This window comes from Mytilus californianus, unplaced genomic scaffold (genome assembly GCF_021869535.1).
Source record: "Mytilus californianus isolate M0D057914Y unplaced genomic scaffold, xbMytCali1.0.p SCAF_6, whole genome shotgun sequence".
NCBI lineage: Eukaryota > Metazoa > Mollusca > Bivalvia > Mytilida > Mytilidae > Mytilus > Mytilus californianus.
Genome location: NW_026262712.1, coordinates 61,019,973 through 61,164,151, shown reverse-complemented (window position 1 = coordinate 61,164,151; position 144,179 = coordinate 61,019,973). Strand labels below are relative to the sequence as shown.

The 144,179-nt window shown below is 33.3% G+C and overlaps 1 protein-coding gene and 2 long non-coding RNA genes across 4 annotated transcripts; 1 reads left to right on the top strand and 2 right to left on the bottom strand.

Moving 5' to 3' along the window:
- Window positions 1–51,257: 51,257 nt before the first annotated feature.
- Window positions 51,258–123,045, bottom strand: LOC127704157 (uncharacterized). Its single transcript, XM_052208056.1, has 9 exons — window positions 122,856–123,045; window positions 108,059–108,220; window positions 84,061–84,222; window positions 60,421–60,510; window positions 58,471–58,638; window positions 57,329–57,453; window positions 55,300–55,465; window positions 54,075–54,305; window positions 51,258–53,263 (listed from the first exon to the last, which is right to left on the bottom strand). The coding sequence occupies exons 1-9, from the start codon at window positions 122,905–122,907 to the stop codon at window positions 52,932–52,934; spliced, it is 1,488 nt and encodes a 495-aa protein (XP_052064016.1). The 5' UTR covers window positions 122,908–123,045; the 3' UTR covers window positions 51,258–52,931.
- LOC127704167 (uncharacterized) lies at window positions 63,127–69,870 on the bottom strand. The gene is made up of 3 exons (XR_007983168.1): window positions 69,537–69,870; window positions 64,972–65,058; window positions 63,127–63,852 (listed from the first exon to the last, which is right to left on the bottom strand). It is a non-coding gene; the product is annotated as an uncharacterized LOC127704167 (long non-coding RNA).
- LOC127704166 (uncharacterized) lies at window positions 118,686–121,375 on the top strand. Of its 2 annotated transcripts, XR_007983167.1 has the most exons (3): window positions 118,686–119,575; window positions 120,384–120,557; window positions 120,998–121,375. It is a non-coding gene; the product is annotated as an uncharacterized LOC127704166 (long non-coding RNA). The 2 variants fall into 2 exon arrangements; XR_007983166.1 differs by lacking the exon at window positions 118,686–119,575 and having other exon boundaries at window positions 119,582–120,557.
- Window positions 123,046–144,179: the final 21,134 nt, after the last annotated feature.

Genomic DNA, 144,179 nt, shown 5'->3' with positions numbered 1-144,179 from the left:
ACTAAAATTCAGCTTTCGGTGGCCTAGTGTTACCTTTCCTCGTCAGTAGAATCTAGAGTTGTAACACAGTACATGATTATTTCTGTGACTGCATCTTACGATCCTTTACGACAGATAATTTAGCTAATCTGCAATCAATTCCATCTTCATGCCTAATATATCATGTACTGTGTTACAACTCTAGATTCTACTAACGAGGAAAGGTAACACTAGGCCACCGAAAGCTGAATTTTTAGTTCAGTCTAGGTGGCCGAGTGGTCTAGAGCGCTGGACACAGTGAAAGCGGCGTTGTCTCGATATCTCAATAGCATGAGTTCGAATCCCGGCAAGGGAAGAACAAAAATGTGCTTCCGCAAATTTGCAGATTTAACATTGTTGTGTTGATATTTAGAGTAATTATTTATATATATAGAACCCCTGTACCAAGAATATTTAGACCCCTCTACCAAGAAATTTGTTTTGCATGCACACATATAAAAATCGCGGTTTTTATCCAACGCAATCATAGGTTTGAACGTTGTTTTCAATTTAGACTTGTTTATATTTTTTCATTTAGGCTTGTATTATATTTGCCTTCGGGTTTATATATTCCTATTTCGACTCTTCAAAATTCAAGAGTCTATCCTAAATTGAGGTAAATTATATGGCCTTCCAAATACCGTTTCGATTCCTAACATCACTGAAGAGACATTAATTGTCGAAATCCGGATATGGTGTACAAATTTTTGCACCTTTTGTTTGCGGTATACCATCTTTTCCGCAAGTTTATTGTTTTCTGTTTGGTATTAAATTTATAAACAAGATCCATTTTGTTACATCTAGTGATCCGTTTATTTGGCAATCGCCAATGGCAGTCAGCAGGGTTTAAGAACATCCGTTGTTCGACCTGCTAGTCGAATGCGTTTTGTTTAAATATACTTTTTCACTTTTTTGGTCTTTTGGAAAATGTTGTTTGTGATGTATTTAGACCCCTCTACCAAGAAATTTGTTTTGCATGCACACGTATAAAAATTGCGGTTTTTATCCAACGCAATCATAGGTTTGAACGTTATTTTCAATTTAGACTTGTTTATATTTTTTCGTTTGGGCTTGTATTATATTTGCCTTCGGGTTTATATGATCCGTTCATCCTATTTCGACTCTTCAAACCTCAAGAGTCTATCCTAATCTGAGGTAAATTATATGGCCTTCCAAACACCGTTTCGATTCCTAACATTACTGAAAAGACATTAATTGTCGAAATCCGGATATCGTGTACTAATTTTTGCATCTTTTGTTTGCGGTATACCATCTTTTCCGCAAGTTTATTGTTTTCTGTTTAATATTTAATTAATAAATAAGATCCATTTTGTTACATCTGGTGATCCGTTTTTTTGACAATCGCCAATGGCAGTCAGCAGGGTTTAAGAACATCCGTTGTTCGACCTGCTAGTCAAATGCGTTTTGTTAAAATATACTTTTTCACTTTTTTGGTCTTTTGGAAAATGTTGTTTGTGATGTATTTAGACCCCTCTACCACGAAATTTGTTTTGCATGCACACGTATAAAAATTGCGGTTTTTATCCAACGCAATCATAGGTTTGAACGTTATTTTCAATTTAGACTTGTTTATATTTTTTCGTTTGGGCTTGTATTATATTTGCCTTCGGGTTTATATGATCCGTTCATCCTATTTCGACTCTTCAAACCTCAAGAGTCTATCCTAATCTGAGGTAAATTATATGGCCTTCCAAATACCGTTTTGATTCCTAACATCACTGAAGAGACATTAATTGTCAAAATCCGGATATGATGTACAAATTTTTGCACCTCATGTTTGCGGTATACCATCTTTTCCGCAGGTTTATTGTATTATGTTTGGTAATAATTTAATAATAAGATCTGTTTTGTTACATCTTGTGATCCGTTTATTTGGCTATCGCCAATGGCAGTCAGCAGGGTTTAAGAACATCTGTTGTTCGACCTGCTAGTCAATGCGTTTTGTTTAAATATTCTTTTTCACTCATTTGGTCTTTTGGAAAATGTTGTTTGTGCTGTATCTAGACCCCTCTACCAAGAAATTTGTTTTGAATGCACACGTATAAAAATTGCGGTTTTTATCCAACGCAATCATAGGATTGAACGTTGTTTTAAATTTAGACTTGTTTATATTTTTTCGTTTGGGCTTGTATTATATTTGCCTTCGGGTTTATATGATCCGTTCATCCTATTTTGACTCTTTCAAAATTCAAGAGTCTATCCTAAATTGAGGTAAATTATATGGCCTTCCAAATACCGTTTCGAATTCTAACATCATTGAAGAGACATTAATTGTCGAAATCTGGATATGGTGTACAAATTTTTGCACCTCATGTTTGCGGTATACCATCTTTTCCGCAAGTTTATTGTTTTCTGTTTGGTAATAATTTAATAATAAGATCTGTTTTGTTACATCTTCTGATCCGTTTATTTGGCAATCGCCAATGGCAGTCAGCAGGGTTTAAGAACATCAGTTGTTCGACCTGCTAGTCAAATGCGTTTTGTTTAAATATACCTTTTCACTCATTTGGTCTTTTGGAAAATGTTGTTTGTGCTGTATTTAGACCCCTCTACCAAGAAATTTGTTTTGCATGCACACGTATAAAAATTGCGTTTTTTATCCAACGCAATCATAAGATTGAACGTTGTTTTCAATTTAGACTTGTTTATATTTTTTCGTTTGGGCTTGTATTATATTTGCCTTCGGGTTTACATGATCCGTTCATCCTATTTTGACTCTTTCAAAATTCAAGAGTCTATCCTAAATTGAGGTAAATTATATGGCCTTCCAAATACCGTTTCGATTCCTAACATCACTGAAGAGACATTAATTGTCGAAATCCGGATATGGTGTACAAATTTTTGCACCTCATGTTTGCGGTATACCATTTTTTTCGCAAGTTTATTGTTTTCTGTTTGGTATTAAATTAATATAATTAAGATCCATTGTGTTACATCTATGATCCGTTTATTTGGCAATCGCCATGGCAGTCAGCAGGGTTTAAGAACATCCGTTGTTCAACCTGCTAGTCAAATGCGTTTTGTTAAAATATACTTTTTCACTTTTTTGCTCTTTTGGAAAATGTTGTTTGTGCTGCATTTAGACCCCTCTACCAAGAAATTTGTTTTGCATGCACAAGTATACATATTGCAGTTTTTATCCAACGCAATCATAGGATTGAACGTTGTTTTCAATTTAGACTTGTTTATATATATATATATAAATATCGGCGAGGGAAGAACAAAAATTTGCTTCCGCAAATTTGCAGAATTTAACATCGTTGTCCTGATATTTAGAGTAATTATATACATATATAGTGTGACTTCTGTAGAAATCCAGACGTATTAAAGAATCAAAGAAGAAAATACAGGCTTCTAAAACTGCCATTCAGGACCCACACAATTAAAAAATAAAAATAAAATGAAAATGTTAGAGTTATACAGTCGTCTATTTCTATATATCTTGATACGAACTGAAACCCCTATAACCTAACAACCCAAAGACGACTGAATTGCCTAAATTGTATGCAGAATGATTTGGTCAGAAATAAAAATATAACAATATGAATCATGACACGGGTTCCAGCCTTTCCGTAAAAATTGAAATAGATGAAAAAGAGTCATTGTCAGATGCTTCATATTTTAGGGATAAAACCATTTCTGCCTGAGACTATTATAACCTAGTGGTCTAGAGTTTTGCATAAAAACATTAAAAAAAACACATTTTTTAACCCTAGCAGTCCTCATATATCGTGAACTACAGAAAATTTAATACTATTTTAATTGTTCTATAGTAATATCAAAAATAAGATAAAATAATCGAACGTAACCAAAAACGAAGTGCTAGATTAAACAAATATATCTGACGCATTCAGATATAAGCATAGAGGTTTTAACAAACCATGAATCTTTATCATTTTTTTGTTTTATCAAAACTTAAATAATGCACACATTTTGATAGCTAAAGTCTGACGATTATGAAAGTTGACTGAGTATATTTACTTTTCTCTAAAGAATTAAATTACTTACTGGTATTTAATAACTATATGTACATATAGGTATTATTTCAGAGATACAGAAGTACCTAGCGGTGAAATAGACATAAACATAAGATATTATAAGATTACAATCTGTAATGAATAACAAACTTGAAACAGTTTAGAACCATGAATAAATGTCAATTATAACTATATGCCAAGCACAACTTTAACAATCAGATATACAACCTATTTTGTTGTGTATATCAGGGACGGACGGACCCCAAAGGGAGATGATCTATATAATACAGATTTTAACAAGTAATTAAATATGCGATATGTGAATTTTGACATTATTTATTTCAAGTATAATATTTTGTACTCTTCGAGATTATTATTACGCCTTGGCAGTTCTAGACGGCAGTTACAAGTGCACAAAGTCGGGAAGATATATTTATAGCACTGAAGTTATTGATAGCCTAATTGACCATTGTATATTCAATGAATCTGTCAGTGATATTTACCGGCTCGTATATTCACGGCTGAGCCTACAAAATAGGCAATTTGACAGTGGTGATTACATGGATAATGACATCTTCTTTATATGAATTTATTTTGTTTATCTGGATAATTTCATTTTTAAGTTTGATTTTATGACTGTAAGGTTTTCCTTTTATTTTGGCATATATGTTTTTTGTGGGTTTTTGTTCAATTCCGTAATTTCGTCTTATCAGAGTCAAGATTGGTGACATCACTGCCTTGCCAGCTGTTACTACCACCGTCGTTACGTCACAAAGAAATAATTACTTACTGCGTCATTTAAAGGCTTGCTGCTTCCCCCATTTCACCATATTAAGAGGGTGTAGTGTAAACGTATATTTGCATCTGTTGCTATGAAAAAAATCGAACTAATTTGTATATCAACAGTACGACATTTAACAACCATGTACATCAATATTAAAGGACCGATATCAATTTATGTCATAAAAGTTCGTCAAATAATGACAATAGATGAATATCAAAGCATATTTCTTTAACGATAGGAGCCCATGTCAATTCAACCGTGAATGGTTATTAATTAGTGTTGTCAAATTGAACGTGTATACCTAACCGGTTACTCGGATAATCTTTCGATCGATTAACCAGTTAACCTTATGAAAGTTGCCAAATTGAGGGTCATTTTTAATTTGGTGGGATATCACAGCCAAGTCTGGTTAGAATAGAAACATTAAATCTATAGCCTCGTGTAGAGAAAGTGTTGCGCTCTTTGCAAGTTAATACGCCATGTAGCAACTCTTCGAGGGGTCTGCAGGTCGCCTGATGCAAGGATTACTGTTTGCCCCTATATTCATGTATCCTTCTTTCCAGTAGCATTCCAAATGTACGATCCTCCATGCTGTCGGCCCTTATTGAAGAACATGCCTATTGAATCAATGCTTTATATAATATCTAGTATTAAAGTTTATCTTTACATCTTTTCTTAAAACATTCTGTCTAGTTCATATCTGTAACGTACTAGAACGACCAGTATATACATGACATAGTTTACCTTTCACAATTGTTGAATCCACTTTTCGTTTGAAATATGATCAAGTGTTGGATGTGGATGATTGCATTTTTACATTTACGTTCACTCAATATTCAGTTAAAATGAAATGAACAACTCAATAGTAAAATTTGATCAGCTTACAATTGTTCAAAGTATGTCTTTTACACACCTATACAAATTGAAATTATGTTTACTTGAGATTTTGTCCCAAGTTTCTCCGTTCTAATTAATTTCGTTAAAATTAGAATGTTTTCATTGTTAAGAGCCAGTCTACCAGAAAACTATGCAATAGGCTCCAAATGCAATGTTATATTGACCTGAAATTTGGCATACATGATGCCTTCATGGCAACTTCTGTCTATGCAAAATATTTAAAAAAAAATATTCAATGTTAGTCTCTTTATGGAGCGCCATCTATTTAGACATTTATGGTGAAAATAAGCTGAAAATTAGCCAATTTCAGCAGTTTTAAGCTGACAATACCAAAGTTTTTCAACATGTTACTGTTTTATTGGTAAGAATATGTTGTAATACTGCATTTTAACTGTCAAAATATGATAGTACCTAAGGTTAAATATTTTTCCTATATTTGCTCATTCTGGTCTTAATATCATAAGTTTTACGAAACTGCTTAAACGTTGAAATTTGTTAATTTTTAAAAGTCTATATTTTCTAAAGTTGTGAAAATATGTGAATGCCATTTTTTTTTTTTTTTTCTTAAACCCTAATCATATATCTACAAAATATAAAAATCCAATTTCGGCAAATGATCATAGTACTCAATGTAAAATATTAGTTTGGAAGGAATTGCGGTTTAACAAGTGTTATCATATATGAATGATATTTCTCTTATTTGGACCCGTCAATAGTCTCCCTCTGGGGACCCAACTTGTAGAAAAAAATATATGATGCACAACTAAAATATTTAATTAGTATCTCATACAACTTTCACATTAAACCATCTATTGGTTGCAGAGGAGTTTCGGACCGCAAGTATTTACACTGCACAACTACTGATTTTCTCTTTTTTGGTCCAAAGTTTCACCAATGAACCCTCAATAGATATAACAAACATATGGTGCGCAATTTCACAACCCTCACAAGACATATCATTAGTTTGGTTTAAATCCATTCTGTACTTTGAGAGGATTTAAGGGTTGTAGATATATTACAAACAAACAGACGGATAGACAGACAGACAGACAGACAGACATCATATATCCCCAGTTATCACCAGCATCGGTATTATAAGTCTCTTTACAAAAGGATAAAATGGATTCAGGACAGCCAATAATTACAGGTCAAGCTATCCCTTGTGGCCTGTTCAATAATTTGTTGAAAAAAGAACGCTGAGGGGATATGGTTCGTTAACTATTGTAGATACTCCTATTGATCTTTCCAATGGAATAAGACATGTGGAGAAAATTTATTAAACCACCAATTACTATATTACTAAAAGGAGGGATATTTTGTATAGATTCATGACACAAAAGCTTTATATGAAATTGATCAAATCCCTGCAAATTAAGCTTTTGTTGCTGTTCTTCATCTAAAAGTCACAGTGATGTTTTCAACATGTACTAAAAGCTCACACCTCACTGCAAGTTCAAAATGACCCCTCAGCACTGTTTACCTTTATTTAGACTTTATCTGTAGGATTTTTATGTACATAAAATAACATGTCATAACCATTTTCATTTTTATATTATTTCAAAATACATGTATCAATGCAATTAATATTGGAAAGTAAAACACTAATACAATGACGGCGGCATTTGCTTTTAGTTACACTGTACTGTTTCTGCAACAAGAATGAATTTAAAGTTGAAAATGTGTATGCTATCTGTATAATAATATATCGTTGCCAAGTCTGCAGAAACAGCATGTTCCGGCATGTCATCATTTCATCTTCATCATCAACTACATTCAAATTTTCAATTTTAACTAAGACGTCTTTGCTGGATCTTTAGATCCCAGTTTGACAAATTTGGCAAATACACTCCAAACTTGAGATGTGGTAACCACTCATCAGAGTTAAATTTCGTTGTTCCATCATCGTTTCTGAATAGTTTCATATTATCAAAGGTTTGAAACAAAATGGTCTTTTTTCTGTAGCACTGCATTCTAAGTATATCATATATATATATATATATCATGTAAAAAATTCCTTAACCCTATTACATAAACGTTTCAATGGCTAATAGAAACCGTAAAAGACCATCCTTCTGCAATATCTAAATTAGTTGTCAAAACTAATTGTAGCAAAACATTTGTGCTCATGAAAGTTAGCTACACGTGACTCAGTCCAGAGAAGTTTCACTTTGTAATAAATATTTTCTTTGTTGGCATATACATGCTTGTCTATGCATATATGATATTCTAAGAAGTGAGGTTTTGTTTAAACCTTTATGCAATTTCGCTCAGGACAATCAAATAATGGTTCATCTGAATTATCATCAGTGTCGGCTACTACATTTGATCTTGGAAAATATTCAGTTTCTGCTGTTTCATCATATCTTCCATCTAATTTGCTGATAAGAGTAAACAACAGAAACTGGTACGAAAGATTTCTTCCTGATAAATGGTATTTGTCCCTACAAAAAAAAACAAATGAACAATGTTATCATAATACAGGGAATTTATTAAGCATAACGTAGGCAAATATTGACAAAATGCTATAAGAATAGTGTTCTAGCTCAATACAAAGTTGTTTTTTCTCAAACATGACCGGAGACATATTGTCGGCTCAAACAGACTAAAATTTTACTGACACTGCTTTTCTTTAGAACAATACAAGTGTTACTACTAGTGGAGCAAAACAAGCTTACCCTTCCTAAGTACAATGTTCCTGAGTACATTCTCTCATTTTAGTACTTGTTTTTTTTTGGTATGTCATTTCTTCTGAAAAGTTGTCAAAATTAATTGGCATTTGTTTACCTGCCACTGTCACACAACGGTAACTCTTAGGAAATATGAGTTAATGCACTGTGCATGTTTTTAATTTGCCTACAAAGTACTGTTGACTTGTTACTGCTTTCGAGAAGATCTCCATGCTTCCATTGGAAATTTGTCACAATTTTATGTGATCATTCATAAAAATATACAGATATTGATAACCCATATCAAAATCATGAACATGTGCTAGTAAATTTTATCTAGCCAATTTCAGACTACTGACCTGGACCTGAAAATAACCAAAGACAAAAATCATCAAGAATTTTGGTCCACCAAAGCAATGTATACTTTCATTGATAGGTATGCCATCCTACTCGGGCAAATTGAGTTTTCTCCCTTTATCAGTTGATGTTTCTACAAATTGGCGCAAAGTGAGAGAAACAGGGGAAACAAATCTTAGTCACATTGGTGGGTTTGGATGGGGGTCCTTCATTTGTGTATTCTTCAATTTTTTAGGCCATTTTTCTCGATTCTTTATAATTTTTGACCATTATTCTCTATTTTTTATATTTTAGCACATCATTGTTCTCTATTCTTTTTTTTGTGGCAATTTTTCTCAATTTTTTATATCTTTTGCCCAATATTCTCTATTCTGTAAACCCCTTTCCACAACCTCATATTGTGTTGAAAATGAAATCAAGATCATAGAACTCATGATATAAGCAGATTTTTACAAATCATTGTGATGCGAGAATGGTCCTCATTCTTCGTACACATGATATATATGTAGTATAAAACTTGCACAGAGAAACAATGAGAAGACAAATTAAAACCTATAACTTAAAAATTGAAAAAAAAAAGAAAATGTAAAATACAAATATATCTTTATATGGATTATATAAGTACTAATATGAACAATGCAATTTGCCCCCATTAAAATTATAAAAATGTATTTAAAGAGAATATATTGACTCAAAGGAGAAAAATGAATATAAGTCAATGGTGAATTGTGGTCTGAGGGGGCTACACAGCTTCTTTGTCTCTAAGTACAGATTTACTTTACACAGTTTTTAACTTGCGAATTCAACGTTGTATCATTCACCTCATTGCTTTTACCCATTCTGATAGAGTGTCTAGGTTATTTTTTTCCCGTTTTTCCCATGATCTGGAATCCATTATTATTGTAAAGTTATGTTTCCAGTTGATGTGTAGTGGTTCTCCAAATTTAGGAAAATTGATATATGAACTTCCGGAATTGATCATGTTGAAATATGTTTAGACAATCAGTAAACACGTGACCAGAGGTGTCGTAATTATATGGAGAGTGCGAACAGTCACATGCAAGAGGGGTTTCAAAGTATTCTTCTAAACGAAAGTCTTATAATGTTCGTTTTATAGATAATATTTTAGCTGTAATAGTTTTGGTGTAACTGTAACTGCAAGAGTAATAAATAGAAAGTATATCTAAGTATAAACGTTCATATTATCGACTTTCAATATAACTTCAATCAAACTTAAAACAGGTAACACATTTCAGCATGTGTACTCTTGTCTATTTTATATAATTAAAAAGTCATGTTGATAATTCACAAGTTTTTTCTGCTAAAACTGGTATTTGTTGCCAAAAATATATAATTTCTATACAGCAAAAAAAAGCATACAGATTATCACAGAGCATAATGGTTGAACCAATGATATATCATTTGGTTTCCCACACGTTTTGTCGTGTTTATTTCCGATACTTTTGTGTATACTGTAATACATGTAGTATCTTTTATACATATTGATACATATATAAGCTCAACTGTTGCGTCTTTTCAAACCGTACTGATATATATGAAATAAGTGTTTTGAAACTGGCAATACAAGAATTACATCCTGATGCAAAATGTAATTTGATGCTTTTGTTACATTTTCAGGCATACCTGCACCAAATGGAACTGCAATGGATTGTGAGAAAGAATTAACTTCGGTGTCACTCAGTTTTGCTCTTTTAAAATGTATGTATTTTACAAAGATGAAAAAAAGTATACATTATGGAGTTTATGTAAGCTACATAATAATGTCACTTATTCTTAAAAACTTGGTATGACAGACGTGCGCCTTGTCTACATAAGTCAAAAGGGTAGGAGGACCAATTAAAAGACAAAATAAAATGGCATTGAATATGTTCAAATATTAAACAGTTGTGCGCAAAATATAGCTGAGGCAATCTATGGAGTACAATAATCTTAGTGTTTTGATATTTCAACATTTTATATACAATAAATGAACATTTCAATAATAGTGACAGTGTTCAAGCGAGTTACAAATTTAACCCATTTATATAGTTTAATGCACCTTTTTTTCTTACAAATCGAAACCTTTTTAAAAATTTTGAAAAAAAGTCACATCAATTTTATATGATGAAACAGTTGTTTACTTTTATTTATGTATGGATATCAAAATATCATGCAATCGTGTGTTATACCAACTATTTTTAAAATTGACTTGTGGAAAAGAATGATTCACATGAAAATAAGATAATCTATATCAAAAGGAAAAAAACTACGAAGTGGATTTACTATTATGTCGGGAGACATAGCATAGACTAGTGGAAAACATGTACATTAATCATAAATAAAAAGGAGTCATACAATATTTAAAGAAACGATACGATTAAGTATTCAATAAATCTTCGACAAGCATGTGACTAACCGCCAAATTTCCAGTCTTATGGGGTATCAAGTCTACAATAGGCTTTTTTCGCCGATTTTTCGAATTACAGAAAACAGCCTGTGAAGCTTTGTAACAGAAATATTGGTCTTTTAGTGTATTGCAAAACCGAGCATTTAATAACATTTTGATTAACGAACACAAGGTTTATAAATTACTAACGAATATCACTGGTAATGAGTAACCTCCAGCAGCCTATTTGAACTGGAATTTAAATGTACTTATTTTATGACATGCAAAATGTTTTTTTTTTTAAATGTATTTTATACGGTGTAGTTATATCAATAATACCATTTGAATGGTTCTAACTATGAGAACTCTTTAAAGTTTTACTTAGATTCATGGTGAATGTCTCTTCCACATATAGTTTCCGAAGCGTAATGTTCAATTTAGTAGTATTCAAATTTAGAAGTATTTTAATTGATTTATGACTATTGATCAGCGGTATACTACTGTTGCCTTTATTTACAACATTACATATAATATATGTATTTGATACGGTGCAGTTATTTTAATGATGTCATTTAATAGTTTTTTTTTAATTACTTCTCTTCTATATATTTGATACGGTGTAGTTATTTTATCAATACCTTTAAAATGGTTCTAACTACATGAACTATGAGAACTCTTTTAAGTTTTACTTAGATTCATGATAAATTTCTCTTCCAGAGATATCTTGCGAAGCGTAATATTTAATTTAGAAGTAAGTTACACTACATATCATATCATATATGTATTTGATACGGTACACTTATTTTAATAATGTCATTAAATAGTTCCTACTATGTAAACTATGTAGAGCAGAGAATTAAAGGTGTTCTTTACGTTGAAAATTTGATTATTAATCTATGCAGGTACACATAATTTACATATCAATCAAAACCATAAAATGTCTTCAGTATGTATGTACTTTCCAAAGTAAAGTGTAATACTGTCTTCATATATACTTCGAACGACATTTAAACGGTTTGCAATGCAATTGATAGAAGAGTGTGTTGGGCTGTTTACTTCCAACGTTACTAGTTTAGTTCTTACAAAATATATGTATTTTATGAAATTGACAGAAGATACAAGTTGAGCTGATGTAAGGTATAAAAAAAATCCATATAGTAATTCTAAACACCATTCAGATTCATTTTTAAAAGATTTTATTCTTCTTGTCAGTTCATGGATGGTTTTCAACAATGAATTAGAGAACTCACCTCTTATGGACGACTAAGAAAGTGAAAAAAAATTATTGTTTTAAGGTGAATCGACTCATGACATATCTAATAGACAGACACCAGCAGGTGTAGATTGTATATTGTCGTCCAGATTTCTTTTGACGATTCTTGTCGTCGGACTGATGTCTCATTGTCGTATAATCAACATTTCTTTCCACTAGTAAATGAATATAAGTCTGAAACGGTAATTTTTATCTTAACATCATCTGAAAATTAAAGTCAGTACTGTTCACACATTTCGCTAGCAGTCAATTCAGTACTGGTCAGTAGCTTTTCTGACAATTCAGTTCAAAATTAATGTGTTTAGGTTAATAACGAATAGATAATACTGAACAGTCTATGCATATCGTTTTTAATTGCGAGCGAATTGTCTGAACTGTAATGAATTTACCGTAGTGCAAAAGTCGGAAAATTGAATAAAAGACTGAAAAATGACTAGCTAATTTATTGTTCAGTCATTTGAATGGCTGTTCATATCAAAATAACCGTTTCAAATAAAAAAAACAAAGTTTGCTAGTGTTTTGTTCAGACGCATATATGAAATACGGATTGTATGATTAGTAAATTCTTAAAAGCTCGTAAAATATACCAAGCTTATAATTTGGTGGTCAGACGAGAGTTTCGTCTACATAAAACTCACCAGTGTCGTTCAAATCAAAACAGTGAAGGCAAAATTAGGTAGAAAGTTAATTCGCTGCTTGACATGGTATCGTCAGTTTCTTTTCGACCTATGAGTTTAAATATCCCTTTGGTATCTTTCGTGTCTCTTCTTGGAGAGCATTAACCAAGAAAATTTCCAAAATATTAGTCATGTACGGCTAAAGCAATTTTGTGCATAGGGTATAAAAACCTTAGGGTTTCGAATATTCAATATTTCATAAACAGTTAATCAACAGACTATGAACATAGCAATGATAACTATTTAATGTCAACACAAAAAAGCTAACTACTGGGGTGTTGATACACAAGGGGACAGTGTTGAACCAAGTTCCAAATTTTAATCACTTAATATAGTTGATTTACCTTTTTGTATAAATCAAAACTGCATACAAATATTTAGAAAGCCTCATCAATTTCTAATAATTGAAAACTTAGGCACATTTATATGTATTACTTGTACTAACGTTTGATAATAAAATATTATGATGAGGTTCGTTTGATAGATACAATCGTATTTAAAGTAATTCTAATTTAGACTAAGTCTTGTGAAAAAAAAGGTCCACATGAAAATGAACGAAAAGATTTTGAAACAAACAATCTAGCTCTGATACATTGCGAATTTATTATTACGTAGGGGGTCACAACGTATTGACTTAAGGATGTTCGCTCCTTTTGTTTTTTGAATTTTTGCCAGATTTTTGGAATCCTCTGGTTTTATCCATGTGTTGCCATTAAAAAATTTTGTCCACTAACCCCTACTTTTCTTTTCATAATTTTATTACATATTATTTTAAAAGCCATATTACAAAATCTTATAAAATCCTTGTTATTTTTTCAGTTTTTTTAAAAGAGAAAAGCTGAAAATGTTAAAAGTATGAAAAATCTAGAGAGAATCAGTTCCCGCTAAATATTCAATGGCTTATATCTCGAAAACAAGCACACGAACCCTTTATTTTTTTCTGCTTTGCAGTTTCTTTATTTATATACTATCAATTTATAACAGTCCTTTAAAAAGTTTGTGTTAATAAAAATGAGTAACGAACATCCTTTACATGTACATTAATGATAACTAAAAACAAATTGGATTTTTACTGATATATATAATATTATATATTATGGAAAGTTTACCTGTAATAAAGTATTCAATGAATCGCCTAAAATAAAAATGCACAATGAGAAACATATATGTGACAATCACGAGATTTTAGGCTTATGGGGTATCTAGTCTGAAATGGAGATTTTTTCAGTCCATTTTAAAATTGTAAAGAAACCACTGTATGAGGTTTAATGACTGATTTGTTGGAATGACTCTGTAATGGGTCTTTTTATGTATTGGAATAAGAAACATTCGATAGCAACATTTTGATAAACAAACACATCAGTTTATAAAATACAAACGAATTTCTCCGACGCTGAGTAATCTGCAACCTCCTGTTTTAACTCGAATTTTTTAATGTACTTATTTCATTATAATCTTTTTTTCTTAAAAAACTCTATTATATGTATTTGATAAGGTGAAGTTATTTCAATGATAAATTTTAAATGGTTCTAACGATTCGAACTCTTAAGCTTTGATTAGATTCACGATGGCTGTCTCTTCCCCGCATATCAGGCAAAAAGTAATTTCCAGTTACTGTAAATTCAGAAATTACTGCGAGGTTTTTATTATTGCGATTAATGCGACTATGTTATAATCGCAATAATAAGAACTAACTTTTTGATATCTGATTCATATACTCACATGCTGATTTTTATGAAATCGCTATACTACATCTCGACCATTTGTCCTTTCTTCAAAAATCGCAATAATAAATGCACGCAATAATTTCTTAACTTAGAGTAAGAAGTAATTAACAAGATAGTATGTTATATAGTATTGTAGATAAGTCTTATACGTTATAGTTTTATATGCCAATTTTTGATTAAAATGGAAAAAGCTATATATTTGCTTTCCATGTGCAATGGTTCTTTCTCCACACTTCCAATGAATTTAAATAGCTTACTCATATAGTTGGACACCGGAAGTTCAGAGAAAAATATTTTTATAGTGTTGCATCTCAACTTTTTCAAGTATTTTTACTATAAAATATTTGTTATTAAAATGATCTTAGTAGTAATATGCTACAATTGTTTGCATGGTTTAAACACAATCTATGAGCAATGCATAGCAACATATGCATTCATGAATTAGGTTAAAAATACGATTGAAAAATTCATGATCAATCTCCAATAGAAAAATAGGGATTAATATCTAAGACAACTTTGTTTGTCGTGAAGTGTTCTATCTCCAGAAAAGGAGGTGCTTTATTCATTTAAGGTGTTTGTCTATTCAAAAGACTATTGAAAAAGCATTATTTTTTATGTCCGTAAAAAAAAATCAATTCCTACATCACATTTTATATCTCTGTCAAATATTTATGTTATCGTGTTTTTAAACTTCATGCTCAATTTCCCAACACTTAAAAAAAAGGACTTACACCATTATAACACTCACACGACGACAATAAAAATCAACGCAGGAAAATTACTCTGCACTATAAAACCGTTACCAATGTATACGCAGTAACACAAATTCACGTGCATTAATCCTGTAAAAAATTTTCAAAAGAAAAAAGAAATGTTGCACATAATTCGAGAGTAGACTGAGAGAGGTGACAGATACCAAAAGGACATTCAAACTCGTAAGTCGAAAAAAAAACTGACAACGGCATGGATAAAAAAGAAAAAAAAAATCAACAGACAACCAACAGTACACTAAACATGATAAACACAACTGAGCAACACGAACCCCACCAAAAAACATTGTTTAGGGGTCCGTCTTAAACTTGCGGTGTGGTCAGAGCTTTTGCTCCGTGTTGAAGAACTCCCTGTGGTTTTTAGCTTTTAGATAAAAAACAGCAAAATAAGTACTGTTCCTTTGCTTTTTGTGTGTTTCAATGTGCATGTACTAATTGTGTGTCATGGATGGATACTCCATATTCATTTTTTATATACCAAATAAATACTTCTTATTTTTCTTTTTTTATTTGAATGAAAGTTTTTAATTCTAAGTACTGAACTAAACAAATTCTATCTTAATTGGGATATTTTTAATTTTTTTGCAGACAACTCTCAGTATACTGACTGCCCGTTTGAATTGACAACATATAACTTTACCTTTAGTGATAGTGGTAATCCTGACTACTGTGCTGGCCAAACATCAGAAGCAAATATTATGAATGAAGCCATAACTTTGAAAAGTTGCTATAATCCATCAAATGTTACTTCGGGTAAATATTGTATTAGAAAATGTTCAATACAATTCTATTTATTTATTTGAAAAAAAGAGATGTGGTATAACTGCCAATGAGACAACTTTTTGACAGAGTTCAAAAGAAGTGAATATAAGACATTATAGGTCACAGTTAGGCCTTCAAAAATTATCAAAATCCACACCGTATAGTATAACAGATTCTCTTATAGTTGTGGCCTGTTATCTTTATTTTGCATGGAGAGATATTTCTCGTACCACATTGTGCGGCGGTTGACACGAAAAAGTGTTATGAAAACTGCTTTTATTCAATTGGTTTATCCAGCATCATAGGCGTTATAAGGACATTCCCATTGGTATTTGTAAGGTCATTAATGATTAAAATATTTTCAGTTTTGTCAAATTTTAATACATTCTGAAGCGTACAAAACGTTTTAAAGCTAGATGCCGAAACAGGGCATATGACGTCATACTGATATCTGCAAAAGACTAGATCAACGATTCGCAGGTTTTTTGATATAATACAATGAGAGTGTTCACCGTAAGAGAAATAGGTTAACCAACTCGTGAGAATTTGATATCGCTAGATATCAACTCTCGATATTTAATCTAAATAGTAATAACATGAATAATTAACTCACGAAGGCTTGTTTATTATTATATAGAAATTTAATAACGCGAGTTGATATCAAGCGATACCCAATTCACTCGTTATGAAACCTATGCTAATTATCATAATTCCTCCTACTTCAAGCTATTTCACATAACATCATTAATGTTTCATTTGGTTTTATCATAAGCTTCAATTAATAAACATCTATTGTGCAATATTATTTTGATGATGCTAAGCTATGTGCTTATAGATCTTAGTGGATAGTTGTCTAATTTGCAACCATACCATGTCTCTTTATTTTCATACTATAGAATATATCATATTGAATAAGAGAAACCATATAAACAATGATTTCCCAGTAGGTAGCTAATTCTTTTAACATTATTACTACTTTTAAATTTTATACTGCTTATGTGTTCCAGCTTCTCCTTTTTACGGGACATTTTCATGCCGAGGCAGCTGGCAAGCCGAAGAAAAGGACAATACTACAAATGGGGATTTTATAGTTATTGAAATGTATGATGATGAACAGTGGCCATATTGTGGGGTACGCATATATTCTTTACTCATTGAATATTAAGATGAAATATGCTTGCATTGTCATAAAATAATGAAATAATCTTGACGACATCAAGAAACGAGAAGATTTGCTCGTTTTTGTAAATATTTTGAATGTTCACCTTTGCAACATATACAGGCGTTGTCTTTATATTTGATCAATTGTTTATGATGTAAAGTTGACCGGAATAACGCTATAATAGATTTTAACGTAAACAATAAATTGATTTATCATCGTTCGGTAATGTCATGAGCAGGATACACGGAGCCAGTATTTGTAAAATATACGAATGTCTCATTTATTTATTCGTATTTATTGATTTTTATAGTAAACAGGTCGATGGAAGAAAAAATCGAAAAAAAATTGATTAACTATTTTTCCATACATGCCTGTGTTTGCATGTAATCGATTGGCTCAAAAAAATGTATCAAATTTCTATAACTATTATCTATCATAGGATAATAACTGATTGTTTAATATTTCTATTAATTAATTATTCATATATTCAATATACAATGTCAACTACTTTATCAAATTAATAAAACTATTTTTCAAACAAATTACGTTTGCTGAAAGCACACGTACAAGAACAATATCACAAGTAAATAAATTGTAGTCCTAACGGGTCATTCTGAACAACATCTGAAAAGTCTGAATCTAAATATGCTTAGTGTTGTTAAAAGTTAAATCATATTCAAGTTATCTTCTTGTTTTAAATTTAGTACCGTTCTGACAGTTCGCATTTCTAGACTACTCAGTTTTTTGTTGTTTTGTAAAAGTAAATAATTAATCGAACATAGACTGATCACATCTTAATTACTTGCGAACATGACCTGATGATTCATTGTTCGTTTTGTTTAAAGAGCTGTTAAGATCAAAATGTTAGTTTCAGTTCAAATTTGGCTTACAAGTGTTTATCAGAATAGTTTTGACTAAGAAGGTGGGCGGAGCAAATAATTCAATTCAATGGATGCCTTTATATTTCACGATACGAGTACATGCATCCCTTCTTTGTAACATGAAACTTTAGCAATGCCGTATCTAAATGCTAATATAGAGCAATAAAACAGCACTAAATATATTTCATTCATCTGAAGCACTGTTATTGATGTTCCTTCAACATGAACGCTCAAAGCCGAAAATTTGAAAGTCAAGGACGTATAAGCACCGAAACGGTTGAAATATATAACTAGATATGAGCCAACACCTATAAAGTAACTAATATGCAGAGGACTGCAGGATTGGCAACTGGTCAACAGAAAGCAACCACCGTACTGATGAAAAGATGAACGAAAATTTCAAACAGTAGATATGTAATTCATTTATAAGGTGTTTCATTTTCAAAGGATGGGTTGTGCTGGTAAAGTGTGAATATTCGGAGTGATATCAATTGTTTCTATTTTTAATACCGTAAAAGAGCTTTGTTCTTTTTTGTGCTATTGTTTGTGCTAAAATTGCATTTATTTATTTTTCTGTTTTTGATTTGTTTTGTATGATGGAGAATTTCTAAGTTATTCAATGTCGTTTTAGTTTAGCTGTGTATTTTTTTTATGAAATATTTTTCATTTGGAATGCTGTTGAAATATTTAATGTTACGAATATAATTTCGGGGAAAATAAAGTGTCAGTTGTAAATGTTAATGACGATATCAAAATATTGCAGCTTCAACACTGAAAAGAAAACAAACCAACGGCAGGTAAAAACGTCAGGAGCGATATCAATTTGGTCGACAGGGTAACCGGATCCTGCTATGAATGCATCATCCGCTTTGCGAATTGTCCGGCAATTTCCTTTAATTTTTGAAAAAAATTATAAGCACAAATCTATATCATTGTGGTTCAATAATACAAAGGTTAATAAAATAAAACATATACAGTGACATATTGCCTAACAACGTATTTATAAAAGAAAAGAAGTGTCTATCAATATATTACAAATTTATAATGTAATGACTAATTAATACGCAACATTTCGTAAAAGAATGTGCAGTCATGCAGTTTATAATGTAGCTCATGTCGTAAATGTAGACAGCCAAAATACCATTGTGATAGTTCTCAAAAATAATTTGAATGATAATTGAAAGCAGTAGAGCTTATACATGATCTGGCACATTATTAACTGAAAAATTTCTAAGAAGTTTGCTCATTTTAAATCACCATGATTTTATGCGTTATCTTTATGAAATATTTACAATTACAATGTTCTGAGTAAAACGAACTATTTGTTATTTTAGAGAGTTGGTACCTTTTTTTCTATGTGAAGTGTGCTGTTTAATGACCAGTTTTCTGTTTGATTTTTATACGTTTGATTTTTTTTACTTTGAATATGTAGTCAGTTGGTCCATATTTTTTGTACTTGTTTTTTATCTGACTGTTTCGTCGTATTTATTTGTTGATTTTGAGATCTGCATTACTTACATTTTCCTTCTTTTTTGTAGACACAATACCACTGAAATCATCCAGATTTCCGTATTGGTGGATCATTGTTGGAGTTTCAATTCCGCTGCTAGCATTGTTAACTGGCAGTTTAATTTATGCCGCGAAGAAAGGAAAAGGTAAAGTGGATGACCATAACCAGGACGACTGAACATCAGTTAGATAAAGAGTTATAAAGACTAGAAATATCCAACAAAAATATCCCATAGAAATACCAACAAACCAACGTGACGTGCACAGACCATTACAGTCAAAACGTTTGTTCTATCCAAAAATTGTAATTATCAGGAAATATAATCTTTGAAAATGTGATTTTGAATAATTGTAAAAATACATTTAGGATTTGTATAAAAAAGTTTTTTTTATAATTTTGTATTATTTCATATGCTGAGGAAATTTGTTTCTGTAAGTCTTTTTTGTGGTGTCTTTTTTGTTACTTTTGGAACTACAAGACTATTCCGTCCTACCGTTTCCCTTGACGTATTATCCTGGTTCAGATTTCTCAGAACAGACATGTTGTTATTCTAAAATCATTATTTGCAACAAGACAAAATAATCAATATACCTTAGCATGTAAGAACATTCCAAGCCTATCCCTTCGATAAGTACCACCATTCTGATTTATTATCTTTTTGTTTTAGATATGTTTCGATTTAATAGATAAATGAAATTACTTTCAACATTTTGTTCATCGTCTAAAGTTCGAGTTTCACTTCAAGATTTCAGTTTTAATTTTAAAAGTAAGATAGATTTCTTGTTCAGTCGTTGCAGTACAGTAATACATAAATCAAAGTTAAAACAAGTCTTTGATATGAATTTTAAAGTTTATCCTTTGGATTTTGTATTAAAAATTAATTTGCAGGTTTGGAACGTTGATTACGTATTGTAACCTCTTACATAGTATAAGGACAAACCATTTTTCAGCATAACTAAATGACAACTTTTTTTATACGTGTTTTTCTTCTTTTTCTATTTATTGTAATCTTATATTTTTTTCGTCAACGACTGTTTGCAAAATATTCAACTACTCCAATATAGAACATAATAAGTAGAAAAAAAAAGAAAAACACGTATAAAAAAGAGTTGTCATTTAGCCATGCTGAAAAATGGTGTTTCCTTATACTACGTAAGAGGTTACAATACGTAATCAACGTTCCAAACCTTCAAATTCATTTTGAATACAAAAACCAAAAGATAAAAACTGACTGAGTGTCTCCTTTTGTAAATTCTACACCCGCCACGCGAATCAAAGCTTTAGTGAAAACAAATGATAAAATAGAACATGTAGAAGGTAGGACAAAATCGGAGAATCGGTAAGTTTACAGAAAATAATGTTCGGATATCTTAAGTTCCAACATCTCATTCTCCTATTCTTCTCATAATCTTTCTTGTAGAGTTTGTGGCGCTAATATCCAACTATCCTTAGTAATAAAGTCAGCAAAAATGCCAATATCAACGCGCTTAAGTATGATTTAAGATATTTTAATTTTATACAGTGTGATGAGGTATGTTGTATTTAATAAATATTATGATGGCAATGGGGAAAAGGAAATTCGAAAAAAAAAAATAGCTATGATTGTATCCTCCTACCTTCGGATCATGGTTATATCACCAACGCCAGGTATTTTGACTCAATCAAAGTTATTAGACGAATAACATTTATTTAGACTTTGTTAAACTGATATTGTTGCTTGTTATTGGAAACCTTAAATTTATTGCATTCCCACCCGTATGTTATGTTCTGTGTATTTGGCTATCAATATGTTGGCCAAGTTTTGTGGAAAAAAACAACATATAAAATGTTACCAATTTAACACTGTTATATCTTTGAATTTCGTTTCTTTTTAGTAAAAATATTGATTTTGTTATCAGTAAATTAACTAAATATTACTGCTATACGCATATGAACATTCATGATCCTATCTGTTGATACCTTAATTTTAGCTTAGCACAAGGTCAAGTTTTTCGCTGACGTCTTTACACTAATTCCATTCGAAGTTGAATGTGTACTGATTGATATTATGTTTTAGATACAAGATATTTTGTTAGTTTTTATCGGGTTTGAAATTGCTTTCAGTAACTGAGAGTTCTCCCAGATCTTTACTTTGAGTCTTTTGAATTTTTGTTAGTTGTTTCAGTTCTTTGTATCGATTGATGAGTGAAACCCTTTGGATTGAAGACAATAGTTTTTAGTTTTTATTAGTATGATTGTTTTTTTAGTTATGATTTTTAATAGAGTAGAAATTGGTTTTTATTAATTGCACTTATATTTTTGCAAGTTTTTTTTTATCGTTAATTTTCAATATAATTATGTTGAAATAAAGTTACATTTTCGTCTGCATATATTTGTTAAAGATAACGATATTTTCCAATGAATTTATTACAGTGTAGAAAAGTTAATTGTTAATCTTAACGGGATTCCTAAATTTTATGACACCTTCAGTAGGTCAGTCTGGTCATTTAGAGTTCAAATAATAGTCGTCTGCAAATGCAGCTGTGGCGATTTAATTACTTTGTTTTGATCATCTTTGGGAATCAGGTTAAATTAGTGTGAAATTTTATGTCTAATGTTCAGACGTAAACAGTTCGTCTTTATCATGCGATAAGTTAACAACGAAAACAATGTTGTGAAATTGTAATACGCAATGATTTGTAAATATTGTAAATATTGGATTAAAACGTAGTTATTAGCAAACATTCGAGTTAGTTATATGTTATAGATATAATAATGCTATTGGTATAACATTATCGTCGAACTCCCAAATCCCAAATCGCCGCACTTTATATGAACAATTTATTCCACTGCACAATTCAAATCGTCTCCGCAACATTTTGGTAGCAGAGCGTGGTTCAATGAACTGTAATCGTAATCGTATTGTGAGAAAATTAGTAATTGGGATTTGGAAATAGAAGCAGAAGCAAGCGAGGGAGACAAAATGGACGAAACCGTTATTGCTAAACCGGACGAAAGTGTACAATAAGAAGATCTAAAGAAGGACAAAGCGAAAGCGAAATCGATATTCACAAAAACTAGACATTCATTACTGCAAATTCTTGAAGAGGATTTTCCGGATCGTAAATAAATAAAAGTATTTCAAGAGAAACTGATAAATGCGGAAGAAAAAGCGATGGATATTATGGGAAATATTTGTGATGAATATAAGCACAGGAATGATATACTAAATATGAAGAATACAACAAAAGAGATGGAAAAAATGGAAGAGGAATTTACGGACGCAGAAAAGGAGTGTCGTGATTATTTGATCGAGAGTAAGGTTGGGTCAAGCGTTGGTTCTAGTGTATCGAGAATGTCGAAACGAGCTAATGTGAATTCCGGAAATAAAGTGGAAAGTAAACATATAAATGAAGAAGGGGAAGTTAAACCAGAATTTGAACAAACTACGAAAGAAGAAAATAACGACAAGCAATTATATGAAACGAAATTTAGTTCAGAATTAGGACAGGATATGTGGAAACAGTTGAAAAGAGTTTCAATACCGGTTTTCACAGGAAATAAAAGGAATTATCAGAGCTGGAAAGCTGCATTCTTAGCATGTATTGACCAAGTACCGGCAACAAAGGAATATAAATTATTACAATTGAGACAATATGTGGAAGGTGAAGCTTTGCAAGTTATAGAAAATTTAGGACATTCAGCAGTTGCTTACGATGCCGCAAAGGAGCGTTTAGAAAGAAAGTATGGAGGACAAAGAAGACAAATAACATTGTATATCGAAGAACTTGAAAACTTTAAACCTATGAGAGAAGGATTCGCTAAAGACATAGAAAACTTTGCAGATTTACTGGATATAGCACTTGAAAGAAGCAGGTCGTTTTGAGGGGTTAAAGAATGGTTCTTTGTACAACAAATTGCAGCGAAAGATGACAGAATCGATGTTGTCGAGGAACCATCGTTGGATATTTGAAAGCGGAAAAATAGAATCAGTTGAATGTCTACGGGAGTGGATTTTACAAGAGTCAGAGTTTCAAACTATAGCATCAGAAACAATACATGGATTAAGTGCGAACACTAGAAGCAATTCACACGAAATTATAAGGGAAATCGTAGGGGTGGATTTAGAACATTTTTTGGAGAATCGCAAAATGAGGACCACATTGGAAAAAGGGAATCAATAAAACATTTGTGCAAGTGTTGTAACGGTCATCATGGAGTCTGGAGGTGCGATGAATTTCGGAAATTAACCGTTCACAAGAGATGGGATACCGCAAAACGACTTCAGTTGTGTTATCGTTGCTTAGGACATGATCACGTTGGCAGACAGTGTCCGCGAAGTAGAGCGTGTAACTTAGGTGGATGCAAAGATTTGCATAACAGACTTTTACATAGGGATAAATAATCGTTCAGTGAGTCAAAAGTTCCAGTGAGAACCGAATCGAAAACAAAACAGAACTATGCTACTGAAAAGAAGGAAGATACAGCCGCCGCCACTGAGGGGGAGAGTCAGGATCGCACAATGATCGGCCGTGAGAGAAAATCAAACTTCGTTACGCTTAGAACAGTGCCCGTTATATTGAAAAATGGAAATCGAACCGTGAGCGTAAATGCATTACTGGATGACGCAAGTACGAAAACATATATCAACGCTGATGTTGCCGCTGAATTGGGACTTCAAGAACAAGTTCAGAAAGTGACAGTTAATGTGTTAAATGACAATGTCGAAACATTCGAAACTATGCCAGTCGAGGTTAGACTTCAAAGTCATAATGGTCAGACAGACGCCAATATAGTCGCATTCACTACTAACCGTGTAACCGGAAGTTTGCAACCAGTTGATTGGAAACAGCACGCTCGGAAATGGGAGCATCTTGAAATGATTTAGATAACATTGTAAGGAGGTTTTGTGAAATCGAAAATGTCAAAACACCAAGCGATAACGTATTTCTAAATAGTGATGAGCAAAAGGCATTGTCTATTGTAGAGCAATCTTTGGAATTTAAGGACGGACACTACGAAGTATCGTGGAAAGACGATACACTTTCGTTACCGAACAATTACAACATGGCTTTGCATAGATTAGAAAACACTGAAAAAAGATTAAAGAAAGACCCGAGTATTGCAAAAGATTACACACAAACCATAGAGAAATACATTGAAAAAGGATATGTTCGAAAAGTTTCGGCAAAGGAGGAGACCGTAGCAGAAAAATGGTATTTGCCGCATTTTCCGGTGATTAGACCGGACAAGGAAACTACTAAAACGAGGATTGTATTTGATTCGTCTGCAAAGTTTAAGGGCATTTCGCTAAATGACACTATTCATCAAGGACCAAAGTTACAACAGGATTTATTTGATGTACTGTTACGCTTCAGAAAGAATCCAGTTGCACTTGTTTGTGACATAGCCGAAATGTATTTGAGAATTAAAATTGCACCAGACGACAGACCGTTTCACAGATTTTTATGGCGCGCAATGAAAACTGAACATGTACCAGAGGAATATGAATTCAATAGTGCTGTTTTTGGAGTAAATTCGTCTCCATTTCAAGCTCAGTTTGTTTCTAGAAAACATGCCGAAATGACGAAAGATTCATATCCGCGAGCCGCCGAAACAGTTCTAAAATCTACATACATGGACGACAGTATGGACTCTGTAATCAACGACGAACAAGGCATCGAACTTTATAATCAGCTATCACAGTTATGGGAAAAAGCAGGAATGTATGCACGGAAATGGCTTTCGAATTCAAAGGCAGTTTTGCAATGTATTCCAGAAGAAGATCGTGCGTCACAGGTCGATCTCGATGAGGGATATTTACCGTCCGTGAAAACTCTAGGAGTTATATGGCAGGCAGACAATGACATATTCACGTTTAAAGCTAACCCACCGGCAGATGATTTCAAATTTACTAAACGAAACATTCTAAGCAAAGTTGCTACGTTATTCGATCCGTTGGGATTTATTTCGCCATACACAATGAGAGGAAAACTACTCCTACAAGAGATGTGGACAGCAGGACTTGACTGGGACGACCAGTTAGACGAAATACTTGTTGACAAATCAAGAGAGTGGTTCCGTGAACTTGATGAACTATGTTGTATTAAAATACCGAGATGTTTGCAGTTAGACGATGACATTGTTTCAACGAGTCTTCACACATTCAGCGACGCTTCTAATGAGGCTTATGGTTCAGTGATATATGCTAGACACGAGTATAAGAGTGGCACGATATCTACGAGATTAATAGCAGCGAAATAGAGAGTTGCTCTGTTAACTTCAGTCAGCATTCCACGACTTGAGTTGATGGCCGTAGTTTTGGAATTAAGATTGGCACTTTCAGTTAAACACGCATTAGAAGTGCCTGATGATACCATGACATTCTGGTCAGACAGTATGAACGTTTTGTATTGGATAAGAGGTAGGAGTAGAGAGGCCAAGCCATTTGTAGCGAATCGAATTGGAGAAATTCACACTTCATCGCATCCTAAACAATGGCGATATGCGCCAACAAAATTTAACCCAGCAGATTTAGTATCTAGAGGTAGGAAAATTGAACAATTACAGTCGGACGTAATTTGGTGGAATGGACCGGACTTTCTTCAAGAAAAGGAACCGCAATGGCCGGAAACTAACATTCACATTGAAAACGTACGTGATACCGAACTTAAGTGTCATGAGAAAACAAGCGAAAACTTGACTAACTGTACAACACTGAAAAGTATTCATCTTAGTGATTCAGATTGGCGTTTAGATTCCGTACGTTATTCAAGTTTTGTAAGACTAGTTCGTGTACATGCGTATGAGTACAGATTTATTGACAATTGCAGACTAAAGCAAGAATATCTGTATAGGAAGTATATCTACCGTCGAATATGCAGATACCGAACTGGAAATAATTAAAAATGCACAAAGGGAGGCATTTTCAGACGAATATAACGCTCTAATAAAAAGTAAAGATTTACCGAAAACTAACAAATTGTTAGGATTACAACCGCGAATAGATGAAAATGGATTAATCAGATGTGATGGACGTTTAGAGTACGCCGATTTTCTATCATTCGATGCTCGATATCCGATTATATTACCACGAAAACATTGGGTCACGAAGCTTATTGTGAAACGCTATCATGAACTTGGAAAACATGTTAGTGGGACAAATTAAATATTTTCAGCATTATCGTCACGCTTTTGGATTATTTCAGGGAGAGAAGAAATAAGAAAATATGAACATGAGTGTTATACGTGTCGTAAGAGGAAAGCTAAAGTTGCCGAGCAAGTTATGGCTCCGTTACCGGAAATTCGTTTCAAAACACCGTTACATGCTTTCGCTCGTACAGCAGTTGATTTTGGTGGACCGTTCATAACAGTTCAGGGCAGATGAAAACGACGTCAGAAAAGATACTTATGTCTATTTACATGTTTAGCGTCACGCGCAGTGCACTTGGAAGTAGCATTTGGATTAGATACGGACTCATTTTTATCGGATGGTGAACAGGCGAGGTCTTCCTAAAGAAATTATTTCAGACAATGGAACTAATTTTGTTGGAGCAAATAGAGAACTGAAAGAACTAGTTGCGCTTTTAGACAATGATAAAATACAGAATTCAATAAGTAACCAAGGGATTAAGTGGCATTTTAATCCACCGCTAGACCCGCATTTTGGTGGTATTCACGAAACAATGATAAAATCCGCAAAAAGGGCTATTTATGCAATATTAGGAAATGCAGACATTAGTGACGAAGAACTTTTAACAGCATTTACCGGAGCTGAAGCGCTGATCAATTCGACACCGCTAACGTACCAGTCAGCCGACCCAAAAGATGATACACCTTTAACACCAAATCACTTCTTACACGGACAATTAGGTGGTCATTTCGCTCCAGAATCAGTTGATAATACTGATTTTAACCCGAGAAAACGCTGGAGAAGAATACAGGAATTAATTAGACATTTTTGGAAACGTTGGATTAGAGAATGGTTGCCGGGACTAAACAAACGTGACAAGTGGACTAAAACGAAAAGGGACATGAAAACCGATGATATTGTGCTTGTCATGAATCCGAACGTTCCGAGAGGACATTGGCCGCTTGGTAGAATAATCCCGGAAAAGATGGACATGTTCGAGTTGCAAAAGTTTCACTTGGACAAACTGTATTAATAAGACCAATAACAAAACTGTGTCCGTTGGACATCGAAACCTCCGAAAATGACAGTGATAAATAATTGAAGTTATGTGGACATATAGTTTCATTTTAATCTAGTCAGTTAAATATCTTGAAATAATAATTTGATAATTTGAACTTAGATCAGAGTCAGTTTTATATCGTTTAATTATTGTTTTGTTTGATTGGCTAAGAGCAATCAAGAGGGGGAGAATGGATTGAAGACAATAGTTTTTAGTTTTTATTAGTATGATTGTTTTTTAGTTATGATTTTTAATAGAGTAGAAATTGGTTTTTATTAATTGCACTTATATTTTTGCAAGTTTTTTTATCGTTAATTTTCAATATAATTATGTTGAAATTAAGTTACATTTTCGTCTGCATATATTTGTTAAAGATAATGATATTTTCCAAGGAGTTTATTACAGTGTAGAAAGTTAATTGTTAATCTTAACGGGATTCCTAAATTTTACGACACCTTCAGTATGTCAGTCTAGTCATTTAGAGTTCAAATAATAGTCGTCTGCAAATGCAGCTGTGGCGATTTAATTACTTTTTTTTGATCATCTTTGGGAATCATGTTAAATAAGTGTGAAATTTTATGTCTAATGTTCAGACGTAAATAGTTCGTCTTTATCATGCGATAAGTTACAGCAGATTCCATTGAGTGTGTAGCCAAAGGTAATATCTTTGGCTAACTTGCTTGTTAGCTGAACCGTGAAGTCATTGTTAGGTTAGGTAAACTACCCTACTTTAAGAATAGACTTGTCCGACAGAAAACCAATCGATCTGTCTGTTGGACTATGCTACTTCGAAAGGAGGGTAGTATACCTGACCTAATAATGACTTCACGGTTCAGCTAACAAGCAAGCTAACCAAAGATATTACCTTTGGCTACACACTCACTGGAATCTGCTGTAACATCGAAAACAATGTTGTGAAATTGTAATACGCAATGATTTGTAAATATTGTAAATATTGGATTAAAACGTAGTTATTAGCAAACATTCGAGTTAGTTATATGTTATTGATATAATAATGCTATTGGTATAACATTATCGTCGAACTCCCAAATCCCAAATTGTCGCACTTTATATGAACAATTTATTCCACTGCAGAATTCAAATCGTCTCCGCAACACCCTTTCCAAATGATTTTTATAGTTTAAAACGTAGTTATTAGCAAACATTCAAGTTAGTTATATGTTATTGATATAATAATGCTATAGGTATAACATTATCGTCGAACTCCCAAATCCCAAATTGTCGCACTTTATATGAACAATTTATTCCACTGCACAATTCAAATTGTCTCCGCAACACCCTTTCCAAATGATTTTTATAGTTTGGTCATATGTTGTGCTGAAAACTGTACCAGGTTAGGGAGATGATTGTCGCGCTCTCAAACATGTTTAGCTTTGCGACATTCTGTATGTGCCTGTCCCACGTCAGGAGCCTGCAATTAAGATTGATTTCAATCGTTCTTCCTCATTTCTCTGTTTGAGCAGGCTTTAATGAGAACATCTCTGTAAATGAAGTCTGAATTGTTTAAATTTGCATGAGCGTAACGCATTAACTCAGATATACAACAAACCATCCGATTCAGCAAAGGGTATGCTATTGCTAAGAACACGAAGAAATGGGAAGTTGACATTTGGAATTTTGAATTCATCACATTTGTAATATTTTCTAACTTGAAGTCGTCCATCTGTATCAATATCACGGAATCAAGATAGGGAGCACTCTTAATGTAGTTTCCTTAATCTCAAGTTCACTGAGATAAATGCATGTAAGCACTTATTGAAATGTTGGTTATTGAGTGGCATGACATCATCAATATATCTGTAAGTGAAATACAAGAACTTTGCAAGATGTTTTTTCTTTTTGTCTTTTAGATACAATGATATCAAATGTCTGTATGAAATCTGATTCATATAATACAAAATCAAGTGGTGCACAATAAATATCCATTGGAATACCGAATGTCTGCTGATTAATCAATCCATCAAATTCAACAGATATGTTATCGAACAAAAAGTCAATCATAGTGTATTTGTTGTGGGAATCAGTGTGATTCTTCATAAAGTAAGATTTTCTATGACCTAAAACAACAAACGTGTATCTACAGTTGATGTTATTGCAATATTATAAAGATTAAGATTGGAGTTTTTGAGGTAGATCTTTAGAATTTACAAGAATCAACATCTGATTGACACCGCTGGTTGAATATACCTCATCAAAATTAATCTGAAGGTCATCTTTTACTATAGAATAAACGGCGGTACGAAATTTAAAAATGTGTGCAGTCAAACACCTAGACGACACCGCTATCTATTGTTCTTTATAAGGACTTAAGTGAAGTTAAGGTACCAAGTGTAACGATGGGATATTTTCATTATCCTTTTTTAATTTACTCACAAAGAAGAGAAGGACGAATTTATTTATGGTTTTCTAAAAATCCTCTTTCGGCAATAATGTAGGGGTATTTGTGGGATTCCCAGTTTTTCCTTTGAATTCCAAGTTCTTTAGGGCTTCTTCAAAGGGACAGAAATCCGTGATTGTACATCGAAGATCATGAATGCGCATCTGAATGCATAACCGAACAGCTATGATCCACCCAAATAAAGTGTCCAGTTTTGGTTTATCTGGCTTACGCTTTACTTATTTTCTGGCATACTCTTCAATAGCATTCATCTATTTCCTGGAGTTCTTCTTTCATTTACCTGGCTGGGGATTTAGACATATTTAGGTCTTAGGCTAACAACCCCTAATCATTGTTTACGGTGTCAATGTCTCATGTCGTAACATGACCAGAGGGACTATATTTTTATGGGGACGATGCACAAGAGAAATCGATGAGGGCAACGGTCTCAAATACACTCTTGTGGTGAAAATCTCAGACGCAATCGGTTTGGTGTACGTTTATGAAAGGACAGTTGTCTTATGTTATATAAACGGTTATTTGTTTTGCATAACTTCATTTGTCATGATGTGCTCATGTCAGATATTCAGGACTATGTCATAATCAGTAATTGATGTAGTAAGCAAAATGCTCCAACCGTAATAAAGTAGTAAGAGATTCCACAAATATTTAAACAGTGTTTGTTAAGATAATATAACAAATAAAATCTGTTAATACACATTCTATATTTTTAAGTTGTAATTTTCCGGGTAAAAAATCCACATGTCATCACTTCAAAAGTTTTGTTGACCGATGTTACCGATGTTACAAATTTCTGTCACAAAAGACACGGATATGTTACAATAGTCAGGGCAAAAGGAGTACAAAACAAAAATTAAACCTACCATAAAACTTTTAAAAAAAAGTTGATATATCATATTTGTTATAGATGGCGGGAACGATGGAAAGTGACAAATAGCAAGAAAGACTTTGTCAACGGTATAATAATTTCTTTATTACAGATTTCGAAAGTATATCAGTAATCTTTGAAACAGACAATAAAAAAGTCATTGTATTTATCGATTTCAGAATTACATTTATGAAAATCTAGACCAAACCGTCAAGAACATCGGAATAGCTGAAACAAAGAGAATTGAATATTTTATAAACAGTAAAAAATCATTTGCATAATGCCAGTTATTATGTAGTACAGCATTAAACAATGATTGTTGTCAGTAGTTATCACTGTGTATTATCGCCACCGGAAATTGGGTACAAACGAATTGGAAAAAAAGGAATAAATAACTATACAAGGTAAGAATTCCATTAATGTAAACCATTTCTGCCGTTTTGATGAGGTTACCGCTTACCAGACCCTTTTCTGATATATAGTGCTTTAATTTTATTATGCAAATAAGTAGCAAACAGGATTTTGCATTTTACTCTCCGCTTCGATGGTATCTTATTCCCGATGGCAATGATACACAGTGGTTATTGTACAGTACTACCTGTGACATTATCTTATTAATGGTGGCCATAACAAATATGGTCACCATGATGGCCCTAAATGTCCATCATTATAGCCCCTGCTGCTTAATTAATACACAAGGTATTAATCAAAAACTAGTCAAGGATAAAGAGAAATCATGACTGCATTGGAGTGTTCAAATTACATAACTTCATGACCTTACAGGTAAAGTGTCTCAGGAAAAATATATGACTTTTTGTATTTGTCAAATTTAATAACTGTAATTATGACAAGAAAATTCTAAAATAAAATGAAATAATAAAACTAGTTGAACATATAGCTTCTTAACTTTTTTTTGTAAAAACTTTCTCATGACTGTTTGCAAATGTTTGTTTTGATGTTATAACTTTTAAATAATTTTATCAATTTAAATTAATTTTTACATGTATTTTTTGGCAAGTGAATAATAAATGAACATCATCTTCTAATATAGTGCAAACTTTCACAACGCCTGCCTTTTTCCATTGAAAAGGTGTTTCTCAAATTAATTTTCTAAAATCAAAATTGTTTATACTTACTGCATTTAACATTGTTTAACAAATGTTTAAGATTATCTTTAGGACTTATTCTAAATAAAATTTAGGCAATTCATTATTACTCTATTGAATAAATACATGTATATTCAAAATATTCATTACAGAAAAATTTGATAATTTTTTTATTGTCATATAACATATTACAATTTAATCAAGTTTCTGACAAAAATAACCCAAAAACAAACATTATAATGCAAAGAAATAACAATTCTATAAGAAATCAAAACACATGGAAACAAAGTTATTAGGTTTCTGCCCTCAGTTCTAATGACTTTCTTTTATAAAGGAGCCAATATTTTAAACATGTTCCATGTTATAGAGGTTTAGCATTTCTTTTACTTTTTGTTCTTGGTTAAGATTTAATTCATAAGATTCAAGATTTTATTCATAAACTGGTCAGAGACATAATTATGAGAAGGTAAACAATTTTCAAATTGATTATCTCTAAGTTGTTATGTTAATTTTACAAACAATTCTATCCTTTATCATGTTTATAGGAATTTTTATTCACCATTTTCTATTTCTAAATTATGACCACTAATTCTTTACTTAGTGAAGCATTTGAGTTTACTGTTTTCATCATAAGTTTTTATTTTATTTTCAAAAATATTGTTATTTTTTTTCTTAAAATTCATTTTTAATCAAGGGCTTTAAAGAATCTAATTCATTCAAGTCCCTGTAACTATTAACTTTATCTAAAAGGCCTGAGTTGAGTGAAATATTCTTTGCAAATGTATACCTAGATAATATAATACACAGAACAAAAAGTGATCTAATTAATAGACCATGAAAATGTCACAATCTATATAGAAGTGTACTTTATTTTCTCTGGAGACAAATTTTGCCTGTTAACTGACAAAATTAGCCAAACTGAGGATAACATATTTGATAAGTTTACAATTGTTTCAAAAAGCAAGACAATTTTTTCTTCAAATAATTTCTTTGTAAGTCTCGTTAGTGATTCTTCATGCAAAACTCCTTTTAAGATTTGAAAAATATCAAAGATAAACAAAAATAGTTTATTCCTATACCATATAATGATATTTGTAGTTTTCCGGAATAATAATCATGATAATAGATTGTACAACTTTGTTAACAAAAATTTATTGTAAAAGGATTGATATTCATGATATTGATAATTTAAATTTGTGAATAAACTGGCTTGTTAAATTATTTGCTTCATGGTTCCATTGAACATATCATTTGCATGATTATAAATTGTAATTAATAATAATTCATTTAATAATGCAAACGAACAATAGAATACCATGTACATCATGTACAATAACTTTTTTTTTACTGAAAGAATAATTATTTAAAGGATTCTCACTTTTGTTTTCAAATGCTAGTCAATAACTTATCTTTGAATTTTTGTCATTTCTACTCAAGATTCCTTCCAAGAAGAAATTAAAAGAATAAGAAGCAAAAAAACAAATAAAAAATAATAATTATAAATCAAAAAAATAAAAACATCAGAAAAAAAAAGGAAAATATGTAAATTTAAAGACAGAAAAATCAACAAATGATATGAATTAACAAAGACTAAAACAAACATTCAATTCTACATTTTCAAGAAAAGGTGAAATGTCAATTTGAGAAGAAACCTGAGTTACCTGTACAGGTAAATTTTAATGAAACATACAAGCTGAAAACTTCAACCCTGATTGATTTCAACAGGTAACATAATTAGATAAAACATTAATCTATGTTTTATGACCCCAATAAATGGCCAACATCTCAAGATTGAATACCCCAATAAATGGCCACCATTCGATTTTAAACGGGAAATATTTATACGAATAAACCTATTTCAAACAAATTCACAATGAATATGAAATACGAATTTAAATCATTATCATATAGTAGGAAGTATTTTATCATCTGCAGTAGCCATATTATTGTCTTGATGAACTACTCCCATAACATTAAAATAGTGTGATCGTGTGTGCCATATGGTTAAAGAAGAACGATTAATATAAACTGACAGGTAAATGTATTTACTTGGCATTAATATTTGAAATAAACCTAAATAAACATGTGCACCCATATCATTTGAACTCTGGTGGAAGGTTGTGTCAATCATAACAAAGCTCTATATTTTCATATGTATAAGACATTGCAATTTTTTCAACTTTTGGTAATGATAATATATTAACTTAATATGAAAAAAATTTGGTTTGGTTGAAAATGCGGAAGCTATCTAACAAAGACCAAGGGGTTACGATGTTACGATACAGTATGAATAAAAAACATACCGAACTCCGAGTAAAATTCAATACGGAAAGTCCCTAATTAAATGGCAAAATCAAAAGCTCAAACAGATCAAACGAATGGATAACAACTGTCATATTCCTGACTTGGTACAGGCATTTTCTGATGTAGAAAATGGTGGATTGAACCTGAGGTTATAGCTACGCACTATAGAACACCGTACGGCAGTCAACAATGAGCAAAACCAACACCGTACATAACGTATGAAATCTCCTTGCGTGACAAAATGGAAACTTTCAAGCAAGAAACCTGACGGCCCGATTTACGCTTCCAATGTTCAAATAAACGTTAAAACAAATATGCTAGACAGCAACCAGCGACTACCGCTGAATTACAGATTCCTGACTTGAGACAGACACATTCATAATGTGACGATATAAATGAGGATTGTGAGCGTTAAACGTTTTCGTTACCTGTATCAGTTGCGAAACAGCACACCTTAAAAACAAACTGGTAAAATAATTTAAAAGCATTTAATGTTTAAGCCCTTCATTTAGATAAATTGTCAAAAAAAGAATAATAATCATCATGTTATTAATTATATTTAAAAATATTTTGTTATTATCATTTCATTTTTTAATAAAGTAAATTAAACATTAGAAATACACCACCAGTAGAATGGAATCCAACGTGAGACTGCCTTAAACTTCAAAACTCCCCATATCATGTTAATTAACCCATTTCTCTGACGTCGGTCTATTGTTCTTACTGTAGATTATTTTTTAAGAAACCACTGACCACTGTGTTAACTTCAGATAACTTATATTATATCTTTAAACTTTTAACTTACGATCCTTTATCCTCTCAAAAACGAGTTGCATATGAAGGGTTCGAACTCGCGCGTATTGTCATCGTAAATCAGTAGAGTCTTCAGTCTATGCAAGATACCACTATACCACGAGTGCTGACATAAATCAATATTTAAATTATTCTCTTAAAGCGCTTAATTGCCAATACATGTCAATAAACAGGACTTCTGTTTCATTGATAATTCGCTTTTGTAATCTATGAAATATGTATATTATGTCTTGGTTTGTTCGTATTTTTTTCACATTTATTTGATTTGTTTTATTTTGAGTGTTAATTTTATAAGGAAGATTATGTTCTACATGTTCTATATTTGAACGTTCTTGAGTATAGTTATAAAGCAGTATGAAAATATAAAATGACAAGAGAAAAAATAAATAAAACATTTTCTTTAAAATCATAAAACAGAGTTTATTCCGGATGTCAGGTTTGAACATTGGTCGATTTTTAACATCGTTATAATATATTAATAAACTGATGAACCTTTATACGATTGTGGCTATTACACAATAGTTGTTACCACTATATAATCAAGGAATTGTATTTATTAGTACAATTTCTTGATAAATAAACATTCATATGCCCATTACACTAGTCACTTTTAACTTACAAGGACTTTCAAATTTCCTCTTCATCAAGGCAAATGCTTACTAATGGTTTTAGTCTTCTAATATTATCAAACTATTAATCAATTTTTCTTTGTTTGATGATAAATGGTCAAAATAAACATCACATCAACATTGAACGGGCTCTAATTTGAATAAACTGTGATATATAAGCCACGACAGTAAAACTACTTCTTTGACAGTAAAAACAGAAACAAAATTATCGCCATTATATGAAAATGATCATTTCAAGCTATTATAGAATAAAAAAGAAAAAATACAAAATTATCTTTATGAAATTCCGTTGATTTATTGTCAAAACGTAAAATAGACAGTCGATTTACTAGAAATGGGTTAAGCTAGAGAAATGATAAGAAGTAGTGGATTCGGAAACGAGAATCAACTTGCGACTAAAGTCGCTTGTTGATTATCGTTTACGAATCCACTACTTCTTATCAATTCTCTAATACGTAATAACGAAACAACAAGGCAAAAATAACTTACAAAATGATCCCAAGTTTCCCCTATAACATTTTATAATGGAGTGGTTCTCATCAAAGCTGTCTATACTAAAATTACGACAATTGAAATGATTTATATATTCAATTCGGCTTTTTTCGAAAACTGTGACGGGATATGGTTCCCAAAAAAAAACCTTGCGTAGCAATCGACATTATAAATGCACACAATAATTTCTGAATTTACAGCATTCAAATTCTTTCAAAAATATATTCAGGATATAATGAACTATAGTGTAGCACTAATTTGTTTATTATGTTGCCGTAATGAATCTACCGTGATGTACAGGGATTAACGATGAGAGCGTGGGCCGGTAGGAGTTTTTCCCTTTTTTGTTTTGGTACTAGAATAGGAAAATGTGGTATGATATCTTAAGACAGAATAATGGGGAATGTTAAATTATAAATGTTTGATGGTCATTCTGATTTCGGTATCTGTATATGTCAACATTATAAACTTAAGGGAGGAGATATAGTTTCAAGGAAGTTAACTCTTTGGTGCCATATCTTGATCTTGTTCTTGATATTGACACTTCTAGACAATGTTATACAATGCAAGGACATACGACAAACGTGACGATGTCAGGTTTTCACGTCAACTTTCCATTTCTCAACAGTAACATACCCTTAATGCTATCCATATCTAAAATGATACGGTATGCCAGTGTATAGATATAAGAAGATGTGGTATGAGTGCCAATGAGACAACTCTCCATCCAAGTAACAATTAGTAAAAAGTAAACCATTATAGGTCAAAGTACGGCCTTCAACACAGAGCCGTGGCTCCCACCGAACAGCAATCCATAAAGGGCCCCAAAAATGAATAGTGGAAAACCAACGGTCTAATCTATATTAAAAACGAGAAACGAGAAACACTTATGAATCACATCAACAAACGATAACTACTGAACAACAGGTTCCTGACAGTTGCAAACAAATGCAGCGGGTTTAAACGTTTTAACAGGCTCCAATGTATGTTCACATTATACTGATTACATTAACAAAGTCGTGCTTCTGAAACGAAACCTGTTCAAGCAGGGTTCTGCGGGAGAACATCTGGAAGCAACACGACCTTAGATATACGGTGAACTTTAATTTCATGTCGGGACATTTAATAGCCGACTATACGGTATGGGTTTTCCTCATTGTTGAAGGCCATTTAGTTGCCTATAATTGATAACAACCACTTCATTTGAACTTTGATGGACAGTTGCTTCATAGGCAATCATACCACATCCCCTTATCTTTATATTTACGAATTGGTTGACCAATATGAGGTAAATGTGTCTCAACTCCCCGGCAACATGCTTCGTGGTCTCAAATCTTTCGATACCAGCATAGTCACTTGGTCTGTAAATTACCCGATTGTCTCCTATTATTTAGAGGTCTATACAGAACCTGATTATCTTGGAGATTAAACTACACCTATTATTTTCTATACCTACACAAAATCTGTTGTATCCAAGGTTTTTCAACCACAAGTAGTTATAAAAGAACTTTAGCCTCAAGAATGTAGAAACAAACCTCCTGATAGCTCCTGGCAGTGTTCCCCGTACAAATATAGTCCGTATGGTCATGTTATTATCGGGAAATTGACATCGTAAACAATGAGCAACTTGGATTAAATGTGATCCAGATAAACAAAACTGGACCCATTACATGAATGAACAAAGGCTGTGTGGTCATGCAATCAGAAGTGCATTCAAAAACTACGTTGTTATATCAGCGCACGGGTTTCCAACTCGTTTAAAAGCCTGAGGATTTTTTTATCTTCTCTCACTACGAATATGTTATCAATCAAGTTAACAAAGCCTTAACTATTGCAGTTGTATGCAAAAATGATTATTTGGAATGCATACCTAAACACTTGGAACCTGGGAATCCTACTTATACCACCTCCGTCATTCAACAAATGACTAAATTTCAGAAAATCTTTAGTACTTCCATTTCTTTTTGTGTATTTACACAAACAATAACGATGATTATCTCCACTTTTTATACTGGATACCTACACTTCAAAAATACTTAAACAGCCGATCTATACATGCCATAGTCGAGTCTGCCAGATGTTCAACTTAACACTTTCTACAATTCTTACTACCATTATATCATTAAAAATATGGCCTTAAAGATATTGTGATAAAATTTATTCTGAAGATCTGCTCCATAATTTTTAGTCAAAACAATTGCAGTTTTATCAAAACTTGTAATTTTTCTTCATCATGTCCACTTTATACAACTATTTCTTGTGCACAATTGGAGGATCGACTACATGTTCTCATTAAATAGTGATTTGTCTACAAAAATGAAAGTAGTAGTTACAAATTCTACATTTTAGGTCATTAAGATATTCTTGCCTAGTTCGTTAATTTCACTTTCACATATATTGATGTTGTCCTGTCACTCAGTATCCCTCATTTCAGTCTGTCCTTGAACTTTATATCATGTATATATCTTGAAATCAAATTTAGTATGCTAGTGATAATAGAAAGTCTTCTTCATATCTGGACAATTTGAAACTAAAATCTTTGACAACCGTGATGATTTCAGTTTTTCAATTGTCAACTTCCTATTTCCAATTAAAAACATACTGTTCGTCCAATCGAACAGCATTTTACATGTCCGTATGTATATCTGTGCATGTTCACATTATACGTACTTCATAAGCGGGTGTCATCATGGCACAAAACTGCTATAAAAGCCTATGAGGAATATATACCAGAATAGTCGTCTTGTCTGTTAATTAACCATGATATTTCTGTCTTAATCCTTTATGTGGTACGATTGACTAAGTTTTGATTTGCATGGCGAGTAAGCATGCATAGCAATAGACGCATACCCAGATGAAGCTCCTGTCTCATTCCTTTTAAAGTTCACACGATTCCCCCAGTTATTGTTCTGTACCTTTATTTGTATGTTCTGAATTGATCGGTGAAATTTAAATAACGGAAAGATACTGTTGTCTTTTGATTAACTGGGTATGGACAAGCATGGTGGGTGATACCATTACCATGTCGATGCATCTGGTCTCGCTCCGTTTTGAGTTTCCTAAGGTATTCTTTATATCTTAATTTATGTATTCAAAATGAATTTACGAGATTTGAATATCGTTAATCTGCTGTTGTTTCTTAATGTTATGAATAAGATAATATTTGGAAAGAATTCATTTCTTTTTGTACAAATCAGTTATTATTATGTTCAAACATTGTATCAAATAATAACATTACATTATTATGTTCATGTCAAATAATAACATTACATTATTATGTTCATGTCAAATAATAACATTACATTATTATGTTCATGTCCAATAATAACATTACATTATTATGATCATGTCAAATAATAACATTACATTATTATGTTCATGTCAAATAATAACATTACATTAGTATGTTCATGTCAAATAATAACATTACATTATTATGTTCATGTCAAATAATAACATTACATTATTATGTTCATGTCAAATAATAAGATTACTTTACCGAGAATAACCTTTTTAAAAAAACTGGGTATTTGTAGCACTATCAGTCAAAGCAATTTATAAAATCAAAACTCCCTCCAAAAAAATAAAAATGAAAATAAAGATAACAGTAACCGTTTCATTGATTGATTTAAATATACCATAAGCATTTATTAACTGTACATGACATTGACCCATTATCTATACAAGTGTACTAATTCATTTATTCGGTAGACTGAAGGTCTTTTTTCAAAACTTCATTTTCCAAAATCAATATTTGACTATTCAATTTAAAATTAACTCAAATGAACTTCTATCAAATTGAACATGTTATTCTCTTAACAGGTAGAAAACATTATATTTGCAATGCTTCCAGTTCTCATCATGACGATAGTCATAACAGTATATGGGAACACTTCTCGAAGAACAGAATTCCAATGCAGTTATTGGGAAGACAGACTTTTTAATCTACATGCAAATTGTTCTAAAAGAAAATTTACGTCAATTTCAGTTGAATTATCGGGCATAGTTTCACTTGACTTAAGCGGTAATCGGATTAAAGTTGTACACAATAAGACATTCCTGAAATTGAGTCATCTTTGGGAGCTGGACTTGTCTTTTAATAGAATAGAATGGTTAGAAATTGGGGCATTTTTGGGGCTCGAAAGTTTACAGGTATTAATTTTACGAAAGAACAGTCTTGCTTACAATAGCCAACATTTTTCTAAATCTATATTTCAGCCTTTGAAGTTTTTAACATATTTAGACATTAATCTTCAAAGAGGCTGGTTTGAAGAGAGGAACTCCACCTGGTTTTCACAATATGTAATATCTGACCTCACAAATCTACAAAGCATTGAAATCGACATATTCGCTTCGCCTACTGATTATGTTTTTCGTGAGGGATTTTTGTCATTATCAAAATTAAAGAAAGTCAAAGCAGGATATTGCGTCATGGATGCCAATGAGAAAGCATTTTCAAACATACCACACGTAGACCAAATAGATATAACTGACTGTGTCATAAACTCATATGCAGTCGGAACATTTTCAGGGCGACAAGTAAAATATCTCAATCTCAGATCAACTAATCCACAGCTAGCGGTTTGGTCAAGATTTTAAACGTTACACCATTAATACACTAGTATTAACAGACACTCTCGAAGCTTTAAGGAAAATGTGGGAACACCTTGTCTTTGATGCATTACACAAAACGGGTTTGCAGAGGTTATTTTTAAATCAGAATGAAATTCAGAAATTTTGTTTGAGTTGTCAAGTGCATGATTTTGATTTACCCTTAACTTTAAAGTATTTGGACCTTTCATCAACAAGTTAATCTGTTTTTGTTTATCAATGCCACATTTATCGAGTCTGAATTTAGAAAATAACAATCTTCGAGATTATTTTAGATCGAATACATATTATCCTTCCTATCCAACAAACTTAACGGTAATTAATTTCGCCTTCAACAACCTTGACTATTTGAATGTTTCCATTTTCTATGGAGATCAGCGTCTACGTGTTTTAAATCTAAGCAACAACTATTTGACCGATATTGATTTTGACATATCGCATTTAACGTTACTACAAGTTCTTGATTTATCGAATAATCGAATACAAAAGTTTAGCGAAAAGTCTATGAAGAAGTTAAACGTCCTGTTTGATTCATCGAATGTAAAAATAAACCTTGGAGGAAATATCTTGCAATGCAGCTGTGATATATTTCATTCATTGAATGGTTACTTGACAAACACGACTATTTTTCTGCAAAAAATGACACGAAATGCAAGTTCGGAAATGGAACAAGTATTTTTCTGACAGAGTTTAGAAGTACAATGTTGCAACTGAAAGAGAATTGTGCATCACGTCTCGTTCTGATAATTTGCATTTCTATAGCGAGTACGTCAATGTTAGTCATCGCGATAATTGGAATTGTATATAGATATAGATGGAGATTGCTGTATAAATACTACATGATAAAGAGTAAATATAAACGAGATAATATCAGCTCAAATGATGACAAAAAATACACATGCGATGCTTTCATATCCTATTCCGACAATGAACAAGATTTTATTGTACGAGAGTGTATACCTAATCTAGAAGAAGGAGGCAATGCAAAACTATGCATCCATAAACGCGATTTTTTGCCTGGAAACGAAATTTCGTATAATATAACTAATTCTATACATGAAAGTAGAAAGGTAGTGTGTATCATTACAAAGTCTTTCCTGGAATCATACTACTGCATGTTTGAATTTAACATGGCGAGAATGGAAAGTATTTATTCCAGAAGTGGAGAAAACATTTTGTTTTTCGTATTCTTTGAACAATTTCGATCAAAAGATCTACCTCTAGTTATGCTTGAACTTGTTCAAAACGATTCCTACATCGAATACCCAAATGATGAACAAGGCAATGTTGTATTCTGGGAGAAAATGAAAAACTATGAAATAAGTTTTATTGTTGATTTGTGCTATTGTCTTTTCTGTTTTAATGGTGATGTCATAATATTTTATATGAATCATAGAATTTTATGAAACATTGGCTGAAGCTTTTTATTTACGATTAAGAGATAATGTCAGGTGCAAACGTTTGAAATTTTATTTTTATTTTCAGTTTAATTTTCTAATATATAGATTTAGCTTTTATACAGTTAACAATCAGATTCAGTCTAAACTTAAAAGTGTGTAGTCGTAAATAACTGCGTCAAATTTTTATGGAATTTTGTGAACTTTGGAATTCTGCATGTATGTGTCTGTCCCAAGTCTGGAGCCTGTAATTCAGTGGTTGTCGTTTGTTGCTGTGTTACATATTTGTTTTTCGTTCATTTTTTTGTGCATAAATTAGGTTGTTAGTTTTCTCGTTTGAATTGTTTTACATTTGTCATTACGGGGCCTTTTATAGCTGACTATGCGGTATGGGTTTTGTTCATTGTTGAAGGCCGTACGGTGACCTATAGTCGTCAATTTCTGTGTCATTTGGTCTCTTGTGAAGTGTTGCCTCATTGGCAATCATACCACATCTTCTTTTTTATACTTGGACAGAAGCTTGTTTATGACCAAAAGACAGTATCCAGAGCAAAATTTTTAAAATGATTATTTTCATTTTTCCGTATTTTACTGATAAAAAGACTTTAATTACTTTGTCAAACCGCCTTAGAATTTTATGAAACTTTGGGAGAAGCTTTTTAATAAATAAGAGATAATGTCTTAATTTAAGCAAACTTTCGAAAATATTTTCAGTATTTTTCTGATAGAGTGACTTATTTTTTTACATTTAACATGTACAGACAATCTGGGATTAAATGTTTTGGCATGATCAATTTGTATACCTTCATAAATTGTTATGAACTTGGACAGAGAATAATCTTTAAAAAAATAACATCTAAAGAAAATGTTTGATTGTTTTTTAATTCTGCATTATACTGATAAATGGAAATTTTTTGTTGTTAACATTACACCTTAACACTGACAACAGCAATCGCAGGCAAGACAGAAGGCTCCGTAGAACTTTACGAATTTTTATACAAATTATCTTAACAGGCAATTTGCTGAATTTAGCTTCAAATTTTAAATCATTTTACAAAATGACTAGGTGTTTTAAGTCATTTTATATAATATCTATCTAGGTTAGGCATTTTATAAATTGCCTGAAAATTCAGTCATTTTAAAAAATGCATACATTTAGAAAATGCCTGTAACATATATATAAATATATAAAAAAAAAATAATTGAAAAACGATGAATATATTGTTTAAACGCTTAGCACATATTTGAAACAGAGAAACATTTAGTATAGATTACCAGGTTTTCAGCTGAAATAAATACTTTTATTTCGTCCTCATTTGCGCTTTGTTTTAATCGTGAAAGCAAACGATGTTCATCTTTTAAGATTGTTGTACTTTTTTTTCGCAAAGAGAAACCAAAACTAATACTTTTAATACTTTATTCTGATCGTCTTTTGTTTTTTTTTTTTTTTTTATTTATTTTTTTTTATTAATCTCATTACACAGTTTCTAAACTACCCCGGCAAAAAGTGTTTGGACTCAATGGTATCTAATATCCGGTACGGTGACAGATCATCAACAGACAGAAAAAAAGAAAGATTTCTGTTTATTTATTTGTCACTTTTATGATATCGAAGAATATAAATACATATATAACTATTTCCGATTGTGAGATGTCATATTTTCTACACAAATTCTAGATTAACGGAGAAATAAGTAAAAAGGCACGTCAAAATAATGAATTGAGTGAACCTTGCCTCGAATTTGTTTAATTTCTCGTTAAATTGTGCACATTGTACGGTAAAGGTACGGAAAGAGAGATATTAACATGGAGATTGCCAGACTAGTCACATTGAGCAGCTCAATATTCGAATTTCTGTGCATGGAACGAAAGAAATGGGTCATGTCAAAATGGAAGGACCCGGTTTTGCCAATGTTTACGACCCGGTTTCGTCCTAAAATTTCACAAAGCAGGATCCGGTTTTGTCATGGAAAATAATGCATAATCGCATAACGTAAATTAAACTCCGGCGTTCAAAACGAGTTTGATGGCACGTTGGAAAAGATTTCTTTCATAGGACGACTTTTATTTATTTGTATCCGTAAACACTTGAATTCCTGCTTTATTGTAACAAAGATAATTGCTTTGTACTAAAACAAATACTTTAACTGCGAAATACAAAATAAAAAATGAATGTTGTAACGAAATGTGAGGTTCAAGCTCTACATGTATATACGTTTATTGATATGAATTCTGTGAAGGAGTAGAGCAAGGAAACCCAATAAACGGCCCTGTGAAATGTTTTTTTAAACTTTGATTATCAAAGTAAATCTAATGTATATGAATTGCTAAATGTATGATATTTGAGAGTACAATAAGAAAAAGATGTATGCTTTGTATTTATAGAGATATTAGCCTAAATTAGAAAAATATTTCATTTTCATCCATTTTCTAAGAAATTTTCAACTTTTTTCACCTTATTTCATGATTTTATATGTGGCACCACCCCTCGCCCATTGAAATTTTTGTTGAAAAGTAAAGATAACGGTATATAAAGAATATTTCAACAAAAATATTTGTAGGCGAAAGGTGGCTCCACTGTTGATTTTTCATAAAACTGTCATAAATTTTGCATATTTCTGAAAAAAAATCCAGATTTTACGAAATTCACCTACATTATGACGTCACTATTGACTCAATTTGTGAAAATCTTTTTTTAACTGCGAAATTATTGAACATTTTAGCATAACTTTTCATCAAATTTTTACAACATTTTCGTAGTGAACAAATTTCAGATTTTTAGGGCCAAAATCATGTGTTAGTGAACAAACTCCTTTAAGTATTCAAACTTGGATGTATGGCCTTGACAATTGAAGGACGCACATTTGATATGTGATTTTCTTACACAACAGGATGGTTATCCTAATAAGTATTCCAAACTTTTTTAAATGGGTGGGGTGGATTTTTTTCTATGATCGTTGGAAAATAAATATTCTGAACACTAAAATGTTCATTATAAAGCAAGAGAATAAGACAAATGTATATGCATGCAGAATCGCCATAGAAAATAAATGTTCATGCGGCGCAAAAGATCACCATATTCATGCGCTAATTTTTTTTTATCTCTACATTGTGTAATGATTATCGTAAATTGACAAATGTTTTAGATTTCAGTGACCTTGGTGAAGTTTAGAATTGTGAATTATAGGGGTGGTGCATGATTTTTAAAACGGGGCGTTATTCCATAAAACGGATTTTATACCGCCGAGCGTAACGAGGCGAACATTTTTTTGGACAATTTTATGCCAAAAAATTATATATAAATCGCGAAAAGCATGATATATTTTTTTTTTTTGCCGTCAAAAAGGGGGGATTTCGTAATCTACGGCCCCTTGATCCGCCACTGATATAATATAACTATATTGTATTCCATCTTAAAATTTCATAAGAAACGAGAAAATAGAGATACCCGCTAAATTGGATGTATGTGAGTTGGATTATCATGTTTATTCTCAAAATTCACATTGGTATTTTAGTCTCATCGGAATGCGAGAGCAAGAGATGCAAATTCGTGATGGCTTGAACTATTTGTATATAATGCTTCATATTTCAGAAGTTAGAAGGCATGAATGCAGCATACCTTGCACACAGATCTCTTTTGTTACGAAGTTTCTATCTATCAGATATGTCAATTGCCCTTGACCTCATTGAAATGAATAGCTGTTTTTATCATGAAAATATGTTCATCATCAATATGTCTGTCCGTCCGTCCGTCCCATACAATTTTTCTAAGAAATTAACAACCAATTTGACATCAAGATTCATGTGGGAATTTTAAACTGCGTGTTGCAGTTTCAGATTCATCTATTATCATATTTCTGTTTACCGAATACTTATATATTCTTACACATAATCGCAGAGGATGAAATTTTAGTAACAATTTTCTCAACAACTTCAAATGAACGCTTTACTGTGTATTTAGTGATTTCACATCCATCAACATGTCGGGGTTCAATTTATTTTCCAAAAACCTATTATCGTGAAAGTTGGTTTGTCGGTTTCAAACGATAAATAAAGTACCCAAAATGAAGACGGATAGTGGTTGCCATGGTTATCTTTTAAGGAAAAGTGCCTGTTTAAAATAAATTTGAACACGACAGGTTTGTTTTACAATAATATATATGTATTGATTTTTTTCGACAGACCATGTTCAGATCCGTGTTAATCTTGCTTTTCATACATTTGTGGTTTCAAAAAGAAAAAAAAACCGGGTCCTATAGAAAGACAAATACGGGTCATTGTGTAGTGAACAACATTGACAAAACCGGGTCCTTTCATTTTGACATGACCCATTTCATTCGTTCCATGCACAGAAATACAAATTTTGACGTGCTCAAAGTAACTAGTCTTGCAATCTCTATGTTAATATCTTTCTTTCCGTACAATGTGCACAATTTAACGAGAAATTAAACAAATTCGAGGCAAGGTTCACTAAATTCATCATTTTGACGTGCCTTTTTACTTATTTCTCTGTTAATCTAGAACGGTTGTAGAAAATATGACATCTCACAATCGGAACTAGTTATATATGTATTTATATTCTTCTATATCATAAAAGTAACAAATAAATAAACAGAAATCCTACTTTTTCTCTGTCTGTTGATTGTCCGTAACATTTTTTGCCGGGGTAGTTTAGACACAGTGCATTAATAGACACTAACTACAAAATACTATGTGCGTGTATATATATCTGATAGTTGGAAGAAGTGAAGTTTCTTTTTTATATTATTTGATTTATTTACTAAAGATAAAAAATAAAAATGGTCTTGGTGCTATATTTCTTGTTATTTCTTTTTTTTTTTGTTATATTTTGTAGTCATATATAGAAAAAAATATATAAGAGGCAAAACGTACCAGAAGGAACAACTTAAAAGAGACATTATTATTTTCGACAAAAACGAAAAACGACGGAAGACAAACACGACACGGTCTACTAAAAGTACTATTATAACTGAAGACTATGAAACACAAATTCAACCAAACACATTGGATTATATAAGGTGATCCAGAGAGTAGGCAGACACATGTGGCACCCGTTCTGTTGCTCAAGGGAGTATCGTTCGATGAATATTATCATTCATTGATGTCACAATCGAGGTAAAAGGACGGGATTGTGACTATTGCAATATGAACTTTGCAGTGGTCATCTGTGATAAACATATTTCATAACGATCAACCAAATAACGAATCTGATGGCGTCTGTGAACTGTCAAAACTTTCAAAGGAACGACTACAACTTTACCACTTGAAACCCTTGGTTCAGTAGCTTCGTTATAATTAGCAACTCTCTACCAAGTGAATCACTATTATCTTTATTATTTATAGGACACGCAAGTCCTGGAATATAGTATCAACTAGAATAATTTAAACTTTATGTGCAGTGGCTACTTGATTAATGTTGCATTGACATCTTTGGGTTCATTAGAGCAATTGACAAATTATGCAAATGTTGCCGTGTTTTCAGCATTAATTGTTGTATGAGTACATACAAACCTGCGCTCTTTGGAAAGTTCTAAGGCAAGGTATTACCTAGATAAATATAATTCAAATGCATTTTACGTTATAGAATATTAAAAACTTAAATAAAGAAGAAAATGTTTTGAATTTCCGATTCATTGCAAAACTCATAAAATTGATAGCTTATATCAAGTCCTTCCCTGATTCATATTGCTGCATGTTTGACAAAAATGAAATGTGGAAAACAAAATTGTTTTTGGTATTTGTCGAACAACTGTGATTAAAACATTTACTTCTTATTATGCTTGAACTTGTTTAGAAATATTCCTACAAATACCATACCGTTTAACAATGATATACTGTAATCTGGGAGAAACTTAAAGATGTTCAGATACACTTTTTACTGAAGTTCGTAATGTATTGTCTTTAGTTTTTTATATAGTGTGTTGTAGACTGTTTTGTTTTCTTTTCGTCCATTTTCGTGTCTATTATCATTTTTTCGGTTTCTATTGTACTTGTGAATTATCATTTTCACATTGCTATCTTCAACCTCTTTCAATAGATTCGTAAACGATATTCAACAAAGAGGATATTAGTGAGATTAAAGTGACTGGTTTATGTTCCATTTAAAATTGAGTGTGTTGTAGAATGTGGTTTGTCTTTTCGTCCGTTTTTGTGGTTACTATTTATTTTTCTGTTTCCACTTGTGAACTTCGATTTGCACATTGCTATCTTCCGCCTCGTTTATACTCAAACGATATTTGCTAAAGAGGATAGCCATGGCACTAAAGGGACTGTTTAAGATTCATTTTAGACTTTAACCAAAAACTGAAGGGCTGGATATTTCTTCACCTAATTGGTTACTCCGATTACACAAGTGTCCTTACAAATTTCGTCAATTTTTTTTCAAGTATTAACGGCTTTGCTTGATCAATCTAAACATAGCTTCAGATGTATTTCAAAACTACCTACCCAGAGACGATGGGAACCAACTATTGAAAGTACAAAAATTCCGGAGATTCTCTTCCCCGCCATAGTTTTAAGTGAGTTTGACAGATTGAAAACACCTGAGTATTTTGATTTCATTAAAAGATAAATGGTCCGCGTAAATATAAATACCTTGTAAAAGATATCATATGAGTAAATGTGCTATTTCACAAGGTTTTTTTATGAAATTTTGTATGCATTTATAGCACGATAAACTGCATATGGATAAACAAAAAAATCCACGAGATCGCTCATTTACGTACCTGTTACCACCAAAAAAGAAATAATCATACCTTGATCAATATATCACCTTGGTTTTATTAAACTGCCAACATTAATAAATTACTTCATTTAGCTTAACGTTCCGCTATATAGATGCAATAAATAAAAGTTTAGAAACAATGTTGATGGCATCTTTCGAACTTGTGATGAATGATACTATTGATGAGGTCAATATTAATAAGGAGATATGCTGTGATTGGCAATAAGATATTTACCCAACAGAGAACAAAATGACGTGGATTTAAGCAACTATAAGTCACCTTATATATGGCCTTCAACATATCATAATAAAAGTGTATAAGAAGATTTAGAAACCAATGTATTTGACAATATACTTACAAAAACTGAGAAGATGTCGTATGATTCCTCATGAGATTCTATCAAACTAGGACTAAAGCAGGTAAATGCTTGCAACTACAGATCATCGTTCAACAATCAGCATACCTAATTCAGTTTAGAACCTATTTTATGTCTGCAAATTAGAATCAATAGCCTGTGACGACTGTGACAAATGGACACACAGAAATTGCATCGGAATGTCTACAACAGAATTCAGCAATCTAGGCAAGAGCGAAGACACATGGACATGCCCATCATGCTCAAAACCCAACAACTCTTCGACAAAAGTATACTTTATACCAAGTGGAGACGACAGCAAACATACCTCCCTTAATATATCTACCAATCCATTATTGCTAGACAGTATATCTGAGTCATCCATACCATCAACATCAGGATTAAGTATCAACTCACCATCTTTCAACACAACACCATTTAGTACAGATATACCGATCATGACATCATCACATAAACCAGCCAAAACGAAACAAACCCCTAAGAAACAACTAAGGCTGCTGAACATCAACTTCCAGAGTCTAAGAAAAAAGGGTAAACTTCTGGAGGCCGTTCTGGAACTGTACATATTGTCTGTTTGCGCTTTAAGATAAGTGAACTAATTTTCATATAAATCCAAGATTTGTAAGTGGTGAAGTTGAAATCGTCCCTTCGTAAGTATGTTCCAAATGTCGTTACTAACATCCAATTCCCTTTTACCCGAACGTGACCTACCGAATTAGACTTATCACAGGGTTTGTACTAACATGAGCAACACGACGGGTTCCACATGTGGAGCAGGATCTGCTTACCCTTCCGGAGCACCTGAGATCATCCCCAGTGTTTGGTGGGGTTCGTGTTGCTCAGTCTTTAGTTTTCTATGTTGTGTTTTGTGTACTGTTGTTTGTCTGTTTGTCTTTTTTCTTTTTTAGCCATGGCGTTGTCAGTTTATTTTCAAATTATGAATTTGAAAGTCCCTTTTGTATCTTTCGCCTCTTTTTTCCATACAGTGCAATGCTCCGATTTTCTCCATCATGAATAGATTAACTTAGCTGTATTTTGAAAAACCTTTCGGAACTGTGGGTTCTCAATGTTCTTTAACTTCGTACTTTATTTGGCAATTATTTATTTTTATTCGAAGGTCTGATGAGTCTTTACTATATAAAAACGAAGGTCTGGTATACAAAATTATAAGCCTGGTGTCTTGGATCTTTTTTTAGCTGCATAGGTAAGGCAATTCTTTCCTAGAGAAACTCATTCATAAACGAATGAAATACTTAGTGGAGTTATCCATATGTAAAGTCGAGTTTAATGATTTATTGATTTTAAATTCAGAATCTGAATTGTCATCAAACAAAAGCACAAAATCAAAAAGTCATCAATATAAATAATATATGTACAATGTTTATCATATAAAGTCAAATGAAATAAGAAAAAAATCTGTTGCTACTCTTCAATAATGAAAAAGAGGAGACACATAGTTAGATTAAACAATATTTTATTTTTCATAAGTGCATAAGTGACAAATAAACAACAGTAATATAGTGATTCGGAAACAAGAAAAAAAGTATTATTTAAATCTGTATCCTTTCATCAAATGAAAATATTGGGAACAAAATTAAAGAGACATGCTACAATTTAACTTGCAATATATATATGTTCTGTGACACAACATTAAATACACAATTTTGCCAACTAAATTAAACTCAACTCAACATATGCATTTTGTCGTGCAGACAAACTACCCGCATACATGTACCCGCCAAAAAAAACGTATTACCAAATCTTGCATCATTGGCCCTTTACGATTTATGATTGAAACTTTCAGACAAGATTTGTTCCGCTATACTGCGAAACGCGAGAAAAATGTATTTAATATACTTATGTCCATCAGAAGACAGTAGTTAATAATAATGTAAACAATAATGTAAATGTAAGTATGATACCGACACTTGGAGAGGGGGTACGGGGTGCTCATTTTCCAAATCCCACTTTTTAGTATTTTTTACCCATTTCTCACTTTTTTTTCCTTCTTTTTCCCAGATGCCACATTTTTTTGTTTAAATCCTATCTTCTTTACACCCCATATCCCACATCCCCACTTTTTACCCCGTATATATCACATTCCAACTTTTTTGACCCACTACATCCTACATCTCAAAAAAAAAGTCATCATTCTTTTCAGTAATCCTGGTTTTGGTTAACCTATTACATATCAGCGGCTGTTCAAATGTTTGAGGTAAGGAGGATATACGGTCCGTAACATAAAAATGTTAAAAATAGTTTTTTTACGATTTTATGCCAAAAAATGATATTTTTCGATCAATGGGGACGGGGCTAATGCCCTCACCCTCTCCCTTATTCCGTCAATCCATGTCAACTTATTCAATAGCGTCGTAGTAGTACAACTAATTAAAAGTGAACAACAAAATTGTCAATGAATAACATCGCCGCAAGTAAATTTATCAAATTTAGGCACAGTTATTTTCTAAACTGACAATTTACCATATAGAAATGTATTTGTTTAATCATGCCAGGACCAAAGTCCTAAATACTTGTCCAGGGATCTTTGTATACATAATACACAAATGAAATAATAGTTTTATAGTTCTTATACGTGCAGTTTTAAAGGTGTTGCCAAAATCGCAAGGACAAATCTTTCAACTGAATCTTAATAAAACTTTTTCTCTTAGTTTGAATTAAAATATGATAATAGAGAATTCTTTATATTTCACGTTATCAATATTATATACGTTACGTATAATACATTACATAGGTAGTTTAAGCAATTATCTGTAAGAACAAAGACCCAGTTTGCCATACTTACATATAACTTGTACGTATATATTCTGTACCAGCGGTATACTACTGTTGCCTTTATTGTATACTTACTTCAATTCCTATGAACATTATAGAGGCTTCTCACAGTGTGTATTTTAACGTATATTATTATATCGCTTGTGTGGTTTTTCTTTAAGAAGTCTTACAATACCAAAAGAATAGTCACAAACACAAAGGGTGTGTTTGACATTACACAATGTATAAAAGAGGCAATATATATTTACTTCATTCATATAAAATGAACTGTTACAGATATAACTCAAACGCATGTATATATATATATATTGCACAGAAGGTATAGCATAAACAAACAGTTAAAAATCTAAAATTGGTTTTTCAAATTCTTTTACTCTGATCTGTCTTGGAGTGTATTCACCATCGGATTTCCCTTTGAAAAAGAAAGGATTCCTTGACATCGTTTTAGTCTTCGGTGCTTTGGAATGTTCAACAACTTCTGGATTCGCGTCTTTTGATTTCTTGAGAGTTTCCACCTTCCTCTTTTTCCTTTTTCGTGCATAGACTAAGAGGCATATAAATAATGTCATAATAGTCAAAACAGCCGCCACAACAAGTATCCACCAAGGCCAATACAAATCTCGTAGCTTTTCCCAGAAACTGGAATTTGAAGACGAGGCTGATGCATTACCTTCAATAAAATATGTTCAAATGGTAAAGAACATCATTTTGTCAAGAGTTCTTCTGTGAATAATTATGAAGATCAAGCTCAAAAACAAATTATTTTGTTTTGATTATTTTGGCACAGAATGTATAGTGCAAAGTGCTTGAAACGTATTCGAAAAAAGAAAAAAGAATGTAAAATGAATATAAATGTCGTTACGAAATGGCAGATGAATACTGTTAGTAAACAGAGAAACTAGTTTGAACTGTTTACATTTGTCATTTCGGGGGCTTTCAAAGCATGCTGTGCTGTACATGTTTTGCTTATTGTTGAATGTCGTATGGTCACCTATAGTTGTTAGCTTATTGCGTTATTTGGTCTCTGGTGGAGAGGTGTCTCATTAGCATCATAGCACGCACATCTTCTTATTTTGATACGCAACCAGACGGCTCGAATGGGCTACTGTATGGTGAAAGGAAGACAACTAGATCAAACAGTCTTATTATACATTACAAATACACTTTACATTCGTCGGATAAGCAATAATTGGGACAATCTATGTTATGTATTCGGGCTCCAATCACAAGAGCTTTGAAGATAAGCGGCCTCACAGCTTCATGTCAAATCAATGAAGAAGAAAACAACTCTAATATTTCATTAGTTTTGCCTACATCTTCCTTTCATCCTGATATTTACTGGTTTGATACTTTAACTAAAAGGATTATGTCTGTGAGGCTTATCGGATGTAAACGAAAACTTTACGATCAACTTTAACCCTCTTCAAGTGCTGTAAAATATGACAATTTGAAAAAAAATGTACACGATAATCGGTGTATACCTGTATTATTACCAGTTGTCACAACAGCCCCGGAAGAAACAGTACTTGCAAGTGTTGATACCGTAGTTGAAGCAGTAGTTGTTGTGGTTGGTTGCGTTACTGCCACTACATTTGTTGTCGTGGCATCCGTTGTTGTGGTTGTTACTGAATCAATTGTTGTCGATTCTGTTGTTGTATCGATTGTTGTTGCAGAATCTGTAGTTACCTCTGTTGCGGCTTCTGGTGTTGTCCCTACAGGTTAGAGCAAATATATTGCCAATATTAGTTAGTTTAATATGTTAAAAACGGCAAATTTAAACACACGGAAACATTAAATCAAAGCTGACATTGGGTGAACTTGGCTATTCTTTTTAGGTTCGTTTTGGTCATATAGCTGTTCACGATCTCGGTTAATTATACTTCCTTGGTTTTCAAGTTGATGTCCTGAGCTTGAGCGTTCCCCTCATGAAGATTCATATTGAAAAGTACTTCGGACGCACCAATTTATTAAATATTATTTTCGTTTGATATGTCTAACAATAAATAGTTATATTTATTAAAAACGTGCTCCACAATTTTGTAACCTTCATAGCAATGATTTAATGGATTTGTTTGGATCTTAACCTTTTCTTAAGGTCATTTTCATCTATATAACTCCTTTGATAAAAATTCTTGTCTTTCAAATATTTTTGTGAACGTCCCTAAGCAGGTAAGTTCAGAAGAGCTACACGAACGTATAAACAATAAAATTATTTTTTTTATCATTGGATCGATACTCCTAGTTGTTATTCATCGAGGGTGTTATCAGCCCAGGTTTGAGTGCGTCGCTAGTGACTTGATTCATAATATACATTTCTTAAATGTTTCAATGATCAATATAGAAATTACAAAAGAGACCCTTCAGGTAAAGTTGACCTTAGATGGTTTCGGTCGTTCATACAATGGCATACATGCTTAAATGGCTCCGCGTGTATTTTTATGTCGTATACTCTCAAACGTTTAGTGTCAGTGTATCAGATTAAGGTAAATCTAAAGCGTTTAACACTTTTTATTTTGTTCATTCACTTGTTTTTTGTTTGTTTTGATTTGTGTTTTTTTTTTCGTCTACCGGAATTTGTCCGGTTATATCTAGACGAAAAAAAGTGGTATCTTGTTTACATATTTACGAATGTACATATTTTTTTATTATCTTTTTTTACTTTCTATTCTTACTTTTTCATATATAACAAACTTGGACTTTACATACATGGGTTAACAGGAGTAAAATGCATCCTAACATATTTCGTGGCTCCAGATTCATAATAGTATTCGTTATCCTTAGTAGCGTCACAGAATACAGGAAAAAATGTGTCCTCACTCATTGATAGGTAGAGAGATAGTGTAATAACTCCATCTGATCCAACCTTATATCTCTGAAAAAAAGAGGTTAACTTATTTATAAAAAGAAAAAAAAACTGTTAATTAGTTTTTGTCTAATATGAAGGGGACACTTGATCCGTATCCTAAAACAATGCTGATAAAGTATTTTGTTTAGAAGGAATTGTCTTGCAAATTAATTGTTGTCAGTTATCACTTTTCTCAAAGATTTAGTGTAAAAGTTAATATAAGCCTTCTGTTTTTAATTATGTTTTCCCCTTTAATTTAAGTTATCGCGCACTTTGTGTGCAGACAAAGCTGTCCTATTCCAAAAAAAAAAAAAAACAACAAAAACAACAAAAACAACAAAAAAAGCTTTAAGGGCAAAACTGATTGATGTTTAGTCTATACGTGGGTATGAACATGCTTGTTACAATGTATACATGTAGTACGTCAATTTGATAGCAAACCAACAAAGATATGTAGGTCAATTGACAGTCTTCAACAATTGTCTTGTATATCCTATGTTAAGCTCTCTAAATTATCATAGTACTGTACATGACCTTTACTGGCATAAAAAAGGAGATATTCTCTACAAGAAGATCATAGAGGACTGTAAGGCTAGTACAACTAATTAGAATTTAAACAAGTGTCCCCTCAGAATCTAATATGCCACAACATTTCTTTAACATTTAAATATTGCTTTTGTAGAATATTAAAGATTGCCTAAACTCGTTTTGTTTTGTCGGTACACATATTTTTGCCTTAAACTTAAAGCATGATGCTAATAAATATGTGCTTCCGCGAGGCAAATGTTAAATTAGAAATGGGAATGCAAATTACTGTTATCTTTTTCGGTAATATGTTGCATTGACCTCAAGAACACTGTGTGGCATCACCACCGGATATAGGTACCCCTGAAGCAAAGAGAGTACGTATTCGAATCCCCGTACGTACAGTAAACAACTTTTCGCTGCTATTCGCCGTACAATTTATCCGCTTTATTTACACGAATTTCTCTGTGTAAACAATAGTTTATTTCGAAATACAGTGTTGCTCAAGCTTAAATATGATATACCTTTGTTCTACAAAAACGTCAAATGAATAGTTGAAGGATATTAAATGTGTTTTAATTAAGTTTGAACTCGTCACATGCCTCGTTGAACAGTTACCCCTATCAGATTCTGACGATTTGGAGAGAGAGAAAAAGGGCCAAAGCCAATTAAGGATCATAATCAACCCTAAATAGTAGCTACATTATTAGGAACAGTGTCACAAAACTTTTCTTGTCAGCAAAACGTAGATTATAATAAAAACAAGAAGAATTCTTCACATTTTTTCCTCAACTCTTTGGTGGTACCTATATCCGCTGGTGATTCTACTTAGTGATGAAAGTACTAAGCGCGCCTATTCTCGAAAGAGAATTAAACCGTAGAATACAAGAAATTGCTACGTTTATTGTTTGTGCAGTTTAGCTGTTCGTCAAAAGAAGATATGACGATTTTCCTTGTTTGTGACATGTATTGAAACAAATTCAATTTTGTACCAGCTTATATTATTTCAAAGTTTGATCTTGTTTGTAAAAATAAGGTCCATGGAGATATTGAAGTGCATAGACGTCTATACAAATATAAGATTGACAATACAGACGATAGAACATTTGTTTCAAATCTGTTACAAACCAATCAAAACAATTTTATACTTTTTTCATTTCAGCATAAATGATTCGATACGAAAGTGTGAATTTTCTGCCTTTTAGTATCCATATCAATCATATAATTTATTTTTCAATATAGATGTGTGTTTTTTTAATTATTATTTATTACATTCTTATGTACATTTGAAATCGGCCTCTAGTTTAAATATTACTATACATAGTAAACATGACAAGTACGAGTATTTATTTTTATTAAACTTACTCCACAATACGGCCAGGCCGAAGAATCATACATTTCCATAACTATAAAATCCCCGGATGAGGGTGTATCTCTACTCTCTGCAGACCAGGAACCAAGGCAGTTAAATGCTCCGTAAAATGGATTTGCTGAAAAATAGCAGTTCGTTTAATGGTTAGTTTTTGTGACTGGTGCCATCTATTCTGATTACTTTTTCGATTTTATACAATAATCATGATAATTAAATGACAATGATATTGGTTTGTCCCTTTGCTTTTTCACTTGACATAGTTCGAATTAGTTTTAAATTAATTATAAATCAATGAAAGGAGATACCGGGTACGCGTGTACGTGAATTATTGCGACAGAAACCTAACATTACAAGAAAAGTAATCTGATATCATATTTACTCAACATCATCGTTTATTGCTTGATTGTTGGTGTTTAACGCTACTTTCAGCATTCTTGGCTAAATCGTGGTGGCCAGTTTTCAATGACGGACTACGCCGGAGTGCTCGTAGAGAACTAACGGCATTCGGCAGAAGAACGGAAAATCCTGGTAAATTAAGACCGGAGTCGAACACACCTGCCAAATGCGGGGTTCGAATTCACAATCTCGGTGCAGACAGACTAGTGATACTGGCACCATCTTCGTCATAAATTCATTCTCAAACCAAATGACAGTATGTTGATAAAATATGAATATAATGATCTATGCTCAATAAAAAGAAATATAGAATTTAATTTTACCAAGAAATCACATTGAATCTCTTCATACAAATAAATGATCAACTAATTATTAATCAATTCAGCTGGATCTAACATATTACGGAGTTCCTGATTCACACTGCCCTCTACTTTTACTTTCCTCCCGCTTACTATCAGACTAAATTCGGTCAATAAACTTTTTTAGTATATCCCTACTATTACTCCCCCTATTCCAAACGGTTACCACCCGCCTATCACCCGCTTTCCTCTCCTGACACCCACCCCTTATTACTTAACCTCTGTCCACCCTCTTTAACATGAAAACAATCACTTTTCAACGATATCAGTGGCGAAGAAAAAAAAAACCGCTAAAAAAACATTTGATAACTGAAATCCATAAATGTAAAAATATTTGTGTAAATAAATATTCTAATTAATTTTCTATATATACTCATTACCTTTAGATACCAAGTTAAAATCGAAGCAACTCTTTAAGGCAATGTTATAATCTGTGATGGAAGCTATCGATGATTGGCTGCTGGAACAATAATCTGCATTACCGCCACTACTAAATGTGAAGTAATAAGACTCAAAGGAAAACGGACAATTGACGTATTGAAAATTATCTGAAATAAAAAAAAACAGTTAGGACAATAACACCCAAAATAAATTTCAAAAGTAAAATAACAAAAATACCGATCTACAAGGAAAATTCAAAACAGTGAGTCCTTTATCAAATGGAAATCAAAACCTCGAACGAATAGAAAACAGCTGTTTATACCTGACTTGGTACAGGCTTCTTTTTGTGTAATGGAAAATTATGGTACAAGTGTACAATTTCATAGCGATCAATACATTTATACTAAAGTTGTTGTCTTGAAAGAAAATGTCTTCGGACGACGACAACAACGACGACATCACCATACCATCATACGGCCGCATAGAAATCTTTAGAATTGAATAAGCATTACAAAGGAATCATTTAAGATTTCCAAAAAATGATTACTTCAATTTACAAGTTCGTTTTTGATTTACGATCAACATACTTCTTTCTTGGTTTAGGTAAAACTAAAATGTTTACCACGGCACATATTCAAGGGGCTGTTCAAAGTCATGAACACTTTAGCGTTTATTTTACCGTTTTGATATAGTTTCGGTGTCAACGCAAATCGTTAATATAATTTGTTTGTGATTTATAAACAAATAATTACATTGCATGTATGTTTCATTATGATACGTTATTTTGATTGGCTAACAGCAATCTCGCGTCATTCTGAAATTAACCTTCATTTTAAAATCAAATGTAACATTCATGATGACACGAGCTCCCACAATAAAGTGCACAGGTAAATAAAAGAAAACTTGATAGAAATCGTGTTTTCATGATCCTAGCAAATAAATGTGATTACAAGTATTGACAGGGGCGGATCCAGCCATTTTAAAAAGGGGGGTTCCCAACCCAGAAGAAAAAGGGGGGGGGGGGGAGGTCAAACCATATGTCCCCATTCAAATGCATTGATCGGCCAAAAAAAGGGGGGGGGGTTCCGACCCCCGGACCCACCTCCCCCCCCCCCTGGATCCGCCACTGATTTTATAGGGTTGTAAAAGCGTTGACCGCGCTTCATAGAAAATGTACTTCGGTCAACGCTTTTACACCCCAATAAATTTACAAAAAGAAGCATTCAATTCTTAATTAATTTCCACATACTAAAGACAAATGGTTAATGCTGTTTGTTTACTTCTGTCTTTTGGTGTTTGTATCGTTTGTTGGTGATGGTCTCATCAACGTGTGCAAGTACCTTTTGGGTGCCAATGAGTGGGAGTACCGCAAATGACCCCCATCTAAATTGTTTTACTTGGAATATATTTATACATATCAATCAGCCGGCAGATATCTCAAATTATGTTTGTCGGTTTCTGTACTCCCACTAAGGAACACCCAAAGGGTATCTTGTCCTCAAGTACCGTGCTTTGCGTATGTTTGCGAAGGTAACCAGGACAAACTGTATCCATTCCTATACAAATTTTATGGACATATTGACTGTGATAACATTAGATCTATGGAAGATAACATTTTCACTGCGTTATTTTCTTTTTTCAATCCCTTTTTACCATAAATGTGAAATGCATTAACGAGTTGGATACCGCGCAAAACATGAGGGTCTGGTTGTGGTGGGGAAAATGGAGAAAAATAGGCAAAAGATAAAAGAGAATAATGGGATGCTAAGATATATAAATTAGAGAAAAAATGGTATAGAAATATGAAGAATAGCGAAAAATGAAGAAAATAAAACGTATAGAGAAAAATGACAAAAAAAAATAAATAATGCATAAACGAAGAGCACTGTCACCCCATGCAGACCCTCATAAACAAGGATGCCAATTATTCTTTGAATACTTGTACTTACACTTTGTAAGAGCAAAACTCGACGTTGATGAAGTAAATCTTGAAGCACAAGTTGAAGCGGCCGATAATACACCTGTACCTCCTAGATCCTCTGTAAATATAGGATTAAATGAAATAAGAGAAGAAAATAGAAGAAATAAAAAAAAAAGAATAAAAACATGCAAAAGTTATGTCGTGTTTAAAAGAAATCACACATTTTCAGATATTTTAGAGAAACTGACATTTTCGGGATAAATATGGTTCTTTTAATTAATTCATCATATAAAAAACTAGATGCATGCACGTGTTACATTTAGAAAATCAGTAAAAGCCATAAATAAATTAAAAAACAGTCTTAGCCTAGTTCATTATTATTTAGGAGCAAAGTTATGCAATACTTTTCATAAACACACTAATATGTTTTGATCATGGATGTCCTTTGAATTAAAAAATAACAAAACATCATGTGCACAATTTATGAATAGTCTGGCTTTGGACTAGGTGTCAGCAACTGCCAGTACTCTCATGTCTGTATTTAGCGTCTTTTTGTTGTGGGGATGTACAAATACCCAGGTACATCAACTCTGTGTTTTTGTTACTTGTTTTTGTTCTTTGTATCGATCTGATGATTGAAGCCTTTTTCAACTGATTTTATAGTTTGTTCATACATGTAAGTTGTACTGTTCCACCACTGTCCCAGGTTAGAGGGAGGGTTTAACCCTGCCACATTCTGTATGTGCCTGTCCCAAGTCTGGAACCTGTAATTCAGTGGTTGTCGTTTGTTGCTGTATATCATATTTGTTTTTCGTTCATTACTTTGTACACAAATCAGCCCGTTAGTTTTCTCGTTTGAATTGTTTTACATTTGTCATTTCGGGGCCTTTTATAGCTGACTATGCAGTATGTGTTTGACTCATTGTTGAAGGCCGTACGGTGACTATAGTTTTTAATTTCCGTATCATTTGCTCTCTTGTGGAGAATTGTCTCATTGGCAATCATACCAAATCTTCTTATTCTTATATTGAACAGCAATCTTTAGCACACATTCATATTACAAAATCATAAAAATGTATATCTGCCAAATCGCAGAGAAAAGTCGTTCAAGTATATATTATCTAAATTCCACTTTATTTCATTAACTCAATCACAAGGTAAATTATTGGCATTGCTGCACCACAAGGGTTATATCGTGTCTGAAAATGTAGCGCAGTTAGAATAATTCAACATTTTATATTTAAAAACTATGCTTATCGGAGCAAGGCCACCTTGGTAAACGTTCAGACATCTTGAACGTTCAGGTATTTCACATCCAATCTTTTATGGTAATATTCTATACAAAGCAAAAAAAATGTCGTCATTCACTCCAAAAGCTAACCAAGCCTTTTAACAGACTTATTCACAAGGGATATAGTTACGATACTATTGTCAAGTCATTAAAGGTAGCATTTTTTGGAATTAATATTGATTCACTCATGTGGTCTTTGCATCGGAAATAAAACACATTAATCTAAAACCAGTTGCTGGCATGAAACGGGTAATGTTCTTCTCATATAATTTATGATGGCATGATAATAAAGTGTAATTGATGCCTGGAGCTGGCATGTCAGTGACTGCTAGTAGTCCTTTGCTATTAATTTATGTTCAATTTGATTAATGTCATTTTGCTTAGTTTCTTCTGTTACCTATTCTAACATCGTATTCGGACTTCTTTTAAATTGAGTTTTACTGTGTGTATTGCTGTGTTTTTTTTTAAATTCCACATTGGCTAGAGGTATAGGGGGAGGGTTGAGATCTCACAAATCATGTTGAACCCTGCCTCATTTTTGCGAGTGTCCCAAGTCAGGAACCTCTAGCCTTTTCTAGTCTTGTGTTTTTTTTTTTAATTTTTGTTCATTTATATGTTCCGGAGTTTAGTGTGGCGTCCATTTCTCTGAACTAGTATATATTATTGTTAGGGGTCAGCTGAAGCCCACCGCTAGGTTCAGAATGTTATCGCTGTGATGAAGACCCATAGTTGGTGGCCGTGGGCTGTTTTCTGCTCTTTGGTCGGTTTGTTGTCTCAGTTTCCATTCTCAATTATATAACACTGGACACTTTTAATTTGCAAAACACTCATTTGCAAATCCGCCGCCGCCTCTCCTTAGACCTACAGTGTCGTGTAAATAACCAAAATGTGCGGAATTACATGGGATTCAATAATTTCATTGCTTTTCTGCTGTTATTATTATATATATTTTGTAATTTGATTTAGAAAAACATGGGATTTTCAATATCCCATGGGATAAGGCAAATCCCATGGGATTGACCATTATCCCATGGGATTTTGGTTAAATCCCATGGGATTTTTTTGGGTCCCATGGGATAATTGTAGTCCCATGGGATATTTGTTGTCCCATGGGACAAAAAAAATCCCATGGGACTATAATTCTCCCATGGGATTTTTAATATCCCATGGGACAAAATAAAATCCTATGGAATTCAAATTATAAATATACAGTAATGTGTATGTTACAATGAATTCTGATTGGTAATAAAAAGTTTATAATATATATACGAGTGTATTTTGTTTTTTTTCATTTTGTCACAAACATGTTTTTAATTTGTTTATATGACAATAAAGATTATTATTATTTTGGAAATATAATAATATTTAAAGTAAAAAAATAAAATCCTTTAACTGAAATAAAATGATGATGTCTTAATAAAAGAAAAAAAATATTGATTTGAAATCTTTGTCTTCTTTGTTTTATTATGAAAAATAGAACTGAAAAAAATATTTCATATTCTGACTGAATAAATTGACAAAGCACAGTTAATAGTTTACTCTTTTCATGAGGTAAAGTTTTCTTTGTTATAGTTCCATTGCAATACATGAATATGCAAATGATTTGAATCTTATTCCTTTGTGGTGTTCATAATATTACATTTATATTTGTAAATTTATAAAATAAACACTTTTCCTGTTAAGTTTTAGTTTTCTTGTTTCAGTTTGCTATGAACAATTATTCAGTCCACTATATAAGAGTCAAGTAAATAAATTATTTCATCCACTAGAATATTCCTACAATTCTAAGACAAAACATTTATGCAATCTGTTCTTCAAAAATCTTCTTCCGTACATCTTTATTGGATGGAGCGATTTAAATGAGTGGACAAAGCAAGTTCATTTGGACAACAAAATACTAATATATTTTTTCATTCCTCCCTTCTTTCAATTGATAATTACGTTGTTGCATTTACATGATTAAGTTCTTGAGCATCTATGATCATGATGATATGACTCCTTTTTGTTTATAGTAATTATGTTGAAATTTCCTCTTTCTTATGTAGGAAAAAAAACACATTCCATTTCAAATTAATAAAAAAGTCACACTATGTAGAAAAATATCAACTTTAAGTTTGCTGTTCAGTATTGACCTGTTGAATGATGATCATGAAAACCAAGATGTCTGACCTACAAATACACAAAACTCAAAAATTATAAATGAAGAGAAATACAGCAATAAAATGGCTATTTTATCATGTTTATGTACATTTTGATAAAAATTTCATTTGAATATTTAAAATTGTAAGAACTCTTATTTCAGTGCTTTGTGTCTATGGTTTTCATATTAGTTGTTTTTTGTGCCTTGTTGCAGTCTTTCGAGTTAAGCCAATTGCAACAAATGTTTACAGTTTGTTCAAATGTTGTGCTGTTATTAAAACCACTGTCCCAGGTTAGGGGTGGGTTGGGTGCTCACTAAATGTTTATTTTATTAGTTGACATTTGCTTTGAATTAGCTGCCAGTAACTGTGAGTACTAATAGATCTGTATGTTGAGTCTTTTTTGTTAAAGGGAAAGAATAAATTTCCAGCCACATCCGGTCTGTGTTTTTGGTAGCTGTTTTTCTACTTTGTTGCATTCTAATGAGTTAATAAAATTGAGAATGAAAACGGGAATGTATCAAAATAATTTAATTTTGGATGTAATGCGTCTTCTGATTGGCTGACGTTGTTTTGTTTATCAGCTCATAGACATAATTTTGTCATGTGACTGTGACGTCATCAACGTTTTTTCATGGTTTACTCCGGTTTAAAATGGAATTTAGAATTAAATTATAAGAAATGACTGTAATATTTTTTCTGTCTATTTGAAATAACATAAAAAATGTGGTGCACACTTTAAAATAACCCGCTACGCGGATAGACACCATGCCCTCTTTAAATGACGCCATGCCCTTATTGAATTGTTTTACATTTGTTATTTCATGGCCTTTTATGGATTACTATGCAGTATAGGGTTTGCTCATTGTCGAAGGCTGTACAGTGAACTAATTTTGTTAAATTTAATGTCATTTGATCTCTATTGGAGAAAAGTCTCATTGGCAATCGTACCGCTTCTTATTTTTATATCAACCCTGCCATATTTTGCCTGTCATTATTTACAGGTCAACATTGGCCTCTAATTAGTAATTGCATTGCTTACATCCACTTAATTGAACTCTGGTGGATAGTTTTCTCATTTATCATACCACATCTTATTTTCATAATAATCATTATTCAAGGGCAATAACTTTTATAGAAGTGGACTTACCATTTAGGCTTTGTTGACGTCTGTAAATCTATTTTTGTTGATAATTTCTTTTGTTTATAGTTTCCTTTTATCTTTAATGTTCTTGCCCTACACATAAAAGGGTAAGCATTATCATTTAATGACAATAACTACTATTACATAATGAGTAGGCAACTGACAATTTTGGATCATTTGTATCTTGTCTTGCTCATCATTTTTGCTTGATATTATCAATATTCTATGAAAATGAGGTCACAGTAATATTAAACTTGTCAACCAGACATCTTCTTATTTTTATATGACACCTTGTAGTCATTCCATACACCAACAAGTAGACATATGCTTATAATATCTGATAAAATGAATAAAATGCTCCGCTGGGCGCAGCTTGATACGACCGCAGAGGTCGAACCCTGAACAGTTGGGGCAAGTATGGACACAACATTCAAGCTTGATACAGCACTGAATTTGGATTGTGATTAAATATTTGACACAGCATAGGTTTCTGACACAGAATGAATGTGGTCTAAGAACTTAAAATTTTTAATTTACCTATTCAAACCATATCATTATTATTTGCTTTTATATATAAATCAGAAATAACCAATTTAAAATGGAAAATTTTAAAGAAAAAAAAAGGAAAAAAAGGGAAAAAAAATCCCCCCCCCCAATTTTTTGAACCCCCTTATGATTCATCACCCCAAACTCAATCCCAGCCTTCCCTTTGTGGTATGGTACCTTGCAGTACAATTTCAGAGATCCATACACTTATACACAAGTTATTGTCTGGAAACTAGAAAAATGCTTGTTTACCCCCAAACTCAGACCCATCTTTCCCTTTGTGATATGGAACCTTGTAGTACAATTTCATAAAGATCCATACACTTACACACAAGTTATTGTCCTGAAACTAGAAAAATGCTTGTTTTTTGCCCCTTTTTGGCCCCTTATTCCTAAAATTTTGAGGCAATTACCCCCAAAATCAATCCCAGCCTTCCCTTTGTGGTATGGTACCTTGCAGTACAATTTCAGAGAGATCCATACACTTGAACACAAGTTATTGTCTGGAAACTAGAAAAATGCTTATTTTTGGCCCCTTTTTGCTAAACATTTTGAGCAATTACCCCCAAACTCAAACCCAGCTTTCCCTTTGTGATATGGAACCTTGTAGTACAATTTCAGAAAGATCCATACACTTACACACAAGTGATGGTCATGAAACTAGAAAAATTCTTGTTTTTTGCCCCTTTTTTTGCCCCTAATTCCTAAAATTTTGAAGCAATTGCCCCCAAAATCAATCCCAGCCTTCCCTTTGTGTAATGGTACCTTGCAGTACAATTTCAGAGAGATCCTTACACTTGAACACAAGTTATTGTCTGGAAACTAGAAAAATGCTTATTTTTGGCCCATTTTTGGCCCCTTATTCCTAAACCTTTTGGGCAATTACCCCCAAACTCAATTCCAGCTTTCCCTTTATAATATGAAACCTTGTAGTACAATTTCAGAAAGATCCATACACTTACACACAAGTTTTTGTCATGAAACTAGAAAAATGCTTGTTTTTTGCCCCTTTTTTTGCCCCTTATTCCTAATATTTTGAGGCAATTACCCCCAAAATCAATCCCAGCATTCCCTGTGTGATATGGAACCTTGTGGTACAATGTCAGAGAGATCCATACACTAACACACAAGTCATGTCTGGAAGTTACAAAAATGCTTATTTTTTGCCCCTTTTTGGCCCCTAATTCCTTAACTGTTGGTACCATAACCCCCAAAATCAATCCTTATGGTAAAATTTCATAGAGATCCATTCACTTAAACTAAAGTTAGAGTGCGAAAACCAATGTGTCTTCGGACGACGACAACGCCAAAGTCATACCAATATATGATCGTATAAAAAAACTAAGAAAACTTAGCATTGACCAAAGAACCATAAAATGCGATCATGGTTATATGAATCTGCCAGACAGACATGCACACCTTACAATCGTTACATCCGCCAAATATAATTTACCTGTTGCTTAAAGCATATGATAAACTGACAAAACAATGCAAACTTTTCATTGACCAATGAACCATGAAAATGAGGTCAAGGTCATATAAAACATGCCAGACAGACTGTGCATCTCACAATCATTCCATTCACCAAATATAGGGGCCTTATTCATGTTATTACCTAGGAATAGTCACGGATGTCATGGACTAGGAAAATTAGTCTGGGGACATAAATTACTGACATCGGACTAAATATACTAGTAAATTCTGTATCCATGGACTTTTTATACTAGTTATATTTGTCTGACCAGACAATTTATCTCTTACACTAGTTCTCAGAGAGACATGTCACCTTACCTTGACACATTATTCTGACTCTGAACAAACCAGTATTTGCTCTTACTCCTTAATAATACTGCGTGCTTAGGGGAGAAGCAGCAAATACCAACTTTAAAGTCTTTGGTTTTACCTGGTTGGGTTCAAAATAAACAACCTTCTGCACGTGAGGTGAACACGCTACCACGAGACCATGCAGTATAATATAAGGAGTTTACCCAAGATTTAAAGTTTCCAAGTTTTTGCAAAAACTGGTTCAAAATCATCATTGAAAAGCAATAACTTTTTAATAAGATTTAAGTTTCTCTTTGATTATTACAGTTTTCGAGATAAAAAGGCAAATTCAAGAAATATGAAGAAAAAAAAAATGGTTAAAATCTGTATTTAAGGCAACAACTCCTATGAGTCAGCTGCTAGTTTTGATGCAAATGGACAGTAGATTTTTTTTTCAACATTCTGAACATTTCTACCCTTGTAAGATATTGTCTATCTATTTTAGCCTTTTGTAGCTTATTACGCAGTTTGGCTTTTTAGCCCATTGTTGAAATCTGTACGGTGACCTATATAGTTGTTAACTTCTACGGTTTAAGTTTCTGTTGAAGAGCCGTCACATTGGCAATGATACCATATTTGTATATGTTTTTGTCATGTAGGTGTAAGGAGACAACCTTTTGATTTTCTGGTGGGATAAAAAGGGGAGACAGATTTTTTATCACCTGGCCTGGTAAGTTTTTCAGGGTTCGTAAGGATAGAAAACCCGGCAAATTGTAACAAACCCCTGTGGTACGACCATATTTGCCAAAAGATTAGTCCAAATAATTATGACGTCTTGCAAGGCTATTTTAACTTTTTTCTGGGCACGTAATAGTCAAAGTTGTGACTGAGTGCGGAAATATGAAGATAGATAGATAGAAAAATTATAAAGGGACATAACTGAAGAACGGTAAAAGTGATGCTACCCAAATTTGAACTTGATCTGAGTTTTGTGGTAATAAGCATTGTGTGTAAGTCTCATAACATTTGGTTGAGGCTAACTTAAGTAGAGAACAGAAACTAAAAATTCAGCAATTTTCCATTTGTAAACACGCATAACTCTAGAACGGTTGTGTATAAGTTTTATAACATTTGGTTGAGACAAACTAAAGTTAGAGAACGGAAACGAAAAATTCAGCAATTTTTATGTTTATAAAGGGACATTACTCAAGAATGGTAATTTGTCGCCACCTAATTTCGTACTTAATCTGTATTATGTAGTAATAAGCATCGTGTTATTTGTGTATAAGTTTCATAACATTTGGTTGAGGCAAACTAAAGTTAGAAAACGGAAACAAAAAATTTGTACTTGATCTTAGTTTTGTGGTAATGAATATTGGGTATAGGTTTCATAATGATTGGTTGAGGCAAACTTAAGTTACAGAATGGAAACTAAAAATTTGCAATCGTTCAATTTATAAAGGGCATAACTCAATAATGGTTAAAGTGACACTACCCAAATTCAACTTGATCTGTGTTTTATCAGTGGAAGTCAAAATTAAACATTGCATTGTATAAAGCATTGATTGTAGTTGATTCAACTATAATAATGGACAAAGGGAGATAATTTCAATTTTAAAAATTACTTGATATTTAGCATGTTTAGAAGAAAATAAAAATTTTGCAATTTTTCCATTTATAAAGGGGCATGACTCTAGAACGGGTTAAAGTGACGCCACCGAAATTCAAACTTGATCTGTGTTTTGTGGTAATAAGCATTGTGTATAAGTTTTATAACATTTGGTTGAGGCAAACTTAAGTTAGAGAACGGAAACTAAAAATTTTGCAATTTTTCCATTTATAAAGGGGCATAACTCTAGAACGGTTAAAGTGAAGCCACCAAAATTCAAACTTGATCTGTGTTTTGTGGTAATAAGCATTGTGTATAAGTTTTTACTTTAACATTTGGTTGAGGCAAACTCAAGTTAGAGAACGGAAACCAATTTTGGGACGTACGGACGTATGTACGTACAGACGGACAAGGGTAAAACTTAATGCCCCCACCGCTACATCGGGGGCATAAAAAAAATAAAATAGCCTTGCTAGACGTCATATAATTATTTGGACTACCAAAAGATGTAACCTAATTCTTACTTGTTTGGGGAAGAGGGGATTAACCGAACCACTATTCAATCTAAATCAGTGAACTGAATTATTGTCTTCTGCAGTAGTCCGAGTCGACATCTGTAACTAATCATGCAAATTGATAGTCAACAGTATACCTTTTTCAGAATGTCAGTTCACAAAGAATCACTGGTGATAGGGGAGTGTAACCGATAAATTGATCCTGAATCAGATAAGATTTTCCAAGGACGTATAACCAGAGACATATATATGTCTCTGGTATGTCTCTGGTATAACTAACACAATACGTCCTTGGATTTTCCCAGCAACGGAGAACCCCTTTCTTTGAGTGAATATAAATAGTGACGGGGGTCTCACAAATAAATTTAAATCTGAATTACAGGAACATCGATTAGCAAAGTAAACTTACATATTAATTTCGAATTTATTTACGGTAAAGACAGACTGTGCTCCTGAATTAAGGTATTATACATTTGTGTATTGTACTCGGGGGGGGGGGGGGGGGGGGGGGGCACTTCCTATATACAAGGTGATATGACGTGCCGCTGGAATAAGGTCACTTTTTCCAGCTTGAAAATATGGGAATAGGTGGGGAAAACTATCAGAAATATATGATAAGGTCGATAAAGTTCCAATTACTTGTATATGAAAAGCCCTGTCATTTTTTCACAGCCGAAAGTCTCGCCGTAAGTAAACATTACATACAGAATCTTAGCCTTAAATATTCCACTTTTCCAACACACCCCACGAAAACCAACCAATATGGGAAAAGGTTACAATTTTACCCTCGCAATATATGAAAAGGTATAAAACATTTTTAAGATCTAAATTATATGAATAGGGTGGGGTAACAGAACCCCAGCGACACCCCTATCAATTAAGTATTGAAGTGCCCCCCCCCCCCCCCCCCCCCCCCCCCGGAGGTATTTTACTGCTACAAGATATTTAAATTGCTAATCACGCACCCGTTGATGAGCAGAGAACCATACTTTCAAGCCAGGGGCAGTCTATACTAACAGTTAGTATAGAAAGACCCTGTAAAAAGGCAGGCAAATCCTAACAGTACTGTAACTTAATGATACATGTATATCAAGTTACAGCACCTCACCCAGCACAGTTAGCACACTGGTGTGTGTCAGTCTTATAATATAAAACTGCGTAGGTTCATATCGTTTGATTCAACGTTTTTTCGGATATTTTTTAGGACCGTTGTCAACTTGACATTGTCAAATCCGATCGCGACCTGCCACTTTGCAACCTGACCTGCAAAAACATAATTCGACTAAAAACAATGCCAGTCAAAATTGCTTTTTGAGACTGGGCGACTGAAAAAGTTTTAAAATGTGACCTTGTGACCCTACTTGGAATTCTTCATTCATCGGCGTGTGTCGGTTTGGCTAAAAAGGGGGCATTGGTTTTTTTTCTTGGGACAAAAAATTGTTTCTATCTTTATTAAAAAAAAATTAAGACCAATCATAAACTTTTTTTTCAAAAGTCAGTGTCGTATTTTATTGTTTTCCCAAAAATTTTTAATAAAAGCTTAAAATGTTTGTTTCACTTCCCTCTGACTTCCCTCCTGATTTTTTCTCTCAAGAAATTATAGAATCAGTAAATGGATATATATATATGTCTGTGGTCACCGTCATGCAGTTAGATAAGAAATTCCAGCATGCATCATCAAATAATTCATGTGTATTTGTGACATCAACATAACTGAAACATTATATTATTTCCCAGTAATTATGTAAATCATTTTGATTTACAATTACATATGTCTGGGACTTATGCATGTATATATCTCACAGGCACTTGTCTCAGAAAAAAAATCCTATATACTTTAACAAAAGTATATAGGAAAAAAATTCTGATACAAGTGCCTGTGATATATCTGTCAGTCCCAGAATAATAAATATAATTGTATCTTAATCTTTGGGAAAATCCGATTATTAAATTGTTAAATTCTTTAACGTCATAATTATATCAAAGTTTAATTTTTAAAGTTTTAAATTTTAAAGTTAAAATGAATATTCCGTTTTGATCTGAGGAAAAACTTTTTAAACTGTAATGACATGGTCAGTCAACTGATTTGTTGCATGGCTGATTACAGGTAATTAAAGCATGCAGTAATTTTCCATTACGACAGTGCGTGTACCCTGGGGTGTGTATAACGTATTAGAAATATCATAGTTTTCTAGAGAACATCCTGTCTATGTGTAATACAGATTGATGACATTACACAAATTTTTTTTCGTTAAATGTAGTTAAGTATCTGTGTCCATTCCCTATTGCAACACTACAATTCTTTCGAAGAAAAAAATGTTAAAATTTAAAAAAAAAAATCATTTATATAAAATAAAGAAGAAAAAAGTAGCAAATAAACTTATGTAACTACGCATTGAGTAAACATAATTTCACTTTACATGTACAAACCCTTGAGAAAACGTATATATAGATGTGTTTAAAAAGGCCAATTCCCAGTGGATTTATTTCACACTAGGACCACAGGCACTTGTCTCAGAATTTTGTTTCCTATATACCTTAATACAGGGACTTTCTATACTAACTTAGTATAGAAAGTCCCTGCTTAATATAACATTAAAAGTATATAGGGCATTTTTTTTCTGAGACAAGTGCCTGTGACTAGGAACTAAGATAACTAGAACTAAGTTCATTGGAAAGTCTTTTTGTTTGATACATGTATACCTATAGATAATGTACATAATTAAGAACAGCTTCAAATATATGCCTGTAAATTAACGGTACGTCTAAAAACCGCTCAGGACCTCCTGAGTGCAGACAGGACATAAAAAGTCACTCAGGACATGTATATATGTTTTAGTGAGCGTTGAGGGTATACATTCGATAGATAATTTAATATTTGATCTTATAATTTTGGTTTTGATAAAATCAAACCAACATTAAAGAAGTTATTTGGGATACGTCATGCATGACCGATGATCATATTCAATACCAATCATCATTTTGATTACAACGTTTGATCTTTAATAATTAGGACTGATTGGTGATGGTTATAAGCACATACAAGTAAACTTTGCAAACAAACAAACAAAAAACGTTTCCTTGGAAAAAATATAAAAATACATGAATATTGTTTTTACAAAAAAAGTTAAATAAATTTTTCGTTTTGTATGTAATAATTGAAGCCATTTAGAAATATAAGAAATCTTCACATAGTCGGGAAATTTTCATTTCAAGTTATTTCATTTGAAAACGTTAACAAATATAGATCTTATTCGATGTAAAATGTGGCGTCCTTGGAGATCAAAATCCCGTTTAAATAGGGTTTGTCTACTTTCGTCTATTGCCGAACATTCTATAATCAAGGATTTTTACAAATCCTTGCTATAATATAATGAATCGCGTCGCCAATATCACCACAATTACATAAAGTACAAATACAATCTTCTCCTAAATATTTGGCATCTAACAATTACAATAGGAAATTTTGAGTCGAAACTGAAGTACCAAATCTACAAAAAGAATCACTATTTTTTGTAGTAGTAGACGTTGAAAACTAAACTGTTTATAATCTTTTTTTTCTCCTAAATTAATAGAAACTCCTGAAATAATTTAACATTATCTATAGACAGCTTACATATGCAAATCTTTTTAGAAGTATGTGAGTGTATAGTAATAATTTGTTCATTAACCCCCCTTTTTCCTTCTATAAAATTACATTGTAATCGATTTTATTTCCAAATTTTTGTTTGCTAGGATTGACACTTAGAACGTACAACAAAAAGTAACAAGTAAAAAGTCACGATTCAGTTTTGGGATATTTTTTTCTTTGAATAAACTTAATTTTAAAAACGTTTCAGTATTTTTCTGAAACATTTTTAAAAGGAAACGGACTTGTAAACAAAATTTATTTTTGAATATTAATATGAACAATGATTGTTAAGAAAACAATCCGCAAAAGTGGTTTGGTAATTAACTGAAGTCATGCTGTCAAAAATATCTCCTTTTTATAAGTTATTGATAAAAAAAATTATTTGAAGGCGAATTAATCATTTCCTCAACTAAATACATTTATCTATAAATAAAGTCAATTCGTCAAGAACTTTCTCTCATATATTTAAACAATTGTAAAATAATTAATCTAAACCTTTGTCCTGCGACTTTCTGTCCGTTTACCAATACTTATTCCTTGTTAAGTTTTTTCATATCCATTTACGAATACTTATAACGTGATAATTAATTTTTCCGGATGCTTTTTATCCTATTTTCATATCAAACAACCATGTTACCCGTAGAACGGAGTTAAGTACAAATTTAGGAATTTAGTACTTAAAATTTTCAACAACACAATTTTACACTTTCATTTACCTGGATTTTTTTCTACGCTTCGAAGCCGCCACCCTATATCAAACTTATCCAACACCTCGCATGGCGTATTCACGATGTGGAGGGATTGACAATATACAATCAAAGTTAGCAATATACAGCAAGTAAGTAATTGGGTGTTGAATGCCAGTAGATCTGAATTTGTAAATTTTTAAATTGAATTTAACCTGTTTAGAACGTGTATTGTTGAATTGTTCAATAAAATTACACACATAATCTGGGCTGATATGCATAAAACCACTTTAAGTTCAAGGTATCAATAAAACTGGGTCTGCATGAAAAAAATGACTTATCACATAATACCAGAACCTATGTTTAGCCGATAAGAAAATATAGCTGTAGGCCTAGTTGAAAATCTTTACAAATTATTTATTCTTTTAATTTCTGTTTGACTGTCTGGGTGCTTCTTATGTGTTTTAAATGCTATGGTCAAGTTTTATATACTGTTGTACGTCATTTGGTCGTTTTTTAAGTTTTTGCCATGGCGTTTGTCAGTATGTCTTCGACTTATAAGTTTTATCAAGGATTTGTATAGTGAGATTGGTTTTATATAATCTGCATCTCTTGTGCTGTATTTTAAAATGTATTACAATTGCTGCATCTTTACACATTCATCAATACACCAAAAAATATGAATAAAGCTTTCGTATATATATAAATAAGGAGATGTGGTACGATTGGTAATGAAACAACTATCCGCCAGTTCAAGTCAAAAACCTGATATAAGCAAATGTGACTTACTTACTTACTTTTGTCAGAGAGATCTTGAATCTGAATTCAAGGATACGAAGTGGGAAGGGTTTAGAGGTGGATTAAGGTGAGGGCATGGGGGACCGCCCCTTTTTTGGAAAAAAATTGGTCGATTATTTAGAGAATGATGAAGCGGGCCCCCTCTTTATGCATGACAGTTAGTGCCTCCTTATGACATTTTTTGGATCCGCAAATGGTGAGGACTTCATAAAAAAATATTTAGTAAGTTTTTGTTTTGTGATAAATAATGTATTTAGACAGAAATAGGATAAAATAAACTACCGAAAGCTTAAGTATGGATGGGGGTTAACAGAATAGAGAATAACGGGCAAACAATAAAGATTAAAGAATAATGAAAATTAATGCTAAAATATGAGGAAAGAGATGATCAAAAAGTGAAGTTTGTAGAAATATAGCAAAAAAAAAAAAAAAAGAACACAGAAAAAGAAGACCCCTCCCCCCCCCCCAAGATCCTGACTTCAACTTTGACGCTGCCGGGATATTTTTTAGACAAAGTGCACGTATTAGTAGTCAGCCGAAACCACTAAGCGTTTTGCATCCATACGGTTTTTTTTCGGGATACTGACTGCATAGTAAACTATCAATGTACTAGTTAATGTTCTCGAGGGATGACCCTATTACAGAGACATATATACACATATGTGTAAATATGTCTCTGCCCTATTACGTGTCAGTAACCTCCTCGACACGGTTCATTTTTACGGCGGCTCAGTTTTGTCTTAAGAATAAACATAATTGATAAGTTTCTTTCCCCTGCATTTCTCGATCGCACTTGTAAATAGCACATTGGTCTCAAGACATTGGTTACAACACTTGCCGTCAGTACTCAAAATTGGAAAGATATTAAATAAGAAGGTATAGAAAATTGAATTAATGTACACACACTATTATCAACCACAGACACGATGTTTTTCTCAATTTGCCTAAATCGTTATTCCGCAATACAACGAGGGTGAAAACCCACCATTTTGAACACAGTCACAGGCACCGGCATGCTGTGAACTTGTAAGTTTCCCCAAATGAGTAACTATCCATTACTTTTCTAGTGTAAAGTTTTATTTAATATATTTTTCCCGATTAGAAAACATTCTAAAAAGGTTTTTTTTAAGGGGAGCTTTATAAAAAAAAATGGGGCATGGCTTTATTGGGGGGTTAAAAAAATAATTGGAAAAAAAATGTTAAAAAAATATACAAAAAAAAAATATAACAAATTAGTTGCTTTTCATGTGACAACCTTTTTTTTCTTTTGGTACCCCCATTTCCTTTTGACACCCCAGATTTTCACATGTTACTACTTATACATCTTCAGCATCATTTATATTACAGTACATCTCATTATATTTATAACACAATTATTATATATATATATACCTATATACCTTACTTGGATTCGAACCTCCAATCTTGGGATCTGTAGTCCACTGACTTAGCCACTAGGCTATGACAAGTTAGGTGATATGTGTTTTAAAAATAATTATATCCTTATAGGTAATTCCATATGGGGAAATCAGGGTTATTGTTGCACTTTAAAATAGGTAACAAAATACTTTTGTAAAGTTTAAATAATCTAATTAGCAATACAGTGAATTTTCAAATGAGTATTTTTCACACCCCAGTAGTTACACTGGTCAAAATGTATTGGTATACTATTGAATTGATTGATTGATTGATTGTTGGTTGCTTAACGTCCAGTGGCAAATATTTCATGCATATTCAGGACGAGAACAAGTTAACAATAAATACAATAGGTAGGTTCTGTAATAGCGGCTTCCGGGATTAAGGTCGGAGAAATTTTGACTGCCACGGGAAATGAGGGTAAATTGGATAGGGACAGAAATTTAGCCTTGCAACAGGCCACCTACGGACCCCTCAAAGAGTTGTTGCAAGGGTTCTTAACGTGCAAAGAGCGTGGCACTCTCTTTACACGAGGCATCGGATTTAACGTCCCCATTCTGACCGGACGTGACTGCGAACTTGTACATCCCGCACAGCCAAACGGACGCCCCACTTTAGTGAGGGTTTTACCGCCGGTCGGAGGAAGACCAATGGTGACCATATTTCTATTCCCCAGTCACCCTTGGGGGGGCTATTGAATTGAAACGTACTCACTATTTATTTCATTTTCTTTGTTTATTTGGAATTTCTATTGATTTAACAAGGGCGATTCTTCAAGTCCATGTTGCAGTAAGGATAACACATACATGAATTTAAGAAAACGGGAAGTTATTCATAAACCGAAAAATGAGATAAGTGAGGAGGTATCATCAGATTCATCATCATTTCAATGTGGATAATTTAATATAAATACAAGTTTTGAAATTGACAATGAATATGAACCTAGTAAAAGTTTATTTTCATTGTCTGAAGAATCATCGCCTTTTGCTTGTGGTCAACAAAAAACTAGCAACGTAGTTGAAAAATAAAAATTAGAAAACTTTGTTGATCCCACTACATGCACTAGTGGTGCATGCAATAACTTAATTGAGAATCGGTGGTGGTGTATCAAACGACAACTGCCAACCACACATAATAGATCTAAAACTTTTGATAAACATTTAATGGAATATATGTGGAGAACATTATATTCAGATAAAACATCACTTTTTGACAGTTTCATTCAGGACATGTGTAAAGTATATCCCCTTTCTTGATTTGAAATTAATTATTTCAAAATAAAAATGAAATCATTATAAATCTCATTTTGTTTCATTTTCCTTTATAGTTATTATATATATATTACTATTGTACATCAAATACATATTAAATCAATTAATTTTTACAACATTTTTATGACACATATCCCTGTTCCAAGAAGTGACCCCCTATTTCTGTTTGACACCCCCATTTTCCTTAAATCTTAGTTAATACCTTGTAAAACAATTTTTTATTATAACAATTTTTTATTATTGTACATTAAATATATATCAATTAAATATATTTTTACAACATTATGGGTGGGGGTGCCATATGGTCCCACATTTGATTTGAAATGGCATATCAGAGAGATATATAAACATATATCATAGGCTGATCCGGGGGGGGGGGGGGGGGGGGGGGGGGGGGCTTTCTTGGGAAAAATTTGGTTGATTATATAGGGATCACTGAAGCATGACTGGAGCCGGCCCTCCCTTATGAAAAGTTCTGGATCTGCCACTGTATATTCATGAAATAAACCAACAAATTATCCAAAAGATGAATAATACTTAATACTTACGACTAAAGTATACTTGAGTCGGTTTTACAAAAAAAAAACTTACAATTTATCGTAAGTATACTGTATTGTACATGACTTAATTACTATCAATATTATTTGTAAGTTTTTTTGTGAAACTGACTGCTGAATTGTTTTTCCATACTTATGGTACATCTAAGTCGTATGCTTTTTTTAAAACCACCTCCAGGGTATAATGTCTGCTCGCCCATAGAATCTGTTTGTAGATATAGGAAGATGTGGTATGAGTGCCAATGAGACAACTCTCCATCCAAGTCACACAATTTATAAAAGTAAACCATTATAGGTCAAGGTATGGTCTTCAACACAGAGCCTAGTTTTTATCAAAAATGAAATATATTGATATTAATAGTATACAGGTTAAATAATTTATTCATACATTTTTAATTGACTGACTAGAATTATCATGATTATTGAGGAATTTGAACCATTCCTGTTTTTAAAAAGGGACAAAAATAAAATTTATATATAATAACAGGGTGATACAAATGAGAAAAACTCAAGAAATTGTTTTCAATTAACATGATTAAGATAAATACATGGTTTTCAGTTGATTTTTAAAGCAGAGGCAGATTTAGTTTAAAGTTGGAAAAAATTGTTTGTACCAACAAAAATAAATACAGAAAGTTAATCCAGAATTATGTGTTTATCATTTTTTTTATGTTTAGGTTGCCAGCAAGATGAAAAGAACAATGCAGTTCAAAAGTCAAAAAGTGGATAAGCTGCGGTACAAGGTCCTACTTTTGCAGATTTTCATATTTTGCATGAATGAATTTGAAGTTTATATCCTGGAGGGCAGAGAAAGAAAAGAAACACTTCAGTTTTCCTGCTTCTGAAGGATAAATGTAAAACATCTTGTTTGGTAAGTTTTATGCTCTGTTATGATAGTGTTTGTGCATCCATCTGTCTTTCTCTAAATTGTATTCACTTTAAGTTTTTGGTTACAGTTCACCATGAACTTCACTTAGTAACTTGTGGTTTTACATGCATATACTCAAAATTTAGTACTTTAAAATGTTCATGTATTTTTGTCGAGCCTGCAACTTTTGTCGCAGAAAGCTCGACATAGGGATAGTGATCCGGTGGCGGCTACGGCGGTGGCGTTAGCAGTGGGCATTAGCTAACTTCCTAAAAGCTTTATATTTTAGAAGGTGGAAGACCTGGATGCTTCATACTTTGTATATAGATGCCTCATGATACGAATTCTGTCTGAAACATGTCCATTGTCCTTGACCTCATTTTCATGGTTCAGTGACTACTTGAAAAAAAAGTTCAGATTTTTTGTAATGTTAATTTCTCTCATATTTTGAGTAATAGGATAACTATATTTGGTATGTGCATACCTTGCAAGGTCCTCATGCTCGTCAGAGAGTTTTCACTTGACCTAGACCTCATTTCATGGATCAGTGAACAAGAACTTAGTCTTAAATGCATGATTTTTTTTATTAGTTGTTAGTGGCTTTGTACTAGCTGTCAGTAACTGCGAGTACTCTCAGATCTGTACTTAGTGTCTTTTTGTTGTTTGGATGTACAAGTACCCGGCCACGTCCACTTGTACTTGTAGTATTTGTATTTTTATCCATCTGATGAGTTAAGCCTCTTTCAACTGATTTTTTTTGCGGTCGTATATTGGTATGATGTTGGCGTCGTCGTCGTCCGAAGACACATTGGTTTTTGCACTCTAACTTTAGTTTAAGTGAATGGATCTCTATGAAATTTTACCATATAAGGTTCAATACCACAAAAGAAAGGTTGGGATTGATTTTGGGGGTTATGGTACCAACAGTTAAGGAATTAGGGGCCAAAAAGGGGCCAAAAATAAGCATTTTTGTAACTTCCAGACATAACTTGTGTGTTAGTGTATGGATCTCTGACATTGTACCACAAGATTCCATATCACAAAGGGAATGCTGGGATTGATTTTGGGGGGTAATTGCCTCAAAATATTAGGAATTAGGGGCCAAAAAAGGGGCAAAAAACAAGCATTTTTCTAGTTTCATGACAATAACTTGTGTGTAAGTGTATGGATCTTTCTGAATTTGTACTTCAAGGTTCCATATCACAAAGAGAAAGCTGGAATTGAGTTTGGGGGTAATTGCCCAAAACGTTTAGGAAAAAGGGGCCAAAAATAAGCATTTTTCTAGTTTCCAGACAATAACTTGTGTTCAAGTGTATGGATCTCTCTGAAATTGTACTGCAAGGTACCATACCACTAAGGGAAGGCTGGGATTGATTTTGGGGGTAATTGCCTCAAAACTTTAGGAATTAGGGGCCAAAAAGGGGCAAAAAACAAGCATTTTTCGAGTTTCAGGACAATAACTTGTGTGTAAGTGTATGGATCTTTATGAAATTGTACTACAAGGTTCCATATCACAAAGTGAAAGCTGGGTTTGAGTTTGGGGGTAATTGCCCAAAACGTTTAGGAATTTGGGGCCAAAAAGGGGCAAAAAAAACAAGCATTTTTCTAGTTTCCAGACAATAACTTGTGTTCAAGTGTATGAATCTTGGTTATTTCTGATTTATATATAAAAGCAAATAATTATGATATGGTTTGAATAGGTAAATTAAAATTTTTTAAGTTCTTAGACCACATTCATTCTGTGTCAAATATTTAATCACAATCCAAATTCAGAGCTGTATCAAGCTTGAATGTTGTGTCCATACTTGCCCCAACTGTTCAGGGTTCGACCTCTGCGGTCGTATCAAGCTGCGCCCCAGCGGAGCATTTTATTATTGTTCGTTCTTATGTTGTTCTGTTACACCACTGTCCCAGGTTAGGGGGAGGGTTTGGATCCCGCTAACATGTTTAACCCCGCCACATTCTGTATGTATGTGCCTGTCCCAAGTCAGGAGCCTTTAATTCAGTGGTTGTCGTTTGTTTATGTGTTACATATTTGTTTTTAGTTCATTTTTTGTACATAAATTAGGCCGTTAGTTTTTCGTTTGAATTGTTTTACATTGTCATTTCGGGGCCTTTTATAGCTGACTGTGCAGTATGGGCTTTGCTCATTGTTGAAGGCTGTACGGTGACCTATAGTTGTTAATTTCTGTGTCATTTGGTCTCTTGTGTAGAGTTGTTGTCTCATTGGCAATCATACCACATCTTCTTTTTTATATTTAAGGTTAAGTTTTGGTGGTCAAGTCCATATCTCAGATACTATAAGCAATAGGTCTAGTATATTCGGTGTATGGAAGGACTGTAAGGTGTACATGACCAACTGGCAGGTGTCATCTGACCTTGACCTCATTTTCATGGTTCAGTAGTTATAGTTAAGTTTTTGTGTTTTGGTCTGTTTTTCTTATACTGTATGCAATAGGTCTACTATATTGGGTGTATAGAATGATTGTAAGGTGTACATGTCTAGCTGGCAGGTGTCATCTGACCATGACCTCATTTTCATGGTTCAGTAGTCAAAGTTAAATTTTTGAGTTTTGGTCTTTTTTTCTAACACTAAATGCAATAGGTCAACTATATTTGGTGTATGGAAACATTTTATGATGTACATGTCAGTCCCGCAGGTTTAATTTGACCGTGACCTTATTTTCACGGTTCATTGCTCAGTGTTAAGTTTTTGTGTTTCGGTCTGTTTTTCTTAATCTATAAGCAATAGGTCAACTATATGTGTTGTATGGAAGGATTGTAAGCTGTACATGTCTGCCTGGCATGGTTCATCTGATCTTCACCTCATTTCCATGGTTCATTGGTCAATATTTAGTGTTCTTGGTTAAGTCTGCTTCTTAGAAACTATAAGCAATACCGGTAGGTCAACTGTATTTAGTAATTTGAATGATTGTAAGGTGTACATATATTTCTTGTCAGGTTTATATGACCTTGAATTCATTTTCTTGGATCATGTTGAGTTTATGTGATAGTTGTAGTAAAGCTTTATATTTAGGACTATCAACATGATATCAATGATTAGTAAAGAAGGCGCAAAATTTCAGTGTGTGCACTCTTGTGTATACATTAAACACCACATTTACTGTTTTTACCCTGATTTTATGGATCACTGAACATAGAAATGTCATAATGTGAAATTATAGTACATTCTTAGGTTAAAGTTTTAGGTTAAGGTACATAGCTTACCATGAAGTTGAATTTCATGCACATGTTCATTATGTGGTGAATTTTTAAATTCAGTGCCAAACTTAGATTTTGAGCCTGATTACATGATTGACTAGACATTGACACATGCTAGTGTTTGCCAGGCATTGTGTCCTGTACTAGGAATTTGTCCTGTACTAAGAACTTTAATAGTACTCGCTGAGTATGGAGTTTTTGTGAAAGTTTAATATTAGTGAGATTTTTGCATGACATCCTGTCAACTGCTTGTTGATCATGTTTATACATGTCTTAAAATTAATATCTGACACATTGGTGTTTTGTGAACTTGGAAATAAGTTATTTGATAGAATAATAATGTTTTGAGATTATCAAAATAAAAAATATCCCATTTTTACTACATTGTGTATTAATGATTAAGTATATAAAAAAGAAGATTTAGGATATATGTATAACCTTATATAAAAATGAGACAGCAACCGAACAACACAAAAATAAGAAAAAAAAAACCAATATAATTTTTTGTATCAATGTTATAATTTCCAACATGTCCAAAGAGTTCAATGTATTTTCTAATTGAAATAAAACACAAGTGGAACTCTTTCAGAACTTCAGAAGCTTAAAGAAGTGCTGTTTCTATTGTTGGCTTTCTGTATAATATATTGCAAATTCTTGTGAAAAATGGAATTTTATTGTAATTGCCTAAAGTTTTAACATTGATCTATATATATATAACTGGGGAAAATACCCAAATGTTATAAAGAAGAATACATAAATTGATTGTTATATAATATGAGAATAGGAAGATGTGGTATATTGCTAATTTGACAACTCTCCATCAGAGACCAAAGGATGTAGGAGGTTAGCAACTGATGACACTGGACAACCTTCAACAATCAGTAAAATCAATACCGCATAGCTATTTTTATTGAAAATCATATGTTCTTGCTACATGTATGTATACAATTTTTTATTATCCATAACTTCGGATTTTATTGGTTCTTTTTCAGATGGATTGGAATTCATCACTGAGAATAGGAGAAAACACAGAAACAAGGCCAAAATAAATTCAAAGACAAAAGTCAGATCAGTTATTATTTTCATCACTCAGCCAATGAATTGCAGTTCTATTAAATACCTAAAGATATTAAAACCACAATAATGACAATGTTCAGTGCTGAATGGCAAAAAAGTGGACTATACATTACGATCACACAATGCTGGATGATAAGAAACTATTAATTTTTTGGGTTGAGGGATATCCTGAAAAAAAAAATAGAGTTATGTAAAAAGCTACTAGTATGTTAAGCCTATTAATAGAGTTTTCATTGATTTCAAATGGGAAAAAATTGTGTTTCAAAAAAGTGTTCTAGAATTCAGAAATAAACATATATTGATACTTACATTATCTGCTTTGTTGTTTAAAAGTTTAGTTTTGAACAGTTATAGAACAATATAATTGCATTAACATTTCCAAGGGAAAAAAAGATATTCAACTAAAAAGATTCATCTTAAAACAATTTACTACCAAACAGAATTCATTGTAACATACACATTTATTTACTGTATATTTATAATTTGAATCATAGGATTTTATTTTGTCCCATGGGATATTAAAAATCCCATGGGATAATTATAGTCCCATGGGATATTTTTTGTCCCATGGGACAACAAATATCCCATGGGACTACAATTATCCCATGGGACCCAAAAAAATCCCATGGGATTTAACCAAAATCCCATGGGATAATGGTCAATCCCATGGGATTTGCCTTATCCCATGGGATATTGAAAATCCCATGTTTTTCTAAATCAAATTACAAAATATATATAATAATAACAGCAGAAAAGCAATGAAATTATTGAATCCCATGTAATTCCGCACATTTTGGTTATTTACACGACACTGTAGGTCTAAGGAGAGGCGGCGGCGGATTTGCAAATGAGTGTTTTGCAAATTAAAAGTGTCCAGTGTTATATCATAATTGACAGTAAATAATATAGAGTAAATTAAGTGGTTTTGTTTAGAAATAGTTCTTAACAGATCAGAGAGTCAGTGCATGTGTGGCCGCTAAATTTTCGAATAAAATAAAATACCAGAAACAGAACTTCATTCTAAAATCACGGATTGTCAATAAATGTAACAATAGATGAAAACTTTTCCGTCCTTTTTCATAAATTGCAATGTAACCAAACTTAAAAATTAGAATGACGTTATTTCATGCCATACCGTAATATTCCCTTATAACACTGTCGAACTGTTTAAACGCATGACATAATTGTCGACTGGAAGTGTCTGTATTGTAAATATGGGTTCCACTGTAAAGCATCAAGTAATAATAATAACCAGTCGATGGGTCGTAATATTCGTCCTCACAAGTTGGTGACGAACCTGTCAATTTAAAGTAGGTAAATATGAATTTCACTGTAAAGCATTATAAGTATTAAGAATAATCAGTTGATGGGTGACGAACCTGTCAATTAAAGATATGTTAATAAGGGTTCCACTGTAAACCATTGAGTAATAGTGATAACCAGTTGATGGGTCGAAATTCTCGTCCTCGCAAGACGGTGACGAACCTGTCAATTAAAGACATTTTAATATGGGTTCCACTGTGAAGCAATACGTAATTATAGTGATAATCAGTTGGTGGGTTGTAATACTCGTCCCTGCAAGATGGTGATGAAATGGCTAATTTAAGATGTGTAAATATCTTTATAATTCATTATCTTACACATGTATGTATTTATATGTATGTATTACATAATGTATTTGCTTGAAATAAGAAGAGAGGAAGCCAATGAGCAAACTAAAATATATTAGCCAAATATAGAAAACACCATGACCAAAAAAAAAAAAGAAAAAGAAGAACACACAACATCAGACCACAATTACTACCAAGAAAACGACGGATTTAGAATCACGAATCTAACCAATAACTGAAGGCGAAGTTAACTACACCACTGTCCAAGGTTAGGGAGTGTTGGAGCCTTTAAACTTGTTAAACCCCGGCTAGACTCAAGCTAGCAGCCACTCGCTAGCAGCCACTCCGCTAGCAGCCAGTTTTCAGATATGTCTATAAACCCAAAAGTTGCATAAGATTCAAACTTACTTAAACGTTTTTATTTTATATAATCACAACAATATCTGTTTTAATCTGAATTTAGCAGTCGAAAACATAATTCAATGAATTTTGAAATTTCATTTCATGTTCAATATTTTAAAAACAATATTAATAATATGTGCTTTCAACATAGTACTGCACGCTTTAAAACTTCAACTGTCAACACTGACAAAATGAAATTATTTAAATATGGCCAAATTTTCTTGTTTCATGTTATCGACTTTTCCATCAGAAACATTTTGTTCGATATTGTGTGAAATAGCTTTCCATATTCTCGGCATCCTGTAAAATAGTTCCTAAAAAGTAACAGTATTTCTACGCTACACGAAATTCAAAGTTGCGTTCGTACTTTAATACTTTCACGTCAGCCAAATCTGTTTTAGCGAATCATTCTCTTTCTATAACAATGGGTTTCGCTTAGTTTTGATGATACGCAGGGTTTATTTTTAGTAATCAAAGTATGGTGTGCAGGGATAATACTAATTAGCTATATTACCAATTTAAAAAAAAAATCCGTGCTATACCCCACCTGGAAATTTTAGTCAAGCATGCCTAAGGGTCCCAACTTTCATTTGCACCTAGTGTGGAAAAAAGTATTGCCGTAGGAAAATTTTTATTAACTTTGAAAGTTAGGGTAGGGTAGGGTGTCGGACCCCAACTTTGGACCAATTTTAAAAAAAATCCGTGCTATACCCCACCTGGAAATTTTAGTCAAGCATGTCTAAGGGTCCCAACTTTCATTTGCACCTAGTGTGGAAAAAAGTATTGCCGTAGGAAAATTTTTATTAACTTTGAAAGTTAGGGTAGGGTAGGGTGTCGAACCCCAACTTTGGACCAATTTAAAAAAAAATCCGTGCTATACCCCACCTGGAAATTTTAGTCAAGCATGCCTAAGGGTCCCAACTTTCATTTGCACCTAGTGTGGAAAAAAGTATTGCCGTAGGAAAATTTTTATTAACTTTGAAAGTTAGGGTAGGGTAGGGTGTCGGACCCCAACTTTGGACCAATTTTAAAAAAAATCCGTGCTATACCCCACCTGGAAATTTTAGTCAAGCATGTCTAAGGGTCCCAACTTTCATTTGCACCTAGTGTGGAAAAAAGTATTGCCGTAGGAAAATTTTTATTAACTTTGAAAGTTAGGGTAGGGTAGGGTGTCGAACCCCAACTTTGGACCAATTTAAAAAAAAATCCGTGCTATACCCCACCTGGAAATTTTAGTCAAGCATGCCTAAGGGTCCCAACTTTCATTTGCACCTAGTGTGGAAAAAAGTATTGCCGTAGGAAAATTTTTATTAACTTTGAAAGTTAGGGTAGGGTAGGGTGTCGGACCCCAACTTTGGACCAATTTTAAAAAAAATCCGTGCTATACCCCACCTGGAAATTTTAGTCAAGCATGTCTAAGGGTCCCAACTTTCATTTGCACCTAGTGTGGAAAAAAGTATTGCCGTAGGAAAATTTTTATTAACTTTGAAAGTTAGGGTAGGGTAGGGTGTCGAACCCCAACTTTGGACCAATTTAAAAAAAAATCCGTGCTATACCCCACCTGGAAATTTTAGTCAAGCATGCCTAAGGGTCCCAACTTTCATTTGCACCTAGTGTGGAAAAAAGTATTGCCGTAGGAAAATTTTTATTAACTTTGAAAGTTAGGGTAGGGTAGGGTGTCGGACCCCAACTTTGGACCAATTTTAAAAAAAATCCGTGCTATACCCCACCTGGAAATTTTAGTCAAGCATGTCTAAGGGTCCCAACTTTCATTTGCACCTAGTGTGGAAAAAAGTATTGCCGTAGGAAAATTTTTATTAACTTTGAAAGTTAGGGTAGGGTAGGGTGTCGAACCCCAACTTTGGACCAATTTAAAAAAAAATCCGTGCTATACCCCACCTGGAAATTTTAGTCAAGCATGCCTAAGGGTCCCAACTTTCATTTGCACCTAGTGTGGAAAAAAGTATTGCCGTAGGAAAATTTTTATTAACTTTGAAAGTTAGGGTAGGGTAGGGTGTCGGACCCCAACTTTGGACCAATTTAAAAAAAAATCCGTGCTATACCCCACCTGGAAATTTTAGTCAAGCAGGACCAAGGTCCCTAACTTCTGTTAGTGTTTAGGTAGGGGTCATGACCAAACTTTGGAAGTTTTTAAAACATTCTTTACGCCCTGGATTTTTTATCAATTTGTTAACCATATGATACATAGTTGACAAGGGAAAGCAAGATTACATTGTAAATTATCCGGATGATTTCCAATCTAGGGCTTGTTACATCAACCGGGTCAAAATAGACACGACTACCGAGGTAACGTGAATACGCGACTATCTAATTAGCACCAATGCTAAAGGTGAAAGTCTAGTGGAATTTGTTTTATTGGACTGGATTGGATATTATTTAACACTCCTGATCATTATTCTACTCTTTAACCTCTTTTTCATCTGACACTTTTTAGGCCTCTCCATTCGACTTCATTCGACTCATACCTGTCATTAATTTTGTAGTGTCAAGCTCCGCGGCGATATTCGCCAGAAACTAATTTTCAGTATTTTCAAGTCTCCATTCCAGTATAAAACACTTTCCTGAAGATGTGAGGTATATAGTAGTTGTATGTACATGTGGTTGCGTAAATCTACTGCCGTCAAATCACGACTCCTTTCAAGAGCTTGTAAAGGGTCAAAAGCAGTTCGAAGATATCGTATTTATATCCACATACATATCCATTTACGTATCCATATACTTTGTAAAAACTTTGCACAGCCATATAATCTAGGTGTTTCAAACTTGTACCAACCAGTTCGTTGTATGCAAAATATAAATAATATTTTATAAACGTTGCTGATTTATTAATTTGGTGCTGTCTTAGGGTTAGATAAAAGTCAATTACTAATCCGCTACTGCGTGATGCCGAATCAATTGGCATAGCTAATGACATATTTTATAGGAGAAACACGACGGGTGTCACATGTGGAGCAAAAGCTGCTTTCCCTTCCAAAGCATCTGAGATCGCCCCCTGAATTCGATGGGTTCATTTTGCTCAGTCTTTAGTTTTTTATGTTGTGTTTTGTGTACTGGTGTGTGTCTTTTTGTCATACTAAGTTTTTTTTCCGTGTCATTGTCAGTTTTTTGTTTTCGACTTGTGAGTTTAGATATAACTTTGGTATCTTTTGCCTCTTTTCTGATCACTTCCAAAGTGAGCAGACCTACCGTAGCAAAGAGAATAATGTAATGAAAAGATTACTAGGAATGTAACGGTGCCGGATCAAGGAGCCTAACAAGATTGTAAAAACCATATGAGTTAAATGAAAGGAACATAATGTTCAGTAGTTGACGTTGGTTGATGTGGTTCATAAGTGTTTCTCGTTTCTCGTTTTTTATATAGATTAGACCGTTGGTTTTCCCGTTTGAATGGTTTTACACTAGTAATTTTTTGGGGTCCTTTATAGCTTGCTGTTCGGTGTGAGCCAAGGCTCCGTGTTGAAGACCGTACTGTGACCTATAATGGTTTACTTTTATAAATATGACTTGGATGGAGAGTTGTCTCATTGGCACTCATACCACATCTTCTTATATCTATATAACCATAATAAGTGAAACAGGCGAAAGCAAGAGTGCATTGTGAATCATCCTGATGATTTCAAACTTAGGGCTCGCTACATCGAAGGAGTTAAAGTAGACACGAATACCCAGCTAACACGAGTACGCGACTACCGAGCTAGTTTCAATGCTAATAGTGTAATGTTTTAAGGATACTGGACTGAGGTAAAACTCGATGCAAAATATTACCCAGAAAAGGTAGACACACACTTTAATTTGCGAAGACTACATATACGAGACTAACACGAAGAATGGTCACCACATCTTACTAGCCTTTACTGTGTCGAAAACATCCTTCATCGGCTAAGGAAAAAACAAATCTTTGGTATTCGATGGATTAATGATTCACAAAGAATATATATCTGCAAGAATTCATCAATGGTGTTCCCAGAAAGTAAAAAAAGTAGTTGATTGTAACATCACGTTTTATGTTAAGGAGATGGATGGAGATATGTTAGCCATATGTTAAGAAGGGTAACCACAATGATTTTCCACTGTCTCCACAATATTTGCAAATAAACGGAGTCGAATCAAGAACCGGTAGCTAATCTTCAGAACAAGACAATATATCTGAACTTAAAGAGGTATCTGGCCCGGGGGTTGAAACTAAGAAGATACATAAAGTTATCATGTTCAACCAAATCCCACAGTTGAAACCTTACATTGACAAGAAAATGAAACTCCGAACCTATGGCAACACTTAAAAAGAATTCAATAGAATGATGAAAGTGTTTGCAAAAAGCATGGAAAATATCCGGAACCGTGTTGGTATCCTTGAAGCTTTAAAACATACAATCATTCCCTATATTTAACGAATAATTGGCTGTATTCCACATGACACGAACCAAGTTGGTATTTGACAAACCAATCTACCTAAGTTTTGCGATTTTGGACCTGCTTAAACATTGATGACTGATATAGAATAAGACTACCTCAAACCCCAATACGAAACGCGAGCCACAATCTGCTTTACACACAATACTAACAGTCTCAATTGCAATATTCAGACCACAGACATTTACAAATACATATATAAAAATGTGCATCATTGGTACGAGATCTCCAATTACCCGACTGGCTATAAATCCAAAGTTTAGACTAAGGTCAACAAGAACGCTTTTTGAATCTTTAATGAGCCGTCTGGCCAAACTAAGATATTCTCCACGTTGCCAAAGGTATCAGAGATCAGGGTAGTCATTGCCTCTAAAATGCACTTATGCCCTAGACCCGTACGGATTTGTCACCATAGTGTGAGGGGTACCTGGCGTGTCACATAGTCTAAATAATTATTGCCGACTAGTCAAACTGAAGACATTTTAAGCCATGGTACTAGAGGTAGAGAGAGACTTTGCCTCTAAATGGTCTTTAGCCCAGGCGTTGCTTATTCTTCTCCGATATATCTTTGGACATTCGATATTTATCCTTCTAATATAGAGCTCAAAAATCTTCTTCACAAAGATCTTGACAACATCTTACTTTCTGCATTGTACAATTTGTATAACAAGGTGGTTCTCCAGTTAACACTTTTTCGTCATTCCAGACGGTGTGTGACTCTGGTAGGGTTTGGTGTCTGTTTTGCAGTCATTCATTCGGCACCAGCGACTCATGATTTCTTCGCCGTGATCTCTTACTGTTCCTTAATTTGTTTTTACAAAGTCTTGGATTTTTTTCTGTACGATTCCCCACAATTTTAAAAGAGAGGCGAAAGATACCAAAGGGATGTATAAACCCACAAGTCGAAAATAAGTTGACAATGCCATCTCAAAAATCAAATCACGACGAAAAATTAAACAAGTACACAAAGTAATGAATGTGTCAATCCATCTTTCGCAATCTTCATCAACAAATCCACATTTAGTTCTCTTTTCTCCGAAATCGTCAGTGGGTGCTAGATCTGTTTTTCTTTTCTAAACCATTCACATTGATGAATATATTCGGATTTTTTTTTTTCTTAAACTTGGTAATATTCTTAAGATTCGCTTGGAAATCAATCCTTACTGTTTTCTCCCATTGCTGGTACTTGGTCACCCGGTCAACACTTTTAAGGTCTACCGACCCCTTCGTGGTGTATTGACGCCAAAACCGCCCACTTAAAACATTGCTCGTCGCATGATGGCTTTATTGTCTGTCGAACATTATGTAAGACCTAGTATTGAGATCCGGCAATTGATCTATATTTGCCCGATATCAAATTTTATACTTATTACCTCTTTCAGTGCCTTTTCTCATGTCCAACTTGCAAATTTCTGTCCAAAGCTATTATACATCATTTTCAAAGTTTTTCGCCTTTGTGAGTACTTTGTCTAGCAATTAATGTTTACTAAGCTTCTTCTTCTTCCTTTTATCACCAACCATCTTTTCAATCATACAATGTAAAATCACATTTACTTTGTGCATTTTCGTTTTACCCCATTTATAATCTTCATTCTTTTGAAACTGGTGGTATTTTAAAATGTTTCTGGATTCATCTAGACTGTGTGTTTAATTGTCCTTGAGGCAAATAACCCATCAAAGGTTTTTTCCTAGGGTTTACTACTTTGAATTTCTCTTTCTATTGTTCTTCTGGTTTTCTCCACAACACTAATGTCCTAGACCCGAACGATTTGGTCAGCATAGGGTAAAGAGGGGGATATCTGGTATTGTCACATAGTTCAACTTAACTATTGCGTAAAAGCATAAGGGGTGGGGGGACTTGAAATGTCAGATAGACTATTACCGAATGGCCTAACTAAAAGATTCTCCAAATTAGCCATGATACCATACAATACTTTATTCTCTTCAATCCAATACTACCAGAGGAAAAATGATACATTGCTTCTAAGATGGCATATAGCACACATCCGTATGAGTTTGTCCACGTTGGCTATGAAACAAAAGATAGAAGAAGACATTGCCTCTAAAAATGGTACTAAGCACTTATGCCCTTGACCCAAACGAGCATGTCAGCATTGGGTTAACAGGAACAGGGGAGAAGGGGTGCCTAGTATGTCACATAGTGTGAGTAAACTATTGCCGGCTAGCCAAACGTTGGCCATGGTACAGTGGAAGAGGTAGATATTGCCTCTAAAATGGCTCATACCACTTATGTCCTAGACCTCTATGAGTTTGTCAGTATTAGGTGGGGGAACTTTGTATGTCACATAGTCCGACTTAACTATTGCCAGATGGCCTAATTAAAAGATTCTCCACGTTAGCCATGGTCTAAAATTGACTATGATACCAGAGGAAGAGGTATTTATTGCCTCTTAAATGGCTCATACCATTTATGCCCTAGACCCGTACGATTTGTCAGAATGTGGGTGGTCCTGGTATACTAGTATATCATATAGTCCGACTTAACTATTGCCGGGAAGCCTAACTAAGAGATTTTCCACGTTGGCAATTGTACCAGAGGAAGAGGTTTATATTGCCTCTAAAATGGCCCATACCACTAATGCCCTAGACCCTTACGAGTTTGTCAGCATTTGGGTAGTCCTGGTATCCTAGGATATCATATAGTCCGACTTAACTATTGCCGGCTCGTCAAACTAAGAGATTCTCCACGTTGGCCATGATACAAGAGGTAGAATGTATTACCTCTAAAATGGCCCTCAGCAATTATGCCTTTGACCCTTACGAGCTTGTCACTATTGGGTGAGAGGTGGGGGTACCTGGTATGTAACATACTGTAAACCAACTATTTTTCGCGAGCGATTTATTTTCGCGACTTTGGCGAGTAAAAAAAAAAACGCGAATATTAATCGACGCGAATATGTAAAAATATTATCTATCCTTAATGAAATGCATCAAATAAGTTAAAAATGGCTAAATTAAATCGTCGCGTTAAGAATGGGCTAAACGTGAAATAAAGTATCCGCGAAAATAAGATGGTTTACAGTAGTCTGAGTGGCAAAATTAAGAGATTCTTCACGTTAGCCTTGGTTCCAGAGGTAGAGGTAGATATTGAGGTAGATATTGCCTCTAAAATGGATCATTTCACTTATGCCCTATACTCGTACGTCTTCATCAGCATACGATAAAAAGGGCGCAACTGGTATGTCACATACTAGTAGTCCTATTTGACTATTACCGGTTGACCAAACTAAAAGATTATTCACGTTGACCGTGATACGAGAGGAAGAGGTTTGCATTACCTCTAAAATTACCTATAGCACTAATGGCCTTGACCCGTATAAATTTTAGCATATGGTTAGGGAGCGTTGTATGTCTCATTGTCTAACTAAACTTTTGGCGGCTGATCAAACTATTCTTCTAAAATGGCTCATAGGACTTATGCCTAGACCCGTCTGTGTTTGCCAGCATGTGGGTGGTCTTGGTATACTAGTATGTCATAAAGTCCGACCTAACTATTGCCGGCTAGCTAAATTAAGGGATTCTTCAAGTTGGCCATGGTACAGAGGAAGAGGTAGATAGTACCTCTAAAATGGCTCATACCACTTATGCCCTAGACCTCTACGAGTTTGTCAGCATTAGGTGGGGAAACTTTGTATGTCACATAGTCCGACTTAACTATTGCCAGATGGCCTAATTAAAAGATTCTCCACGTTAGCCATGGTCTAAAATTGACTATGATACCAGAGGAAGAGGTATTTATTGCCTCTTAAATGGCTCATACCATTTATGCCCTAGACCCGTACGATTTGTCAGAATGTGGGTGGTCCTGGTATACTAGTATATCATATAGTCCGACTTAACTATTGCCGGGAAGCCTAACTAAGAGATTTTCCACGTTGGCAATGGTACCAGAGGAAGAGGTTTATATTGCCTCTAAAATGGCCCATACCACTAATGCCCTAGACCCTTACGAGTTTGTCAGCATTTGGGTAGTCCTGGTATCCTAGGATATCATATAGTCCGACTTAACTATTGCCGGCTCGTCAAACTAAGAGATTCTCCACGTTGGCCATGATACAAGAGGTAGAATGTATTACCTCTAAAATGGCCCTCAGCAATTATGCCTTTGACCCTTACGAGCTTGTCACTATTGGGTGAGAGGTGGGGGTACCTGGTATTAAACATACTGTAAACCAACTATTTTTTGCGAGCGATTTATTTTCGCGACTTTGGCGAGTAAAAAAAAAACGCGAATATTAATCGACGCGAATATGTAAAAATATTATCTATCCTTAATGAAATACATCAAATAAGTTAAAAATGGCTAAATTAAATCGTCGCGTTAAGAATGGGCTAAACGTGAAATAAAGTATCCGCGAAAATAAGATGGTTTACAGTAGTCTGAGTGGCAAAATTAAGAGATTCTTCACGTTAGCCTTGGTTCCAGAGGTAGAGGTAGATATTGAGGTAGATATTGCCTCTAAAATGGATCATTTCACTTATGCCCTATACTCGTACGTCTTCATCAGCATACGATAAAAAGGGCGCAACTGGTATGTCACATACTAGTAGTCCTATTTGACTATTACCGGTTGACCAAACTAAAAGATTATTCACGTTGACCGTGATACGAGAGGAAGAGGTTTGCATTACCTCTAAAATTACCTATAGCACTAATGGCCTAGACCCGTATAAATTTTAGCATATGGTTAGGGGGCGTTGTATGTCTCATTGTCTAACTTAACTTTTGGCGGCTGATCAAACTATTCTTCTAAAATGGCTCATAGGACTTATGCCTAGACCCGTCCGTGTTTGCCAGCATGTGGGTGGTCTTGGTATACTAGTATGTCATAAAGTCCGACCTAACTATTGCCGGCTAGCCAAATTAAGGGATTCTCCAAGTTGGCCATGGTACAGAGGAAGAGGTAGATATTGCCTCTAAAATGGCTCATACCACTTATGCCCTAGACCTCTACGAGTTTGTCAGCATTAGGTGGGGGAATTTTGTATGTCACATAGTCCGACTTAACTATTGCCGGATGGCCAAATTAAAAGATTCTCTACGTTAGCTATGTCTCATACAATAATTTATTCTCTTCAATCCAATACTACTAGAGAAAGAGGGAGGCAATGCCTCTAAGATGGTCTATAGTACTTATGCCCTTCATTCGTATGAGTTTGTCAGCATAGGATTTGGGATCCTGGCATATCACATAGTCCGACTTAACTATTGCCGATTGGCCAAACTAAAAGATTCTTCACGTTGTCCTTGATACAAGAGGCAGAAGAAGATATTGCCTCTAAATTATCCCTTAGCACTTATGCCATTGTCTCATACGAGCTTATCAGCATTAGGTGAAGGGTTTGGGGAGGGGGGAGGGGGGATTGTCACATAATATGACTTAACCATTGCTGCCTGGCAAAACTAAGAGATTCTCAACAGTGGGCATGTTACCAGAGGTAGATGTAGACATTGCTTTTGAATGGCTCGTTGCACGTATACCCTAAAATTGAGAATGGAAATGAGAAATGTGTCAAAGAGACAACAACCCGACCATAGAGCAGACAACAGCCGAAGGCCACCAATGGGTCTTCAATGCAGCGAGAAACTCCCGCACCCGGAGGCGTCCTTCAGCTGGCCCCTAAACAAATATGTATACTAGTTCAGTGATAATGGACGTCATACTAAACTCCAAATTATACACAAGAAACTAAAATTAAAAATGATACAAGACTAACAAAGGCCAGAGGCTCCTGACTTGGGACAGGCGCAAACAAATGCGGCGGGGTTAAACATGTTTTTTGAGATCTCAACCCTCCCCCTATACCTCTAGCCAATGTATGATTTTGTTAGCATAGGTTGATAAGAGGGAAACTGGTATGTGACATAGTCCAATTTAACTATTCTAAAAGATTATTCATAGGATTGGGGGTACCTGGTTTGTCGCATTGTCCAACTTTACACTGCTTCCAAGATGGTCTATAGCACTTATGCCCTATATCCGTATGAGTTTATCCACGTTGGCAATGATACAAAAGGTAGAGGAGGATATTCCCTCTAAATATGGCTTGTCAGCAATGGGTTAACAGGGGAGGAGGGGTACCTTGTATGTCACATACATTTGTAGTGTGAGTAAACTATTGTCGGCTTGTCAAACTAAGAGATTCTCCACATTGACCATGATACCAGAGGTGGAAGAAGAAGACATCTCCTCTAAAATACCCCTTACACTTATGCCCTCGACCCATACAAGCTTGTCAATATTGAGTGAAGGAAGGGGTTACCTGGTTTTTCACATAGTCTTATTTACATAGTGCCGTCTGGCAAAACTAAGAGTATCTCCACGATGCGTATGGTACCGAAGGTTGAAGTGGAGGTTGCCTCTAAAAATGGTTCATAGCACTTATGCTCTAGACCCGTACGATTTTGTCATTGTAGGGCGAGATAATCGGGGTACCAGATATGCAACATTGTCCGACTTTACTATTGCCGGCTGACAAAACTGAGAGATTCGCCACGTTGGCTATGATACAAGATATAAAATAAATTTTGCTCTTAAAATGGCCCAAAGCACTTATGCTCTTGATCCATACGAGCTTGTCACTTTTGGGTGAAGGGAGGGGGTACCTGGTGTGTCGAGATACTACCAAAGTCTCCATGTGGGATTTGGTTCCAGAGGTAGGGTAGATATTGCCTTTGAAATGAATCATTTCACTTATGCCCTAGACTCGAAGGAGTTCGTCATCATACGATAAAAAGGTGGCACATGGGCTGTCACATAGTCCAATTAAACTATAACCGTCTGGCCCAACTAAAAGATTATTTTGCATTGACAATGCTACGAGAGGTATAGATATGCATTGCCTCTAAAATGGCCTATAGCACTTATGGCCTACCCCGTTCGATTTTTCACCATATGGTTAGGGGGTCTGGTATGTCTCATTTGCGGCAAATCAAACTAAGAGATTCACCACGTTGGCAATGATACAAGAGGTAGAAGAAAACATTGCCTCTAAAATGGCCCATAGCATTTATGTCTAGACCTGTACGATTTTGTCAGCAGGTGAAAATGGGGGGGTTCCTGAACTTCTGATGTCACATTGTCCAACTTCATTATTGCCGGCTTGTCGAACCTAGGGATTGTTCACGTTGGCCATGGTACTAGATGTTGCCGCTTAATTGGCTCATAGTACCTATGCCCTAAACCCGTACGAGTTTGTCAGCATGGGGTGGGGGTACCTGGTCTTAACATAAGACTGAGCTGTTAACTATGGTGTAAAACGATTGTAAATAATATGAGTACTGTATAATTCTGAAAGTGGTTTAAAACCAGTAAAACATGCCACGTCGGCATGTAAGAGAATTTAAAAAGAACCATTTTGTAATTTTATATGTAATGTGTCTTTACTAAGAAGCATCTGTATATTGTAATTTTGGTTCATCTTAATAATGGTTCAATGTAAAAGGCTATTCATTGATGTTTCAATGGGCATTTTTTAGAATTTAACCAAAAATATTTGTAGTTATCGGTTTACGTACGTGTTTCCTTTATATAATTGATTAAGTAAACGCAGACCTCGAAGAAGACACCCACTGAGTTCAGAATTTATTAGTATTTATAGCAAAAACAAATATAATCAGCAAACATTATTAGGGCCCCGCCGAATGGTGGGTCGCCCTATAGTGATCAGTCTATCTGTCCGTCTGTCCGTCTGTCCGTCCGTAACAAATTGTGTCCGCTCTATATCTAGAGAACCGTTATGATTTCATACTTTATACTAGACATTCTTATGATAGTGTAACTATCATATATCTTTAGTTGGCCTAATTTATTTTGTGTGGCCTAAGAATGTTTACATTATATTGTGTAAAAATAATACACATTGTGTTACAACTATGCAGTATAGAAATCACTAGAACCATCATGGATACTCATGGAATGATTAAAACTTTCTATTTCACTTACATAACGTTTCCAGAATGATCAAAACAAAAGATGAGTAATTCAAATCTACTGTTATCTAGAACGTTCCGTTACAAGTATATATCAATGCAGACCCTTAAGATAGACATAGAGATAGACTTAGACATCGATAGACATCAACATTCTCAGCAGCTGGATTGACACTTTTTATTTACAAACTACATCATACTAGATTGTGACCTATTGGACGTAATATTCTGTGGATTCCCGTGAAGATTTCCGGATAAAGAAAAGATAAAAGACTGGACTCATATTTTGACAGTTAAGTTGACATTATTATTCGTGTAATATTTCTTGTAAACTTCTGTATAATAAATCTTGTTAAATTTTATTATTGATTTGTCTCTTTTGTTAGCTACAATTTAAATGTGATTTCTGGCCGTAACAGAAATTGGGGCTCGTTTCCGGGATAACGTAAATATCTCATTGAAAATTTTTAGTATTTTTATTAGAACTAGCCAACAAAATTCTACAAAATGGCATTTGATGCCGGTAAATTTTTGAAAACGACCGACCTGGAGGGGTTTAATAATTTAAAAATAAAGAGGAATTAGTGTTGCTTGCTAAACATCTGAAATTAGACTTATGAGTATCTATGAGAAAACAAATTATAAAAAATTTGGTAATAGACAAATTTGTTGACACAGACATTTTAGGTGAAGATGCTCTTGAACAAAAGGTAGAAAATGTTGATGCTATCAAATTAAAACAGCTTGAACTAGATCATGAATTTAAATTTAAATAATTGGAAAACGAAATTAAAATAAAACAATTTGAATACGAAATTAAAATAATACAATTGGAAAAAGAAAAAGAAGAAAAACAGTCAGAACTTGAAATGAAGGAAAGGTTAGAGATGGAGAAAATAAAGGAAAAAGAAGATGAATTTAAACTAAAACAGGCAGAACTTGAAATGAGGGAAAGGTTAGAAATGGAGAAAATAAAAATTAAAATGGCCAAAGAAGAAAGCAACACTAAAGTTCAGTCGAAATCAGAACATTTTGAAAAATAAACGTTTGGTTGCACAGAATAAGAGTCAATCTAGTTATAATATGTCTACTCCAAAATTTGGTACTTTTGAGAAGAAGTCACTGATTTTTGCTTATTGTAAGAAGAATGGTCACCTGATGGCTGATTGTTTTAGACGCCAGAAGAAGAATGAAAGAGATAATAAGCCCAAGACCAGTGATTGTACGACACTCCGTGTTACCAATACGTTGGAATGTCCTGCGAGACAGGCTTTTAAGTCCAGTTTTTGTGATTACATGGAGGATTATAAACATTTTATGTCTGATGGGTTTGTTTCTATTGTTGATTATACTACTCCTCAGACTATTAAGATTTTACGGGACACTGGAGCTTCTCAGACTTTATTGTTAGAAGGTGTGTTACCTTTGTCCGAGGAGACTTCTGTTGGTGCCTCCGTTTTGTTACAAGGTGTGGAGTTAGGTTGTATAGATGTTCCCTTCCATCGTATTTATCTGAAGTCAGATTTGATAACTTGACAAGTTGTTGTGGGTGTTCGTCCTAATCTCCCTGTTGAGGGTGTTTCATTATTGCTAGGAAATGATCTAGGTAGGAACAAAGTGGTTGCTGAACCAATTGTCACCAGTGAACCGGTGGTGGATGTTAAATCACCTGAAGATGATACTGAACTGTATCCAGCTTGTATTGTTACTAGCTATAGGGCGATGACTAGAAAACAATAAAATGAGGATTTGCAAGAAGACCAGTTTGATTATATGGACCTTTCTGACACTTTCCTAGCCGACATTGAAGGTCCTGGTAGCTCAGAAAAGGCCCTAATAAGACTACCTAGTGTTAACAAGAATGTAATTATGCCATGGCCAGACGTAAACAGCCATTCATTAGACCGAAGGAAATTTGTCGAAGAACAAAATAAAGACCCTGAGGTTCTTCAGCTCTGCAAGAAGGCTCAACCACAGGAGGAAGCAGACAAAGTGGCCGAATGCTGTTACCATCAAGACGGCATTGTAATGAGGAAGTCGGGGCCCCCTGATGCTACCCCAGAGGAGGAATGGAGAGTGGTATACCAAGTGGTGGTGCCTAAAGTTTATAGGCAAGAAATTATTGGTCTTGCCCACGACACTCCCTTGGCTGGACACTTAGGTATAAGGAAGACTTGTCTTAAGATCTTGCAGCATTTCTACTGGCCAAGACTTAGGAATTATGTCGCAGAATACTGCAAATCATGCCATATATGCCAGGTTGTTGGTAAGCATAACCAGAAAATACCACCAGCTCCACTTCTGCCTATTCCAGCCTTTGAAGAACATCTCAGCAGAGTACTAATTGACTGCGTTGGACCTTTACCAAAGACCAATAAAATAGGAAATGGAAATGGGGAATGTGTCAAAGAGACAACAACCCAACCATAGAGCAGACAACAGATGAAGGCCACCGATATGTCTTCAATGCAACGAGAAACTCCCGACACAAGACTAGAAATGCGTATTTATTGACGATCATGTGTACATTCACTCGCTTTTCTGAGGCTATTCCGCTAAGGAATATCAAGACACCAACTATTGTCAAAGCTCTGATCAAATTGTTCACGCTAGTTGGACTTCCGAAGTCTATACAGTCCGACCAGGGTTCAAACTTCTTGTCAGGTTTATTTCAGCAAGTCGTGTACCAGTTAGGAATTGCTCAGTATAGATCAAGTGCTTATCATCCAGAATCCCAAGGTGCCTTAGAACGTTTTCATCAAACATTGAAGAACATGATTAGAACTGTTTGTCTTTAATTTGACAAAGACTTGGATACTGGAGTTCACTTTTTACTTTTTGCGGTCCGAGAGGCTATTCAAGAATCCCTTGGTTTTAATCCTTTTCGAGTTGGTATTTGGCCATACTGTAAGGGGACCGTTACAATTGATTTAGGAAAAGAGGCTTGCTGAACACACTGACTTGAATCTTTTAGACTATGCATCTAGATTTAAAGAAAAATGTATACTGCTTGTCAAATTGCTCAGAAAAACTTAAAAAATGTACAGAACAAGATGAAAATATGGTATGATAAAAATGCCAGGGACAGAGTTTTTGAGCCTGGTGATAAGGTACTTGTATTTTTGCCAGTCCATGGACATCCTTTACAGGCTAAATATTGTGGTCCTTATACAATAGAGAGTAAAATCAATGATTTGAATTATATTGTAAAAACTCCAGGTCGGCGCAAACAAAATAGAGTGTGTCATATTAATATGTTAAAACCATATTTTGAGCGTAGTAATGAATGTGAGAGAAAACCAGTTGCCACTTTAGCTATGGTTAAAATGGAGAACAATCATGACAAACCAGATTTAATTGAACCACCTTTTACTTCTACAACTATGGAAGAGACAGTTAAATTGAAAAATTCAGAAATTTTGTCAAATTCAAATTCAAAGCTTGCACATCTGTCTTTTGATCGTAGAGAAAATATAAAAGCTTTGGTATTTTCTTTTAAAAATCTTTTTCCAGATGTGCCAAACAAAACCACTGCTGTTTGTTATGATGTTGATGTAGGCGATGCTTCTCCAATTAAGCAACATCCTTACCGGCTCAATCCACTCAAACTTGAATTTATGAGACAAGAAATTAAATATATGCTTGACAATAATATTATTGAGCCGAGTAACAGTGAATGGAGCTCTCCTTGTCTCCTTGTGCCCAAACCAGATAAAACCTTTCGTTTCGTAACTGATTTCAGAAAAGTAAATTCAGTTTTTAAATCTGATTCCTATCCGATTCCAAGGATAGACGATTGTATTGACAACATTGGTCAAGCAAAATTTGTGAGCAAATTTGATTTATTGAAAGGTCACTGACAGTTCCATTGGCACAGAGAGTTCGGGAAATATCAGCTTTTGTCACACCAGACGGCTTGTTTCAATATACTGTAATGCTGTTTGGCATGAAAAGTGCTCCAGCTACATTTCAAAGAATGACCAATAATGTTATAAAAGATTTAGACAGTTGTTATGCTTATATTGATGATCTTATTGTATGTAGTGATAATTGGGAAGAACATTTAACACATTTATATGATACTTTTGATAGATTGTCAAAATCAAATTTGAATGTCAATCTTGGTAAAAGTGAATTTTGTCAGGCCACTGTTGATTATTTAGGGCATACAGTTGGCCAAGGTCAGGTGAACCCTATTACGGCTAAAGTGGATGCAATTACCAAATTTCCCCCTCCTAAAAGTAAAATACAACTTATGAGATATTTAGGCATGATTGGATTTTACTGGAAATTCTGTTCAAATTTTGCTACTGTTTTTCAACCATTGACTCATCTTTTACGGAAAGATTCTAAATTTATCTGGAGTGAAAATTGTCAAAACGCTTTTGAAAATAGCAAATCACTTTTAATTAATAGTCCAGTTCTGGTCACTCCAGACTTTGAAAAACAATTTAAACTTGCCGCTGATGCAAGCAATGCAGGAATTGGAGCTGTTTTATATCAAGAGACAGATGATTATGTTGAGAAACCTATATCATATTTTTCTATGAAATTTGATAAACATCAGTAAAATAATTCGACTATTGAAAAAGAGTGTTTTGCACTGCTGTCTGCAGTTCAACATTTTGATGTATATTTAAATCCCACTGTACATCCAATTCTTGTTTTTACTGATCATAATCCTCTCACCTTCATCCATAAAATGAGAAACAAGAACCAGAGGTTGACTAAGTGGAGTTTATTGTTACAGGTAAATGATGTTATTGTAAAACATATTAAAGGTAAAGATAATGTAATAGCAGATGCTTTATCTAGAACTTATTAAACCACTATGTATATACTATGTATTTCTGCACATATTATTCATGAAAAGTTTTTGTTACACTCAAAATTTTTTTTAAGGGGGGAGGTGTTATGATATTGTAACTATCATATTTCTTTAGTTGGCCTTATTTGTTTTTTGTGGCCTAAGAATGTTGACATTATATTGTGTACAAAATAATACACATTGTGTTACAACTATGCAGTTTAGAAATCACTAGAACCATCATGGATACTCATGGAATGATTAGAACTTTCTGTTTTACTTACATAACGTTTCCAGAATGATCATAACAAATTATTATTAACGTTCTGTTACAAGCATATATAAATGCAGACCCTTAAGATAGACAGAGAGATAGATTTAGACATCGATAGACATCAACATTCTCAGCAGCTGGATTGATACTTTTTATTTACAAACTACATCATACTAGATTGTGACCTATTGGACGTAATATTCTGTGGATTCCCGTGAAGATTTCCGGATAAAGAAAAGATAAAAGACTGGACTCATATTTTGACAGTTAAGTTGACATAACTATTCGTGTAATACTTCTTGTAAACTTCTGTATAATAAATCTTGTTAAATTTTATTATTGATTTGTGTCTTTTGTTGACTACAATTTAAAGGTGATTTCTGGCCGTAACAACATGTATATTAACCAATACCAGAGAGTGTATCATAATGTTTGTACAACTTCCTATGTCATACCAGAGAGTGTATCATAATGTTTGTACAACTTCCTATGTCAAAAGTCAAGGTCAAAAACTTTGGTTTCAACTGACAACCCCATGTCCTATGGTAAAGACCGTGTCTGCTCTATATCTAGAGAACCGTTATGATAAGTTTATACTTGACATGTATATTAACAAACATGAGAGGGTGTGTCATAATGTATGTACAACTTCATAGGTCAAAGGTCAAGGTCAGAAACTTTGGTTTTAAATGAAAACCCCATGTCCTATGGTAAAGATACAAATTTTTTATCACACGTTATTCACAGCGGGGCACACAGAGATGGCTCCCATCTCTATGATTTCTAGTTTTATCCTTATACACATGTTATAATCGAATATTTCTTACAACAATTCATTGAACCAAGGTGCATATTATCGAAGGCTCATGAATATTATTGCAGGTTGGCCTCATGAATAGTAAGCGGCCGACTTTTGTCGCCGGCTAGCTTCACAATAGCCACTCATGTTTACCGGTTCATATGCAGGCTTTCGATTTCGTACACCATTATTCTTTATTTTGGGTAGAATATTCATTTTATCCTGTTTTCGAAATATAGGTTTTGTTCAGTTCTCACTCATTTTTTCTCTAGGCCAGCTTATTCATTTCATTACTTATTACCAGTTCTAACTAGCTAAAATTCCCCAACCGAATTAAAAATAAATAGTAGTCTCTTCCTTTTTTCTGATAATATTTGTCAGTGTTATAGCAATGAAAGCATAAAGGTGTCTATTTAATATGTTGCATATCTACTGTCAATATATTATATTATGCATAAAATGTGTATAACTTACTATATGTATGTTCATGTGCAAATAAAAAGAAATTCATTATAAAAAAAATAAAGGAATACATTTCTGTTTTTTTTTTTTCATTTTTCTCTTTTAAAGATTAGTTTTTGTACAAAATAATCAACGAAAAATAAACATGATGTACAGCTGCAGCAAACGACAACAACTGAATTACAGGCTCCTGACTTGAGACAGGCACATACAGAATGGGGTTAAACATGTTTGGCGGGCACCAAACCCTCCCCTTACCTGGGACAGTGGTGTAACGGTACAACATATGAACAAACTATACAAATTAGTTGAAAAGGACTGAACTCATCAGATAGATACAAAGCAAAAACAAGTAACAAAAACACAGAGTGGACATGGCAGGGTACTTATACATCCCCACAACAAAAAAAAACAACACTAAGTACAGTTACTGATGGCTAGTTCAAAGCCAATAAAAACTAATAATAAAAAAAAACAAATTTGTGAGCACTCAACCCTACCTTAAAAAATCATGCAACTCAGACTAAAATACCAATCAGTACACATCCAACATCCAACGGATTAAGTGAAAAGACGTCATAAACAGTAAAAAAACATGATCTTGTGCAATGCCAAGATACGGGCATCGACAGATCGTAGAGCCATGAATATGCATATGTATATAAACATCATATTTAGTTTGATTTTATTTTACTGATAACAAAATCAATATTAATACCAATAAAAAAAATACTCAAAGATCTAATTACAGTGTTGAATTGGTAACCTTTTAGAATAAATTTATGTAAAGGATCGATAAGTTTACCCGGATCGTTTCTAAATTTTCGGGCTCGGTAAACAACATCTCCAATAAAATTAGGATGTGCTATCCCGTTTGAAATAAGTTTTCTACATGTACAACCAAACTTTAAACCCAAATCTTTATATAGATGGAATAATTTAGTAAAGGTTTTAAGTAATTTGTGGTAACGAAACCCCCGACTTACAAATGTAACAATTTACCGGTAATACATGATAGAATACGTTCATTGAAATTCAAACGTCACAGCAGACACGGGCATAGCGAACGAGATGGTTCCAAAGGCACGTCACCGTCCAAAAAAGGAAAGTTATTAATAAGGAACGTAAAATCGTCCCTTTGAAAGAAAATTTTACTGTAGTTTCCCGTGTGAAACTGAAACATCTAAATCTAGGAAAGGACAGTTGTTACCAGTCATATTTAAAGGAAGTTCCTTTTATTTTGACTTTAGCTTATACTTACCCGTATTCATAAACTTTATTCGTCTATTTAATGAACGAGGATAGATTTTTTCATCTTTCTTTATTGACCGATGATGGTATACAACGGCCTACCTCGACGACGGTTTTAGTGTAACGTTGTTGAAATTATGAACATTCATAATAAATCTCATGAAATAGGCATAAAAGGAAACTGAAAATAGCTTAATTATATATAATTTCTGCAACTGTTTATTACTTGATCATTTATAGTCAATAAACAAATGCTTGACATCTTATGATACAATTAGTTTGTTGTTCTACGCATCAAAGAAAACTTAATATTTTAATTATTCTAAAGTAGTAAGTTCTAAAGGGAGGTAAATCATATTTTTTGAAGATTTTAAACAAACATTTTATTCCACATTTCCATGCTTTTTAGGGTTAAATCATTTTAAAGAAAAATGCTGCTTTACATTGTGTTTTAAAAAGAAATTCATTTTTTCTCCACTCTGGCAGTGTTCTACATATTTTTTTGTATCTATTACTCACCCTTTCAACGTGCAGCGCAGTGTGCTAATAAAGTATACAAATGTCTTTCAATTCTTGATCAAGAAATGAAAATATAAAAGTCAGTGGCGAATTCAGATTAGGCGTGGTGGGTGTACGCCACCATCTCCTTTAAAAGGAAAAATATCTTCTTTTTTTCGGCATAAATTCGTTAAACAATTTATTGCATCTCTCCGATCGGCGGTATATATATCGTTTGTTTTTTTTTGGCAATTAGCCTTCCCCTTTTTTCTCTTCAAAAATGCTGGATCCACCCCTAGAACTCTTATAAAGTGTCTTCGATTGTTAAATTAAAAATGCGTTATATATAGTATAAAAAATAACATTTGAGTCTTATGCAACTTTTGGGTTTATAGACATATCTGAAAACTGGCTGCTAGCGGAGTGGCTGCTAGCGAGTGGCTGCTAGCTTGAGCCTAGCTAAACCCCGCCACATTCTGTATGTGCCTGTTCCAAATCAGGAGCCTGAAATTCAGTGGTTGTCGTTTGTTGCTGTGTACCATATTTGTTTTTCTTTCATTACATTGTACTTAAATTAGGCCGTTAGTTTTTTCGTTTGAATTGTTTTATATTTGTCATTTCGGGGTATTTTATAGCTGACTATGCGGTATGGGTTTTGCTCATTTTTGAAGGACGTACGGTGACCTATAGTTGTAAATTTCTGTGTCATTTGGTGTCTTATGGAGATTTGTCTCATTCGCAATAATACCACATCTTCTTATTTTTATATGGTTCTCCAAAACATTAGTTGAGGCTGTTCCATCTTCAGTATTTGCACCCACTAGAAGTTATTAAAAAATAAATCACATGTACCCTTATGAAGAAGCAGACATCTTTCAAAGGTATAGGTTTATTACAGACAGAAGTTCGTTGGATGATTTTTTGAAAGGTGTACATGGCGGAAGGGATACAACTCATTTCCTATTTTTTTTTTTTTTTAGAAAATTCTGCATTAAATGTAATCTTCTTAATACTCAAGCTACAAAATCAGGTATAGAAATAAATGTATAACAACAACACACAAACATGTGCTTTTCCTTGAATGGTTTGATTTTGTTCAAGTCCGTGTATAGATTTTGTGCCAAGAATGTTTGTACCCTATCCCTTGTTGTCCATGTTATAAATTGGAATCAGCAATCGTAATCCATAAAACCTAATCTAAACGATAAAACGGAAATCTAGAGTAAAAATGAACAACAACAGTAACCTTCACCAAAATGGTGTACCGAATGACTATAATAAATATTGGTTATTCCAGAAACACTTGTCATGCATACTGGAATCTATATCATATATTTTATGATGGTATGATACTAAACCCCTAACGGGAGGGATTGTACTTGATTTTCATATGATGAAGACCTACTCTTTCAATCAGTTTAATTGAAGTTTGGAGTTGGCATGTCAGTAACTGCTAGTAGTCCTTTGTTCATTTATGTACCATTGTCATTTTGCTTAGTTTCTTTTGTTACCATTTCTGACATCGGACTCGGACTTCTTTTAAACTGGGTTTTACTGTGCGTATTGCTATGTGTTTCTTTTTTCTACATTGACTAGAGATATAGGGAAGGGTTGAGATCTCACAAAACATGTTTAACCCCGCCGCATTTTTGCGCCTGTCCCAAGTCAGGAGCCTCTGGCCTTTGTTAGTCTTGTATGATTTTTAATTTTAGTTCATTTATATGTTTTCGAGTTTAGTGTGACGTCCATTTTCACTGAACTAGCACACAATTTTATTTAGGGGCCAGCTAAGGACCACCTCCGGGTGTGGGATTTTCTCGCTGCATTGAAGACCCATTGGTGGCCTTCGGCTGTTGTCTGCTCTTTGGTCGGGTTGTTGTCTCTTTGACATATTCCCCATTTCCATTCTCAAGTTTATCATACTATAAGGTGACTTTTACTTTGAAGATAGGTATACTAACTACTTTTACCGGCAATCACTTCGACAGATAGAAAGTTTCCGTTTTCCCTATTGCCTATTGCCTATACATGTAAAAACAAGTGATTTTGATTTCGTGTATGGCAGATGTTTGTCCGTGTTACGATTTCCATCGCAATACATTTGATTTTGTAATTGTATAGAGCAGATAATCTGCGTTACATTTTTTCATCTGCAGTACCGATATATAAATAATGTGCATGATGTAGTATGATTGTAAATATAACAACTATCCACCAAAGTACTAATAAAAAAAAATGAAAATAACAAGTTATAAATTTCATGCGTCCGAAGCGCTTTTCTGGATTTACCTTCAGCAGGAACGCTCAAAGCCAAATATTTGAAGGCCAATCAAGTCTACTTTTTCAAAATTAAACACTATAAGGTATGAGGAAAAACTGGATTCAGAATATTTTTTTTGTCATCTGCTTGACCACAATATTTTTTTTTCATCAAATTGGGGATCTGAATATTCTTTTTAGGAAAAAACCATAACATCCCCTCCCCCCTTGAAGTTAAATGGTCGTTCCCTCACTAATGATAGTTGCTTCAACCGTAAATAGGACGAATTAACAAATAATCGGTCTGATTGAATTTTGTTTAACCCACGCATTTTTTTTTTTAAACTGAGAATTATTTTTTATTACTCATAACTAATTATATTTACCATATGCCGAACCATCTGATGTTTGATAATCTGTAATGGTATAGCTAGATGTAAATTGTCGTTTAATAGCATCTGTTACGAACCAATAAGTGACGCCTGCTGTGGCTGTTGTCCATTCTGCTGGAAATCCACTTCCGGTGCAGGCTGACAACACTGTTTTTCCTGAATATAGAATGTCAAAAATAACTTTTTATTTGTAATCAATCAATACTGTAAAAGAGAGGCGAAAAATACCAGAGGGATATTCAAACTCGTAAGTCGAAAATAAACTGACAACGCCATGGCTAGAAAAAAAAGACCAATGGACAAACAATAGTATACAAAACACAACATAGAAAACTAAAGACTGAGCAACACGAACCCCATCAAAACTGGGGGTGATCTCAGATGCTCCGGAAGGGTAAGCGGAATTATCCTGCTCCACATGTGACACCCGTCATGTTGCTCATTTTAGTATAAACACGGTAATAAGTCTAATTCGGTAGGTCACATTCGGGAAAAGGGGATGGGATTGTAGTTACAACATTAGAAACATATCCGTTATCATCTGTGAAACGGATGCGGAAAACTTACCAAGAAAATTTGTTTTTAACTTAACTTTAAACAGGTGTCTGAATGAAACATTTGTGTCAGTCTCAGAAGTTACTATACATAACTCTTTCGGCTCCTTTATCTCTATACAGCGTTGTCACGATATATTTAAACAAAAATATTTTTTTTTTTTTTTTTGCAAGTTACGTTTTAATTAGAATATTTAAACGCATTCGTATCTTGTTCACCAAATTCCTTTATAACAAAAAAAAAATCAAATCATATTGAAAAATAGAAAATAATAATAAAAAAATAGAATGACGTTTAATACTTCGGAGCCTTACTATGATTTAACACTTGAATTTGACAATCCAGCTGACAACCTGGTTAAATATGAAATATGAAGATTGTACATACACATATGTCCATAATATTGCACGGAGATACAGACAGACACACATACAAATAAAACTAGTCGGAATAAATGACGTAAGGCAAGGTGCTTCCTGTTGTGGATGCATCACCCGTCAGACGATAATTCACAAATATATGGAAGAGTAGGATATATGACTGAGTTTAAATGTTTTACAAAAAACTGACAAAAGATACAAGACCTATAATTTTACACGTTATACGCGTGTTTTGTCTACATACGACTAAAGACAGTTTGAATGCCAAGTCAATAAAGAAGTTGCAGAGCATTAACAGTAAATTTCAGATAATGATCGTATCACTTATATTTCATGTTAGTACAGGCGGATGCACTAAATATAATTGATCAAAATTCCTATGCGAAACTAACCATGTAACGATAAAAGAATTAATTAGGTCGACCAGAACTTGCAGTCATTCCTTTGGCTTAACATCGTAAACGCAATCATTTATAAATCGTTTTTCAACTATGAAGTCACCCTTACTCATCGATGTCACAAGCGTAAATAAGGGTCTGGATGGGGGTCCTTCTGTTCAATATTTATTTTTTTTGAATTTTTAGCCATTTCTCTCTATTCTTTATAAAATGTGTCTTTATTTAATATATATTTAATAAATTTTAGCACCCAGTTATTCAGTCTATTTTTTATTGTTTTGGCCTATTTTTCTCTATTTTTTATTGTTTTGGCCTATTTTTCTCTATTCTTTTTTGTTTAAGCCTATTTTTCTCTATTCTTTATTGTTTTAGCCTATTTTTCTCTATTCTTTATTGTTTTAGCCTACTTTTCTCTATTCTTTATTGTTTTGGCCTATTTTTCTCTATTCTTTATTGTTTTAGCCTATTTTTCTCTATTCTTTATTGTATTTGCCTATTTTTCTCTATTCTTTACTGTTTTAGCCTATTTTTCTCTATTCTTTATTGTTTTAGCCTATTTTTCTCTATTATTTATTGTTTTAGCCTATTTTTCTCTATTCTTTAATTTTTTAGCACTTTATTCTGCACATTTTGCTCAGTATTCTCTATTGTGTAAGCCCCATCCAGACCCTGGTAAATATTAATCCATTTGAGAATGTATGAACAGAGCCATTATGTTCCCCTGCGACTGGAAAGATATATTTTGTTTCCCAACTTTCGAACTTTTGTTAATTTTAAAATGATAAACATGTTGAGTACTGTTTTGTTACTTTAAAACAGTGCTACAGAAACTGTGAGTTACATGTATATTGCTCATTAATGATAAACAGGAAGTTGATTAACCATGACTCAAAACTTCAGAAACCCTGGTTTGAAGCTCCTAACAAAAATGCAATGAAAATTCCATTGCCGTTTTGTGCAAAAATATGTAACTATAAGTGTTCGGTACACAAGAAGATGATGAGAAATGAATTTGAAAATGTTTTGCACGGTATAGTATACTCCCTTGAAGCTTACTACTAACTTTAAGAAAGCTCTTATTTTATGGGACGTACGGTTGTACGGACGAAAGACATTTTACCATAAACATCTTTTTCGTGGAAAAGAACTTTGAATGCTTAAACATGTTAAAGTAAAAATATATGATACTAAATATTTTTTTTATAAAAATTCTTATATCCATGTGCGTCGTGTAACACTCTAAAGGATGTTATTTGATTGAGTTCAATTATTTTTAATTTTGTTAATTCAGTGGGCCTTTAAATTTGCCTTCTCTTTTGACAACAGTAAACAATTCAAAATCACATAATCGTAATTTTTCAAAGAATAAAGGTTGTTATTTTTTATATTGTTGATGGTTTTGATAAAAATTACGTAAAAAACTAGCATTATATGGTCGATTTTTACCGATCCAACAATTTAACGGCTTAACCTGTCTATAGATTTTCACGAACAAAGAACTAGACATACTTTCCTTAACGATCAGAATTGACGAGTTTTTGGTATATTACAGATGATTCAAACGTCTTCAACATCCCCTTTCAACCACCCAACCCCACCCCCTTTTCATCACCCAAACCCGTCTCGCGCGCACACACACACACACACAATGTGTCTTGTTATTATTGTAACGAATCGGTTAATATTTTATTATAATTATTTACAAATTGCACTAAAAATCTTGTTTTTGTCCAATACTAGGCCATTTATATTATTTTTTAGTCGTCATTTAATTGCTGATTTTTCTCACAACAGAGATTGATAAGGGACAATATATTAATTATGAAATATCATTTTTTAACTGATAACGATTAATAACATAATTGCATATCCGAATAAACTATACCATTATGGTTATTGAAACAGTATACAATAAAGTAAAGGGTATTGACATTATTTGACCTGAACATGACGTGTAGAATAAAGAAAGAAACCTACTTAATTCTTTTATGAATGAAGTGTCCTTTATAAACTCAGAATAAAACTTATCATCATTAAGAAAACGTCATAGATATTTGTTTTTGACGGCTTAGTTTACAAGGCCATATTACTTTTTGAATGTATCCTAATCGTAGATGGACGTCCTTTTGGTGAGTACGCAGGCACGTCAATGCAGAATTGGAAAGTTGTACCATATGTCTCGTGTAAGGAGACTAAGAATATCGCACGCTCTATACATTAAGCTAACAACTCTTTCAAATCTTCATTCATGGGTTTGTTGCGAGGCAAATTAGTTTCCCACATCCAACATACCCCCCTATTTCTAGATACAGTCTAAATCCGCCTTCCAACATTCTGGTCAAACCCTTTTAAATCAATTTACTAAATTGATTCATTGTCAATTTATTTTTGTTCCTCATAAATATGCATGAAATATCTGCTACTGGTGGTTAATAGACAGCTGATAATCAATCAATCAATCAATCTAACATTTCACATTATTATTTCTGATATTTATTCGCCGTTGAATGATAAATCGGTGAGTTTTAAAATGCATCGAATTTTAGTTTTGATATTTATTTTCTCGATGAGATAAATATCATAATCCACCGGGTATTGTTGAAAGAATCAACATGTATACCATGTATACCAGATATTTTTATCTTTCTTTCATCTCTTTATTCTAATCTTTATTTCATTTTTTATTGGAAAATTCACGTTTTTATACATCTGGCACGGATATTTTCCACTTGTCGTTCCCACAATCCCGTCTTTTTTTCCTCGATTGTGGCATTATCGAATGCTATTTATTACCTTGATTTTACTTGCATTGAGTAACACGAAAAGTGACATTAGTGGAGCAGAAGCCGCTTACCCTTCCGGAGTACCCGAGTTTTGCTACAATCTCTAGTTTTCTTTGTAATGCTTTGATATTGTTGTTTTTTCTTTAGGCTTTTTGTTTTTGCAAAAGTGCTGTCTGATCTTATTGAGCTTTAATTTTTATTGCCCCCCTCTGGTATCTTCGTCCCTCCCTTTGCACGTGTTTTTGCAAGTACGCCCCTCAAACCACTCTCTAAATACAACAATCTTAAGCGTACATGTAGCCGAATAAATCAAATAAGAATGTACGAAGTCAAACAACCCCCAAAATGAGTCTTTATACATGTTGGTTCTTATACTACAGAAAAGACGTTCAAATAATGTAAAAAAAATCTGTGTTTATAAGACAGAATCATAAAAAGCATGCAGGTACTGATTTGAGAAAGAAGTATGATGGGACATCTTGATTAATTAACATACCGACGATTTTTGTGTGCATATTTTGAATGTTTAAACCCATAACATCTTAAAGATATGTTACAAGTTACTGTACAGCCTATCTGCAAGTAAGCTTTTGATTGACTGTTATTTACTTTACGCCCAGCAGCAAATATTTCATGCGTATTCACGATGAGAATATTCGTCAAACTGATAATCTAATAGGTTGACTCTGCCAAATTGGACGAAGGATGAAGTGTGTCAAACTTTGACTGCCACTGACAAATGATGGCATGTTCAATATGTTCAACAATTTAGCCTTGTAACAGTCCAAATTTGGAAAAATCAGAGATGTTACTTGTCTACTGGACTAGAGAGAAGCAGTTGATTTTGCGTCCCCATACCGACCAGACGTGACTGCGTAGTAATACATCCCCCATAGACAGACGGGGCTACTCTTCCAGCGGAGTAGTACCCTTAAGATTGAGAAAGTGTGACTTATTTCTAATCCATGGTTAACTCTCTTGGTACATGTAAACATTTCACATTTACTTCAATGTTTGTCTTTTAAATCTGCCAGTTTGTTATGACTTCTTGCTTTTCTTTTGAAGTGATTCCATATCAACGACAATCGTGTACATTCTACTTCAGTAGTATTTAATGCTACTCTATTTTCAAATAGATCTACCAGTTAGTTGTCTAGTCAATAGGCAATTAAATAAATCCCTTGAGATTAAAAATTCATACAATTTAATGATTTCAATATTTTACAATCAATTTTTAAACTTCAAATATTAAGACTAGACGTCATAATTCATATACTTCATACAGTTTTAGTTTGCATTGTATACCAAATAAGGCTTCTTCAAACTATTGTTGAGGAATAAAAAATATGCTTAACAAAATTACTGTTTGTTCTTGTGATTTATTTATTTTTCATCTGTTGTGTTAACCAAATAAGGCTTCTTTAAATTATTGTTTGATGAATAAAAAGTATGCTAACAAAATTGCTGTTTGTTTTTGTGATTTGTTTTTCTTTCATCCCTTGAGTCTATCATTAAGGGTTTCTAAAAAATTTAGTAACAGCACTTTTTTTTTATAATCAAAATGAGAACCATTTTATTTTACAACTTCTCAAAGTAAGGAGTTGATCAAAATATTAATTCTTCTTGCTTTCCTTTATGGAGATTTTTTTTTATATAAATACAGCAAAATGTACATTACAAATGTCTCATGCTCTGTTTCTGGCGTTGCTGGCCATAGCTTCAAGGAACTCGGAGCACATAATGTTGAGTTTGGAGCCCAACAATAAATCAGGATGGAGGCCGGTGCCCAGATCCCGTGTTATCCCCTAATATACTCCTACTGTTTATCAAATTATTTGAAATAGATGGAATTTGACATAATATCTTCATTATCTCTGATTTTTTTAGCAGTTTAGATGATTTTTAATGGTCTTTTTATTTATAACGTGGACAGACGTAAACGGGATTGAACGGTTTTGTTATTTTGAATGTATTTAGATATGATATTTTCACTTGAATCTGGAGAATTAATTCACAAACGTTTAAACCCGCTGCATTTGTTTGCACCTGTCCTAAGTCAGGAACCTGTTGTTCAGTGATTGTCGTTTGTTGATGTGGTTCATAAGTGTTTCTCGTTTTTTATATAGATTAGACCGTTGGTTTTCCTGTTTGAATGTTTTTACATTTTTGGGGTCCTTTATAGCTTGCTGTTCGGTGTGAGCAAAGGCTCCGTGTTGAAGGCCGTACTTTGACACATAATGGTTCACTTTATACAAATTGTGACTTGGATGGAGAGTTGTCTCACATCTTCTTATATCTATAGACTCGGGATGTGTTGATCGTGCCAAAAGTTGCGAATGCTTCTCCGTTATTGCTTTTGGCGTTAATCACTACTTTTTTGAATATGGATTTTCGGTTATATGCAAAGAACTTAGTTGATAAAGGACATAAATATTTACCCAATTCTAAACTTCACGAAATATTTATACAACCAATTCACACATTAATTCTAATCTCACAAAGCAACACACAAATGTCACAAGGATTGTTTTATAATGTTGTGGTCGATAACTGGCGGACGAAAAGCAATATTAATAATTGTATTTTGAACCTTTGACAAATGTAAATTTGAATAAAAACACTATTCATTATAAAAATATACATTCATTTCAGTGTTATTATCCTCACAATTGCCAAAATACAAAAAATATGTATTTGTTTAATTTAACCGCCAAGTTAAATATAAATTAAACCAAAAAGAAAAGTGTAATGCACTGTTAAACGTTATATGTTAATTATTGATATGAAAGCACAGTAAACAAATTGAAACATGATCTGTTTTGTTGCAATTGTGATACTCTTTTGAGGTCCTATATGAGAAACTTAATGTGATTAACCTTTTGAACATTCCCGTTGTCACGCCTTCAACATCCGGAATATTGCCTTGAGGCTAATTTCTTTGTATTCTTATTATAGGGGTAGGTGTGGAATGCAAAACTCGGAAATGTACGCAGGCTGTTACAGTACCTTAATATTTTTCCATAACTGTTTTAGGGGGCAGGGCATATAACAGTTTTCTATGCTGTACTCCATATAACAAATATATTATATTGAATACCTATCAATATATATCTGTTGATTTGTGTAAACTTTCAAGCTCCCCTTGTGCATTGGATTGTGTGAGAAGCTATCATTTTTTCTCGAAAATCTTTTATTAACATAACACTGGGACAATGTGGTCGTTTACATAACTGCGATGCAAAAAAAAAACAAACAAACTTTGTCTCATTATTTTGTTTTGTTGCCTGTTGCTAAAAACGGTTTGATTTGATTTGATTTGTTGGTGTTTGACGCCACTTTCGGCACTATTGGCTGTTTCGTGGCGGTCATGTAGTTTTTGTTAATGGAGGAAAACAAAGTCCCCGGAGATAATCACAAACTAAAAATTAAAGAACGTTATTGTAAACAAAAAATAATACTAATACATGTATCAGTGGTCTCTAATGTGGACCATTGAAATTAAGTCACAAATTGTTCTCTATCCGTTGTAGTTTCTATCCCTTACAAACTTATGCCTGATTCCACGATAGAGAAAACCAAAGACTGAGCAACACGAACCCCAACAAAACCGGTGGTGATATCAAGTGCTCCCGAAGGATATCTTTGTGGTGTCATAGGACATGAACGATGTATACATACATTCACTAATACTATGAAGCAACACAATAAAGACAAATAAACTTTTTAGTATATTAGGATATTTAGCTTCATTGTGATATTTAATGGAAGGTATATAAACATTGAATATGAATATCATTTATTGAAGAAAAATATTTTGGTAAGGTTTTAAGAATTTAATCGAAGAATCAATCACAGGTGTAAATTTGGTTACTGAATACGTAATGTACATGTATTTATTAAATCCCAATGTTTATTCGTAGGATTATTTATAATTATATTGTATCAAAACGACAATTTCTTTAACGACCTTTATAACAAATACTCTAATCTGTTACAGTCACATCGCTATTGTCTACAATTAAATTTCGTTAATTTTATTCGATTCAACTCCAATGACCGTTTTCGTGGTGAAAATAAGATGATGGTGATAAATGGCTGCTTAACGACCAGCGGCAAATTGTTTTGCATATTCAGGACGAGAACAGTCATGTTAACGTATTATGAATTTTAACCCTACTTTGTACTAGGAAAGAAAGGATAAAAATCAATAGAGAAACAGATTCCACCACTATAACTCGTGTATTACGAAATTTAAATTTTAATTATTTAAAAAGCTCGGCAAGTCATGCGCTTTAAATACTAAAATTTAACTGTCTCGAGTGGAGAAATATCGTATTTAGTAGTACACTTGTTGCATTGATGGAATCTATATTTAACGTGCTAGTTCACAGGGTAACATTCCGCAGGAAAACGTTTCACCTTACCCGGACACATTATTCTGACTCCGAGCTAACCAGTCATTGCTCCTACTCTTTAATGCCGCGTGCTTAGCGAAGAAGCTTAATATTACAGTCTTGATCCTTGGATTTCAGATCAAAGTTAACATGGGAAATATACAAGGTTTGAATTATTAATCAGTGAGCTGATGAGTTTAAATAATGATTTATATTAACAAAATATATACAGATTTTTTAGGGATAGGGTAAGGGTTAGGGTTATGGTTAGGGTTCGGGTTACAGAAGTGTTTCTCGTTTCTCGTTTTATATAGATTAGACCGTTGGTTTTCCCGTTTGAATGGTTTTACACTAGTCATATTTGGGGTCCTTTATAGCTTGCTGTTCTGTTTGAGCCAAGCCTTCGTGTTGAAGACCGTACTTTGACCTATAATGGTTTACTTCTACAAATTGTGACTTGGATGGAGAGTTGTCTCATTGGCACTCATACCACATCTTCTTATATCTATTTATAATAATTTCCGTTAATTCAATCTTTTTTCTAAATTTTTTGTACTTATAATCTTTGTCTTTTTTCTAAATATTCCTTTATAAAAGCTTAGCCTCCTAGTTAGAAACCATGAGTTCAATGGCATAATATGTCGTATTATAGTATTATTTTCTTATGTTAATATATTGTTGTCATGACAAAGGAGCTAATTGTTTTCCAAAGTTATTATCCTTCTAAGAGGTGATCCATGCCCCCCTCCTCCAATTTGTAAACCTTAAAACGCTTATATTAGTTATAAGTTTCCTCGATAAACATTATTTGTTAAAATGTACTTTTTATCGTTAAGACATATGTACAAATCCGTACAAAATGGGTACTTGTAATCATACCTTGTAATAATAATATTATGGTAAAAAAATTGCACTGAACTTTGAGGTTACCAGTTTAAGTTGTGATACAATGATATTGACATCTTATGCAATATATTTTACTAATAAAAACAGCTTGGTAAGTAAGACCATCTTGACCCTAGAGTCGATACATAATAACACTCATTATGTCGCAAAGTCAAAGGTCAATGCTTATAAAAATATGACAGGATTTTTAAATTACGTCTTAAGATCTGATGTTACAATCTCTTTATTTTGATATAAGATCAACAAAAATTTCAACAAAATATTTATGAATGTAAGAATCGAAAATTCCTTTTGTTTCGAACTTAACTTATTTGCTTTACTTTGGAAGTGTTCGATTAACATGCATTAGACATTTGCTCTCAACATTTTCGCCTAAAATAACAAGAAGTTGCACCCTTTGTCGTGCTAAATAAACCCAAACTGGTTTTTCAAATCAAAATATCGAAATACAGGAAGTACGTGTCAGACATCTCTCAAAAGAGCATGCATGTTTCGGACAAACTCCCACTTACATGTATATTTATTAAAACGAGATTATCTATAGAAAGCTATAGAGATACACGTGTTTGGCTTGTTCTAAAATAGCATTTCCTTCAAAAGAAATGTGTTTGAAATAAATGAATGATGAGTTAATGTGATGATAATAAAATTGAGAATGGAAATGGGGAATGTGTCAAAGAGACAACAACCCCACCATAGAGCAGACAACAGCCGAAGGCCACCAATGGGTGATACCAATTAATTAAAAAATGATAAGATATGATTCCCGATATACATGTAATTTGGGGACTTAAATGAAATTTTAAATAAAAGTAAAAACATTTCATAAAGATTTTGAATTTGTATTTTGTAATTTCAATAGAAAGGTCCATATATTTCTGTTTTGATATATTTGGATAAAGTTCCACAATATCTTACTTGACTATTCGATAAGAAAGTTGATGTACATGTAAATAATAAGAGTTTTAATTTAATTGTCCTTGGCTCAATTAGTAAAATTTATTTATCCGTTCAAAAATATTTTAATTTTATTTGAAAGTTTGATAGAACGATATGATCTGCACACTTGTTGTGGTGTTGCTTTGAATCCATAAACATGGGAATTTGGAAGATATGACGCCAATCTTAATGAAAACGTTGTATATTACCCACAATATAGCAATTATGGGTAATAATCCATAGAACATACTTCAAAGACAAACCCAGTCAACAGACTAACAGTGGGCCAACGTTGGCAAATTGTCGGTCCGTTGGTCGACCGTTGGTGTTGGCTGCACAACATTGGCCCAACGTTGGCAAATTGTCGGTCCGTTGGTCGACCGTTGGTGTTGGCTGCACAACATTGGCCCAACGTTGGCAAATTGTCGGTCCGTTGGTCGCACGTTGGTGTTGGCTGCACAACATTGGCCCAACGTTGGCCTGCTGTTGTAAATCCATATTATTATCTAATGTTGGTTATAAATAATCGGGCCAACGTTGGCATTACGTTAGTAGCAACATAGGGCCGATATGAAATTTTGTTAATAAAAATTGATTATGAAATATTTTACGCTTTATTTCTCTTGGGAAGGCGGATGATTTCGATTGATGCATGCTTATGAAAAGTTAATGTTATACCGAAAGGGTTCATCAACTGAAATTACGTTTGCAACTCTATGTTGGGCCAATGCTGATCCTATATTATACTCTATATATAAGTCAGGTAAAATTCCTACTGGAATATCATTACTGTAATAAAAAAAAATATATCGTTAACATAGATTGCCTGGTTAAAAGTTTAAATTTATTGCAATCATTATTTATTATAACTTTATTCATTAAACTTTGTGAAACATAATAATTTAGCAATTATATACAGAGTGATATTTGATACAGCTAGTCTGTTAATCAAGCACATTCTGATAAGGTTGACCATATGTTAGACAAATTTCAAAGATAGTTGCTATGGTAATTAAGTTTATAGGAAATCTGAATGTAATGGGATGGTCACTTTTGTTGTTATTTCCTGTTGTGTATTTGTAAGAAGGCAGTGAAACGAAGAAAACAAAAAGAGAAAATCATATTATCTGAGGTTCAAAGAAAAAGAAAGTGACATGTAAGTTATAACTTTAAAAATTCTGTTATATATACGATTGTGAATGACAAACATATATGTTTTTTTTAATCTGAGGGATGTTGTTCAAAATTAAAACATATAATTTCTATCATTTTATAATGTTGATCTTGAAGTTTATACGTTTCTGGCGAAATATTTTCTAGATTTTGTTTAAACCATTTCAATCCTAAAAAATCATGAAATATTTGCCACTGAACATTAGTATCATCAAACAAATTGTAAATTGCTAATATTTTAATGTTTTATTTGTGAAATCTATAACGATTGCATTTATCACCATTACTGAAGTTAATGGAAAAAATCTGTCTTAAGATGTACCTTGTTCCGTAATGTTTCAGAAATGTGGTATAATGATTTCTACTTAATAGAAATAGAAATGAATTTGTTAGTTTTATTATTTCTAAATCGCATGCAAACATGTACGATATATTTGTGAAACCTGATCATATACACACTTGCATGTGTAACAGTGTTTTAGATATCAAATAGAGTATTTATTTATTAAATTCATTGCAAGAATGTTGTGATTTATATATAATTATACGGACTCGACTGAATTTAGTTTTTTGTCCTCGGCAAAACTTTTGCAAAAAAACCCCGATATTTGAATAGTTTGTAGAAGTAAATATCAGTCACAAAAAGCTGACGCTTGAAATATAAAAAAAATAGGGGGGATGTAAAAAAAGACTATACCACACATAAGGATATTTATAAAAGAAAAAGACTATAAAGATTATTGTCTGAATTACTGGAATATACAATTTTACATTTAAATATAAATTTATAGGTTAGGTATTTGAGTACTACAGAAGACAAAATAATTCAGAGGGCAAACAGGAATAATACAGAGCTAGGAATAATAGAAATTATTGACAACATCCTGGCTAGAAAATGCATGGGAATGGAGATGGGAAAAATGCATTCTACCATTTGATAGCCCAGAATGAATAAGTTTAAGAAAGTAAGTTAACATAATAGCCATCATTTATGCTACATCGGATTCGAATTTCACAGATATATATGCATAAAATGTTTAATACTACCGTTATTGCTAGTGTCTTTAGATTTGACTTTGTGTTTTTTTTTTCAACTAGTTTTATTTATTTACTTAGAACGTTTTTTGACAAAGTTTCCTGTATCCATTTCTACACTCAATTGTCCTGCTTAACCTAGCTAGTGAGGTTAAGTTTAGCCATTATGGTAAAGCATGCAATATGCCTTTTGCCTTGGATTGTATAGGCTAGGGAAAATATAAAAAAAGAGTATTTTTTCTAACTATTGTAATGTGCCAGGACACCGGAAACAATGCATTTTTTGTCTCTTTGTTTATTTTTTAGGAGGATTTAATATATTCTAAATATACATACATTGAGTACTCATTTATTCATTACTTTATTACAGAGGTACATGTAGTGAAATAACTTTTATGAAGATATGCTAAACTGGATATTAAAAGGATGTAACATTAGACGGAGCCAGAAATAGTGACAAAACAAAGTGTAGCAGAAAACAAAAGGAACACTCTTGTGAATAAAAACCATGTTGGAATACAGAACTAGAAACATAGCTGTATAAAATGAATTATCAAGGCCGTCATACAGAGCTTGGATATTGCAACATAAACTGTAATGATATTATACAAATGGGATAAATGAATTATCATGAATAGACTTTAAAGTTTTCATTCTATAGATCTGATTTAGCAATGTATAGATACAAAAAAAGACTTTTTTAAAATTTGCTGGTTGTCTAGCTAATAATAAATTATATTTAATCATACCTTTGTATTTATATTATTTAAGAAAAATAGGTAACATGGATACGTTGATTGAGTTCATACAAATATGGGTATAAATTCAGAAGTACAATTCCTGGAGAGAGATTGATTGGTTGTTGGTTACCTAAACGTCCACTGACAAATATTTCATGCATGTTCAGGAAGATTTGAGAGAAAGTTGCAAAATACAAAATTTTCGGGTAGTATGTAAGACACAACATTGTATAGTGGATCTGTAAAACGCAATAATTGCAACATTTAAAAAAGTATTACTTTCGCCATTTTGAACTGATGTAAGAACCAGGAATTATTGCAGTTGTTGTCTGGAAGGGATTTTAGTATCCTTCTGAAGTTCATATGGATAGAAAAGTTTACAGATTGAACCAACGGAGTGCCAACGTTTGTTAACAATTTGTTTTACTACGTTGGCCCAACGTTTGTTAAACATCGGCAAGTATTATTCCATCATTGGACCAACGTTGGGCCAATGTATTGTATAAAACCTTACAACGTTGTGCCAACGTTTAGCCATCACGTTGGGCCAACATAGGGCCACTTTGCACTTATACATTGGGCCAACGTTTAAAAACAACATCGGGCCAATGCATGTAGATACGTTGGGCCAATGTTGTGCCAACGTACCAATGTTGTCTGGGAAGCTGCAGCTGAATGTTGATATCTTACAGACTGAAGATTTACAATACTACATGTATTTGATTATCGAATTTAAGAGATCAAATAAATTACCAATGTTACATGGACTTACAAAGATCTTCCATTAATTATTTTCATCTTTGTATCACATGTACTACTTTTCCTGTATTCATAGTTTAGGATTTTGAATGTTTATACTAAAAAACGGTATGCACATGTGGAGCTGTTATAATCATTCACTGATTTTTTATATATATGTAAGATAAAAACTGTAGCGAATTCTTCTGTGCTTAAGTAAATAAAAATATAGTATGCGTCTCAAACGAACAAACCCTGACAAAGTTTTGATGTCCTCCTTGGTCCAAGTTTAGGACCCTCCCACAACCCATGCCCCCCAAAAAAAAGAAAAGAAAAAAGATATATAAAACCCATTTTAAAGCAATTGAGTATATCATTTCAGACAGAAATGAAATTCTCTTCGAAAAAACTATGAATGACTATTTTACTACAAACACCAATATAACTATAATGTCTATCCATTTTTAGTCGAGTTAATTTTAAAACTAACCATTCATTTATTGTATTTTAAAGTAATTTTAAAAGCGATAGTTACATCGACCGTTAATAAACGTTTATCTAAAATAATATTATTATATATTTTTTTTAGATAAGTACATGTAAATCAATAAAAAAAAAATAAGTCCGTATTTTTTTAAATTTGGTCAATCAATTTTTTTTTTTTTTTTCAAATTATTTTTCAACTTAATCATTGAATTTTTAATAATTCGATATTGATAAAACTATATAATTTCAAATCATTCCATTTACCTTGTAGAACGCAGATTATTAGGAATAATAATACTTTTATCCATTTATTCATTTTGCTCCTTGTTACTCATCCTTTCTTCAGGAAATGAAAGTTAATATTAGTACCTTCATTTGATTATTAAAGTTCATTCTTATGATTGACTGTTTTAAACTTTATAAAAACAAACACAAATATTTCCATTTAAATTCTAAAGGAAAAGTGTCAAAGTAATCGTTCCTACTTATATTTCAAAATATATATAAACTAAGTAATTATTGGGTATAACGTAAGTGTTTGTTCTTATCCTTGGGAGATTTAATAGCGATCTTGACAATAGAAAATGCTAAAAATCACTGTCAATAAAGGAAATAAACTACGTAGTAACATCTTAATACAGCTGTAGAAAAACAGACTTCATTTTTGATTTGAAATCTCTGACAGGTTCAATTACATTTGTATTTAAACGACAAAGCAGTAATTAAAAAAAGTTGAATGACAGTTATTACTCAACTTGATGAGTAGAAATACTTTAGTCCATCCTTTCAGTTGACTTAGCTTGAAATATTTTTGATAACCTTTTCATATTTGAAATTTAAATAAAGTCATTTTTATACGATATGCGTATAATTAAGACATATTAAATTTTATCACTTGTATCATGTCAATTTAAATTGTAAATCAAATCGAACCATAATGCTTATTAACTTCATAACCAATGCATGATGAAAAGGCACTTTCTATGGAACGCCGCAGCTGTCTTATGTAGAACTCTGATATTACTTTATGTTGTTTTATTATTACTTGATGATATTTTGTCTTTACTTAATATGGTTTTGACATTACGTAATGATGTTTTGATATAACTCAATATGGAATAGTCATTACTTAATGATATTTCGATATTACACGATATGGTTTCTTATTGACTTGATATAGTTTTGTCATTACTCAATATGGTTTGTCATTACTCGATGTGGTTTCACCATTATTTAATGTGGTTGTGTCATTAGTCAATGTGGTTTTAACATTACTTGATGTGAATGTGACTTAACGTTATGTAGTTGTTTCATTACATGATGTGGTTATGTTATTTTGTAATGATGATTTGCCTATTCTTTATATGGTTTTAACATTACGTAATGATGTTTCAAAATTTGACGATTTTACACTACATGATGTGTTTGTTTCATTATTTAATGTGGTCCTGTCATTCTTTGATGTGGTTATCCCATTACTTGATGAGGTAAAATCACGTGACCAATTCGGAAAAACCTGTTCTATTTTTAGATAGATTTCCATGTTTTATGTGTCTTGGATGAGTGTGGCCATCCATCGAATAAGAGTTCAAATTAAAGTTCGGGTTACTGTTTGAGTTAAACTTTGAGTTAGTCTTCGATTTCGAATTCAAGTCATTATTAGAATTAAAGTTTTAGTTAGCATTGAGTTTCGAGTTGGACTTCGAGTTTGAGTCATATTTAAAGGCAGAGTTTTAGTTACAACATTAAATTTTTGTTTGAGTAAGATTCGAATTTAAGTCTCATTTAGATAAATTAAGATTTTGAGTTGAAATTCGAGCTATCTTATATGAGTTCGTAATTAAATTTTCTATCGCGGAACAAGGACTTTTGCTCGGGCTTTCGAAAGAGGGCTCCGGGGTATGCGTACAAAAGATAAACAATGTTACAGTATACAAAACGCAACATAGAAGTTGAAATAAAGTTAGATGTGGTGTGATTGACAATGAGACAACTATCCACCAGAGTTTAAATACAGTGGATGTAAGAAATCATATATAGGCAACCGTACAGCCTTCAACACACCGTATAGTCAGCTACAAAAGGCCATCATGCATCATGTGAAAAAATTCAAACGAAAAAACAAACGGCCTTATTTATAAATAAACAATCTACAAAAAAAAAAAATGACACACATTTATACAACGACAACAATTGAACTTCATGCTCCTGACTTGGGGCGGGTACATAAAGAAAGTGCACGTGGCGGAGTTTATGTATGTGAGCGCTAAATCCTAACCGTACATCAGACTGTTACAGTTGTGTAACAGCACAACACGAGAAAAATAAGTAAACTAGACAAAGTGATGTCCCCGCACTCAACTCATTTAACCGCTTATACCCCAAAAATGACACAAAAAAGTTCAATTATCTCCCAAAAGAGCAAAAGATAATAAAAATAAAAACCCTGACCACATGCACACCTTCAATATATGTACAAACAGACAGTAAAGAGAAAACTTCCTAGGATTCAAACTGTAGGAGGAGTTATGCGGAATAACTTTATACCCATAATGGGACGGACGGACGGACGGACAGGGGTAAAACAATACCCCCCCCCCCCACTTTCAGTTGCGGTGGCATACAAAACAGTTTCATTTGGCTGTTTCAATAGATCGGTATGACTGGGTAATATAAATCCATCGGGGTGATCTCGGATGCTCCAGAAAGGCACCCGTCGTGTTATTCGAAAAAGTACAAACCCAGTGATTTGGTTTTATTTGGTAGTTTACATTCAAGGAAAAGATGACGGTTTTATGGTTACGACCACTGGAACATGTCCGTCGTCACATATGAAACAGATATTCCAAAAAGTTTATTTTTCAATTAGTGCGAGGTAGATCAGGGAATTCAATTGATTACAAATAAAAGATTAATATTCGTATAAGTTCAAATGATCATTTATATGGAACGCCATGACTGTCTTCTGATGTTGATTGTTTAATATGTTCGGTGCTTTATGCATTACGTTCAGTAGTATTTATATTATGTTCAGTAGTTTTGACATTCTGTTCAGTAGTTTTGACATTATGTTCAGTAGTTTTGACATTATGTTCGGTGCTTTGGTTATTATGTTCAGTAGTTTCATTATTATATGCCGTTGTATTTAAATTATGTTCGGTACTTCTGACGTTATATTCAGTGCATTTTGCATTATGTTCAGTACTTTCGACATTATGTTCAGTAGATTCAATATTATTTGCAGCACATTATGTATTACCTTCAGTGGTCCCGGTTTCTTTATATTCGGTGGATTATTCATTATGTTCAGTATTATACTCGGTTCAATGAACTATATGTTTAGTAGTTGTATCATTATGATGATCCAGTAAAAATTGGGAAATCAATAACGGAAATTGTCGGAAAAAAACGAACGCGGACATTTTTGACGGACGTTTTCTTCAAGGACACTTTTACGGGATGGAATGAAAATGGAAGAAATGGAAGCAGTATTAAATTGGTTTCCAAATACGTTCCCACGTTGGCAATTTTCACAAGGAAAAAAATACTCCTGACTTAATTTGTAAGATGTCATGATTGATTGATTGTTGTTTTCTGAACGTAAAGTGGCAAATATTTCACGCATATTTATGACGGAGAGAAGAATTTTTAAACAAAAAATAAGAAGTTGCATGTGTTGTCGTTGATACACTATGACCATAGAGAGACGACAAAAAGACAAACAGCCAAAAAATATAATATAAAAACATATTCTATGTTTTTTGTATTTCTAGAAGGTAACCCTTTTTGATGGTTGGTTGTAGCATATTAATCTCATGCACCGACTTACCGACTTTTAAGAGACCACCAAAAATCTCCTTCTTTAAATATCAGATATTTATTTGAAATAACCCAAGATATTTGAGGTTGTGGATGAGGTTTACAGAATAGAGAATAATGCCCCTACCCCCAAAAAAGAGAAGGTGGGCAAAAAATAAAGAATAGAGAATAAAGGAGTGCTTTAAAAAAAATGTTTAAAACTTTGGAAAAAGGTATAAAAAAAAAGGATTACAGAATTAAATGATTAACAGAATAACTTAACTTTTTCTGCATACCGAATTTATTATTGATATGGAATGAAATGTTGAACTGGTCGTAATCAGAACTGGTTATTTGATATTACCATGCAAATTATGTACATTCGATATTTTCCTCGAAAATCACGATCTTGCACGAGTTAACAAATCTTGACGTACTATTTCGTCCACTATTGCAGACAAAGATAATCTTACATTCTTCTCCTGCATTGTGTCAGAAATTATTTCAACAATGATAAAACAGTTCTTGATAGAGTTCAGACAAAAATGACAACAAAAAGCTCTGCATTAGCAAAAAAAAAAACAGAAAACAACTAGTCATAAATTTCATACATTCAAAGAGCTACATTGAAATTTATGCTGGTATGCAAGGGTATAGAATGAAATATTGTACAAAGTGCTACAAACAATGAACATTGAGTATCAGTATGATTGTCATTTTAAAATCATTTATTAAGATTTTTAATCTTCCAAATTCAAGCTGTATACACAAAAACTAACTAGGTCTATAAGTGTAAATATGATTACCATAGACTGTCTATTAGACATGTAATGGATATCAAAATACAAAGTGCAAAACTTTAATTATGTGAAAATTTTCACCATTTCTGTACAGTTATGGTTATTATTTTAAGGTAATGCATAAAACATGACTCCTATTGTTTAATAAGAGACTAGAAACTACCCAAACCAATAACTTAATATCTGTACTTGAACAGAGCGTTTAAAAACATATTTCTGGATTTAGTCTCTAAATCCACCAAAGATAGCCAGAATGAAGAGGAATTATAGATTGACAATATCCAGATACAGGTTCGAGGCTAATCCGTGTTACCATGAATTTTCATTGATATGGTCATATTTACGAATCAACTCTCTCTATTCTGTAAACCTCATCCACAACCTCATTTATCTTGGGTTATTTCAAATAAATATTTGATATTTAAGCGCCTATTAGCGGGGTGGGATGCAGAATACTATAGGAGTATCTGCAAGGAGATTTTTCGTGTTCTCTTAAAAGTCGGTGCATGAGATTAATATGCTACAACCAACCAACAAAAAGGGTTACCGTGGGTTACTAGGAATACAAAAGCTATAGAATATGTTTTTATATTTTATTTTTTGCTGTTTGTCTTTTAAATTCTCTCTATGGTCATGGTGTATCAACGACAACGCATGCAACTTCTTATTTCTTGTTTAAAAATTCTTCTCTCCGTCATAAATATGCGTGAATATTTACAACTGTACGTTCAGAAAACAACAAACAATCAATCAATCATGACATCTTACAAATTAAGTCAGGAGTATTTTTTTTCCTTGTGAAAATTGCCAACGTGTCAACGTAAACCAAACCAATTTAATACTGCTTCCATTACTTCCATTTTCATTCCTGATCCCGTTAAAGTGTCCATGAAGAAAACGTCCGTCGAAAATATCCGCGTTCGTTTTTTTCTGAAAATTTCCGTTATTGATTTCCCGACTTTCACTGCATCATCATAATGATACAACTACTGAACATATAGTTCATTGAACCGAGTATAATACTGATGCTTTTACTGAACATAATGAATAATCCACCGAATATAAAAAAACCGGGACCACTGAAGGTAATACATAATGTACTGCAAATAATATTGAATCTATTGAACATAATGTCGATGGTACTGAACATAATGAAACATGCACTGAATATAACGTCAAAAGTACCCAACATAATTTAAATACAACTGCATATAATAATAAAACTACTGAACATAATAACCAAAGCATCGAACATAATGTCAAAACTACTGAACATAATGTCAAAACTACTGAACAGAATATGAAAACTACTGAACAAAATATAAATACTACTGAACGTAATGCATAAAGCACCGAACATATTAAACAATCAACATCAGAAGACAGTCATGGCGTTCCATACATTTACGCTAAAAAAAAAATCGGAGAATTCTTATTTTATAGTATTGATGCTTTGTCGCTTAGTCCGAGCCCCCCTCCCCCCGTTTCCCTGTAACTTTAGTGTGAGTTGATTTGAAGTGTTTCATTTGTTAACGATAAAGCGGTCTTTTGATTTGTGTCGAGCCTGCGACATCAATGTAGCGGCAGTGAGACACAACAAACCTATATTTCGTCGTCGATAGTAGCGTCGGCGTCGGCGTCTCCATCTCCATTTTTTTATTTCTATTGAGTTTAACCTTTCATTATACATGTTACTAAACATGTATGCCATGTATATTACTTTTAGGATATCATACTGGATTTGTTTACCTCGACTATTGTATCTGTATTTATATTGTATGTTTCTCTGTAAACTTGTATTTAGTTTTTAGAGAATAAAGTATCTATCTATCTATCTCTAGATCGTTAGGTTTCTAGTTTTTTACATTTTTCATTTCGGGACCTTTTATAGCTTACTATAGGGTATGGGTTTTGCTCATTGTTGAAAACCATACAGTTTTGTTTTAGTTAAATAAAACCGAATTAAACTGTTTTAACATGAAAAATTTGTAAACCTCCATGAAGTGTTTTAAACTTGTATATGAGTTATTCCTCAATTTCAAGAAAAAGCATCTACAGAAAAACATTTTTTTTTAAATTTTTTTTTACCGATAAATGTATAGATAAATGTACAGCCGATCAACATGATGCTTTTACACTTACAGCAGCAATATCAGGCGAGACACAGGGTTCCATGGAATATTTTACAAATTTATTACAAAAATACTGCTTCCGTTTGAGAACTTAGGATAAAAACAACAGGACCAAGTGGTTTGGGGATATCCCAATTATGTCCGAAATACTGTAAACTTTTTAATACTTTTTTTCTTATTATTGTCTGCCGTTCCCCTTTTTCATACCAAATAACTCTGAACAACCACTGGAACTTTAATTTGAACTTTAACTCAATGGATAGCGATACCCATCCAAAGCACATTAAACAAACGATATATTGAAATCTGTTTAAAAATAGAACATATTTTTTTCCGAATTGGTCAAGTGGTTTTACCTTATCAAGTAATGGGATAACCACATCAAAGATTGACAGGACCACATCAAATAATGAAACAAACACATCATGTAGTGTAAAATCGTCAAATTTTGAAACATCATTGCGTAATGTTAAAACCATATAAAGAATAGGCAAATCATCATTACGAAATAACAAAACCACATCATGTAATGAAACAACTACATAACGTTAAGTCTCATTCACATCAAGTAATGTTAAAACCACATTGACTAATGACAAAACCACATTAAATAATGGTGAAACCACATCGAGTAATGACAAAACCATATTGAGTAATGACAAAACTATATCAAGTCAATACGAAACCATGTCGTGTAATATCGAAATATCAGTAAGTAATGACTATTCCATATTGAGTTATATCAAAACATCATTACGTAATGTCAAAACCATATTAAGTAAAGACAAAATATCATCAAGTAATAATAAAACAACATAAAGTAATATCAGAGTTCCACATAAGACAGCTGTGGCGTTCCATAACTTTCTGTTATTTCTATAGAATTGTTATATATCCGAAGTGGTATAATTTTTTGGGCTTCCAAACGTTCGGTTTCGATCATTAACAGTCTTCAGGACTTTTAAAGTTTGAAATTCCGCTGAGTGCAAAAGTTGTCACCTTAATTTTTGGAGGTTGGTAAACATGAAATTGATAACATGGTTGGTATTGGTTCCCTGATATTTGTCCTAAAAACTGACTCTAGCACCACTGTTTAAAAAGATATGCCCCGTTTCTACAAATTTTCTCAGAGGGAAATCAAAGGACAAGGTACACTAAGGGCCGTATTTGGCCCCCTTTTTTGTCAAAAAATAATTTTCATGAAACAAATGAAATTATTATCGGAAGTAATTTGCATATATCTGTTCTTTAGTAGCACATGTGGATTTAATCTTTTAGTAAAGCAGAAACCTGATTTTGGGTTGCTGAAAGTGCTTTGATTACGTCAAATGATAGAAAAAATGTTGATTTTTGGACTGGAATCCTTCGTTTTTAAAGGCCTCCGCCAACGTCACTGGTGGTAAGCGGACGGCCGTAACGTAAAGTTACGGTTAGCCAAAAATGGGAGACAACTCTAGAGATAAGTTTTTCTTTTCCGATTTTCGTGCAGTATAAGGTTTACCTCAACCAAACCGCTTATCGCAAACACACTAATCATTAGTACGTTGATATTGAGGTAAAATTTGATACATAAAATTATTCAAATTTTCGTTAAATAGTCATTAAAAAATTCGAGCATGATGGTCGTAACTTAAAAAACAAAAATGTTGAAGATGGTCGTAACGTAAATGTGTGATGGTCGTAACTCTGTATTAAATAGATCCGAATAAGGTAAGTAAAGAGTTTTAAACGTGTCTTTTATGAATATACTATATGATATTTTTGTGCATTTTTATACATAGTTACGATGTATAATAAAGCAATTTCGTTTAAGGGGAGGAAAAAGCAATAAATGACGGCATTAATCGTTTAATGGCAATGAACAGGAATCGAGACTTTTAATGAAAATAATTGTCACTGCGCCACCAATGACACATTAATATCTTTATCAAATATATACGATAAAAGGGAAGCTTGTTAAATGTTAAAATGTTCTTTGCGTTAATTTGTCTCGTACTACTATATTATATGATGTAGTTATAACGTACATAGATACTGACTTTATATACATTTGTAGCTCAACCTAATTTTTACGGAGATGTTGTTTACCAATATTTACACGGCCTTTTGTAACTGATTATGCGGTATGGGTTTTATTTTTTGTTGAAGGTGATCTATAGTTGTTAATTGCTATGTCATTTTGGTCTCTTGTGTAGAGTTGTCTCATTGGCAATCATACCACATCTTTTTATTTTATATATATGTCAATGTATGATTATTTTAAAGGATGTTGTATTAAACATCATCTATCTATACTATTAAATGAGAAGACCTCATTTTGTGTGTCGCTTCTCTTCCTTCCAGAATAAATTAATCATCATGCCTCTGTGTCCTCTAGGTACCGTACATAGTCGCATTTGTCATCCTCGCTTATGATTATTCCTTTTGGGTTATTTTGGGAGGAAAACGAAAATAAAGGCGTTCCGATATTGTTTCCGTCATCGAACTGACTTTTAAGTAATAGACTGACAATCCTTCCGTTTAGTTAGGACTGTTTAAAATTACACAGAATTTAGTAACTATAATTCTGTATAATTTTATACCATCCAAAACGGAAGTCTCGCAATATCCCAAGAGGTGGAATTATAAGGATTAAACTTCTCTTCTTTTTTTTTGGACTGTCCGCTCACAAACTGAATATTTTTTGTTTATCCTATATATAATAGATGACCTTTTTTATACATCCATTTCGAAAGAAAAATACGTGTTTTCGGTTACCGGACCAACTCTACCTTAGACCAAGCGACTACAATTGTCATTGCCAAAATTCCGTCCTCATGAACATTTCACATAAACTAATCCGTTTGAATAAATGTATAGTTCTGTCATATAAATAAGAAGATATGGTATGATTGCCAATGAGACAACTCTTCACAAGAGACCAAATGACACAGAAATTAACAAACATAGGAAACCGTACGGCCTTCAACAATGAGCAAAGTTCATACCGCATAGTCATCTATAAAAGGCTCCGAAATGACAAATGTAAAGTAATTCAAACGAGAAAACTGACAATATACAAACAAATAACGAAAAACACAGCAACAAACGACTACCACTGAATTACAGGCTACCAATCTTGGGACAGGCACATACATACAGAATGTGGCAATGTATGTTGCCAAAATCCAAGGTACCGTGCATGATATAACCAAAATCATGTTTATTGTTATATGATTGTAGTTTACTTCCTTAAAAATATACAAGCTGTGGACAACTATAACTTCCGATTGTGATTAAATCAGGAATTGTATCTAGAGACGGACAAAACAGTATGTTTCCCAGCAAATGCCCAGAAATTCTCCAGTCATAAAATTTTTTACAAAAATTAATCCTACAACAGTTTACATACTTTCAACCACGCTCTAAATGGTGCGTTCTAGTGAATGAAAAATACAATTGTTTTCAAATTCAGAGTTATAATGTTAAAGTTAATTGATATTTGTTTTTGATTTCTTTTGTTGTTATTTTTTTTGGCGGGGGAGGGGGTGTTACGACTACTTTGATAATACGATAAAGTATGAAGCTACAGAACAAGATTAAATTTTGAAACTACGGAATATGTTATGATTTTAAGTAATCTCTGCAATCACGCAAACATAGCAGTTGATGGAATAAACTATCCAATGCCAGATCCAGATAGAAGGATCCAACCCGTAGATGACATATCCAGCCAGGGGAGGATCTTAGGATTCGATCCCCTTTCTGTTTAGCAAAATTCTTACAAAATTCTGGGAGAAATCGTTGGGATTTTTGTTTCATTGTTGTGTTGTATTCACGTGTAGTATTAACCAAATGAGGTCATTATGCTTTGTTACCGAATGTTGCCGACCTTTACTGATTTTCATATAAGCCGGAGTTCGTTCGGACACTTGTCAAAAACAAGAAGATCCCAGAAGCCAGATCATTTAATTTTGCATTCAGATATATTGAAGACGTTCTTTCCATTAACAATCCAAAATTTTCTGATCGGGTTCCATTAATATATTCTCCTGAAATAGAAATTAAAGAAACAACAGACACGGCTTCCTCCGTCTCATTTTTAGACTTATACCTCGAACTTGACATAAACGGTCATCTCCGTACCAGAATCTATGAAAAACGAGACGGTTTTAATTTTGAAATTATCAATTTCCCTCACCCTAGTACCAATAATCCAGCTTCGCCTGCATATGGGATATACATTTCCCAACTCATTTGGTTTTCAAGAGCTTGCAGCTGCTACTTATACATTATAAAACGTCACCAGTGTCTGAGCAGAAAGTTGATGAACCAGGGTTTTTGTCAAAGAACGTCTCGCCCTTTTTCAAAAAGAAGTTCATCGGAAGATACCAAGACCTTGTTGATAAATATTCCGTATCAACTTTAAAAGTTATACATGATGGTCTTGGGGTATGGATTCTAGGTACTGACGTTGTCTATCATCTTAATTACGTGTTATAGTATCGTAAATTATTAACCTTCGCTGCGAAGTTAATTTTTGAAAATTATATATCCTTTTGGCGTGGCTCAGTACTTATACATCCCGCCATTGTGTAGTTGTCTTTTTTTGTAATATTGTCTTTCATTATTGCTTATGTGCTTTGTCTATTTACCGTTTTGTTTTTCTTTGTTGATATATTTGTTTGTTTTATAGTATTTCAGATTGTAAGACAATGTTGACTGCTGTACGCCTATTTTTGACATTTTAACCTTTTATGTATGCTTGTTTTGAAAAACTCCAAGGAAGATTAGTCTTCATTTCAACTTGACTTTAATTTCCCACTTTACGACGACAAAATTACGCGACAGTTGATGATTCTTGGATGATAAAACAAGAAAGGGCATCATTAGTATAATTAGTTAAACTATCTTCCTTGCAGGTTGTTTTACTGAACCCGAACACATCAAATATGTATTTTGATAATTCTTCTTGAATAGATGTCTGCATATCATATTAATCAGAGTAACAAAAACCGTTGTTTGCAGTAAACCATATATGACATCTGAGTTTATTTACATGGTTATGTGAGCAGTAATTTTAAAATACTTTGATAAAAGTTCGTCTCAATACTTAAGCTACAGTCATTTTTGACGACCATCTCATGTCGGTTACAACCATCATCGAAAATTTAAAAGTTAACGTTACGACCATCACACATTTAAGTTACGACCATCATGTTCGAATTTTTGCATGACTATTTTACAAAAATTCGAATGATTATATGTATCAATTTTTACCTCAATATCAACGCAATAATGATTAGTGTGTTTGAGATAAGCGGTTTGGTTGTAATGAACCTTATACTGCACGAAAATCGGAAAAGAAAAAATTATCTCTAGAGTTGTCTCCCATTTTTGGCTAACCGTAACTTTACGTTACGACCATCCGCTTACCACCAGTGAACGTGAACTACAGAAAAGAATGGTGATAAAGATTGCATATATACGGGATTTTCTGACAAAGAAAAGAAATAATTGGCTCACGTTGGCGGAGGCCCTCAAATATGAAAAAAAAACTCTCTCCTATAAAACAACAACTTCGTCGGAATATTAATATCGGAGCGAAATCGGAGAAAAGGCTGAAAATCTCCGCATTCGGCTGTGATTACCAGACACCATCAACTACATCAAGAATATTTCCATAGGTGAGGTTTTTAGTTTTGATATTTTGCCATCATTCTTCAAATTGTACTTTTTTCTTTTTATCAAGCTGGGTTTGTTTTATCGATTTAGATCAACACCTAACATGGTGAAAACGTATGCATTTGGCACACACGATAAACAGCCATTTTGCATTTGTCCCTCCGGTTGAGTCACCATATAAATTAAAGCGACAAATAGTTTGAATAATTAAATTATTTTTCGTTTCAAGTAAAAAATACTCAGAATATGTGAAAATTCGGGACAAAATATCGGGCCGGTTGCAGACGACTTTGAGAAACAGACTACCGCCGAAAACAACTAGTTTTGCTTATTATTTACGGGGAAATTTTCTTATAAGTTAACATGAAAACTAAACAATTTTTGCAAGTAAAAAAGTGTCCAATTCCCAAATGATTTCGTTTACAAATAGAAAAAGCGGAGAAAAAAAATAACAAATCTATGAAAAGCAGTAGGAATAAGTACATCGTTTTATACGTTTAGAGTTAGGTTGACAACGTAGCGTAGTGGTAACGCGACCTTCAGGTGCTAAAATCAATAAAGAAAAATCTGAAATTCTACTTTTAGGAAATGGTAATTTACAAATGACATTGAGCAGTTACAAAATGTAGGTACTAAGATATGTGAGAATGTAATAGAAGTTTTAGGAGTTTGGGTCGGAAAATCTCAAGAAAAATGCAATGTCTTAAACTGGGAGAAAAAAATCAGCTCCATTACTACTTTTTTAAATTTATGGAAACAGAGACATCTTTCACTTCATGGTAGATTTGCTGTTATATCATCTCTTCTGATGTCAAAATTATGGTATACACTTACAGTGCAGACTATGCCTTCTAAGTACTATTTACAAATTAAGAAAATATGTGTTGATTATTTATGGAATTTTAAAACTCATCATGTGGCATATGAAACAATTATTTTCGAAAAATCTAAAGGTGGTTTGCATTTTCCAGACATAATGCTTAAAATGTTTGCCTTTAGGTTAAAATTTCTTAGTAGACTATTGAATTCGGATTATTTTGCTCTGTAGAAAAATATTTGTATATACTTCTTTTCAAAAATAGAAAACAGGAATCTTGGAAAAGAAATTTTACTTTGCGAATTGAAACAGTCGTCTTATTCAACACTTCCTTTTTTTCGTTGCTTGCATGGAGCAAAATGAAGACTTATGTTTCCTTTGAAGCTAATGAAAATAATATTCACGAGATACCATTATTTTTTTAACTCTAGTGTTAAAAAAAGGTAAATTACTAAATTATAAACCTTTCATTTTTGCAGGAATAACAAAAGTTAAACATTTAACGTATGAAGTAATTCCTGGTTTTCTTAATTTTTCTGAAATTTATTGCAATCCATGAAATTTTATCTGAGAAAGATCCTGATCTGAAATATGATGATGTCTGCAAATTTTATAAAAATTTGCTTGTCAGTTTGCCTCCTGAATGGGTACATTTTATCAATGAAAATGTCAATCCAGTTGCAAAGAATTTTGAAATAACTGCAGATTGTTTTTCTTTTTTCTGTTGAAGATAAAGAAGTTCCTATGCCACAAAGTACTCGAACATAAAACATTTTTATAATCTCTAAATAAAACTTGTTGGAAAATCTCCTGTATCAGAATCTTATTGGATTGAAAAGTATCCAGAATTAGAACTTTCATATGGAAAGCCACAGTGAACCCCCCGATTATTATTATTTTTCTTTTAAAATACATGGATACAAATAAATCTTCGGCTTTTAAAATCCCGCCGATTATTATCAATTCTAAAATCTTCGGCTTTTCAAAATCTTCGGCTTTCAAAATCTTCGGCTTTCAAAATCTTCGGCTTTCAAAATCTTCGGCTTTTCAAAATCTTCGGCTTTCCAAAATCTTCGGCTTTCAAAATTTTCGGCTTTTCATAATCTTCGGCTTTTCAAAATTCACCGCCGATTATTATATTATAAAATCTTCGGCTTTTAAAAGTCTGAAAATCTTCGGCTTTTCAAAATCTTCGGCTTTCAAAATCTTCGGCTTTTCAAAATCTTCGGCTTTCCAAAATCTTCGGCTTTTCATAATCTTCGGCTTTTCAAAATCTTCGGCTTTCCAAAATCTTCGGCTTTCAAAATTTTCGGCTTTTCATAATCTTCGGCTTTTCAAAATCTTCGGCTTTTCAAAATTCACCGCCGATTATTATATTATAAAATCTTCGGCTTTTAAAAGTCTGAAAATCTTCGGCTTTTCAAAATCTTCGGCTTTCAAAATCTTCGGCTTTTCAAAATCTTCGGCTTTCCAAAATCTTCGGCTTTTCATAATCTTCGGCTTTTCAAAATCTTCGGCTTTTCAAAATTCACCGCCGATTATTATCAATTGTAAAATCTTCGGCTTTTAATCAAGAGCCCGCAGATTATTTTCAATAATAAAATCTTCGGCTTTTATAAACCAAACCAAAAATAATCTCCGGGACCCGAATATTATGATTGTATAATCTGCGGGGAAATATAAAAATGCAAAGACTTACATCAAATGCAGACGCGGAACCGAGAAATACATTCGAAACTCTCTAGATTTGCATATTCTGGTTCATTACACCAAGAAAGGTTGACATAGATAGATAGGTGTTATTGTTGAAAAGACAACTGAAAACCTCAAACACGCAAGCACATGCAGACCATATAGTATGTATGTATATATTTAAGTGTGTGCGTAAGCGTCTGTATGATTTTTAAGACCCCGTGACAAAATAGGGGTGGGGTATAAATTTACCCCTGTCCGTCCGTCTGTTCGTCCGTAAGATGCATTGTTTGTCCGGCTATCTCCTACAGTTTTGGAGGTACAACTTTAATATTTTGTAGGATGTTCATATAAATAATAAAGGTGTGCATGGCCACAGGATTTTGATTTCTTCCAAATATTGTGACAATTATAGCTGATCACAGCTGTAGTTGCCTAAGTTGGACTTGGTAATTTTCTTGGTACTACAGCTGCAAATAGAGATCTTGGTTTCATCGTGGTTTATCTATATGCATGAGTGGGGCGAGTTGGCAGACCTTATTCCAGCGGGATTTTAACCCTTTTCATAAGTGGGGCAAGTTATCCAACCTATTTTCAATGGGATTTTACCCTTTTCATAAGTGGGGCGAGTTGGTAAACAAGAGTGGGGCGATTTTTCCATTAGTGGGGCGAGTTGGCATTACTAAATTCATTGTGGTTTATCTATTTGTCATGAGTTGGGCGAGTTGGCAGACCTTGTTTCAGTGGGATTTTAACCCTTTTCATAAGTGGGGCAAGTTATCCAACCTATTTTCAATGGGATTTTACCCTTTTCATAAGTGGTGCGAGTTGGTAAACAAGAGTGGGGCGATTTTTTAGGAAGTGGGGCGAGTTGGTGAAAAAGTGGGGCGATTAGGTGTTGGGTGATTTGCCAGTAGGGCGATTTGTCATGGATTCCTGTGATCAGCTATAATTGTCACAATATTTGGAAGAAATCAAAATCCTTTGGCCATGAACGCCTTTTTTATGTGTATGAACATCCTACAAAATATTAAAGTTGTACCTCCAAAACTGTAGGAGATAGCCGGACAAACAATGCATCTTACGGACGAACAGACGGACGGACAGGGGTAAATTTATACCCCACCCCTATTTTGTCACGGGGGCTTAAAAATCATACAGACGCTTACGCACACACTTAAATATATACATACATACTATATGGTCTGCATGTGCTTGCGTGTTTGAGGTTTTCAGTTGTCTTTTCAACAATAACACCTATCTATCTATGTCAACCTTTCTTAGTGTAATGAACCAGAATATGCAAATCTAGAGAGTTTCGAATGTATTTCTCGGTTCCGCGTCTGCATTTGATGTAAGTCTTTGCATTTTTATATTTCCCCGCAGATTATACAATCATAATATTCGGGTCCCGGAGATTATTTTTGGTTTGGTTTATAAAAGCCGAAGATTTTATTATTGAAAATAATCTGCGGGCTCTTGATTAAAAGCCGAAGATTTTACAATTGATAATAATCGGCGGGGGTCAGACTTTTAAAAGCCGAAGATTTTATAATATAATAATCGGCGGTGAATTTTGAAAAGCCGAAGATTTTGAAAAGCCGAAGATTTTGGAAAGCCGAAGATTTTGGAAAGCCGAAGATTTTGAAAAGCCGAGGATTTTGAAAGCCGAAGATTTTGAAAAGTCGAAGATTTTCAGACTTTTAAAAACCGAAGATTTTATAATATAATAATCGGCGGTGAATTTTGAAAAGCCGAAGATTTTGAAAAGCCGAAGATTATGAAAAGCCGAAAATTTTGAAAGCCGAAGATTTTGGAAAGCCGAAGATTTTGAAAGCCGAAGATTTTGAAAAGCCGAAGATTTTGAAAAGCCGAGGATTTTGAAAGCCGAAGATTTTGAAAAGCCGAGGATTTTGAAAGCCGAAGATTTTGAAAAGTCGAAGATTTTCAGACTTTTAAAAACCGAAGATTTTATAATATAATAATCGGCGGTGAATTTTGAAAAGCCGAAGATTTTGAAAAGCCGAAGATTATGAAAAGCCGAAGATTTTGGAAAGCCGAAGATTTTGGAAAGCCGAAGATTTTGAAAAGCCGAGGATTTTGAAAGCCGAAGATTTTGAAAAGTCGAAGATTTTCAGACTTTTAAAAACCGAAGATTTTATAATATAATAATCGGCGGTGAATTTTGAAAAGCCGAAGATTTTGAAAAGCCGAAGATTATGAAAAGCCGAAAATTTTGAAAGCCGAAGATTTTGGAAAGCCGAAGATTTTGAAAGCCGAAGATTTTGAAAAGCCGAAGATTTTGAAAGCCGAAGATTTTGAAAAGCCGAAGATTTTAGAATTGATAATAATCGGCGGGATTTTAAAAGCCGAAGATTATTTGAAGATTTTGAAAAGCCGAAGATTTTAGAATTGATAATAATCGGCGGGATTTTAAAAGCCGAAGATTATTTGAAGATTTTGAAAAGCCGAAGATTTTAGAATTGATAATAATCGGCGGGATTTTAAAAGCCGAAGATTTATTTGTATCCATGTATTTTTAAAAGAAAAATAATAATAATCGGGGGGTTCACTGTGGCTTTCCATACTTTCAAAGTGTTATATTTTTTCAAATTTACATATCTTGCCTGGTGAATGCAGGGAACTTAATTTTCAAGTTCTTCATTGAACTTTGTGTACTAAAGTTAAACTTTTAAAATGTAACATGTCTGATAATGACACTTGCCCGTGTGTGCACAATCTATAGAAGATTTAGAACATATGTTTATTAGTAATGTCAATCTGTCACAATTCACTGATTTCTAAAGGATTTTTTAATAGATTTTATGTGCAATGTTGATGATACTTTTGTAAATACGCTTGATTTTGACCAAACAATGCTTATGGTTTTTTTTGGAGAAAACTAACGGTTTTAATTTTTATTTCGCTAATTTTATTATGAGTATAGCAAGATTGAGTATCTATAAAAGAAGAAATGTTGTATTGATCAATCCTCAAGCTAAACTCAATTAAGTAGACTATTTTAAAACATTGTTAGACAAATACATCTCTCACTATTTTTATCTTTTAAATCAGAGAAAAGAACATTTCTTATTAGAAAAATATTTTATATCGGACAATCCCGTTATAAAAGTAACAAATAACCATGCAGAATTATTGTATTAATTTTAAACTAAACTAGTTGATTATGTAACATATCTAAACTTACATTGAATTTTTGTTGTTTTAACTGACTACATGTAACTGTCTGTTTGTGACACCAGGTACTGTCTGGTGAATTTTTTATTGTACATATTTGAATAAAATTTTATCAAGAGAAAAAAGGCGCCCGCTTTTTGTCCTGGCGTCACGTTCGAATCTCACAGAGAATTTTTTTTTTTCAATATTTGTTTTTCTAGTATCATTTTAACTTATTTCAACGAGAAAGAATAGCAGAAGACTTTTCAAGATAATGGTAGCCAGCAATTTAGTCTGATGTCTAAACATATAGTTTTTAGTCCTTTCAATGGGATGTTAAAGGATTTTCTTCAAAGTTCGAGTCTCATTCAATTTTTTTTTTTGCCGTTTGATTCATTTTTTAACAAGAGCAGTAGAATAGAAGTCATTTGAAGAAATAATATTAAAGGAAGTTCCTATGTATAGATTTTATATATATTTGTTTCAGACGCACACGAATGTTTTAAAGGTTTGACTTATGTCCCCAGATAGCAGTATCATGTTCGTACAAAATGATTTTCCGGTCCTTGGTTTTTAAAGTTAAAATGAAAAAAAAGTATATCATAACATAATTAAAGGGTAAACAAAATGCTTGGACAACCTGATGTGTGAGGTTTACTTGCAACCTTTTTGTTTTAGTGTAAAACATTATATATAACCATTTTTCTTTCTTATTATAGATATAAAATTGACATCCTGATAATGTAAACCATGGACACAACATAATGAAATGCATGGACATTCTTATGCCTGTTCTCGAATATGGTATAGTTATTTTGTTGTATCATTAGACTTAATAATAGACCATTTTTGATTGATGAAAGTTTTCTCATATTTCAATTTGGCTCCGTATACATTCGACATCAGCAGCATGACTTTTGTACTCTTAGATCACTTTTTTATCAATGGTATTATAATTCAAAATGCAAAATACATGTTTGTAGCCAATGCCTCCTTTATATATATTTTACAAGAATAGCGAATGTAGCTTTTTAAGGCCATTTAATATAGATAAATAACTTGTTTGCAGCCGCTCACTATATATTACAAATATATTTCGATATCTATTTTAGGTACATAAGAGGTTACAGAATTAATATGTCACTGAGAATGAAGAAAAATAGGGAATGGTAAATATACAAGAATGATTTTCATTTTTATAGATATAAGAAAATGTGGTATGAGTGCCAATGAGACAACTCTAAATCCAAGTCACAATTTGTAAAAGTAAACCATTATAGGTAAAAGTACGGCCTTCAATACGGAGCCTTGGCTCACCCATGCACCGAACAGCAAGCTATAAAGGGCCCCAAAAATGACTAGTGTAAAATCATTCAAACAGGAAAACCAACGGTCTAATCTATTATTAGAAAAAAAATTATACTAAATAAAACAGGTTGTAAGGGTTCCTTCGTGCAGAAGACCATATGATGAGCACTGGTGTCAGCTTGGATTGAAATAACTTGGCATTGATGGTGACCCGCTATTGAAAAGATTTAAAAAAAATAATGATATAGGAAAATTTAATGTTGGGTTCATGTTAATGAGATAGCCACAATTCAAACAACAAAAATGTTCCAAGAATGATACCATATATTGAAAAATATGCTTCATCAAGATACATCCCGTATGTCATACTAGAAACTATAAAATTGGTCATATACATCATATTACACCCCAGTCTAAAAGAAGGACTATATTGCATTCACCTTGTCCGTCCGTGCGTCAGTCCTATTGTCCGTTCGTCCGTCCGTTCGTTTCATAAATATTTACGTCACAAGTTTTTCTCTGTAACTACTGCCTGGAATTAATTTATATTTTCAGCAGCTTTACAGTAATCATTTGTAATGTGTGAGCATTTATCCGATCTGTCGGACAGCTTCTTCCCGTTTGCCAATAGTTTGAATATTCATACTACCGCGGCCATATAATGGAATGACGTTGTAGTCGTCATACGAAACATTTTATTTCAGGACATAACTTGTGTATAAGTGTAAAGATCTCTATAAAATTGTACCACATAGTTCCATATCTGATAAGGAAGTTTGGGATTAATTTCGGGGGTTATGGGTCGAACCGTTTAGGAAACAGGTGACAAAAGGAGAAAACAGGATTTGCTAGTTTCCGGACCATAACTTGAGTATCACTCTATGGATCTCTATGAAATTATACCCAGTGGCGGATCAAGAAATGTTCATAAGGAGGGGCCCACTGACTGCCTGAGAGGGGACCCGCTCTAGTCATGCTTCAGTGATTCCCTATATAACCAACCAAACTTTTCCCAAAAAGGGGGGCCCGGGCACACTGGGCATACCAGAAAAAAAAGTAGGTTGGGATTGATTTTAGGGGTTATGACCCTAATTGTTAAAAAAAGTGGCCAAAAACTACTTTGTATAAATTGTATATTTCTTGACCAATTTCAATCTAACTGTGCATTTAAATTTTTAATTTTGGCCCCGATTTTCAAATATACATGTATATGTCAACATTAGAGTCCAAAGTGTCCAAAATTAAACTTGGTGTGATTTCAACAAAAATTGCAAAAATGGGGTTCTTTGATATACCGAATCTATCCGTGTATTACGATTTTGGATTTTGGCCCTATTAGCGAATTGGTCCACATTGAGGTCCAAAATCAAATTTTGTTTGATTCCATCAAAAAATACATTCTTCGAGTTCTTTGATATGCTGAATCTAACCTTATATTTAGATTTAGAATAATAGACCATTTAAGTAAATGTCCAATTTCATTATTTTTAAGGTTCTTAAACCACATTCATTCCGTGTCTGAAACCTATGCTGTGTCAAACATTAAATCGCAATCAAAATGCAGAGCTGTATCAAGCTTAAAAGTTGTGTCCATACTTGCCCAACTGTTCAGAGTTAGACCTCTATGCCATAAAAAATAATATGTTTGTTTTCCCTAACCCTGCCTACCCAGAAAATAGCTGCCTACTCAAAATCTTTTATTGTCCTGATGTAAAAAAGTTTTTTTTTTAATCAGAAAGGCATGAAGTCTAATAAACATCCGATACTTCAATTTCTATTTGTGGAAAAAAAAAGAAAATGCCTACCTACCTACCCGCTGTCTCAACCTTTGGGTAGGATGTGGGCAAACCAAAATATTTTTAAGTGTGGCCCTGCGGTCGTATCAAGCTGCGCCCTACGGAGCATTTGATTCAATATGTTGAATGAACTTCAAATTTTCGTCACATTTTTCTCAAATGCTAATGAGTATAATGACTTTGTCAGCAGCTTGACATTAATGAAAGGTAACGTGTGTGCACTTTTCAGATTGTTTGACAACTACGTCCTGTTTGTCGATACATTTAATTACTGTTGGGGGTATTCTAAGCAAGAGGTTGTTTGCATTTTTGTTAACAATAAGATCAATGATACACATGAAAATAAAGGTTAAATGAGAATAAAAGATGAATAGTCATTTTTGATTGAATAATTAAAATAACTT

Bases quoted from the DNA above. Each gene is read 5' to 3' on its own strand.
- LOC127704157 (XM_052208056.1), bottom strand. From the start codon at position 122,907: ATGAATAAATGGATAAAAGTATTATTATTCCTAATAATCTGCGTTCTA. The intron at 54,306-55,299 runs GTATGTAAAGTC...TCTAACCTGTAG, and splicing joins TTTTACTCCTGTTAACCCAT to GGACAACACCAGAAGCCGCA. The intron at 53,264-54,074 runs GTATACACCGAT...ATTTTATTGAAG, and splicing joins GACAACTGGTAATAATACAG to GTAATGCATCAGCCTCGTCT.